At 41.8% G+C, this 144,179-nt stretch overlaps 4 protein-coding genes and 2 long non-coding RNA genes across 7 annotated transcripts in view; 3 read left to right on the top strand and 3 right to left on the bottom strand.

Moving 5' to 3' along the window:
• The window catches only part of mef2d (myocyte enhancer factor 2d), a 61,093-nt gene extending 50,560 nt beyond the window's left edge, over positions 1 to 10,533 (bottom strand). Inside the window, 1 exon segment of the mRNA XM_026372423.1 lies at positions 10,360 to 10,533. The gene's annotated coding sequence lies outside the window, so the exon portion shown is untranslated.
• Positions 10,534 to 55,195: 44,662 nt separating this feature from the next.
• LOC113170325 lies at positions 55,196 to 65,072 on the top strand. The gene is made up of 3 exons (XR_003299630.1): positions 55,196 to 55,332; positions 60,234 to 60,494; positions 63,549 to 65,072. It is a non-coding gene; the product is annotated as an uncharacterized LOC113170325 (long non-coding RNA).
• Positions 65,073 to 98,235: 33,163 nt separating this feature from the next.
• rhbg (Rh family, B glycoprotein) lies at positions 98,236 to 109,034 on the bottom strand. Its single transcript, XM_026370708.1, has 10 exons — positions 108,648 to 109,034; positions 104,230 to 104,416; positions 103,489 to 103,639; positions 103,121 to 103,268; positions 102,611 to 102,777; positions 101,517 to 101,654; positions 101,214 to 101,347; positions 100,531 to 100,652; positions 100,056 to 100,129; positions 98,236 to 99,110 (listed from the first exon to the last, which is right to left on the bottom strand). Exons 1-10 carry the CDS (start codon positions 108,835 to 108,837, stop codon positions 99,033 to 99,035), a joined length of 1,389 nt encoding a protein of 462 aa, XP_026226493.1. The 5' UTR covers positions 108,838 to 109,034; the 3' UTR covers positions 98,236 to 99,032.
• Positions 109,035 to 112,010: 2,976 nt separating this feature from the next.
• Positions 112,011 to 113,984, top strand: LOC113169153. Its single transcript, XR_003299545.1, has 2 exons — positions 112,011 to 112,297; positions 112,602 to 113,984. It is a non-coding gene; the product is annotated as an uncharacterized LOC113169153 (long non-coding RNA).
• Positions 113,985 to 118,440: 4,456 nt separating this feature from the next.
• On the top strand, positions 118,441 to 122,877 carry hapln2 (hyaluronan and proteoglycan link protein 2). Of its 2 annotated transcripts, none has more exons than XM_026370020.1 (6): positions 118,441 to 118,653; positions 118,832 to 118,936; positions 119,703 to 120,059; positions 120,302 to 120,418; positions 120,513 to 120,695; positions 122,054 to 122,877. In XM_026370020.1, exons 1-6 carry the CDS (start codon positions 118,623 to 118,625, stop codon positions 122,329 to 122,331), a joined length of 1,071 nt encoding a protein of 356 aa, XP_026225805.1. In that variant the 5' UTR covers positions 118,441 to 118,622; the 3' UTR covers positions 122,332 to 122,877. The 2 variants fall into 2 exon arrangements, with proteins under 2 accessions (XP_026225805.1, XP_026225803.1); XM_026370018.1 differs by having other exon boundaries at positions 118,829 to 118,936.
• A 554-nt stretch (positions 122,878 to 123,431) lies between these two features.
• bcan (brevican) lies at positions 123,432 to 141,672 on the bottom strand. The gene is made up of 15 exons (XM_026373095.1): positions 141,579 to 141,672; positions 135,330 to 135,418; positions 134,471 to 134,863; positions 133,506 to 133,680; positions 132,944 to 133,071; positions 131,964 to 132,257; positions 130,600 to 131,487; positions 129,370 to 130,131; positions 128,452 to 128,679; positions 127,871 to 127,975; positions 127,626 to 127,784; positions 126,779 to 126,861; positions 126,529 to 126,673; positions 126,248 to 126,430; positions 123,432 to 125,963 (listed from the first exon to the last, which is right to left on the bottom strand). The coding sequence occupies exons 1-15, from the start codon at positions 141,581 to 141,583 to the stop codon at positions 125,842 to 125,844; spliced, it is 3,759 nt and encodes a 1,252-aa protein (XP_026228880.1). The 5' UTR covers positions 141,584 to 141,672; the 3' UTR covers positions 123,432 to 125,841.
• Positions 141,673 to 144,179: the final 2,507 nt, after the last annotated feature.

Here is a 144,179-nt window from a genome sequence, read left to right as displayed (position 1 = left end):
TTCATTAGAGGCATCACCGCCACATCACTGATCTGCTGGTCGCCCGCGGCAACCGGCTGCCCGGCTGGGGCTGCCTGACACTCTGAATGTGATTCCCCAATCGAAGGCAGAGCAGAGAGGATACTCCGTGTTTTCCATTTCCAAACCGCCAAAGTGTTCTGCAGTCATTTCTTGACAAGAAACAGGTTTTAACCTGTGTTTCACATGACGTGCAGTGATAGTGGCAGGACAGTATGACAGCTACGCACTCTCCCATCGCTGGGATTAAACAGCAACTCTCTGTACTTTTCAAATAAAGATTTATAAAATGCCTGCAAAACAGGTGTGAGAGGAGAGATTTCCACCAATAACAGTCACTGAGAGCCAGGGTGGCCGATGTGGTTTTGTCCTCAGTAATACTATTATGCCTTATTACCTAAACTGAACACTGGCCTAATTCCCAGTGACACAGAAAGATGAAGAGTGTAAAAATGTGTGTCTAATTCAACCGTGCCTCTAACTACCCATGAAATAAGGGTGGTCTGCAATATAATACAATACCTAATCAAAAAGAGAAGATGGGTACAATACACACTTCACATTTCAAAAAATTAAAGCTGGAAGAGGAAGTGTTTCTGCAAATTCATGCAAACTCATGAATAAATAAGAAAGCAGTAGCAGCCTAGGAATGGCAACAGAGGAGAGGACTGTTTTAGGCCCTGTTGCTACTATTTGTGGTTCAGCTTTAAAAATAGCACTCTATATATACATACAGACTCTGTGTACACACAGTAGAGCACACACACATACGACAGTCGGAGCCAAGTGGCAGCATTACAGAGCTGAAGCATCTGGAAAGCTGTGAGTAAAGACACCACACCAGCTCTCGAGCATTGTTTGCATTCCCTCTACCTGGGAGAGCTGCAGGCGAAGAACACCCTCTATTTACATCCATTCTTATAAAGACAAAGAATGTGAAATAGTCTGTCATGAGTGACACTCCCTTTGTGCTGCACGCTCATTTAGAGTCGATGCAACCGACTTAGCTTTGGCAATGACTTGCTTATAAATTATGTGCTGCAGAAGAACAGTGGAGGGGGAGTTGAAGAAACTGTGTGTGTGTGTGTGTGTGTGTGTGTGTGTGTGTGTGTGTGTGTAGTTTTTTTTTTTTTTTTTCAAAGGCTTGAAGAACTGCGACTATCCAAGCATCATTCTTAGAAAATCTACAGACAGCTGCAGGAACTTTAACTTTAGCTTTAACTCCTCCGTTTCTCTTCATCTAATCCCTTTTGAATGTCACAGGTTAAATAAAATAAAAGAGATCAGTTATAAATATATTCTACCTGGATCACCTCATTAGTGTACTTCTGGAAAAGAGTAGGCGTTTCTAATGTGCAGTACATTCATCCTTTTTATTTAGCTTCAAATTATACCAAGTAAAGAGGTGTTGGTATCGTATTTTAACTAAATAATAACGAGGCTTGTGTTCGTACTCTCTCACAGCCTTTGTTGGCCGCAGAACGAACCGGGGACTCGCTCCAGTTGCGGTGAAGTTCAAAGGCAGCACACTGAGGGATTTGTCTTTAGGCCGTGGGCTGATCACACATGAAAAGGCTGCTTTATCTGCCCTGGGTGGTCAAGTCTCGACCTTTTACCCTTCATGCTGCCAGAGCTCGCTTCCCATGTCTGATGTCAGGCAGAATCTCTTCTCTCACATGGGAAGAGGAGGGCCTGGAGTGTGTCTGTTGCCTCGCTGAACAGGCAAGAGTGACAGAGAGGGATCTGGACAATGAAAAGATAAACGCTGATAATTACAAATCTACAATGGACCTAGATTAGAACCCTGGGGAATGCCAGAAAGATGGTTTAATTCACAGGGGGGTAACGACAGGCAAGTTTTTTCCCAGTTGGACATAAAGCAATTAAGAGCATTTTGAGCAATTGCACAAAAATGAGAAGTCCAATTGCAACATCCACTGCCTTTCTGCTGATGTAAAATAATAATCCCTGTAGATAAATTAGGAAACGCTATGTTGATAATGATCTGTGATGCCACTTTCCCTTTCAATGTGAGTCGTTAAAATGCACATGCACCCAGGCCTTCAATGTACCAGTTGCACAGTTTCTAAGTGTCTTTATAAATGCATCTTGTGCTTTTATCTTCCTCGGGTTTCCAGGACGCTGCAATGCTGCTTTATGTAAACCAACCAAAAAGATTACCAGCCTCAAAATATCAGACAAACCCAAAGGTCAATCATACACTTTGTTTTGGAAAGATAAAAAGGTGTTAATGGGACACAAGCAGCAAAAACAGAACCTGAGCTCTAAAATAAAGTGTCTTAAAGACTTAAAAAAAAAAAACAAAAACAAAAACAAAAAAAAAACTCACAAACACTATTACTGCACAAATGTGTTCACTAATCTTTACAGAGGGCACATCAGGTCATAGCCTTGGGGCAGGCTGCAACATTAGTCCATAAAAGAACAGTTAGAAAATGTTGCATCGCACCATTATCCCTGACATCTGTTGCTGTGGCTGTTAAGCATTTCAAAGCTTCAATCTTCTATTCCAACGATGTGGGTGGAAAAACCATGAGCTGCAAGGGCAATATTATGATGTTAATTCATGATGAGAAAGTTAACAGGGATGTTCTTTTTCAGCAAAAACATGCTTGTCAGCCATGTGCTGTTGCTGCTGGAATCTTCCCAGTACAACAACAGTCTTCTCACCCAGTGCCCGCTTGCTCAGGGTTTGTTAACTGGTGGCCTTCTTCCTAACAACCTGCCTTGCTGCCCTCTAGGCTACCGCTGCCCTCAATATTACGGATATATCGCCACCAATTTTGCTGCCACAGGCTGAATGTGTCAGGCCCTGCAGGGAAGGAGCGCAGGGCTGTGACGAGTCATGACACACAGACAACAAATCACTTACGTGCCACGAAATGCAGCAGGAGACCGATGTGTTTGGGTTATAAAGAGATTTGTGTCTACACGGCTTTCTTTTGGCTTTTAGAAGCAGAGATGTGATGTAATCACATGATGTGGCTCTGTGTGTGCGCACATTAAGGTCTTGGTGATACAGTACAATATGTGGGTCAGATACAAGCGATAATTAGAGCAGAACAAAATCTGAAATGGACTGCAGCATGTATTTTCAAGGTTTTGATTTATGTGTTATTCTTGTTATAGTTTAGGGTATAAAAGTTCAAATTCTAACACCGTGGGTCCTTTATGTAAAATGAAGGCTACTATGCCCCCTTAATAACCCTATAGTCCACTTTTAGTCTGTTTGGGTTTCAGTAAATTTAGTCAATCCAATCTATGCTATGCTGAGACAGCTGTTACCAGGCCCTGTAATGTATTCATGGATGTAGAGATAACTACTATATCTCTGGATTATTGCATTACTTGGATACCAAATAAAACTTAAAACTGTGCTGTTCATGGTTGTAAGCACTAGATTTTCTTTTTTCTCTTAACATGTATTTGCAATGGGGGAAAAGAAGCATGCCAGTCAAAATGCTGAAACAATTTTCAGTTATTTAAGAGGAGCATTACAAGTATGTCCACACAATAAACCTCTAATACAACACTGAAGAGTGTGAGTTGTTTGTGCGTTTGCACGTGTGTCTTCCTGTCCATCCTTACATGCCACTGTAGTGTGTTAATTGGCAGCAGAGCAGCCTGGAGCACAGAGATAGCAGTCAGTGGTAGGAGGCTGGTAGTTAGAGGGGAGGGAGGGTGGTGCTGAAGGTGGTTCATGGCTGCTGGATCCAAGCCAGAGCACTGCTGAGAAATCCATCACTTCTCCCCACTCAGCACCAACATCTGCCAACCTGACCATGACCAGCTCCACTGCAGACCCCCACTAAGATGCCCATACCAGCCTAAAATGTGATTCCACTAACTTGGACTAACTTTTGGGCTGCATGAGGTGCAAATGCTGCCAATGCAACAAGGAATGTTATAAATTATTAATGTATGTCTGTATGCCAATTGTGATTATTACAAGAGGAATTCAATGCTCAGTAGGTAAGTAACAAAATCTAATCATTAAGCCACAGACACAAACCAAACTGCCAGGTGCCAGATTTAAACAGATGCAGGGCGGCACAGTGGTGTAGTGGTTAGCACTGCTGCCTCAGAGAAGGACCCGGGGTTCAAATCCACAGTCCACAGCTGGTGATTGTTTACTAGTCTTGGTATAGAACATTTGCCTCTTCAGAGAAATCTAAATGATCAAAAAATGGTAGGAATACCGATTTTAGTATGGGGACTACCAATGATAACAAAAGTTCTTATTTTTTTTACAGCCCTTTGGAATGACCTGGTTTTCTGCATGAATAGATCATAAAAAGCAATCTTATCTTCATCTAAGCCACGAGTAGAGAAAACACAATGTGCTTAATCTAATAACACACAGGCAATTATGATCTTTTCTCTTTATCTTTAGTGAACACACCCTTTAAACGTTCATAATGCTGGTGGAAAAAGTTCTTTATTTCTTTGAGTCAAATTTGATTTGTTGAGTTTAATAACAGGTTGAACCTTCTTTGGCAACATTGAGCTCAAACAAACGTTTCCTGTAGCTGCACATTCAGGGGGAACGTTTGGACCATTCTTCACGATTACAAACTGCTTTAGATCAGACATCAGGTCAGAGTCTGGTGTGAAGCTCTCTTGGGGTCATTCCACAGCATTTGTATTGGGTCTTGGTTCTGACTAGACCAGTCCTTTCTTCATTCATTGTCCTGCTGTCATCAACCTCTACTGATCTTCAGCTGGTGGACAGCCCCCCTAACATAACTCCAGATGATATATTGATAAACATGAGGACCCATAGTCTCCTCAATGATGAAGCTGTCCAGACCAGAAGAAGAAAAGCCTCAAATCATGATGTGCTTCACTAATAGGATGATACTGTGTGTTGTTGTTTTCCACAACATTTTTACAGTGGTGCCATCGAGTGTCAAGTGTGCAGCAATGTGCTCTATCCAACCATGAACCACGATTTTCATAAAGTAAACACATGAAAGGTGATGTGACCCCAGCTCCAATTATTCCCTTAGACCAAAATATGTTTATTTTCTGCATTGTGCTTGTGGAGTCAGCAGGGTAGCCACTTGTAGGGAGCAGCCATAGAAATTTAATGCCTCCATTTATAGAATATCTGATTCTAAATACACATAATTCCATTGTGTCCATTTGCCTTTGTGCCATAATATTGATATACAGTTGTAAACTTCAAACTGAATAAAATCTGACTTCACACTCATATAAATCTGAATTGTACAGTGTCATCTTTCATCGTCTCACTTCTGAATGAGTAATAATAATAAACCCATGTATCTAAAAACGGTACTGAATGTTTAAACAACAGCCCCCCAATTAATCCTTATTTACACACTGCTACAATCCACTACGACGACAACAAAATGCACAGAAAATATCGCACATGGCGATGTTTAAAGGGGAGGACTCCAAACTATGTCTTACAGAGAAGACGTTGCAGCCACATCAGTGCTAAAAATATGCATGGTACTAAGGAATGCTGGATAAAAATGTCCAACAAATACCAGCGATTGTATGTCACAATATCTTTACAATCAGTTGAACTGTTGATGAAATGTAGAAAACATGTTTATATCAGTCAACAGGCTTTAGTGCCAAAATATCACAGGCATAACCTTGAGATCTACTGGGCTTTGGGTTTCAAGAAGAGGGCAGCCTGCCTGGCTGTAGCTGCTTGAGCTGTGACCTCTGCAGCAGGCTATCAAAATGACTGATCTGTCCCTGGGTTTGAAGTCTGAGTGGATCAATATTTCACCAATATTCATTCATCACTCTGTACAATCAAACTAGTCTGACGTGATGCACAAAACATGAGACGAATGATTACATCAGATGCTCTGTATAATTGGGAAGCACATCAAAATGAAATCAGTGGGTGTTTGAATCATGACATGCTGAACAGTTGCAAACTGAGATTTCTTCAGCTACATCCAGAAAGATGTCAGCACTTCCTGGCTGAATTATTCTGCCATCCGCAATTCTCCAGCAAGGTATACATCGGTCAATCAAATGCAAGCAGCTGCACGTTACTGATGAATTCCATCAACTCTATTCCTCAGCTTTAACTGATTCTTACAACCAAAGCTAAAATGAACAACTTTCCAGAAATATACAGTTCTAACTTGTAACATTATACATTGTGCAGTGTTTTAATGAGCCTTTACATTCATGGATGTGTAACTAAAACTAGACTGGACTTGACTGTATTTCACTGTCTCAGGTGCAAGGCTGTTTTTGGTGTGAACACCTACTAAAAACCAGGACATCCATTGTTTTGATTTGGATGACACCTTCTGTCTCTTATGATTCTGCCACCTTTAAATAAGTACATTTGTGAAGTGCACCTTTAAGCTGCAAATGTCCTAATGCAGGACTTCTGTCAACATGAAGGCATTAATGCCAAGGTTCATTCGATGTTTGCCAGAATCAAGATACACTGTAATCAGGAATCACGTTTTAGATTGGGGAGGATCTGAAGGGCTTGTTCCATAGTGGAGCATAGACAGAACCACCAATGGGCTCAAGGGGAGTCTGGTGTCTAACTGGGCTGCTGAATTCCCTCATTTGCCCCGGTGAGGCTCGGTTTGTGGCCCAACCTTGAGAACGTTCAGCCAGCACCAGCTGTGTGATATTTACAGCGAGTTGCCTCATCTTCCCAGGCAACAATTGGACATGGCTCCCACCATACTAGGCTTCAGTCACCCAACATGCATCTTTACCCATGACCAACCACAGTGCTTGATTCTGTGGTAGAAGCATCAGCAGGTGGAGTGGGAGCAGAGATTGTGACAAATAGGGCAGGATGCGAAGGAGATGGACGAGGGTGCTGCTGGACTTATATCTGAAGCCTGGCTTGTGATTGTGCCTGTGTGTCTCTGCTGCCAACCCTGGCAGTGGAATATGATCTCCCCTTCCCCCTTCTCCTTTTAACCAATCATGGGTAAGACTTTGGAGAGGTGGGACAGAGAGGGAAGGGCTGATGCAGCACTAGGGCAGCACTTCTGAGGTTGTGATGATAGTCTGGGGGGTGGGATGGGGTGGTCGGTAAAGAGATCTCTCTACTCCCACTCACGCTGCCGGGTCACAGTCAATACAGAATACACATACTCCCAAACACATATATAAAAACAAACAGCCTCAAACACTTGCAATCACACAGAAAGAAAAACACACACCCACATACTTAACTCAGGCGCCCTAACTGTCACTGATCTACTGATTGTTCTCATACCCTCTGGCATGAATACAGCAAAAATACCCTGATAATACCCATAATGCACACACAGCCTCACAAAGATGCCTTTTGTCCAGCAGCTCAGAAAGTATGTGGAGCAGAGAGGATGCATTGGCAAGTCTCACAATACTTTTAGTGCAGTTTGTTGTTGACTCTGGGACTTGCCCCTGTCACTGCATCACCAGCGTGGACAATGCGGTTTGACCTGTCAGGTTACATCACTGCCAAAGGAAAACGCGCTTCTCAGAGGCACACCCATGCCTGAAAAGGTGTAAGATGATTGGAGGAGCCTTATGAACAATACGAGGGAGAGACCTCACCGTTGAGACAGGATTGTTCTGTTTACAAGTTTGTTGGCATCAAAGCAGTTGATCTGACAAAGGTTTAGGGGATGTTTTAACTAGGTTACAATGCTAACAAAGGAACTCTCTGATGATACTGTGAAGAATGAGAATTCATTAGGTGTCTCAATTACTGGTGATTAATTGTATATTAATTATATTTAATACATTTGATTAATCATAGTAGAAGAGTAAAACATGAAGCAGAAATGACCAGAGGTTAAAAAAAAAAAAAAGAAAGCAGAGAGAAATGCTCCTAAAGACCGAGTATCTCCTTTGGATTGCCACTTAATTCCATTCCATTAACCTCCAGCACTTTGCAGAGTTTTTAGAGGAAAAAAAGAACTATCCTGTTGGGTCAGGTTGATTTTTCATTGAACACTGAAGGCTGTTGGTACTTGAAGGTGTCCTTGTGTTTCCATAGACTGTCTCATAAAAATGTCAGAGGTTCAATCCCAACAACAGCAACAGCTGTTTGTCCTTCCTCAGCGTTGAGCTGCAGCTCGTGAGTATCCTTAAGTATTAATCTACCGACTAACAAAGTGAGATTTAGCCAAATCAGTGCTTAAGGTGTCAGGGCTCAAATTGCTATTAATCAAGCCACCTAGTGCTTAAACAATGTTTCAATTAATTGAGAGGAAAGTAGTCTAGTTTCATAGTCATTGACCTTCATTTAAGCCATTTTTAAAGGGGAAAAAAAAGGAAGCATTCACTGGTTGCAAGAATTTCATTACATTTGATTATGTTTCCCCAGGCTCTGGGATCTTGTGATTAGTAATTCCAAATCAAAAAGTCATCAAAACATGACACTATAATGAATTAGATCTTTTATAATCAGTGTGATCTTTTTACACAGCTCAGTGTTTTGGAATGTGCCTCTTGAGATTTCTAGATCTTTCTACTTCACAGCCTTTTCGACCGCCTTAAATCTGCTGCAGCGCAACAACAAAAGGTCGATGACAGAGAAAAATGCCTTCTAGACAATGCACTGATGACATCAATGTGACACTCCAGGACACAGGGCACGCACGCTGGAGTCGGCATGTGTACAAAACTTTGGCATCACCAGTCAAACACGTTCTCATCAATGAGGCCTCACATCGGGGCCAGACAGTCCAGGACCCAACACGCAGATCTTGCCATTTATCAAAGTACCATCAGGTTTATTTCCGTGAATGCAGGTGAGTGGGAGGAGGAATGGTGTCGTTTTTGGCATAATAATACCTGCCTATTTTTAGCAATCACCACAAACTGTTTTGTGAGATTTATCCATCATTAACTATGAAATGTGGGAACTGCAAATAGGCTGACGGCACTCAATAATAATAAACACTCGGTAGAGAGTCTGGCACACATTCTGCTTTGAGAAGGCAATCCTTTCAACAGATTCACCGTCCCTGAAGAAAACAGGTCATTTACAGAGACGTAGAATCAACAGACTCTGTCATGACTGTTTATACGTGTGGTCATTTACAAGCGCGAGCTCCCTCAGCTTAGAGAGGCATCTTTCAATCTGGCCACAGGAGATCGAGCCAGGAAGGCTTTGTTGTCAAGTTACCCTTCAAAACAAGTGTCGAGCAGCTGCTTGGAGACCCAAGAGTCCATCTACTCATCTTGTGAAGATATAAAATGAGGCAGGCAGCAAGACCAGCCAATAAACCTGTAGAAAAAGGCATGTGGAATGGTATATGATCCTGCTGAGTGACCGACTCGCCGATAACTAATTTTCTGTCACTATCTCATAACTAAAAAATATCTTCAACTGAGCAACCAACTGTATTGTGGTGCCTAAAATGTCCATGTAACCACCTCTTGCATATCTGATCCTTTACAGTAGTAAGATTTATAATAGAAGATACAGAAAATTTTAATGTAAGAAAATGAAGATTAGGCTGCTACGTCCTGAGCTCTAGAGAAATTCCTACAGGCTCCTGAGCATGGATAAAGAACTGTCTGTTCTTTAAATTCAGTGTGAGTGACATGACTTTGAAAAAACCAAACATATGAACAGAATAAACATAAAGACCATCAACCATGCATTGTAAAAGCATTATATGTGAATGCGTACTATTGAAGTACACCACAAGGTTTTAACAGATGTCAAGGACAAGAGGATCACGGCAGTCACTCCACACATTAATGACAGTGTAAGCCTTCAGTTCAAGAAAGAAAAAGAACAGGTGTGATGTAATGGGCTACATGACAACACAAGCTATCAACCATAAATCTTCGCAACAGTACCCCTATCCCCCATCCCCTCCGCTTTGAATCCTCTGTAGATTTTGGGGCTGGGGAAGGTGTCAGCTTGGCAGCTGATGATGGAGAACAGGCCACACAGCAAGTCACCTCGCACTCCTTGCTATCTACCTCGTAAAGTCCTCAGAGGCGCCAGCAGTGCACCCCACACCAATGGCTTCCTGGACTGCTTCGAGAGCTCAGAAAGCTGGGAATATTTCTGAAACCGTGTCATCAGCATTCAGCTTAAATTAAGCATGAGAAAGTTGAAAAATGTTAGTTTTAGCCAGAGGAGAAGCAACACGAACACTTAGAAACAGCCATCAAGTATGACATTTTATCTTGAAGTAATTATGGTTTTAAGCGAAGTGATGTGTTTATGTCAATTCAAACCAATTACATCAAGGAAAACACACACACACACACACACACACACACACACACACACACACACACACACACAGGCAGAGCTGCAACATCTCAATTGGTCACTCTTACCGTCAAAGATTAAAACTGCCAAAAGGCAGTAATGAAAGTGCTCTGACACAAACAAGATGAGAAAAACGTCCAGATTGTGATGTGGGGCCGGTTAATTTGTAAAAGAGGTCCAAGTGTGAGATAGTCCAAGTTACAGGGAGATACAGTCCTGAGGAGAAAGAGGCTCCAACAAGGAGCAGCACATGTGCCACTCTGCCGTCAACTGCTGGAGTGACAACTGCTGCTGGAACGCCTACTCTGGACGCCCCAAATTACCCTTCTCACTGGATACCACCATCGCCAGCCCACCTCCCTCTCTGCTTCTTGTCATTCCCCCTCCCCTAACACTCACACAGTACATGCATCTCCCCCACAGCCCACCAGCAAATCCCTCCCAGGTCACCCTTTGCCCTAATATGCCTTCAGCAACTGCCACCAATTCATCAGTGTCTGCGTTGGTTTATTGGCGTCTATTCACTGATGTTTGATGTGGAAATCTATCAGCAGAACCCAGCCTCTCTTCTATAATCCTTAAAAACGGAAATATTTTTGTCAATGTTAACCTGTGCTGAGGAAAAGAAGTGAAGATCTGTCAGAACAATTTGCATTTAGAGATAAATTACAAAACAATAGTGTAAGACTGAGAGAGAGAGAGAGAGAGAGAGAGAGAGAGAGAGAGAGAGAGAGAGAGAGAGCTGATGAATCTGGCAAACAGACCACTGAGCAAGTGCATGTGTGTATGTGTGTGTGTGCGTAAGTGTGGCATGACAGTGAGGGAGTCATAAGCTGCCTAGCTGAGTGTGTCAGATCCTCTCTGCACACCAATCTGTCCCTTGTGCACAGGTGTGTGTACATCCTCCATTTGGATCATGAGCTACAGGCGGGGACAGCAGCTGCGTACATACCTTTTGTTCTAGTGGACCCTTCAAGGCGCCCCCATCCCCCTCCCCCCACAAAATCTATATACACACAAACACACTGGCACACACATATACGCTGGCATGCTCAGCTGTCGGAGAGTTCAACACACCGGTAATGTCTTGTGCCACTCAGCCCAAACTCTCCACACTTGATGTTAAAATGACTCCTCTGCTGTCACGGTTTCGCAGGCTGCACCGCCACGTCTGCCCCCTCCCCGTCGGCTCCAATGATGACCGTAGCTGCTGATCCGATGCTACGTCCAAAGCTGTGGAAATCAAAACCCTTGCAGATCTGATCTTGGTGAGATACAGTTAGACGAGTGCAGAGAGCACTGCAAAAGGAGAGTTTTGCTGTCTGTGACCGTTTGTGACAGTGGCTCTGCTTCCCAAGGAATGGAGCTCAGCCTGTGCCCTTTCCTGACCTTGAAATCTCCGAAGAGGCCCAGGGGGTGTGGGAAATGGGAGGCCAGGAGTCTGCTAAACAGTTGTGTCATTGAGTTTCCACACAACACAGCAAATGTATGCATGGGTGCAGGCACGTCTGTGCCCAGAGCCCTATGGGTTAAACAAGGGGCAAAAATTCCAAGGACCAATTTCATCCTGAAGGAGTAACTTATAAGGATAAATCACTGAGTGGAGGGTGGAAAAATAATAATTCCCTTCCTCTATCAGCAGCAGGAAATCTGACTATGGATGAGAAAAATATACAACACTAAACACAACAATCCTAACGTCAGGGCATTGAGGACAAAATTACTTCCACAACAAACACAAGTGCTCGGTAATGGGCTTATCTTGTTGCCCTTTCTCCAGGTTTTCCCCCTGCTTGCCATCCACATTTGTTGTCCGTGTGCACGGCTGCCTGTGGACCCTCCATGTTGAACACACGGTGTTGGCCCAGATCCTAAAATGGGGATCTATGAGCCTACCTCCGCTCTTCCTGAGACAGGCGCAAGCGTTGGCCAAGACTGTGTGGTGCTGGCTACATGTGGTGGGGATCAGGCACTGAGGAGAGGTGGGGGAGGCACAAACACAGAGAGAAAGGAGATCTATTCTCTCTCTTTAACAGAGAGGTGAGAGGAAGCAGCTACATTGCCCAAAGGCAAATGTATTTATGTTGAAAGGAAACACAGAAGCTTATAAGCTACAGCTCTCACTATGAGAAACATCCCTCCGTGTAGCTGCAAATTCTTGTGAACTGCAAAAACATTTGTTTTTGTGTTTTGTTGTTCTGTGTGAAAGGTGTGCCACTCAAGCGATGTGCCATCACAAAGAAAAACTCAAGAGGTTTTGTTAAAGACAAGCTTATTTGGTGCTTTGTCTTTGCACCTAATGACTAGTAGGTCTGTGATAAATCTTATATGCTTTCAAAGGTTTGACAGTGAATACCCTGATTATGCAAATCTGCCTCCCTCCCGAGGACGGGGCAAATTTAAAAAATATAAAATGACAAAGCTTTTTTCCAGTGTGGCACTAGTGTGAGCTTTTCTCTCTCGTGTGTGACCCACATTAATGAGGAATTCTGCACATTTTGTCACACTCTTGACAAAACTCGCAGAATAATAAAGCTCACATGAACATTTCCAACAGAAAAAAAAAAAACACACACACACAACAAGGCTGTCTTATTACTCCACATTATGTGCCAGCATCCGGAGTAAATCTGAGCCCTGAAACAAGTGTCATTAAACCCTCCCAGGTTTTCAACAGCCTACACGTACATAGCATATTTGTGAGACCACAATGCTGCAACATGATACGGTGCATGTTTCACTCGTACCTCTGGTTAGATGGCTACTGATTTCAAACCGTTCAGCAGGTTTTTAGTCCTCTGTGATAACATTTGTCTCAAAGCACCTTTAGTGGATCAAACCAATTCACAGTCCATTTTCACCCACTGGTTTCCACTTAAGTCTGTACCATCAAAAACAATATGATCCAATATCAACACAGGGTTTCCAGCTGTGTCTTAAAGAGAGTTAGGCCAACCCTCCATGAATAAAAAACACCTACAGATACACTTTTAGGAAATTTACCTTCAAGAAATAGGTGCAGAGGAACTTTACATCCATATATTTAAACTAAACTAGTTGCAGGAATCATGAAGATGATCACATACATATTACAGCATTAAAAATCCAAGTCACCTCAACATACATGCTTAGTGTATTCATGTCATTACTTTGTAATGTGTACAGAAACTGAATGTTTCTTACTTATAAAACCATCATACATGACGTTAGTGTAAAAAAACACTGGAACTATGCTGATTAAATAAGTTTGTACCATTTGTTTACACTAAACATAACTAAAAAACATAACTGCACCAGAACCTCGGGTTTAAACAGCTCTACTATCCAGTAACATGCATCTCTGCATCTCATCTAGCCCAGCCATGCTCTCCCAGTCCGTGGCAATTTGGTATCTCACTGCCTCTGGAGCTGTCACAGCTAAAGGTTAAAGGTCAAGAGCAGCAAGACGAGCCCTAACAGACGCAGCAACCTGTTCCCTTCAACTGTCTGCCTCACTCAGCTGCCAACACAAAGGCTCCAAACACCCAACCCCTGTCTCCTCACACAGCACAGTAACAACAACTTCTATTCAGTGTTACAGCTTTTTGTGGATGAATGTTTCAAAATGTGCACTCAAGCTCTTCTATTATTCCTCTACTGTGTGATTAAACTATGTTTTAATGTGAAATCAACAAACTTTCATTGATTTTTCCATTTTACAATAAGGGAAACAAATCTCTTTAGACTAAATACATGCCTCCCTGTGTAAAGTATTTAAATGTAGTAGTAAGCTTTTTCTGTCTCCCTGACAAGCAATTAATGGAAACAGGACCTCACTGTGTTATCCTAATTAAGGCACTATGCTTGTTGCTATCTTATATTTTAATCTATCAAGTAAATTAAAGCCATAAATCACTCAACACATGTGACTCCCACGCCAGCATGACTGACTGGAGAGTGGAGAGACAGCAGACATTTAGCTTACGCAGAGAAAAATAAGAGCAGACGTCTGGAATCGAGGGTTCACCGATGTTAATTTGTAAGGTTGGTTTTGAGGAAGAAAATGTCTCTTAATTGGTCATTTTACAGTAACAAGACCCGTTTATCGCCTCTGCTCTCAAAGCTTCCCACCTCTGACCTCATCTATTGGCACTCACTGTAAACTGCTGCAGATACGAGCATCAGCTGAATGAACGAGATGGTAAGAGAAGTAGTGAATTTTACTACCTGAGTTTTGACAGTGAACAAGCCCTGCGAGCTTGTTTGAACTGAACTTCATAATACTAGAAAAGTAGTGTGCTGGCTGAACATTAGACTCATTCTAGTTGCCATCATAGCCTTCCAGTGGACTAGTGAAGTGTGGTAAAGGCTCTGAACAGCGCATCACTAATAATAAAAAGGGATAAGAACAAAAAAGAGCATATTTCTGTTGCATGTTCTGTTCATGATCGTCTTATTTTCCTCAGATTGTAGCTGACTTCTATGAAATATGAGATTTTCATAACTTCATCTTTCTAAATCCTCTTCAAATACAACAATCTGAAGAAAACATTTAGTCTGTGGTTGCTCATAACTCATGTTGGGCCATAACCATGAAGGTTCACAAGTAAACATTGCCCCGTCTTAAAGGAGGATTGGGTAAGCTCAAATGTAGGCCTAATAGTAACAGAGAAACGTATATATTTTCATTAAATAGCTAATCAGTGAGTTAGGCGCTGGGCAGTTTTAATGGGCCTCTGTCACATTCACTTGGCAATAAAATCAACACAGAAAATGATCAGCATATGAATTAATAATGAAAATAATGATTAGTTGTAGTTATTGCTTAAGTATAAAATAATGGAAATTAGCTGATACGCAGCAGCCTGGTTCATGACAGAACAAACAGCTGAAAACGCAAAGGCAGCATCAAAGAGTTCACCAAGTCTCCAACATCACTTTACCTGATGACAGGAAAGTGGTGCCGCGAGTCAAATTTCCCCTCATCAGATCAGCTAATGCTGCTGCCAAAAGGTCAAGCTGTTAGTTCTTGTTTACAGAAACGTTCTACAGCACCAAACATTGAATTCTGTCAAGTACAGAAAGCTGATTCTCAGTCTTTCAGTTTGAAACGGACTGCGTGAGCAGGAAAGGAGAAAAGCACGATTGAACTATAATGGCACGTAACGCCGGCATGAGGCGTTATGTTCTGCACCGACAAATCCCCAAAGGCGACGAGGCGTTTGATGTGCAATGGGGCAAAGAGGGCCACACAGAGCCAGCCCTCTCCCCCAACTTCCACAAGCACCCTGACATTGACTAACAGACACCCTCATAACAGACACCCTCATTACACACACACACACACACACACACACACACACACACACACACACACACACACACACACACACTTCTCCTCAGAAACAGCTGACGTTTTAACAGGCTTACAACAGCTGACAGGCTACAGGTGGGGACGAGGGGACCCTTCATAAGCCCTCCAACCCCCGCCTTTCTCCTTTTACTGCCCAGCTCATAATTCCCCTCAGCAATCCACACACACACACACACACACACCTGTTGTGACTCTAGAGGAATTGTCCTCTGCGAGAAGCCTTCCTTCTTACTGTATCACCACACACACACACACTCACACACACACTCTCTCTCTCTCCCTTTCCCCCATCACTGCATTAAAACAGGTTTTATGACCCTCCAACATGTGTTTGAGTGACTCTGGAGTGTGTATGCTGTGTCCCACTGTAACAACAGATGCTCCCATAGACCGGAGCTATGGGCTAAAAGCACTAAGCTCCTTTACTTTGCTTCAGTGGAGCCAGTGCTGGCATTACGGCGAGGAGAAACCACGCTGTCATGTTAATCCAAAATCATTTTAACTCACAAAAGCCAGGTTTTCACTTCAATCACCACTGTGTACAATCATCATGACAGTCTGCCCATACGATAATGAGGATCTTTTAATCCTGAGGTGACGCTTGAGTCAGGAAATAATCGACCTCTAATTCTAATTCATGTTACCATCAAATGGTATTACTGTTTCTATGACTGTCGAGAACTTTTCTGCATTTCTCCATTGATGACGAGTAAAAGGCCCCATCACAGACGTCTTATTCAGGAATTTCTCGTGAACATTCTCCAAAAGCTTTTGTCAGACAAAACTTCCTGCTAAGTGAATTGTGGTGCAGCGCAGGCAGGATATTTAGGACAACGAGTCTCGGTTTGTAAAAAGAAGCAAAGCCGGGAAGAAGAAGAACAGGGGATTTGAAAGTGCAGCACTTCTGTGGATTGGATGAGAAAACCATGGAGGGAAAGAAATAAAAACACATCTTTGGATTATGTATTCTTGCTGGGTGTGCAAAACAGAGCAAAAAAGAAGTTTCCATAACTTCTAGTGCACACTTTTCAACCACCAAATCTGTTTTTGATTCTCTTCCCTCACAGGATACCACTAACCGGCTGCCAAGTGTAACAAAGGAAATGATTTATCAACATTCATTTACATTTGGCAGCATTACTCAATAGACAGAACACGCAGAGCCGGGCTCAACTGTTGTATTCTTGCTTTTTTTAAAGAAATATAGCAAAAAGCATAGAGCTCGGGTAAAAAACTGACAGAGTTAAGAGTTGAACTCCATCTAGAGCAAGGCATTAACAGACTGCTATGGAGCCATTAGAGAAGGTTTCAACTCATTTCTGAAGGACATGTTTGAGGATGTATTGGTACCTTCAAATACAACGTCAATACATGTTGTTACCAACTGTCTTACAGAACAACACAAGACCGCTTTCTGAGGCTCTCATTGGCCTCAGGAAGACATCAACTTTTCTGTGGCTTCCAACACAATTACAAATCACTGTTGTAAATCTTCTGCTCTGACAACTCAGTGGTGAAGCTTTTTCCTTTTTTGTGCAGCAAATTCATAAGTTTAATTTAGAATGTGTTGTTTTGTTTTTAAACTACGGGCCCTTCCCCACCAGATGACCATTACATCTCAAGGTCATTTCTGACATTAATCTCTAACCCAGTGCACAAGCGACAAGCTAGGCAAGTCCGCTACGTTATATGCAAAGATATATTTAAAAGCAAGTATCTCCTGAGCCTTACAGGTAGAAGCTGTGGTGGACGATATATCAAAAAAGATGGAAGCTAGTTTCTTTAAACAAACTACAGTGTGTCCTTAACTTGAACTACATCATCCTTCACTGAGGTGGTGGTGGATCACACCACAATCTGTAAATGTTCATACCAGAAGGTGCCTGATCAGAAAATACTCATGTACTTGGAAAAGCATTAACAAACAACCTATTCTGTTATTTAGTGTGGGGGATGTGTTGTCAAAGCACCAATAAATATGGTTAGAGAAGCCTGATGATGCTGATGAATGCAGTGCAAAAACATCTCAGCATATTCTTATCTCGTCTTCCCTCTGCTCTTGTTTTTCTTTGCACTCCCTTTGCCTTTCTTTCCTTTCTTGAGAAAGCAGGAGGGCTCTTTCTCTCTGAGCCTGGTGCTGTTCCAGCTGTAATGTGATAACCAGTTCAATAACATAAACAACTGTCAGAATCCTCCAGAGGAAGGATGCAGAAAGAGAGAGAGAGCGAGAAAACGAGAGTGTGTGTTTGGGAGTGTGTATGTGTGTGCTCATGAGTCAGTGGGTGGATGTCTGTGTGCGTTTTGGTTTTTACATGGGAGCGCGTGTGGGCTGGAGAGCAGGAGAGGCCTGGGCGAGAGGTGAGGACGAGTCAGCCATTGAACACCATCAAATAAAACGTTATCTAATGCCTGCACTGACACGGCCCGCCAGAAAACAAGTACACTCTCTATCGACTGAAAGCACGGCTGTGCTTTTGCCCGCGAAAACACTCTTCGCTGATGCTGTGAGCTGGGCTTGTACATCAGAACTCAGAAATGGATTTCAGCTGCACTTTAAAGAGCCATCAGGGGTATCTGCACACTTTCTGAGCACAAATTTAATGACTTTAAGACCTTTCTTAATAGCTCCAAAAGAAAGACAAAGTGCTATATGTGTGGCAAAAAGGTTTGAACCAAAGACATGTTAGGCTCAAAAAACAAGTGCAGCAACTCTAGAGAAGAATATAAGCCATTAATACCAAGTCACAACAACATGTGGTATATATATATATATCCACAACAAATATTCCCAGTTACTCAAAACATCCACACATTTTAGACATTTTTTTAAAAAGTTAAGAGACTTTTTTAACAAGCTCTTCTGAGCAGCTTCAGTGGGATTCCGCCTCTACCCAATGATGATCATAAGATACATCAATAAAAGTAGACCTGTCACAATAATTATATTATTACCTTATTGCATGTTACATGGACATGACTTCAGTCATAAATGCCGACCTCAATATTGCTCATTATGTCTACATAAGAATAAAAGTAATCAACATTTTGGCCAGTCGTGCTGCTGTGTCCTCCCATCTCGTCTCTGCCAAAACGCACTCAACAACAAGGCCACAACCATTTGAAATGTGTGCTCGTGAAGTGGGTGGCGGACACCGCATCAGCTGGCCTGTTCTATGACTGGACACAAACGGTCAACAACCACACAATCCAGCGGGTGGAGAAGTTATAGTGTACTGAACACATACAATACAAAGGAGCTGATTTGTGTAACTGTAACTTTAACAGTAAAATCTAAATTGTTCAGAGAGTTTGACATTGACTTTTCATCGACTGCAGTCATTCATGTTTCAAAAGCTTCCCGAACAATGGCATAACCTGGTCTTAAAATCTCTATAATATTGTCAATTTCACTTACTTTGGGGACAACATATCATCCAACAAAAGTAGATATCATGGAGCCCAACTGAAAGTTCCCAAAAAAGCCAGTAAGTGGGTTAGTAGGATTAGATTTTTTGCCATAATATGTTTTCAAGGTCATAAAAAGCACTTAAGCTCAAACGTGAAGATGCTTTAGGACTTTCTAAAGAACCCGGCAACCCATTGCCAAGTTGTATGCATTAGTTACCATTTGATCATCTTGATCATCTGATTTTGGCATTTGCTCAGTAAAACTTAAATTGAAACTTAAATTACCCACCACTTTGTGAAAGGATAAGTGGCGATAACGGATGGAAATCATCCTTACACTGGTAAAACTGCCCAAATCAAGCACAAACATTCTGTATTTCAGTAATACTCGTACAGTTACACACCTGGAGGGACAGCAATATCACACACAAATACAAAAGCATTAAGGAAGGAATATGCTGCCTCCCTCTTTTTTACTCCCTCCATGTTAGCGTATTATTTACCTTAATGGGCCCTGCGCAGATGGTCCCATAACACCACTACAGCTGCGCAACTGTAAAACTACGCCACGCCCCAGCAAGGAGGAGGTTGATCTACATTCAAATATTCAAATGAGGCTGTAACCTTTCCGCTGCGCTCTGCTGGAAGTGGAAAAGAGGTGTGGGAGGAATTCTATGGGATGTTGGACCAGGGGGAGCAGGGAATGGATGGAGGCGAGATGATGATGATGAGGAGCAAGAAAACGCCAGGACCTCAGACCAAAGGCAGGAAGGGTAACGGAGCGAGGTGAGAAGGCAAGAGGAAGGGAGGAAGGGAGAGGTTGGGGGGAGTGAAAAGCCTGGGTGTAGTATTTCAGCTCCTGGCTCTGCTGCTTGCTATTTCAGCTGTGCCGGAGCACTGGCCAGCAGCCCCTGCTCTCACGCCATCGTAACCCCGTCAGTATGGTGGCACGGCACTTGGGCTGCATTCACACTGCAGCTGAGAGTCTTCCAATTCTTCCCACCACATCTCACAAAGATCAGATTTTTCCTATACAGTGTGAATGCTAAAAAAGCAGACAGAAGTCACAGTTTTCTAACGCCAATTCCAATTTGGCCCACCTCAACCTGTGGCACAGACACCGATCCTTTTGCTTTGTAGCCTGGATGACACTTTTTTATGAACGCTCAAAAAGCACTGTGGTGACTACGTTAATCTCACGTCATTCATTTGATGATCGTCACAGGTTTTGGCACCACGGCAGGCCTGGCTGAGTCAATGTCAGCAAATGGGAAACAAGGCAGAAATGAAAGCCAAAAGCGAGTCAGCTGGTATTTAGGGAGGCACCTCTATTCAGACAAAACCTGAAGGAATGTGGTGCAGCTAAGACCAGCAGGCAGAGAAACTCTGTTCAACAAAGCAGAGTGACTTCTTATGTCTTCTTCAGCAGTACTGGCCAAAAGATGGGGATTAAAACCTATATTAAATAAACTGCCATGCAAAAGAAGTTGAAGTAGACTCATTTTGAAAAGACAATGAGCAGTGGGAGCATCCTTCACTTTTTGTTTCTTCCCGTGTGGCAGGTGTTGAGAATTTCTGCACTCATTGTAACAAAACACTATGTGGCAAAAGCAACTTACTATTCAAGTTTTGAGTCAGCAAAATACCTTTGACTATGAAACATTTCTGCTTCTGGAGGCAGAATGATCTGTGTTTTGTGAATACTGAATGATACATCTGTGATAGCAACGCTTTCTAAAACAGATGTATGGTGTTTCAGAGGAAAAAGAACTTCTCTTCTACATCCCTCTTCTCTGGTAGCTTCCTGCGGTGTCGTAGGTGTGCAGCACTCCTTGATCCTCGTTCCAACTTCTTCTTTTCCACTCACTTCTTCCTTTATAATCTTTTGCGAGGCATTGTTCTCAGAGCTCCCTGGCAACAACACGAGATACACCTCCAGTGAACCTTTGGTGAGCACAGTAGAGATTGCAGTTTGAGTCACTGGACAGAGAAACCTTAATCTGAGCCAAATATAATGCTGTCGATTGCTGTTCGTCGTTGATTCTGTTTCTCAATAATCCTTACTGGATCTCTGGCAACATCAGTAACCTTCAATTTCAGCTGTATTATGAAATATTGAGCCCGGAATTATGAAATGTTTCACATACATGTGATGCAGTTGAGCCATTCCTATGATAATAAAATGAAAACTAGGCCAGGTTATGAATTCCCATTAAATGTTAAAAGTGATCTTCACTATAAACTCCTGGGCTCTAGTTCTGCACTGGCAACCATCTGCTCAGCTTCATCTGCCTTGAGCGAGACAAAAAGTCCCTTGGACTTCACAGGATACTGCTCTGCTCTGACCTTAACCTCTGAACATCTCACAGATGAGGGCAAGTAAAGGTTTCCTGAAGCAAATTAATAAAGTCATAAAGTAATTAATGGTCGTTATTTACTTCACATATGAGAAGTAAATGTGAACATTATATGTAGGAACTGTTGAACAGTATAAATGCTGATTTTTGTAATAAATGTTTCCCGTCGCTTTGACTTTCTGCTGTCACTCTCAGTGCTTTTCATTTAGTTTTTCACTTTGCTTCTTTTCTCTTTTAAAAGTGCCAAGACTGCTGAGAACGTAATGGAATTTTAAATAAAAGGCCATATTGATGAAAGTTGCCAGAAGCTGAACTAAATGGATTCAAATTGAACGTAAGTGGATTTTGACACCACAGCCCAGTCAAGGTCAAGCCACGCCTGGGTTTTTGTGCGGCGCTGCAGCCCTCAGTGCTGCGACTCCCCACTCAAGCTTCTGTTATTTAAGGTTAATCCTGCAAATTGTGTTGGGTTTAAGTTGCTTTTCACCTACATAGACGCTGTGGGTTGAGTCTTGATCCAGGACCGCTGGCCTGATCCCACCACACACAAACTACAATGTCCATTTTGCTAGCTTTGCAGCAGATGACCTCTCAGATTGGTAAAGAGTTTATTAAAAGAAGCAGAATACAACTTAATCTGGATAAAGTGCTGAATTGAAGTGGGCCAACTGCAACAGGAAGAAGAGAGAGATCACAAAACAGCACAGACACCCAGAGATGAAAAGTAATGAGAAGGCTAGAATCCTTACAGATTCCTTAATCCTTGATCAAAATAAATGTTACGTGCGCTCAGTGTTTTCATTTGCTCATCTGTTTCTACCTTGTAGCCAAAACGAGGTCAGCACAGATTTCCATTTTGGCTCCAAAGCTGGTTATTTCCAGCAATTTCTTCGGAGGCAGACTGGATAAATTTAGTACCCTAAACTGAGTATTTTTAGCAGAAATGAACAACTGAGCAGGGATTTACCACTTAGGTTTTTTCATTTCCGTTTAACTTTTATGCAACAGATTCTCATAGAATGACTGCAGCGAACCTGTGTGACTAATGTTGCTCAAACAAACAAATGGATATTACTTCATACATAATTACATCATCACTGGAATCAGAGTAGTATATTTTTTAAGTGGGCGTAAGCATGTAAAACATTCACATCTAGCTCAAGGACACTTTGGCAGAACATTCAGATGTGTTCATGTGACCTTTCCGAATGTAAGACATTTGCTTTAAAGTCCAGGACACCCCGCTGTCCTACTTCCCCAGAATCCATCATGTGAGGACAGAGAAGAGAAATTCTCTGCTGCTCTCTGCTGCTGTTTATCTGGGAGATGAATGGAAAGTCTGTGGTAAACCACAGAGGGTTGATTATAATTTAGGCCAGGGTGACAACGGTCAACGGTCAGAGCAAACTTCAGCAAACAGGAACTTGGGACCTAACTTTGCCTTTAAACTTGTGAGTGCCACTCATGCTGAATGCTGAGATCACCCAGAAGACAACATGTCAGGTTGTTTTCCCAGCAACACAACCTCTTTATGTTTCACATTATATTTTAGTCCCTGTTTCTGAGTAGACAATCCACCTGACTCAGAGATTAACCAACATCTCCCTCTAGAAATGAAGAAGAAAGGAGTTTATTTATGACCAAAGACTCTAAATCAGAAACTAAACTGTTTTCCTGTGTTGCCTAACGACTGGTAATGTGTTTAAAAGCTTTAGCTCGGCCTTGTTAGACAAGTGAGGAAGTCAGCTAGAGAAGTTTGCACCAGCCTGGAATCAGGAAGGATATTTATTGCAAAAATCTGCCATGGTATAAAGAACACAGCACCATATGTAGTATGAGTTTCAAACAATCACAATCACCATTTAGTGCAAGCACAACACAAAATGAACCCTGGTCGATCGGTAAGGATATTTTTATACCCCTGGTCTTAACCCAGTCCATGTTCCCTGATAAAGGTTGACAAGTCAGGCCTTGGTCAGACCTTTGTGATGCCTTCTGCTTTTCTTGGAAAACTAAACTCAACCATAAACTGGATATGCTGAGAGTTCTCGTTTTTACAACTCATCCTTCACACTTCCATCTATACCAGAAAGATCTAATTAACATGCAGTTTTGCATCCAGCATGATAAATGGAAGTTAATACAGACGCTGTTTAAGTTGATAAGAAGCAATAAAGAAAATTGATATCATGTGAAAGTGAAACACATTTTGGACATTCTATTAAATCTATGAGTCATTTTAAGAGGCCAGCTTATAAAATAGTTAATAGTTAAAGACTGAATCATCCATGTCTGATAAATATTGAATGATGAATTTGAAAAACTGTTCCAAACTGATTAGTTTGACAATTCATTGACCCATCAGAGCGAGATATAACAGCATCTCTGCAGATTGTTGCAGCCTCAAAACTCAAAGGAGCCTCTCTACTGATCATCTCAAATAATTAAAAAGTGTAATATTAACAAATGGGGGCTTCTGCCATCACAACAAAAACATACCAGAGGCTGTCTGACGATTCCCTTTCCGACAGTCAGTGACTGTTAAATAAACCAACTCAGCAACACTCTCGGGGGACCGATGACACTGTTAAACACATTCTTCTTTACAGACAAATGTGATTTGTTTTTGCACAAAAAGGCTTTTAAAACTCATTATTTTCATAAAAGCTTACACAGAGAGATATGAAGAAAATGTTAAATGTATACGTTAATGTTCACGATTGCTTTTTATTTTCTGTGTCTTTGTTGCTCGGTGCTCACTGCTGCGACTCTGCACTTTCAGAGATCACCTGTCACTCAAACAGTGTGGGTGGGAATGACAGCTTCTTCCTCATCGGATTTTCTTTTCATAAAGTATAGGTTTCATGAAGTTTAGGGTTAATTGGCACTTTTTCCTTTGTCTCTTCTTCAACCTGAGAGAAGATGCTACCCACTATTATTTTTTCTGTTTATTTCAAATCAACCACAAACAAAACACATCATTTTTCATTGCTTTGGTACCAAAAGCAAAATGTTTAAAACAATATATAGAAAGGTTTACTTAAAAAATCCATAACAAATATCCTCAGATTTGCCCATTTTTTATGATTCTCGTGAGTTAGATTTTAATTTGACAGTTCTTTATATCAAGTTAATTTGAAAAGATTATGCCATCAGCATTTGGTTTTTAAAAAACAGAAAAATTCTTGAATCTTAACCAGGTGATTCATGGCTGGTCCTGGCAGACAATTAATCAATGAGTCAAGCAAAAAACGGTTTACTGAAAACAAATTTATTAAAATGCCAACATTTATTACAGTTTTTCTAATCGAAGGATCTGCTGTTTCTTTCTGTTTTAAATCTTTGTCATCTGAATATCTGCAAGTATATGAAGACACTATCTAGTGCTGAATTATGGTTATTATGGGTATGGCATTTTCTATAAGTTTAATGTGCAACATTACAGAGATTAACACTAACAATGTAAAATGACATCTTATTACTTTTTAGGTTCACACCAAACGAACTGAGCTCTGACTGCAGTTCATAAGTTCAACATCAGCTGAAACTTTGATTTGTTAAATCATCAGAAATTGTCCCAGCGGTCCAGAAGCAGCTGAGGAGCTCACCAGACCAGAGCCTGTCCAACACAAACACAGCTACACTAACAGCAAACCACCATCAGGCTGTTTTAAGTATCCTCCATCCTGCACCTACCATAATCAACACTCCACAACTAAAAAAAAAAAAAGAATAAACTAAGCTACCACTACATAAAAAACACGCACCTCAGTTCTCATACCTCTCCTTAGGGTGAACCTGCATCACCTGTATGCCCTCTCACCTGCCCCCTCCTCTTTATCTGCTCATTCCCTTAATTGATATTTAACTCGTAGCTCAGCTGCTGATGGTGGCTCAATTAAGGGCTTGCTGGAGGACGGGGATTAGTCTTGCATAAGTAAAGCAGTTTGTTGAGCACAGCCAGGACTTTGCTGGATCCTAATCCTTCACATTAGATCCAGGGGTCACAGAAGGGAAGCCACAGGACTGGGGATCGAGAATTTTTGACAATTAATCTACAGATCTACTAGTTTTGTCTTTATCACTTCTTCAAATTGTAAAACATGATCTTCCAGAGCCAAGGTCACGTGTTCAGATTCCTTGTTTTAGATCTACTTCCATATGCATTCGAGAAGCTAATTACAGCGGACTAAAGCCTGTATCCCCGGTGTCTTTAAGGCCCCTCTCACCTCTCTGTTCTGATTGGACAGCTGGTGCAAGTCTTCCTGTGCTGTTCCAGCTTTACCCATTGGAACAGCAACTGAGCTCTGAGGAACAACATAGCTGAAAATCCTGCTGCATACTGGGGCAGGCTGCGAAAACAGTCGTCCTGAAGTGTCGTGAACAGATAAATACATGAATAGATAAAAGTCTGTGACCTGTAACTGTATCTGTTGTTGTTTTATGGTTTTATCTTTGAGAAAAGTAAACAGAAGTAATTTTCCTTCACAGTCATACTTTCCTGTTTTTAATGCTTTAAACACTTTAAGATGGTGAGACTGATGGATGGAGTTACTGACCCAAGATGATCTGACTCTCCATCTTCTACCAGTGCGTCTTTACAAGCTACAGGAAATAACTCTCCAGTTTTGGCATTTACTGGTATATTCTACATACGCTGTCATGAACTGATGTCGAGTTTGACATCTAGTAGAGTAGATCCTTATTCTTTGAAAGCCTAGTACAGGAAAATGTACCGAGCACAAACCACAGACTGGACGGATGCTCAGATTCAAGTGTTCCCAGCTGGTGTGAAAATGAAAGCGGGTAAATTATAGCAGTTCATGTTCATGCTCAGCCAAAAATACAGGGATGACAAACGGTTGATTCACCCTGTTTTCTTAAATTGCCAGACTTTATAGCCTGGTGAGATGACACTTTATGAAAAGTTTGCTGAAAACATTTTCTTAATGTTTTTTTTTTCTGGTTGAACACTGAATGTTTTTCCAATAGAGAACTTGCACCTGTTTAGGAAACTAACTATTTTTTATCTGTACTATTTTTTTCATTTATCAATTTTCTCTTCAGTCTCTAAAATATCAGGAAACAAACGCCCTTTGAATCAGAGTTCCCAGAGCTTCTCTTGTCTTCCAATTTTTCATTTAGTTGAAAAAGAAAGTAAAAAAAAAAAAAAAAAGATTTAGTTTGTAAGCATAAAAAAAATATATAAAAAGTGGGAAGCACTTTCCATGTTTTCTAACTTTGCTTGCCAATTTACTTGAACTGAAAAGAACAGTGATTTGCCACTGCAGCAGGTGTTAGCACCAATGCACCTAAATACATCGCTACTACATTTTAACTAAACGTTTGCAGTACCAAATGTCACCAGCAGCTAATACTAAGTCATGTGAATTGTGGGCAAGCCCTGCTTTGCTTTGCATCTAATTTAGGTAGGTGAAACTGGAAATCAATGAAATATAAAACTGTACCACGCTGAACTTTCCACTCTATTTGAAGCCAAAGAAAAAACAAGAAAACAGCAGGTGTCATTAGCGGCGTCAGGACAGCCACATCTCGCCTGGTCTGGTTCCTCCATCCTGGCTGTAAGCACAGAAGGGAGGCCATTTTGAAATCACAGCAGGGGGAAGAGTGGATTGTGAGGTGAAACTTGCTGCTTCTACTTCCCACATTAAGTGGCTGATGGTCTCCTCTTTGTACAAAAACACCTTTGGCTTTAAGTTCCATTAAGAGAGATGGAGTGAGGACATTTCTTTCCCTCATTCAATGTGCCGGGCTAAAGCGCTGCCCTGCGATGATTGAATCATAGCCATAATAGCAGAAGGCAGAGGCCTGCTGCGCGGCTGAGTTCTTCCTGTTCTCTTCGCTCAGCGTGGGAACAGCCATGGACAAAATCTGCCCTGGAATCAGCACACAAAAGAGGCCATGAAAGCAACACGACCAGAGCAGGTAGTAATTGCTCCTTTCTGCTGAAATGCTCCGCCTGTTTGAAAAGGAGCACGGCTTGTGGTGCGAGGCTTTCAGTTTGACAGCAAGCACGGCTTACCAGAGGTCTTTCTGCCATCGTGGACTGAGAGCATGGGTCAGCTGCAGGCGAGCACACGGAAAACACATGTCCAGCACGGACACTGCTCTGCTGCACAAGGCTGAAGTTGAGTTGAAAAGGTAAACAGCCAAATCAATGAAACAGCAGGAGGCGTGCCCTCCACAATATGAAGGCTACAGCAGCACAGCTCGCCTCTATTCAGCACTAAAACTCACCGGCTTTCTTCTTTCCTTTCTGGGGCTGGAAAATGAAACAAACATTTAACTTCTACAACAGGCTGATGTCATTTTCTACTCTTACCAGCTAATGCAGCCTTGGCTTCAGCAGTGATTAAAGCCCATCAATACTCAGCCTGGCCAACAAACTAACTGATTAGTGAAAATTAGACCCCCCTCACCCCACACCCCCAAAATTACAATGCATGCCAAAGATCTGGGATCCTTTGTGAAAGTCCAGAGGGTTTTTGAATAATAGAGGAAACTGTAAAATCAGTCAGGGAGTGAATGTGTAGCCGCTCACTTGCTCTGTAGTTTAATTGAAATGCGTGGTTTGGATCTCATTCTGCTCTCAACAGACCATCTCAGCTTTCATTATACCAACAGCAGAAAGTGGACTTTGGATTTAGTGGTGTTTTATCAAATCTGCCGCTGTTGCCATTATTAATCAAACTGATGCTTCTTGTTTTGGAGATTTAATTTCAAGTGTTTCTCACAAAGCTGACATCTTAAAATTTCAACCAGCCAACGTTTTTTTTTTTTTTTTTGCTTTGATAACTTGATCACTAAACCTATGTAATTCATTTTGTGTGTGATAAGCAAATCTGAAACCACTTTTAATCAAGTATTAATCAAGTGATTGAAAAAGAATTGGCAGCTAATTTGATTTAACTGTTTGACAGCTTGACTTGATAAATAACCCCAACATTTTCTGGTTCCAGCTTCTCCAATCAGAGGATTTTCAGTATTCTATTACATTTCGTGTACACATCAAACACTGGAAGGCACTATGTTGGGACTTAAAGTGCATGTCTAAATCTAATATACTACAGAAAAACAATCAGCAGGTTATTTGCTACTGAAACCAGTTAGTAGCAGCCTGAACACAATGGATTGTATTGCACATGCAAAAAGACCTCCGAATGAACTTGTAAATGCTGTTACACACAAGAAACTACATGTCTGTGCACTTAGGCACACAGTCACTTTGTCATGACTCTGACAGACACCGACGCGCTCTGTAATGTCTGGAGTGCACGACGGCTGACTGGCTGTGTTTGCATTTCAGCAGGAAGCTGCAGCAGGAGAGAATGATTGTACTTCCTCAAATTAGCAGACACAAGGAGGGGGGGGAGGTGGTTTCTTTCCCCTCCAGTGTGTTTTGACTGTAGCCAACAGAGCACACGATGGAGCACATGGCTGAAAAGAACCAGTACTGCTCCTTTATAAACCGCCACTCTGTGGTAAAACCTGACTCTAAGGTCATGTGGATGTTCAGCAGAATTAATTCCAAGATGATTGTCATTATAAAAACTGTCTTTTTAGGATTTGTCCTGGCATGACTGAAAAGGGAGTCCTTCAAAGACTTAGGAGAAGAAGTGTCATATCTCAAACTAATGCCCTTTATCAACAATTCCTCTTCCAGTCAGGTGACAGAGGTGAAGATGATGAGACAGGCCTTTAAAAATGACATTTTATCAACTTGAGACACAACACAGGCTCTGATTTTGTTTGTTAGTCTAAAGCCCTGATCGTTCTCACACCTCATACAAAAACCATCTCAAGTTTTCTGATAGCGATTTTATGATAGTGCCAGTGGAGAGATATGCAGCAAAAGTCTCCATATTTCACAATCACGTGAAACTCATGTTAAGCAGTCACTTGGGACTGCTTGGGACTGAGTGTGATTTGAACTGTACTAAAGAGCTGCACTGAATACTGGCCAGTAGAAATGAAGGCAAACCTGCAAACAAACAGCAGTTTGAGGATTTTGAGCCTAAACAGAAGCAAAGCAGAGGGACGAGAGAAGGAAAACATCTGACGTTGGCAAGTCCGGTTTTCTGGATGAAAGTTCTGACTCTGTTTGGAAGACGGTGCTGTTTTTCCTGTATTGGTAACTCTCTGATGTGAAGCTTCTTGAACTGAGGGATTCAGCTGCAGAACATATTTGAGTGGTAATGTGCATTTTATGGTCACAAATCTGAGCTCTCCATGCAGCAGGCTCACCTGAGACTCTCAGGATTACTGTTCATCTCATCAGCCACTTCTCCCCTGCATCTCTTTATGTCCTTTCCTATCTGGTCAAACTCACCTTAGGTTACCCGGAACTTGCCAAATACTCACGAGGAAGCAGTAATCCGCTCCTCTCTCGCTGCTGGGATGCTTACCAGCATCGCTCAGCACCCTTATCTGGACTGTCTCTCTTGGGATTCCGTGACACCTTTTAGACAACTTGGACTTTACCTGCAGGCGTAGCTGAAACACTAGTGTGCTGCAGCTCATCCCTCTGCTGCACTGGATAATGATGTAATAGATAACAGGTCCTCCTCACTTCTCTCCAGAGAACATCTCTCATTGTCTTGCTGACCTCTAATCCCAGTCACCTGTCTCTCTGAGATGCTGCCAAAACCAATGCTGGATGTGGAAAAACTGACAGAAGGGCATTTCTCATTCCAAAGAAAACCCTGACAGGGGCTTTATTCCCGTTTATTGATGCCATCATTACAGGGCTGCTTCCACGAGCAAAATGGTTTCCGGGTTTGCAGAGGAAATTAGAAGTTTGATGGCACTCTCTCCCGGGAGAAAAGCAATTACGCACAGCAATGAGAGCACAATTGTCGGAAATGGGCTCATGAAAGAGACATAAAATTATTCGACAGACACAATAGCTTAAAGGATATGAGGAAAATCATCCAACGTGTTTTTTTAATAAAGACACATAATTTCTCCAATCAGTCCACTTTTCCTGAGGAAGAAACGAACACGGCCCCCCCTCTCTGCAGTGTAAACCTGTCATTTAACGCGTAAATGAAATTGATGGCGCGATAGAAGTTGCCAATAAACAAAACGTGCTTTTCTCTCAGATGAAATCCATTTGCACAAATGAAGAGAAATCGCGTCAAAAGCCGCCTGACACTTGTCGTAAATCGTTTGTGACAGCTCCTAATGGAGTCTTATTACGCGCAACACTCAAAACCCACCGGCTGCGAGATGTTTTCTACAGAACATCTGCGGACAGTGAAGAACGATTCGACTGAGACTCTGATGTGAACTTAGCAAAGTAGGAGAAGAACCAGAGAACACGGGGAGACGGCGAGCACGGTGCACAGCTTCCTCAGAGTTACCACAACCACAGCGCGGAGCCACTTATCAACTCCGACAGCAACATGCAAATATCCGAACAACAGCAGCAGCAGGAGGAGGAGGAGGAGGTGGAGGAGGTGGAGGATCAGCTCCTGCTCCTGCTGTGGACACACAGCTGTCAGAACTGACCGAACACACACTCACACTAATATGCGGACACGAGCTGGTGAAGAGTGACTTACCGAGCAGCCAGTCCACATCTGTCTGTCGAGACGGGGCCGTCAAACGTGACACTTAGTAGCGTTCAGGGCGCAGAAGCTGCTCAGAGACGAGCTGAAGTGTCCACCGAGCTCCGAGGCCCAGTTCAAACAGCTCCGACTTGATGTACAGTGTAACTACTGAGCTGAGGCAAATGGAGCCTCATCCATCCTGAGCGGCACCGCGGGAGGACTGACAGGACGCACGGCCAATGACGGCGAGGTGTGCGCGCTCCGCCGTCCAATCAAATGATTCCCGCGGAGTTGGTGGAAGGTGAGCGGTGAGGTGGGAGGGGCTGATGGCGACATCATGTGTTAACACTTCGTATCCCTCCGCTCGTCATGCTTCGGCTCCACTTTCACCGCTTTTTTAATTCAACTGTAAATCAGAGCTGTTTTCTTTTATTTATCTTCTCCAAACAATTAAATCAACCTGGGAGTCATTAGTTGGGAACGTTAGTGTAATTCATAATCTAGACTAAGTATAAATGCATGAATTTCATCATGTATTTAAGTTCCACATTTAAGCATCAGATGAGAAACAGCAGCAGTGTTATTACAACTTTAATAAGCATTAAATTCTTCTTCGTGCCGTTCACAGCTGCTACATGTATGAAAGTACTAATAACTATGATTTGAACACTTGATTGTCAGAGTACTTATAGTTTTACCTTCACTTTATATCAATGAAGCGATTATGTGCGAGAGCGCGCCGCCCTACTTTCTCTACCCTCGGCGGAGGAACACCATGTTTACACTGTGGGAGACGGTGTCGCTGCGGTCAGTGAGGTGTGCTGCGGCGCAACACGTGAACAGAAACGTACTTTGACAGATCCTGAGTCGGAGCCGCACGGAGCTCTGCAGCCTGCACAGTCTGATGGACCTAATGAACCTGGCTCTAGTCTGTGGTCTGCCTGGAAGATTTAAAGAAATAATGCTCATGTAAAATAACAAAATCACTGAAATGCAGACTCAAGTAAAGGTTTTAGATTCAAAGTGCATCAACATTATCAGAAAAATAACTAAACAGTACAACTTTCAACATCAACAGCTGGATCCATCAGCTCCAGAGAAGAAGGGCGATTTTTTTTTACTCCACTGGTATTACTGATATAGTACTTTGTTTGTAAAATTATTAAAATGAAAAAAATAGTTTTTGCTTTTTCTTCTACCCTATTTTTCTCCATACAAATACATGTATCTTTGGTGCGTGTTTTAAGTACATTTTTGCTGTCTTACTTAATCATAATTTAAATTAAAGGACCTATCACATTACTTGTAGGGGTATTTTTATATTATGAAACTTTCACCACTATACAAATATTCTTAAACCTTCAAAATTAGAAGTATCCATTATGCTGAAACACTGCTATTATTATTATTGTTGGTATATATTATTGGATGTTAATGTGCAGGCATACACGCACATTATATGGGCCGAGCATAAAGCCCCGTGGACCCTTATTGGTAGAACCAGTGAATGTCTGTGGATTAGAAGAAAGGTGTTGAGTGAACTTAAGAAGCTGTGCTGGCTCATTATGTCTGCTAAGATGAGGATTAACTTGTTAAAAGATGGAAAATGGTGGCTCATGTAGCATGTTGGCCAGTACAGTGTTGGTTGGCTTGATGCTTGGCCTGGTTGGTTTGGTGGATTATCAACTTGTAAACCTGCCTTCACTCTCATACACAAGTTATTTTACTGCCTTTTGTTGTTGGTAAGACAAGTATTTGATTCAGATATGACGTAGTGTCTATGAAAACATTCGTTTAACTTAATTACCGAGTTTCCCTAAGAATACCCATTCTGCCACATTTGAAGGAGGAGTACAAAGCAGAAGACGGCACTCACATCACATCATATGTAAGTGTCAGCTAAGGATGAATAGAGTTTTTATGAAGAGTATAGGAAGGTGCAAGATGCATTACATTAAAGTAGTCTAAAATGAAATCACTCAAGTAGAGTGTATGTACAGATATCTAAACTGTACTTAAATGTACCTACTGGAGTTACTCTCTAACTCTGGAGCATGAGATGATGTTATAGGTCAGATCTGAGCATACACACACACACAGTTGATTCACTGTCAGATTAAGTGGAGACGATATCCATCACCCACTCAGATATTCTTTTTGAAATTAACACCAGCCTTGGAAATGCAACCACCTTTTACGCACCAGCGTACTGCTTATCTCCTTACTTTCTGTGTGCAGCCCAGTTTGTGTAAGCATAGACTGAGCTGCACACATTTGCAGTGCAGGATTTATCACTGTACTCCTGTCTAACAGATTCATTATGTGCAGGCCCAACCTCAGCTGTTTGAGGTCTTGTACAGAATTTGACCTGAGCTCAACCTGAGAGGGAACTGAAAGATGACTCTGGTGGCATCAGGGACAGGGATGTGGTGTATGTTCTAAAATGTAATACAGCAAACTAGAGCACATGGCATTTGAGAGATAAAGTACAAGCACCGCAGCCTCCAAAGCAGTCAATTAACAGTTGAACCTAATGAAGGAGTTTAAAGTTGGGTCACAAATGCCTGTTGGTAAAATAACATATGAAGACTAAACCTATTTGCCTGTTTCTTGGTGATGTAGAGTGGAAAATTAGCTTTACCAGCTGCAGCTTTAAAATGATCCATCAATACTTTAACTTGTAACCACTTTTTTTTACATGGTGCGGATTTTGCTATAGCAGTAAGGATCTAAGTACTTCTTCGCCTTCTTTTTTTAACAGTGTCATATCTGCACACTCCACTCCACCATTTGTGAGCACACTCACACACTCATGTAGTCATCACACAGAGGAAACGTGCCACACAGTCTGGGCTGGCCTGTCACCTTCTGAAGCATTGCACCACATGGAAACAGCAGCACACTGTGGGGAACAGACAGCTGACTCCACTCAGATTTTACAGCTGCAACTTCTCTGCCTTCAGAATGAGAAGAAAGGACTCACTCTGTCAAACTCTGGATTCAGACATGAATCGCCTCGTTTGACTGAAAATAAGAGACTTGACCTCTGATTCACAATAGAGGTAACACTTAATGAGGCTGAGTGATAATATTTGATGTGACCCTGACCTGCACAGAGCAGCACAGGGAACACTTTACAGTGTGTTTCCTGCAGTAAGGTGGGAACAGCTCAATATTGTGTCACCTAATATATCACTGGAGACTCAAGTGATTTGTTAATGAAGTAAAGAAAGAACGAGGGAAAACTACGAGTAATAAAGTAACTAGTATTATAGTAGTAGTGGTGACAACGGCTTAGACATAGAAACTGAGAGAGGGAGCAGCACAGAGAGAGATTACACAGTGTTTTCTGCTTTACATAAGAAGCTTATGTGATGGGGGTTTTCAGAGGAGAATTGCAGCAGTCAGATGGACGTCCCGCTGTCTTCCTCTCATGCCGTCCTGCTCGTACAGCTGGGTAGTCCAGCGGTCAGCCACTTGGCCCTGAGGTCAGGGAAATGTCACAGGAAAAATGACAACAAACAAACACAGCCAGGTCACAGTTAAGAGTAAAAAACAGAAGCACAGCAAGTTAGTGATGCCACTGAGTGGTATCATAGTAGTATAACGTTCCTTGAAACACACGTCCCACTGCAATGACTTCAATACATTGCTCAAACAACATCAGTCATTTGGACCTTTCATTCAGCCCAATTAATAACTACTGTCTGGTGCCCCCTGTTGAGGTAATATTGAATAATTTGGCTGGATGCTGTTTGAATATTTATGGTCTGGTTGTCTGGTGTTATTTCACTGTACTGGCTAACGCGTTCACAATACAGTGGTAAATAGAGGACAAATGACAATTTTGTGGGGGACAACCAGCTGGGACAGGGTATTAAACATGATTTAATATAAATACACTAAAAGCTAGAGTACGATTACTGGAGGAAAATCTTACAGCAGTGTACAGTATTTAGATAGAAGAGAAGAGTCTTCAGCAGGTTTTTAATTATTGGGGGTGAGACTGCTGAGTATGCAGTTTGTTCCATCATAGTGGGACCACTGAGCTGGTCTTTTGCTGGGCAGTGTAGGGGGCCACCAATCATCACTTGCTGGCAGAGTGCAGTGGGCAGAAGGTGTTGTGGTCCTGGATTAAGGTGCTCATGTAGGGACGTGATGTTGAGTTGACTCCATGCAGAGATTTGAACAGTGGTGTGAAGTGCTGCTGCAGTTTGTTTGTACCGGCTGATAGTCGTGTTAGTGAAGCGTTTCAGTAGTCTTTAGGTAGGTTTAACCAGTGAGCAGAGGGTCAATCAACAAGCCTGAGAGATGGAAAAGATGTGGTCAGCAAAGCCTGAACCTTTCTGCCACAAAACAAAAACACAGTACTGCATGCCTATGTCTCCAAAATACATTTCCAACAATATCTATAGCATTAATATTGCTTGAGCTGATGTTTGTGCAAACTGCAGCTCTGGGATGAACAAGAGGCTCAGCTGTTCATGTTTAGCAGAGCATTCAGAGACACAAACAGGAACTCGATAACCTCTCTACTGTCCTTCAGCTTGAATATTCAGCTCACAATGCTCTGGAAGATTGCTAATGTGTTCAGGAGGGCATGAGGTCACAATGGCTGCAAAAATTACCACTTGTTACACAATCGAGTGGAGCTGCATTTTGAATAACTGCTGATGGAAAGATACTGAAGGCTACTCCGTGTTTGAGCGATAGCTTCAAATGCTCAAGTTCATCGAGTTTACAGGCTGTGTAGCAAAAGACAGAATTACAAATCTGCAAAATCTGTTGAATGGTTGTTGTGAGCTTTAAAAGCATGTACTGTAGGAAGAAGGAGTAAAATATGCAGAAAAGAGGCATATTATAATAAAGTATATTCATGGTAATAAAGGAACATCTTGATTTTAGTAGCATCTGTACATCTGTGGAACTCAGGCACAGTTTATGGAGTGAATGTGAGCAGCTGTGTGGTTTGCAAACTGTTCTTCTTGTCTATATGTCAACTGTCTTTAACATATGCATGTCCAAATTCCATAAGATGAAATCCTTGAGCACTTTGCAAAGCGTGCAATATTGCATCCTAAATGGTCTAAATCACCACCACAGCACATCTGCCTCTGGCTCCATGGACCTTTAAGTACATTTATTTACCCAAATCTGAGACTTAAGCTGTGACCCAGGAATCCGTGTTGGTGGTTCACAAGAGGGCAGTGACCTCGCCATTTGGGACCAGCTCTGTGAGTGTCCAGCTGCTAGATTAGTGTTTTCATCTGGATGCTGTGAAGACTTCCTGACCATAACATTACACTTTAAATCTTTGTATTAGACTGACCTTTTAATGGAGGGACTGCAGCACGCAATGAGTTTATCCAGTGGGTAAATGTTTTTCAAATTAGGGCTTAAGTTTCATAGCATTTTATTAAACTTTGCGACTGCATCATTAGGTCAATGTTTTCCTCATATTCCTGATCTTATTTTTGTCATTTTGCTAACACTGTCTCATCCAGAGAATTTCACACTGTGTGCAGTAGGATGAGCTTACACAGAAGAAGTCAGAGCATTCTGTGATGCTGGTTTCACACCAGTCATGCTGACATTCACGGGGCTGAAATTCAAATATGTACAAGCAGCTCAAAAGGATCTGAAGTAAACTGTGTTTTCGACGGTGATGAAGAGAGAAATAGGAAGAGAAGTTGGAAGAGAGTTCAGGAGACACTCACCTCTCACCCCAACCGGCCGAGGCAGATGGCTGCCCACCCTGAGCCTGGTTCTGCTGGAGGTTTCTTCCTCTCCACTGTCTCCTGGTGCTGCTCAGTGGGGTTGTTTGGTTTGCTATACAATTCTGTATACAGTTATATTTTGTAAGGTCTTAAATCTTAAACACTGTAAAATGTCTTGAGATGACTTCTGTTGGGATTTGGTGCTATACAAATAAAACTGAATTGAATTGAATTGAATTGAATTGAATTGAATTGAATTGAATTGAATTGAATTGAATTGAATTGAATTGAATTGAATTGAATTGAATTGAATTAAACCCAAGTGACATTAAAACAACATTTTCATGAAACAGAACGAGACTTTTCTTGTTCCTGTAACTCTCACTCTCCACAATCACTTCTCTCTACAAGCTCTTATCATCTCTCCCCTCTCTCTCTCTCGTTCCTTATCTGTCGCCTGTTTCACTTCTCACTTCTCCCTTTGCTCTCCTTATCTCTGTGTTATCTTTTTGGTCTAATCTTCTCCCCTCCCTGCTTTTTTTCCCCTCTTTTCTTATTGCTTGCCCTGCTATGATTTTCTAAGCTCTCCTGTTTTCATTAGATTATTTTTGGATCACAGAGACGAGAGAAAAGCCTGAGAACTCCTCAGCTGTTTCTTTTCCATTTCCATTTCTAAAAACTAAATATCACATCCACGTTTGTTGCTGAAGTTTATCTCGTGATCAGGTGGTGGGTTGGTTGGTAAGCAGTGTGCTAGTTCTGCTAAGTGAAAAGTTCTGACTAAGCAAACACAACAAGGAGGTAATCATTAAAAGACAGGTTTACATGTCTATGAGTGTGAATACGTTTACATGTATGTTTCTCAGTTATCATATTTCCTCCTTAACTAGTCTGCAGACAATCAATACTATTATCTTCTATCTTCTTAAACTTGAACCTGAACATGATCAAACTGCAGAAAAAATGATTTTAGGTGCAAATAACAAACAAGACGATGATGTGTAACTTTTAGCCTGAGGTTGACTTCATTTAAACAAAACATTTATTTCTCTCCTGAGGTTTAAAATCTCTGGTAGAATTTCTCACAGATGGATTAGTCTGGCACATATCCGTCAACTTTAACTCTCTTTGGATGTTTTCCAGACTTTTGTAACAACAACTAGTTCATCTGTTGATTTTTTCCAGCACATTTCTCGTCTGGGTCGATCTCAGCATTTCCAGGAGCAGCAGGCAGCTGTTTGCAGCAAACACGCTCTGATGAACCCACTGTACACTGCATGCCCGGCACCAAACAGCAGATGGACACTGTTAGTGAGCAAGAAAGTGGACAAAAACATCACTCTAATGGGAAGATAATGTCCCACTGTGTCTGCTGGAAGTGGAAGAAGCAAGGCAAGTTTTTGGTAACACCTTAGCTGCAGCAACTGGAAAAGTTCTGCTACACAAAAAATGTTTTCTTAGCAACTTTCCTTGTTACTTGTAGAAGAACTGGACGATGGATATCACATTACGCCTCAGTAAACCAATCACATATAGCACCACATAGGGAAAAAGCAAGCAGTATTAGTTTTATGAGGGTAAATGCTCAGTTTCAGCTCTGTTCTCTGATTCAAAGCTGATTTTTACCTGAAAAAGTTTTTCTAGTGCAGCTTTAAGTTCTAATATTAAATAATTATTGGTGGTTCGATTCCATTACTTTATATGTCAAGATGCTCGCAGCAGGAGAGCAATCAGTACTGAGGCAGTTTTCATTTCATGTCTTGACCCATCCCTCTGTCGTTTCTCCGTGTGCCCCCCCTCCACATATCCCCCTCTGCTGTGCCCTGTATTGGTCGGTGTGCAATGTGTGTGGGTGCACATCCCTCTCTTCACAGTGACCCGCTGCTCCGCTCCGCTCTGCTTCCACAGCATCCTGCCGGCTGCCTAGCAACGCTCAGTGTCCATGGCAACAGAGCCAACAAACACCCCCACGCCTCTTCAGCCCGTACCCCCCAATTAGAGGCTAAAGTGAGGCAATCAGGAGAACAGTCGCAGAGCGGACTTGCGAAAAACGTTAGGAGGAACCTGCGCAGGTTGGAGCTGAAAGATTTTCAGCCTCAGTTATTGTTCTCAGCAAAGATCCTCTAATTTCCAGAGATTAAGAACGGGTCAGACAGAAATCACGTGGAATAACGTACAGCTGTGAATTATATTTTCTGAAACTGTCAAAATCAGAAATAAATTACTCAACTGAGAGACACAGAAGAGCAGCTGAAGCACTTCACTCTTATTAAAAGGTAAAACAGATAATAGTCAGTAAGATGAAGTGTAGTCAGCAGACTGGCAGTGGTTTATAAGAAGCAGACAGAGCAAACTCCAAACACAAGCAGGAAAACTACAGCTGGTACTAAAGACAATCTGGAAAAGTTGAAGTGGAAAGAAAAGTGTGAGTGAGCAGGGCTGAGAGTCGGTGAAAGGTGATCTGGCACTAAAACTTTTCACATTCACCATTTTTGAACTCATCAAATCAGGATTGTAATTCTTTAAACAAATGGAAGAAGCCTGAGGAAGAGCGACAGAGTCAAATGTGAACGTTAGAACTGATGATGTTGTCTTGACAGACAGAATTAAAATGAACAAACAGTACGATGCCAAGCAACAGGAAGCACACCTGGGCAGCAGGACCTCCTCTTTATCACAAAGGTAGCTCATTGTCTAATTTAGTGTTTTTAATATTTTCAATGTCAAGTGAATACTGCAAAACAAATCAGTCAGTGACACTGGACAGCGGCTCGCTGCTTCTAAATCTGAATCACAGCTGTTATTCAGCTGATGGCCTCGCTGTTATAGTTCAATCAGGGTGGTTAAAAAGTAGTGTAGTAGGATAGAGCTGATGCTAACAGCTCTGATGATAGTACTATACTTGGTACTATACTAAGTTTTAATGAAAGCACAGTAGTTGTGTTGCTGTAATTGGTTGAATTAATTAAAACTACATTCATGTAAGCAGTATGTATTTAAATTACGTTTTTTTTTATTTAATGTGTAGTCAACTACTAAATAAGTAAAGATTAAAGTTTATTAGAAAATTCTAAATGAAATTTGTTGAAACATTAAGTTTCTAATATTATCAGTGATGACACCTGTTGTAGTAACAGCACACAGCCACATGAGGGAGACGTAGATCTGCAGATGGGCTCAAGTGTGACACACCGTCTGTCCAGTAGGGGGCGGTGTCTCTCCACTGCTGACTGCAGGACCAGCTCAGTGAAGCATCACATCATGATGTTTGTTCATGAATAATTACGTTTCAGTTCAGAATCGAATTCATTCCTGTTTATTACACTGTTCATTTGATCTAATTGCAGACAGGACGTATGAGTGCTGCCACCTTCCACCTGCTCCTTTCTGCTTCCATTATTCTTTATTTATAGTTGGTGCCGACTAACTTGTTGGGTTTAACCATTAAAGATACTCATTAAAGAATATCTTTAAGATTTTTAACCTCCTTCTTTAGTTTAGATCCCTCATGTAACTGCTGAGTGTGTGGACGGACGCCTCCAGCAGCTTTATCCCTGCACAAACTCTTTTTATGTGAGTTTGAGGGCTTGTTAAGTTACTTAAAGTATCTTTAAGGGCTTACCTAAGACATGCTTAATCCAAAGAAGTCCCTAAACTGCTCTCTTTACATGCAGCAGGTCTTAAATAAACTGAAGAGGATCAAGAAGCTCCTCCAAACAGTAAACAGTTAATGAGATCCTTCAGAGGACCTCGGCCACTGGAGCAGCCCCGTGTGGAACATGTGAAGTTATAAACCCAAGGACAGTTTGCCCTTAAACATATTTTCAGTTGCATTTTAGATGATGTATTAAATTTAGTTGGGTGAGAATTTGAAAAAAGGAGAAAGATCACACCAGAGAAAGAGGAGCAGCTGCACACATAGAGTTTAGATCCCATGTTATTCAGGTAAGTTGTAATCATCAGTGACCGGGAATGATACAGTGTACTGTGGCAAGAAAAAAGTATGTGAACCCTTTTGGAATTACAATTATAATGTGCCTAAAAGATTGATACAAAGAAATTCTGATCATTCATGTTTTTATTGAGAACAAGATAAGATAAAGAGATAAAGATAAACTTTATTGTCATTGCAACATCGTACAACGAGATCAAGGTGCCAACCAGTCTGTGCCATATATGGAGCTAGAGCTACTTCAACAAAAAACACCCTAACGTTTTGAGTTTACTCTGCACAATAATAATGTGCTAATGTGATCCATACTACGCTAAAAAGAGCTTTCAGAGGAACTACGATCAAGAACTGTTGATTTACATAAATCTGGAAAGGGGTACAAAGTGATGTCAAGGCCATTAGAAAATCTACAGTTAAACAATCTACAAAAGGAGACACTTTGGGACTGAGACTACTCCACCAAGAAGTAGGCAACCAGTCAAAATGATCCCAAGAGCACAACAAACACTCAATAATGAGATAAATCAAAAACCACGAGTGACAGCCAAAGATTTCAAGGCATCATTGGAACTGGCTAACATCTGTGTTCATGAGTCTACAATAGGGAAAACATTGAACAAGCAGGGTGTCTATGGCAGGACACCACGAAGGAAGCTGCTGCTTACTAAAAAGAACACTGCTGAATGCCTGAAGTTTGCCAAAGGGCACATTGACACTGCACAGCAGTATTGGAAAAATGTTCTGTAGACTGATGAAACTATATTGAACTATTTGGAAAGAACACACTAGTACTACATCTGGTGTAAAAAGGGCACTGCATATCATGAAAACATGATCCCAACTGTAAAGTATGGTGGAGGAAACATCATGATTTGGGCCTGCTTTGCTGCATCAGGGCCTGGCCAGCTTGCAGTGACTGGGGGGAAGATGAATTCCCCAGTGTATTAAAACATTCTTCAGCATAATGTGAGAATGTCTGTACTTCAGCTGAAACTCTGTAGAAGTTGGGTGATGGAACAGGACAATGACCCCAAACACACAATAGAATGGATTGAATGGAAGAAAAGTCAGAGCCCAGACCTCAACCCAACAGAGATGCTACGGAACGACTTGAAGAGCCACACATGAGACGTCTAAAGAATATGACAGAGTTCAGGAAGAAGGGAGCAGGTATTAATTTGAGGGGTTCACATACTTTTTCCACCAGCACTGTATATAGATGTAATAAAGATGAAAGATCAGGATTTTTGTGTTATTATTTTAGGCACATCATATTTGTTATGATGTGGATAATTACTGGTCTTCACACTGAAAGTTAACGGCTCAGATCCCTCCGTGACAGAATCGCTCCTCTAGCACCAAAACACACACACTCTTCTATTAATGATGCTAAAACCCACTTTAAAGAATGATATATTATCATCATCTCCTCCTCTTCCTGCTCCTTCCTTCCATTGTTTCTTCTTTCTCCCCTGATCATCCGTCTCCTGCTTCTTTCTTTTCTATTTTATAATATTCTTCCTGTCATGTATCCTGTTTCCCACCTCCTTTCCTTTCCTTTCCTCCTCCTCTCCTTGCTCCCTCCCCTCCTCTCCCTCTGCAGCTCTCTCATGCCTCCTCTTCTTCTCCTCCTTCCTCTCCACCTCTGTCTCTTCATCGTCCTCCTCCTCCTCCTCCTGCTGCTGCTGCAGTCCCGTGTGAACAGAGCCTCTTTTCTCTCCTCTCTCTCTCCTTTTTGGATGACCGCCCGTTCCTGGAATTCACAAACCCCTCTCACTTTTAATTTATGCGCATATTAATTGCCCTCCATTGTAATTTCCACCGTGGGATACAACATGCAAATGCATCATGCATTAGTGTGTGTGTGTGTGTGTGTGTGTGTGTACACTTGTGTGTGTAACCCCCCCCTCCACCCCCCAGCCGGTAATCCGCCTCAGACATCTCTGGTTGTTAACGTCCATATACTTTTAACAGTTCATTCAAATTAAAGCTGATTTTATCTGGAGGAACTGTGGAAATTTGAAACGCGCATGTGCAGGCATGCTTCGATATCTTGTGTGATTTTAATTGACATCATTAATTTTACATAATTTTTTGGCCAAATGAACAAAAACGTAAAATGAAATTAAATGAATTTTACTGATTATGTGATGTGAATCTGAATTTAGTTGAATATTTCGTTTTTAATTCAAACTTAAATACAGAAAAACATCAACTCCCTGAGCGTTTATTAATTAAACCTTCAATAAACTAATAATTATTAAACCATGTTCGTTTTCAACATGAAAACTCTTCATACCTCCCTCTTCTCTTCACCTTTAATATGGATTTATGACAAGGAATTCTACAATATAGAATGAAGTCTATAAAATATTTATTACAACACTAAACTGGATGGTTTTCATTTTATTTTGGATGTAGCTGCAAAACATCCTTTTTTAAGCTGCTGTTAAATTCAGTGTGTTTCAGCTCTGAAACTTTGTTCTACACAAGAAACGACATTTAAAATCATCGTTTTATCAAATAAAATGTTTTTTCAATTTCAGGTTGAATTTTGATTCAATCTCCTTTAAAAGAAAAAAAAAGCAGGTTTCACGTTATTATTATGTTTATAATTTTAAATACAAGATAAAGAATTGATGTTGCTCAGCTTTAAATTCAGGAAACTGATTTACTGATTTCCAGTAACCTGTCAGCCAATCACAGCAGCTCAGGTAAGACTTGACTTCAGAAATCTGGCGCAGAGCTGAAATAATAACTTAATAAACAGCAGGTTTACAAACTCTTTGTCAAACTCTGAACATGTGAGCAGGTCCTTTAATCATGGAACAAACTGTCGTTAATGACTTTAAACAACAATCTATTGATCTTTATGCTCAAATATTAATAGAATTAATATTTAAGCTCCAGACTTTTCCCACCTCTCAAATAAAGAAGCTGCAACTTAAATACGAGGCTGAATGAAGATACTGGTGCTTTTTAAATCTTTTTATTACTGGTGCAGCAACACAAAAGCTGAATAAGTAAATACGTTTATTTTTAAATGAAGTCTGGTGCATTTATTTCTTTTTTAAAAGGAGTTTTAATTTCTACACTTTGAAATAATAATAAAGTAAAAAATGACATGAGATAGATTCGATTTTTTTTTCATGTGACATGAAGCTGTCCTCTTTATCTTCCTCCTCTTCCTCTTCCTCCTCTTCCTCCTCCTGCCTTCAGACCCTCCGATGATGATTAATAACACCTTCGTTAATTGATCGTTATTACGGACAGAGGACGTCGTGTCTGTGTTAAACTGGTCTCCAGTCAGGGACCGAGTTGGGATTTTTTTCAAATTCCATATTTATTAATTTTACGTTTGTTTAGTGAAAATATTCACGTGGAGAAAAATTCGATTAGATCATTGACTCAGTCTGCAGGTCACAAAATAACGTACTGTCCGTGAACGAACCACCAACAGCAGCGTTTATACATAAGACAACGTATTGAAATATGTCCAAACACACACACACACACACACACACACACACACACACACACACACACACACACACACACACACACACAGCAGTCATTCCTCCACCCCCCCCCCCCCCCCCACACCATCTACTGTATGTGGATCCACTCCTCCGCGGTCCTAAAGCTTTAACTTCTTCATTTTACATTAAGCTTCTCTGCGTCACCAGCGGGAGAAGCAGAGGAAGAGAAACCTGCACAGGTTGAGGGGACATCATCACCATCACCATCATCATCATCATCATCATCAGCAGCAGCAGCAGCAGCAGCAGCAGCAGCAGGACCAGGTGGAAACACCCAGTGGATCACTGCTCTATGAAACCAACTGCTGGACTCAGATCACATCTAACATGAAACATCTGGAGTGAGGAAACCTGCAGCTGCTCAGTGTGAAGGTTAGAAAGTGGACAGACACAGAGTGAGAGCGGTTCATCCAGCTTCACAGGTCACAGGGAGGCTGCTTTACATTGGACTGTAGCAGAAATAATGAAATGAAACACTGTGGTTCAAACCCACAGCAAAGAAAGAGGTTCATGTTAAACTGAACCATGTGTAGAAAACTGTGTCTAAGAAATCACCATTCACAGTGTTTGTGTGTCTTCTATAATAATGTTAATAAATTATTCATTACCGTTTTTAGCTGGGCTATAAGCCATTATTAAGAGCAACGTTTGGGTTGCCAGATCGTGAATAATTAGCAGCTTTTCATCCTCCCACAAGACACTTGTTCTTGACCCTTTCAGCTTTTTAATCCGCAATTTAAAAATAAAACACATCTTGAGAATCATGACTAAAAAACAATTTATTAATAACATATCTTCATGTATTGTCTTCAAACTTGTAGCTTTATGATTTAAATATTTATTAACAGATTAAAAACATTTCTTAACATTAAGATCAACCCAAAAACGCCACTTGATGATAATCTACAGCATAAATAAAAATATTCCCAGTGTTTAAATAAGCATTAAACCATTTTACACAGGGTCCAATATATATATATATATATATATATATATATATATATATATATATATATATATATATATATATATATATATATATATATATATATATATATATATATATATTAAATGGACAAAAACACAAACGCAGTTCTGAACAGAACCCTCTGATCTGTGCTGATGGAAACGCGCTAATTTCATACGTGCACATATTTATCACAGCTGTATGTGCAAATTAAAATGATGCCTGGATATGTGGATATTCAGAGCTGCTGTGTGTGTGTGTGTGTGTGTGTGTTTTACTGTTCTATTTCTATAAACACACAGCTACTGCTCCTCTTTCTGTTGTGTGACCAACAGGATCCGTGATTTGCTGCTGTGACAGTGAAAACACGGAGGACGTGAAGTGTCCTGAACATCAGCAGGTTTCCACCTGGACAAACTTCCACATGTAGGAGAATAAAAGCTCCTCAGGCCTCGAACAGCAGCCTGAAACCTGCACATGTGATAAAAAGAGGAAGACATGCCCTCGTTTCCCTCCAGCGCCAACATGAATTTCTGACTCATTAGCATTTATGCAAATGAGTTTCTAATTGCAGGCGTAATGACTCTGGCGTGGGAGATTTTCCACTCCGCCATGTTTTTTGTTACTGCAGGCTTTACAGCAGGCTTTCCCTTCATTTTTGAAAACTAAAGCGGATCTTTCTCTTGTTTCCGACAGGACTCCTGCTGCAGCTTCATGTCTCCTTCAGACGCACTTTGATTTTTGGTTTTCTCAACAGGCCGCGTTCATCTGTGGCAGCGACAAAAGCTCCTTTATGAAGCTGCTCAGCGCCGCAGTGAAGCGCTGCTGCCCGGACTGAAAAGCTGCAGACGATGCTGGTGGAGGATCCAAGTTCGAGGTGAGTCTGCAGAAGTGCAGCTGGAGCCTGGTGAAGCCTGGAGCTGCTCTGGTGCAGCGTGTGCATGTAACGTGGAGCTGCAAAATGGCAGCACGCAGCTCGGAGACTGTAGGTGTGATCAGGCTGGGATCTAAAGAAGACCAGAGACCAACATTTACTCTGCACACACCAGGTCCGACCTGGATCCTCCAGTGAGAAGAGAAACAGAGTCTTTATATTAAAGACAGAAAGGAAAAATCCGTGTTTTGTGTGATTTTTAATTGTTTGTATTTTTCACCACATCACTGCTCCCTGCTTAATGAACTCTTTAGGAGGGCAGTGGTGTGTGTGTGTGTGTGTGTGTGTGTGTGTGTGAGCGGGTATTTAGGGGGGTAGTCTGTCTGGTTTTGGCACAAGGAAGCTGTTTGGCCCCCACGGAGCTGCAACAATATGGGCAGATTTTGAGGGACAAAAGAGCTGGAGCTTTGAGTTGCAGAGCACGTCTCTGACACTGAGACACCACTGGTGTACTGGGGACGCTGGGATGTTGTACTGGGAGACAGTGGAGCAGAGGAGTGGTGTGGCAACAGGAGCTGTAGCAGGGTACCTGCACAACAGGTAGCATGATTTAAAAATGACAAGTCCTGTTAAGACGGATTCCTGCTGATGTGGAAGTCAAATGATAGAAATGCACTTTTAGGCCACCACATTTCAAAATAAAGGTGCAAAAAGAACCAGTTTAAAAATAAGAGTCTGCACAGTGTTGCAGGGTGTAGTGCTCCTTTGTTTGGAGGATGATGAACGAAGATTCTTCGTCCATCCACCTGTCGTGTGTCTTCTTCACGTCTCCTTTGTTCTACGGAGCCGTCGGTTTGACCTAGAACTCATCACAGCAAAATAAAAAATCAAATAAATGAGTTACATTTTAAAAATCTTCATATTTAATAGCAGAGGTTTGGTGAGGTGGGACTGTGTGAGGTGCATTTCACGTCTGCTCACCTGGTTTTATACGAGCTGATCAAAGCTTGTTCATGATGCATAACATCGATGATATTTGACACAAAACATTTTTATTATTTTATTTAAAAAATATATCAATAAATAAAATTCTAGAAATGTGCAGCTGAAGTATTCACACAGTTAAATAAGGTGGAGCACTGTGTCTTCATCTTATAGAAAGATGATGGAGCGCGAACAGTGTGATGTTCGAACCTCAGTGTAGAGTCACCCATCATATGGGGTGTGTGTGTGTGTGTGTGTGTGTGTGTGTGTGTGTGTGTGTGAGTGTGTGTGAGTGTGTGTGTGTGTGTGTGTGTGTGTGAGAGTGTGTTTGAGTGTGTGAGAGTGTGTGTGTGTGTGTGTGTGTGTGTGTGTGAGTGTGTGTGTGTGTGATTTGGGGTGTTGGGACACAGTGTTTAAAAACCAGACCTCATTGGAAAACCGCTGCATTCTGCTTTAATTGCACTGTTAAATGTTGTTTCTCATTAGCTTTGTGATAAATTCTGAGTCTGACTGTTTTACTTAGTGAAACCCAGAATAAAACCTGTTCCTGTCATTTACCAAAACAAAGAGCAACACATAAACCTCACATGACAGACTCTGCTAAGGATAAAAGTTTTACATGTTGGCATTTGGGTGTAAGTAGAGCTGTTCCTTCTCATATGGTTTATTTATGAACCACAGTTAATCGTCTCAGGAATTTTCTCCCCGTCAGGAAAAAACAGCAACTTCTCAGAAAAACTCTGTTTTTATTCAAACATCTGAAACATTTGCTGCTTTCTGCTCTTTTATTTATTTTTTCTTATTCATGGAGGTGTTTTACATGCTGGTCAGCAGCTGAACTGGTTCACTGAGGTTCACTCTTCTGCTCGGTGTAGTCACTGTGTGGGCTGTAAACACATCCTGCCGCTGGTTTAAAGACACAATCAGCAATTTAAAATGTAGAGAGGAACTCTTTTAATTCATGATATTGTAGCTTCTAACACACGATGGTTACACGTTTTTGAAGTCGTTTGTTCATATGAGGGATGAAAATCCACAGATTTCAATCTAACTCCTCCATCAGATGAGTGTGAACACACGTGTTACGTGGTCAAATAGAGCAGGAACCTTAAAGAGATCCAAGATGGACGCTGGACAAAAAGACAAGAACACCTGCAAACTGAATGTGACTCAGCACAGCAGCTCTGCAGTGAATCCCATCATGAGGCTCGTGGTGTTCAGACCGTGTCTTTGTATATTTGTCTGTCATTTAGCTTTTTACCTTAATAAAACTTAATGACTTCAAAATAAGAGTCAGTGACTCTCGTGAAAAAAACGACAGTAGAATCTGTTGATGTGTCTCTGCAGCCTCAACAGATGACGGAGAACAGAATGAGGACATGTCCCACTGTCCCAGAACAGATTTAAACCTGTTGAATGACATTCAGACATGGCCCCTCAATTCATATCATAGCAACAGATATTTACACTGAATCACTGATTATTAATTTTGTCCTTAAATGACAGAATAAAATTCTCCAGATTTGTTGAAGTATTTAAAACAATCAGTGTCCAAAGAGTTGGTATCATTTAAAGAAAAGCAGCATTACTGAGGGGACATTTCACACTGGTATTTCTAATTTCATTTTAAATAAAGGGAGTGAAAACGTTTCTTCTTCTGGTTTAAATCATATAATAATTATAGTTTTAATTAGAAAATGATTCTAATTGAGGTTTCACTCATGTTGCAGCTCCAGTCATTCTGTTTTCAACTGCAGATGCTGTTTGGTGCTAACATTATTTTTCAGTTGCCTGTTTTCTCCAACGTGTAAATCCTGCTCACTAATCCAGCTGCACTCACCCAGAAGCGCCTAAAGTCGAACCACGAGTAGGCAAAGTGGTGCATGGGGGAGGAGGGGGTGTGGGGTGGGGGTGTTTAACCGCCAAGCCCTGAAGAAATGGCCTGATGGGTGCTAATGAACTTGGGATGTGCCTCCACAATGCGGAGCGGCCCGTGGTCCACCTCGGTGTCCGGGTTCCCATGCAGCCGACGGGATAAGAGAGAGGGGAGGATGGGGGGGGGGAGGAGGAGGAGAAGTGATGGGGTTGAGGAGGGGAGGGGGTGGCTGGATGGTGAACTCAGCCTATTGTGCCCGGTTCTTAGCCCATTAGCCACCACCAACCACTCCGCTTTCCCAAGCAGAGCTCGAGGCCTGCCTGCCCGCCCGGACTCGGTAACCAGGCATCGGAGGGAGGAGAAACAGTAGCTGTATTTAGAGCCTGATCTGCAGGAAGGCGTCCAAAATCTGGAGAGAAAGAAAAGGGGAGCCCGGGACATTGGTAGTCACAGAGAACCCCCGACAACAAACCGGGGGCTGACAAAGTTGTCTCTTTGGCAGCCGCGCCTCCTATTGAAGCAGTAATTTATTCAAAGGAGATTTTTATCCCCGCGATCTGATTATTATGATAATCAAGTGACCCAGACCCCCTTTCTTGGCTCTTGTCTGCGGGCTCTGGGCTCGACGGTGACAGTAAAAGCTGATTTGCACGGTCTTCACCCCCTGGTCACATTCCTGGACTCCTCTGTATCAAAGATGCGGACAATGAGAAGAGTGGATGTGCGCACTTGATCGAGGAGCAGGAGCGGAGGCCGCAGTCTCCACCGGGGGCTTTGTGTCAAATGAATACTAGTAACCAGACAAGATTACACGAAACTTTTTATAATCCCACATGGGCTCAAACGGGGCTCAAAACGACACACTTGATATGTGAAACTCCCGAATAGACCCACAACAGAAGCCGCACAGAGGATGCTCCGAGTGTGGAGGCGCTTCTGATTCCTATTAATGCGCAATTAGAGAATTAATTAGCAACCTAACCACCAGACTCCACCCTATTCAAGGACTGATAATAATATTTCTGAAAATTCGAGTTGTTTATTTGTGTTAAATATGAAATGAAGTCAAGAAATTCAACCTCCCCACACAGATTATTAGTTTCCAGGGTCTGATTCATGAGACCTTGAGCATCCATGCTTATTCACGACCACGTCTGCTTTCATTTTTTAGAGGGTGGAGACAAAAACAGACCTGCATCGTGTCATAAAGGGGAGGGCCTTGGTGGTGCTATATGTTTTTAGAGCAGGCATGTTTTAAGTTCATATTGCATCTGACGCGAGGAATGGCGAGTGCCAGAGTCGGCGCGGGCAGGAGGAGGGGTGGCAAGATCCACCTCCGCGGGAAATAATGGGGATGATAATAAAAAGGGGGAAAACCCGTCCGAGGAAACCTGAATGGACGGAGCCAGAGAGACGTCACGGCCATCCGCAGCCATGAAGACCGTGCGGTCCAGCCTCCGGCAGCTCACTTGGTCTCCATCTCCCGAGCCGCTCGCTTCTCGGTTTTGAAGAGCGGACATCGCAGCAGCGACTCACAGGCGGCGGCGTGAGTATGAATGATAATCTATGTTTTCTCCAAAAAGGGGGGAAAGAAGGCAGGTGCACAAAATGAGCTAAAGTAACGGAGGGAACGCATTTGCATCCGCGCCGTGCACGTCGCCAACCTGCACACAGAACGGAGCAGGATGCGTCTGTGGTCTGGATGTGGCAGCAGCAGCAGGCGATGGGTGTTTGTGCAGCAGGTCTTCAGCTCCAAATGTAATAGATATCATATTCCTGTCTGTTGTCCAGTGCTGATGCACTGAGGAGCGTAAAGTAGGAGGGATATTTCATTCAGTGGAAACTGTGGGGATCGAGTAGAGGATGGAAAGTGCTGAGCTCAAAATGTGAACGTTTGCTTTTTTATTGCTAACATTAGAGGATCGAGAGGTTCATGAATCCAAATCATCCAGCTCTCATATGAAATAGCGGCCTGGTCCAGTGAAAGGTCAAAGATGAACATAGAGTAACGAGCCTGCTCTGAGGCTAAATGATGAAGTCTATCAGTGAAAGACCAACTTGTAGTTAGACGTGCTTTGGTTCTTCTTTGAAGCAGAACTCTTTTTCTCAGCCTCTATGACGCATTGTGCACAGGCTTCACATGCGCCATTCACAGGATGCCACAAAGGCCAGAAGGCTTTCAGCCCCGATTTTAGTTCCCCTACACACCTCCAGGCACTTTGCAGGGTCACTTCTCCAGCTCTGCTCACTGTGGCACTACAGGAGCGGGAGAGGCAGGAGACATATGGCACCAGAACATCCAGTCTGGCACGACCAGGGTCTGGAGACAGAAAGAGAACCCTCTATTTCAGTCTTTGATTTTTTATTCAAAATTAAGCCCGTGTAGGAGAGTGCGCGGCCATGTGGTTCAGAAATGAGGATTATCAGCACACGGGCCTGCGATGCATGTGTAATAAAGCAAAGTGGTGGCGTTCACACTCGTAGTTGGTGGATAAAGGGATCACGGTGCCGAATATCCCGTCCACACGTGTGCGCCGAGTACGAGGCCTGTGCCGAGAACACGTGTGCGCCCCCCGGACACACCGAGGGACAAAACTGAGGCTGTGGAGCTTTGAGGGGTGGGATGGTGGGATGGTGAGGGCTGAAGGCAAAAAGAAATCTGCGATTATGCAATGTTTCACATGATGAACATGAGAGTATTACTGTGAATGCACGGGGGGGTCAGTGCACGAGAAGCAGAGAGTGAATGTGGAAAAGAAATGATGGGATCATCAGACACCGGGATTTAAAATGTGAACTGTATGAATAAGTTAGATAATTAAGATTTTATTTAATTTAAACCTAACACGAGTGGAACAGTTTACTGATGTAGCACCCACTGACAGGCTGTGACCCCCCCGAGTTCAGGACGTGCTGGGTGGACGCACCACACCTGCACCGTCCCTCGTTTTAATAGACGTGGAGATAAACGCAGTTTGCAGTTGTCTTCACTGTTTGAACAAAGGCTGCAGGATGTGAAATGGGGCTCTGTGGCCCCTCCGTGCTCGTAGCGTGTGGAAGAATAAACCTGTCTCCTTTTTTTCAGGGATCCCTGGAGAGACATTCAGCGGCCTCACAACACGTGGCTCACTCCAGGTAATCTGAGTTACCAGCTCCCACTGTCGCCCACACTGCTCAGCCAGGCTATTTTAGGAGGTTTGAAGTATTCATAGAATCTATTTTATACTAGTTTAGTATATTTTATATTACGACACGATGGTTCACAGTCAGGTGTAGTAAAGTAAAGAGAAATTCTAATTTATACTTAGGGTAAAATAATAATCACCGTGTATTTAACTGTCACAGCTCAGCATCATGTGCCAAACACATTCTTCTTATTAATTTATTTATTTATATATTTTATTCGTGCAACATCAGGAACAGTTTTATTACGTGTGGAAAATTAATCTAACAGCTCCGGACTCACACACACACACACACACACACCGGCACAGAACAGTGTGTGTGTGTGTGTGTGTGTGCGTGCCGACAGGCCTGCACACACACACACACACACACACACACCGGCACAGAACAGTGTGTGTGTGTGTGTGTGTGTGTGTGTGTGTGCGTGCCGACAGGCCTGCACCGTCACCTCACTGAGCCACTTCCCTCCTGGTAATTTCGGAATAATTACCTTTGTTGCCTCAAAATACAGAATTCAATCTGAGAAACGGACCTGTGTCATAAAATGGCGTAAAATGAAATGTTCTGCCTGCGTTTTTCCCACGTGCTGTTAATCGGATGATAACCAATGAGACTTCATAATAGGAATCAATTTCTTGCTAATCATCTCTGCACTTTGGCAGAAATTATTTCCAATTACAAGCGCCGGGTTTGTTGACGTCATGCACGTGTTGTGCCAATGGCGCAGCGTGAGGAGGTTGGTGCGCAGAGACTGAAGGAGTAAAGGAGTTTCTGGATGTGATGTGAGCTCAGGTGAGAAAGAAGAACAAGAAATAAAACACTGCCAGTGCTTTATGTGGAAAACTTGGGCAGAATTTCGACACTTTAAAATCTCCATTTGGAAACTCGGTGATAATTCTCGTCGTCAAACGGAAATAAAAAAAACATTAGACAAATGAAATCAATTGATTCGAATTATATAACAACAGCACGGTCACGAATAACCCACTGTTAATGAAGGGACTATTCCTGATAATGGGGAAATAAGTGCAGTGTGCATATAATTATGTTTCTATCGATGCAGCCTGGAAATCGTGAAAATGAATCTGATCTAAAAACGAGTAATAAAACTCAGAGCACAGGGTGCAGCGATTAAAAACGGAATATTAATATGGCATCATTCTCATACAAAACAATACTGTGATGAAGCACTCGTGCGTTTAAACCCCCCAATTAATCCTTCAATCGAGATAGTTAATGTAGTTGAACTCAGGAAATAAGATATTTAAAAAATGAATTTGATAAATGCTGCAGACTGAACCTGGAAATACTGTGAAATATGATCATTACTAATATTTGATTTTATCTACAATTACACACCAGTAATATTTAGCAAAAATATGAATTGTCAAAAATATTATTTGATCTGAATGAGGTGTTAGTGAAGTAAACAATAATATTTTTGTGTGTATGTGAGTGATTAGATGTCTGTGTGCTTGTTTGTGTCATTGTACCTCAGCCTGGGTCAATGTGTGTAGTCTAATATTGTCTGTAATTATGCATCTGTGTGTGTGTGTGTGTGTGTGTGTGTGTGTGTGTGTGTGACTCAGTGCAGCAGCATTCTGGGAGCTGAGGCATATTTCTGCTCTTTAAGGGCCTCGCTTTGTCCTTGTGGATTGAAACAAAGCACTTCGACAAAGATCTGTGTGGTGACGACGACCTGCTCAGCAGCAACCAAACACATTTTTAAAACATCTACATGTATTCAGACAGTAGAAGGAGAAGACCAGATGTGTTCTCTAATCTGGATGGAGAACAATGCCAGGGGGGATTTGTTGTTTGCTAACAGGGTGTAGCCATCTCTGCTAACGCCTGCATGTTGCCAGCCAAGTCGTGTGTTCAGGTTTGGGTGGAGGGACGAGAATGTTCTACCCTCTTGTGGGGCTCTCATTCTCTCTCAGTATCTCTCCATCTCCCTCTCTGTGCTTCCAGTCAGTCAGAGATGGACTTGGTGGTGGCGTAGGTGGGGGAGGAGCCTGCCACAACAGGGATCTGGGCACACAGAGCAGCTTTAATTAGATGGGGCCTCTTGCCATGTGCCACGACAGAGTGTGTAATTGCGTGTATTTGTGCTGCACCATTGTCTATACTTGCACACATGACAATGTAATTCATGTTTGTTTAGCTCTATTTTTGTGGACTTATTTAGATGTGAAGGACACTGTGAGGCCTACTAAATAGGTTTTACCCTTGAATAAGTTCGTATTTGTATTATTGGTAGTGTATATGTGAGGACATTTTTTCTTTACATGTGTATGTACATCTTAAATGCCTCTATCTTCACTTTGATGCCAACCTTAAGCGTTAGCCGACTGCTTTGGCATCAGATAATGTAAATGAAGACAAACCAGTTTCTTCTGTAGTCAAACAGTTGGGATCTTCTTTTAATTTAAAAATGCATTTGGACCGTGGCGGGGGGCGGCGTTTGAAGCCATCACCCTCCTATGGAGCCAGTCAGCGGGCGAGGCGAGTGCGCCATAGGGATGGGCGCCAGGCCGAAGAAGGGAAGGTTGGCATAGCCGGTTTGGACTGGTTGGACAATTTGTGTACATTGTTTTTACAGATTTGTTTGAGGGAGTGTTTTTGATATAGAGGTATTACTTGCAGGCCAGTCAAAGCTTTCTTTGCACAAAAGGGAAATTTCTATTGGATAAGGTGGTTTGAGGCGGGGCAAGGCCCATTTTGTGACATCACACAACGAAGGGTCAAGACATTTATAAGAGCTGCTTTTATTATTTATACGTTGGGTGAGGGAAGGAAAGGCCATTTCAGAAGAACAAGATTTTTCATGAACTGCATTTAGCTTTTTCCCCTAAATTAAACATTTGCATTGATTTTAACTCAATCTAAAATTAGTCTGCAATTTTTTAAATATTTCAAAATTAAAGAAATGGACACACATGATCATGTTTTTATTAACAACGTTCTCCCCTGCTGATAGGTCTGGACTTGGCCCATGTTACTTCACTTATGGCTGGAGAGGATGGGTGGCCTTAGGGGTTGGTTGTTATCTTTGGTTATCTAGCTGTATGAGTGATGTACATTCTTCATAAAGCTAGATAACCGAAAGTAACAAGAATCCCATTACACTCCTGAAAAGGCATCAAGAACCCTAAAAAATTGCCTCCCTTCAAAACAACATAAACTCTGCTACAAGAACCCAAGAGAAGAAAATGGATGGCAGTGGAAAAGATGTGGGAGCAGAATAAAGCAGAAGGTAGGAGACACGATTATAGTCTTTGGCACTCTTTAATAGGTTTGTTGATTATATATGTATGAGTGCATGTGTGTGAGCAATTTCCTGACCACAGGCCTTTAGGTAAACTTTACGGTAAAGTTTATACTTGTGGTTTTGACCTTTCAGTATTTGGAAATACAGAATAGCGTTGGCAAGCTTGCGAAAATAAATGTCACATTGCTGTACATATTTCCTACAGCTCCCTGTAGCCAGATGAAATGATCCATACCAGTACGGTTGGTGCAACAGGATCACTTTTAATCTAATAAGCCTCATGATCCTGTGTGGAGCTGCATGCAAGGGCTTAGTCTTAGAATCACATGGCCAGGAGCAACAGGCTTGCTTAAAAGACTCTGATTCACCAAAGCCAGTGGACTTTGACAAGTCTTTGAACAAGTAGTTGGTGTTAGCTAATCAGTTTGCTAGTCAGTTTGATCAATGCTCCGTTCACTTAGTTCCGCATATTTCAGCATTGCTGCTTGCATCTTTAGCATCAAGAGGACATGCAATATCAAAAGAATGTGGGCCTTTTATATTATAGGAGCTGCATACGGTGCTATGAATTATACATATGTTCTGACTTGGATGGGATTGTGTGAGTTAAGAATGATCCCTCCAAGTTAATCCGGGCTCCCAGTACCCCGCCGGCACCTAAGCGAACAGACAAGAATTAGTTTGAGGCCAGTTTTGTTAAGTTAGCCGTTGTTTATTTTTTTTTCTCCTTCCCACCTACTCCTTTTTCCCTTTTGCACGAAAAGATGTTTGATTTGGGGTCCTGGCCGTTGTTTGATTTGGCGTGACAGTTGGCTTGGTTGTGAATAGGCCGTGGCAAAGCCTCCATTGCATGAGGTGCTACCATGTGAAAAGGCCTGATGGGATCTTGCTGAACGGTGCTGTGTGTGCTTGCAAGGCTCCAAAGAGGGAGTGGTCCAGGGGCAATCAAGCAGAAAGTACCCCCAGTGACGAGATCCATGAGTGAGAGAAGGAGAACAATCTGAGCCTTTAGGTTCTTTGCCCGGGCTCATAGTGAGGAGTAATTGGTCAATCAGATCTTCAACCTCAAGTCCTCTGATGGCTGATTGAAGGTGTGATTTCTTTTCTACCCATCAAAGCTAGAGGGTTACTCCTGCTGAGTGAGGCCACTAAGGACTGTTCCCTAGGTCTAAAGGCTTTGGAGCTACAAGGCTAGCATTGAACTCCAATTCTAATACCTATTCCACATGGTGGTTTGCTGTCTCAACATGGCTCAGCTGAAACGTCACCCTGAAGTTTGGATATATTGAGCTTGGCATAGTACAAATTCTAAGCAGTTGTTCAGGGCTAAAGTGAAATTCTGAAAAGATTTTGTGGCAGGATCACCTCACAATGTCAATCTCTTCAAGCCCTGCATTCGTTCCTGCCCGCCTGCTGCATTGCAGGTGCTGAGTGTGACATTTGAGCTCAGGGCTCAGCTAGTAAACGAGAGGAACGAGGGCCTTGACAGGAAGTGACAGCTGGAGATGTCACCTTCTTGGATGGCAAATAGTACCTGGTTCCATCTCTGTTGTGCTGCTGTGTTTTTATTGCAGTGAGGACTTATGAGCACAGCATGTCTATCATTTCTTATTGTACTTTACAGATTAATGATCGTGCCTGAATACTACCAAGCACTTGTATATGTGCAGGTAGATTCTGCATTTACAAGGTCACATTTACACATTTAACTGATACAAATTGGGCAGATTTTGCACAATCTGAAACTAAGTTGACTCCTCTTGCTCCATTTCTTGTGTCATTTACAGTGTTAGAGGTAAATGGGAACTGAAGCATTGGACAGATTGTGTTTATACCCTAAGCAGTGCCCTGGGAGATGCATGTCATGGTGCAAATGCTTTGTGCTGGCTCTGTGTGTGGCACAGTTATATCACTAACACTTCACACTGAGGACCCCAGAGTATAGATCGTCTTAGCTTCTGCCTGCCTAAGAGTGGAACAGAGATGGTTCCTAAAAACCACCTCAGGGCCTTTGCTCTCTCTCTTTCTCTGTGTCCCATGGCAGTATCTGAAATAGAAAGAGAGCGTGAAGAGAAAGGGTGGAGAAGGAAAGAGAAGGAGGAGGAGGAGGGTGGTGGGTTTGTCTTAGCTTTCATGCACTAGGCAAGCAGATTTAGACTCCAAGTGTCAAATAGAAAAACAGCCATTGTGGCCGGGTCCTACTTGCCCCCCCACCAGTAGACTTTACAGTCAATAGAGCTAGTCCACTTGTCACTGAGGGACAATGCATCCCTTTGCCTCTCTTTCAGCCTTGCCGGGTCCAAGCAGCCAGACAGTTTTTTGAATAAGACCCAGTGATTCTTGCCCCCTTTTCTCTGCCTCTCTTTCTCCTGATGGAACACACCAACAGGGTTTGGAAAATGGCTTCGCTGTTGGGCCGGAGCAGAAGGCCAGACCCTGTTATTTTCTACAACATTGGCATTCCTTCCACCCCTATACACTGACAGAGAAATGAATGTATCTAAGGCAGTTGAAAAAGTCAATGGGCCTCCCTAGACAAAGAAGATTAAGTTTGGCAACTTAGCAGTAACAGGTGTACTTTGACTGTGTTCGGACCACACGAGGGGTGACTGCTGTTGTCTGACCAATTGTTCTGCTTGCCTCCCTGTTGGTTTTGAGTGGTGTGGAGATAAAGATGAAATTTGCTTTGTGGTCTCACACAACAAGAATAATTTAGGCCTTTTTGACTTTTAGTCACTTGTGTGTTTTTGCTGTCCAGCACTGTCCTCTTATCATCTTTACTGCTTTTGAAAATGTGGATCAGTTTTGCCACATTTCTCCAGTGATTTGCCAAAATTTTCTCCAGAGGGATTCTGCAGATATCTTTAGATCTCGAGCTGTGCTCACCCAAGGGAGTGAGTAAGGGTAAACAATGCCGGCACACAGAGAAAGAAAGAAATATCAGAGGGAGTGCGGCACAGCACAAAAGTATGAATACATTTTCACACTTAGAACTGAGACAGTGATGTTTTAAGAGGGGAAATATCTTTCGAAGAGAATGAAGAGCCTTTCTATCTATACCTTCCGTATTTTCAACCACAATAAATCAAGCCATTCAGCGGCAGTACAAACAGAGACACTCTCACAGCCAGGGCAAAACAGTGCATGCATTTGTTTGTTTCAGTCGTTAATAAAGCTTTTACTGAGAGCCTCTGTCCTCAAAAAAGCCTATTCTGGTGAAATGACTTGGCAAAGCATCGGATGGAGGGTCTGTTCAGACTGAAGCTGCTCCCGTTGCCATTGTCTAGCTCTCTCTCACACACCTACCAGTCCAGAGTAAGCACACAATTTCATTGTTGTGTGAGCTGTTAATATCAGAGGCTTCACAATAGAGCCCATTCGCCATATTTGCATAAGGCACTTTTCCAACAAGGACCCAGAGAGGGCTTGAAAGCTGGCCCACTCCAGTGCCAATGGCAAAAAAATGTCAAGTGCCAATTAGGAGGTTTGCCACCATTCAGCAGTACCCCACCCCTGTAGTCCTTCCCCTCCCTGCTTACCCACCCCAGATCTCTCACACTCCAAGTCACCCCTGTTTTTACCACCTTATTCCAATTTCAGACGTACCCTTCCCCTACTGATACCCAGAGACAAAAGCTGGCTCCCTCCTTTGCTTGCTAATGGAGGATCCTTTCTGCTGGCTGCAGAGCATTAGCACAATCAGATGTGTGCTCCCTTTACCAATTAGTCAGCTTTCTTTGTTGATTTCTTTAAATGGAAGAGTTCAGAAACTATCAGGCTAAACCTGTAAGGTACAGACGCCACCTGTTGTAGTGAATATTGCATTTAGCAAGCTTGTTACAGAGTGCTACCTTGGTGTTAGACTCAAAAGATTGCATGGGCAGGTATGGTCAACTGAGGGTAAGATTTGATTTCGGGCAATTAAATATGACCCATTTCATCGGATAATCCACTGTGGCGTTTCTGTGTTGATGGTAATAGCATTTAGCCACCTACTGACCTGCCTTAAGCTAGTCCTGCTTACTGTTTTGCAATGATCCACATGCAAATGCATAGATCCATCCTATTATGAGAATGGCTGCAGTGGGAACACAGGCTTTTTGAGTCAGCTGATACGGCTAAAGTACAATAACACTACAGTCATATTTACAAAACTGTATCAAATTCAAGTTGGCTTAACTAGTGACGGCAGTACTGAACAGCTGTTTTCAATTTTACCTATGCTGATAATGCAGCATTATTTCCAGTAACGCTTAACTGCAGCTGTCAGGTGCATGGTGACAGGAATGCATGCTTGCATCATCAGTGTCCTTGAATTTAGGTAACAGAGTGTTTACATTAAGAAAGCCTTTGTTACAAAAGGCAGTGACATCAAATAGATAAAAACCTTGCATCCTGTAAAATGACGAGGATTCAGCAAATTAAATAAAAAAAATTAAGTCCCAGACACAATAAAAGAAGGTAATCGTGTTTGCCCAATTGGGCTACTGTTGTTTTCCACAGAGCATTTACCTAACTTACCGCCTCCTGCCACTCAAAAGGATTTTCTCTTGTTCCCTTTTTCTCTTTCATTCTTTCATTCAATCTCTGTGTCTAGTTTTTTTTTTCTTTCCCACCCTTGATTCTCAGATGGTTGGATCTGATTTGCATGCATTTGCATAATGAAAGTCATTTGCATGCTCAGGGGCAGACTGTACCATGAGAACAGACATGAAAAGGTGTGTGTGTGTTTGTGTGTGCATGTGTGCATGTATACATGCATTCGTGTGGGTCCATGGCTTGCATTTTTATGCTTCCGTGAACTACACGTGTGTTTTGATGGCTAAACCACGCTCTTAAAAATTTTCCCTTGCCCTCTGATTTTCTCTTCCCCATTTTCTGTGCAGGCTATCACCACGACACCACTGAAGGAAAGCTGGCAAAAGGAGACTGAAAAACAGAGAAGAAGGAGAAGGAGGGGTTGCTGTTGATTCTGCCCTCCCTCTCTCCTCGCCCTCCTCTGCATCGCCTCTTCCCACCTCCTCCCTTCCTCCTCTGCTCCATCCTCAGCAGACTGCCCCTTTTTCCCGTACAGCGAGACGCAGCCCGCGCCACCATCTTAGAGCTACGCTGGCATGAAATGGAAGTGGGAAGACCAGTCAGTGCAGGTAACACACCAAACCCACTGCGCCCGCCATGCTGCATCTTCCCACTGGCGCCACCCCTACCCTCCATCCTCTCCTTTTCCACCTTCCTGTACCCTCACTCCTCTTCTCCAGTGGGGTACAGCCTTCGTTTTAATCACCTCATATATTTGTTAATTGCACGATTCATGAGATGCGCTGCTGGGTAGAGGGGGGGTGAGTTGATGTGGGTGGAGCGTGTTTTGTATGTGTGTTCACATTAAATCACTCTGCTCTCAATGCCTCTCAGGAGGCTTTCAGTGGGCATCTGTCCTTCGAAGCTCCATGTTTTCTTTCCCGTTGGGGAATTCTCATGCCATCCTCACATGCGTGCCCTGACATGGCGGCGGCTGCCATTTTGGAGATACGCTGAAAGTCGTGCCTTCTGGACAGTACAGAGGCTCATTTCATAATGCCATATAGTTAAAACCCTGTAGAATCTGCACATTGTAATTAGTTGTAGACATAAAACAATGTGATGGAGTCTTTTAAATGATTTTTACTACATGCTATAACAGAAACAGACTTTTAGATTAATTTTTTCTTCACCTCCTTAAATAAATTCTGAAGGAATGTCAATGTGGGCACATCTGTTGGGTAGAACATGACGATATCCACAAACAAATATTCACATTCTCGTCACAGTAAGGAACACTGCAGTATAAAACAAAGCAGCAGAGATAGAGAGAACAAAATAATGGTGAAGAAGTGAAAAAGTGGGACCTCGATAGTCTCACTACTGGAAAGCCTCTCTTTGTGCGAGTGTCGAGTGTTGGAGGCCAGTCGGTGCTCAGACAAGTTGAGTATTGTTCTCCCTGAGCGAGCTTGTTGTAGTGCAGCACTACTCCAACCAGGGAGCTCCCAACTTTGAAAACCGCTTAAACCAAAACACCAATTAGCGTCGGCTGGGCTTGATTAAGTAAGGCAGCCAGTAAACAATGCTCGCCATTGTCCTCACAACAGATAGACCTCCCTTTGTTTGTGTCTGTGCTGTGTAGGTCAGAGAGACAATGTTAATGCTAACTTATAGTATTGTTTCAATCCATAGTGCTCACAAAGAGACTGCTGATATCACCCACGGGGTGAACCTGAAGGAACAAACTTCATCAGTTTATAAGATAAAATCTGAATTGAATGCCAAACTTTTTTTTTATTTCAATATCGATTTCCAACATTTGCACAGACTCAACCTTAAGTGATACCAGATGTCACACGGGGTCAGTAGTAAGGTTTCTACATTGTAGTTTTTGACAGTGTGGATGTGTTGCTTGGCTTTTCTAAGAAGTGCTGTGGTAATTGTGTCAAACCCAGAGTGCACTAATCACGGTCAGGCCTCCATAAACAGGTGGTAGATTGAGCAAAGGGGGCCGAGGACGTTCTCAATTTACTGTGTAAATTATGCAGAGCCCAAAACAATACAAACAGTAGACAGTAGAGTGGCTGGCATTGGCTAATGAGATGATGAGAAGCCTGAGAGGGCTGCGAGCTAGCTGTGGTGAGGGGGTGGGCACAACAAGCAGCTTGTGTCTGGTTCTGTGTGTGTGTGTGTGTGTGTGTGTGTGTGTGTGTGTGTGTGTGACAGGGTCTAGAAGAGCTTTGGCAGAGAAGCAGACACTGTCCCGTCTGCACAAGCCCCACTATCAGCACCCCTCCTGCCCAGACTGTGCTTCAGAGGGAGGGGAGGGTTAGCAGGCAGCTGGGGCACCCTGCCCCCATTGCTCCAGCAAGAACACCAGCCTTGGGAACCTCTGTGGCAGGGGTCCCCCAGCACTGGCACATAGGGGCCCCCCGAAAGTCTGGCTGCAACCCCCTATCACCAACATCCCCTCATCCCTCTTGTCTCCCCAACCACCACCACCCCTCCCACCCTAATGTGAGGCTGGGGGCCTGGGAAGGACTTCAAGTTCATGGCCAGACCTCCTATTGAGCTGACAGTCTGACTGTTTGCTCAATTCGGCTCCCTATTCAGAGCCGTGCTGGAGGGGGGAGTGCTGAGAACGGGTTGGAAGACAGTGGGGGTGTTGCTAGCTGGGACACCAAAGCACTGTGATAGCTATTCATTCAGCAGAGTGAGGGAGAGAGTGAAGAGGAATGGGGGGGGGGGGGGGCACAAATAAAAAGTGAGGAATCCAGGCTCAAAGTTTGCTTTGAGCAGTGTGCGCCTCTCTCACACCCTTTTAGACTCTTAATTACCGGCGCCTTCCACTTTTCTCTCTCCCTTTCTCTAACTGTACCCCCCTCCTCATCCCCTTCACACACACACACACACACACACACACACAAAATCACAATCATTCCCATCATCCTCTCTATCCCCTGGTTTTATTAGGCCACATGCTGGGGCTGTAAATTTACCATTAACAAGCTTATTCACTGTAGTCCTCTCAACAAAACAAGACCACGATGCCAATAACTCAAAGCGACACCAATACCCGAGACTGACTTCTATGCCACCAACCTCTGCAGCCACTCCCTCCCCCACTTCCTCCCTGGCTGAGTGCACCCACTTTGAACAACGGCGTAATGCTAAATACCAAGGCTAACTTTTGCTCGCTAATATCTCGGACGATCTTAATAAGCTTGATTGTTGTTGATTTCTGCAGCTAAGCTGGACGTGCATTATTGGTTCGGTCTGCACTCTGTGACCTGCTGTAAGATTTTAAGTTCCTTGTCTGAGCTGCTTGAAAATGTAGCAAAAAAGGGGGTTTGATGGCCTTCAGAAGTCCAACTCAGCCTAGCTTAGGGTGTGTCACATGCTTCCTCTTTGTATTAGCAGCTCCTACCGTACCAGGCTCCCGTTAAGGCCTTTCAATTTAGCCTCAATCTCTTCAGCTGGTACATGCAGCTGTGCTGCTGCCTCAGCCAGATTTAGGACACATGAAATTTTGAGGAGACCCCTTCTTTCTGACACCTGAATTGACATTCACAGTCCACTGTGTCAAGTAACTGTTATGACATTCACATGATTTCCCCCACTGTGTATTTTACCTGTCTCTAAGGAATCCAAGCTGTATCTTAAAGTTACCTTTCTGTTTTCAGGTGATTGGTGTCAGTGCAGCGGGATGTGAAACTGACAGAGCACACAGCGGAGGGACAGCAGGACGCTTGCTTCAGTGGCCCTTCAGTGCGGAGTAAACAGAGGTGACGGCTTCGCTGTCTGAACACGACTCAGTAGCGATTCCTGTCATGACGTTGGAACACTGAGGCGCTGTTTCCACCTCTTCGATGCTGCTGTGTGACGCATTACTTGACCCCAAAGTCAAGCTGGACTAGTTGTGAACACTGAGCAAACCTCATGCTGGACTGTGACTGTGGGAAACAAGGTCCGGACTGAAGATCAGCGGACTAAATGGTCCATAATGTGACTTTGTATAAGGGAAAGTGTGAATTTTGTAATCATAATTTCATTTATTTGCCTATAAACAACATTAATTAGATATGAAGCAGTATAATATGTCTTTGATTTGATGTGTGATTAGTTGAGCTGTAGCCCTCGTTGTGTTCAGTTTCTCTTTTGTTGTAGTTGCTAGGACTCAAAGACACGTGAATGTGAGACCCACGGCAGCAGTGAATAATACTGCACTGCGATTGGGCAGCTCCATGTGTCGGCTGACACAGTGGCGAAGGAGTGAGCTGTCGTCTTTATACTCTATGCAACTGTTTAATCTTTTTTTTTTTTTTTTTGGTCTTTTTTTTTTTCATCTTCAATCCCAGATGGGTGGAGACACTTTTATCACTACTCTGGATTTTTTAGGGCTACCAGTTTAAAGACATTCTTCTTTCAGACATCATCAAGAGAAATGGTTTTTGAGAAGCCTGCATTCCTGTTGTTATTATACTGATACAGAACTATGAGTGTGTGTGTGTGTGTGTGTGTGTGTGTGTGTGTGTGTGACAGATGACAGAATAGCTCTGTTTCATCAGTGGATGTATTGAATCTCATATTTGCAGCCTTAACAGACTTTGATTTAAGTGTGGAGCCATGAGCTACAGTGTGAGTAAATGTGGATTCACACATTTAATATTCCTGATGGCAGAAGTGTGTTTGATCAGCAGGAAGTAGCTTCTGGCTGCGTGTATACAGAACACACCACACTATTAAAACCTTCCCAGCAGACTCTGAAACGCAGCAGTTTGGCTCATAGCCGTTACCTGCTTTGCTGTAATGATACATCGTTGGGTGAGACATGACAAATACATTGGTTTCAAACACTGCCTTAATTTCCTGTCCTTGACATTAACACACACACACACACACACACACACACACACACACACACACACACACACACACTCAGATGCAATAAAGCAAGTACTATCGCAGCCTAATTCATTCTATATTAATTTTCGGGAAGTGGCAAATTTTTTATTACGATTGATAATCTATGCAAATCTTTTAAATATTACTTTAAACAATCTATGTCTATGCAGCGCTTTTGCAATTGATTCAAGAGAGACTATCTTGGCCTAATTTAGAAAATGTATTCTTTTGATAATCATGCACATCCCAGTGCTCAAGACAATTACTTATCTGCCTGGATAAGCTTGAAATTATGTTTTTAATCTCTAGCAAAAAAAGTCACTCTTCTGATATCAGTCCAGAGGCATAAAAACCACGAATTGTGGTCTAAAATAATTAAATGGGTCGCACTAAATCTCCTTTTTTCCTTAAATGCAGATCAAACATATCTATTCAGCTTTGCTCTAAATGCCATAGCATATTGTTTTTTATATATAAGCAGCAGTGTTTGTGTTATGCAATCTAATCACTGTGAATGAATGTTCACCACATGTGCCTTTCTATGGAAAACTGTTGGGATAATAATAAAGGTTTACATTGAAAACAATGGAAAACTGACTGCTGTGTGTGTTTGTGAATTTGATCTGCATGTCATTAAGTAACAGGGTCATCTACTGATTAGTTGTAAATTCAGTGGTCACGTGCTGCTGGAGTGTCCTGGAGCAAATCACTGAGCTTGGTTGCTGTTCAGTAAATCAATAGTGATGTAACTCATGTGAAATACAGAAATTTAAATAAATGTTTATCTAAGAGACAGGAGGTAGATTAACAAAATCTAAATTTACCCAATGGCTTGCAGCTTCCCTTAAATATTTAGCTTTTTTCATGCCAGTCAAGTCTACAGAGAAATCAACTGCATTTCAGTTCCAACGTAATGTTACAGCCAAATGAAAAGATTATCACAATTCCCCTGAGATCAAACAATTTTCAAAACACCATCAGGGACGTGGGTTTATTTTCTGTAGTGTTTGGCATGGGAAAAAGACAGTGGAGCTCTGTTGTGTTTTAATGCAAAACGAATCGGTGCAAAGGTGCACACTGTAGGAAGCAGTAAAAATCCTGAACTCACTGATGTTGGATGGATGGGGTAAGTATTAGCTAATATGCATCTACACATGTTCCATTAGATGACTGTTATTCCAGATCTGGGGAAAACAAAGAGCTCAGTAGCACTTTGCTTCTGGATTGTGATGATTGCCGTGCAGGCCACCTTGTGCCGTGTTGAACACTTCCCCTGTGTGATTTGCTGTCTGACACCACATATGGCAAACGCGCCAAAACACAGACATATGGGCCCCTCACAATTCATTAGCATTGTCATGTAAAAGAGAGTAATCCCACTGTAAAACAAATGAAATGTAACCCTTTATAGTACAGGTTGATCACACAGCTCTTTTCATTCATTCTGCCTCTTTTATGAAGTCTCGTGTAATTCAGTGAAAGAGGTTTTAAACGCAGCCCCAACGCAGCCCCTTGGGTGTCTGCATCCTCAATGCGTAGCAGCAGAGGCTTTACAAGCCACTCTTCTCTTGTTTACAGCTGTGCTGTGCGTTGAAATGAGCTGTAGTACACATAAACAGCATCTCCATGCAAATATTACAGTGCCCTTATTAACCAGGGCAGGCTGCAATTACATTATGTCCCAGGCGTTAACATCCAGCGAGCGAGCGCCGGTCCTCTGTGACAACTCCCCTCGCCCTCAGTGTTTCTTGGCAGCGTTATGGCCCTCATAATCTGATTCACAGTTTTTGTCATGCTGCCAAGAGGCAAGTTGCATTAGCCAAGCACTATAGGCCTTAATGAACTGAGTGTCAATGTTAAGCACACTAGAGCAAGCTGGAGTGACGGCGTACAACCAGGCTGTCATTTGCAGCCATGTTGGATCACGGTCTAAGTTATAACAGCTCGCGCTCAAATGTTTGTCAGGTCTCTGAGACAAAACAAAACCCTCCACCCTGCATTAATCTTGATGTGTTTACCATCCTAAATGGCAAAGTCTTGTGTGGAAGGCGCTGCTTTGTGGAGTTATGGCGCGGCTTCTTTTTGACATAAAGCACAAAATGGCTGCTCGCTATATGAGATCATGCTGCTGAATGAATCAGATTCCAAGATGGCGCCACAGTGACATTAATGCTGCTTGTATCAGATTGGATCATTAAACATTGGAAAGGCCACACTTCCAGCCACAACAATTTGATGGACAAGTACAAAGGGGCTAGTGGCAGGGGGGCCTAAAGTGGGAAATGGCGGGTTTTGGTGCACGTCCAAAGTCTAGGATCTCGGGTGCTGCTCCTTTCACAAGTTCCTCAGAACCGTCATTGGTATTCAGGAATGCGCCCCTCGGAGGCCATTCTGTGTGATTTTGGAGGGAAACGTGATTGCAACCGGTCGCTAGGGTAGAGGATGTGTGTTTTTTGATCTGAAGGTAGTTGGTGCCAAGAAAAAGTGGCGTCTGTCCAGATCTGTCCACCTTTGTGAGCTGCCTCTCAGAGTTGCAGCCTGGCAAACGTCCAATAAGCAAAGACAAAATGGCTTCAGATACTTTGAAGGGTACGTTTTCCTGTGAAACGTTCCAATTATGATGACTGTAGACGATGAATAAAGGAGGGTGTGTGTGTGTGTGTGTGTGTGTGTGTGTGTGTTGAGCTGGATTGTCTTGGGTATATTGGGTGGAGATTATCAAGGCTTTCTAGATCCATTGATGGCATTGATGGAGTGATGCATTTTAGCCCCTTATACATGACTGGTCCACTTAGATCAGACACTACTCGCAGGAGACTTTTATTGTTGCTAAAATTATGTTGTCATTAGACGGTAATGAAGCTGAAAGATTGGACCGAAATGAAAAGCCTGTCAGTGTGGTGCATTCAGGTGTTACACTAGAGTTTAGGAAACAAATAATTGAACTATTTGAAAAATAGCTAGAATAAATGTCATAACCTTTCAAAATGCACCATGGAGCACAGATGATATCTGGAGCTGGTAAAGCAGAATGGTAAATTTTGATTTGGGCATTTGCAAATCAAATGACATTTGGGTTAAAACTAGTTTTAATTTAAATGAAAAGTAAAAATCTTGTGGCTCTGGTTTCAACAACAGTGTATGTGTGTCTTCACTTTCTGCAGGGACAAATCTCACCCTATTACTACCTTATTTTACTGATGGTCATTTTATAAAATATGATTTATTGCATACTGAATTTTACACCAATTGTAAAAGAATGTCATAAAGGCTCTACTGCTACCGGCCTGTCTAACACTCTAAAATACCACATCACTAAATTGTGGTCATGTTTTAAAATCACATGACATTGACTGAAAACAGCTCAAATATCTGATGTAACATTGTGAAGCTGCACATGAAGCTACAGATCTAAAACCACACTATAAAAGACTGAAGTGTTTCCTCACTGGATATTTTTGAGTCTCTGTTTTACAAAAATACATTTTAAACTTGCCTTTCTTATTCTGACAACCGTGCAGTTTTCAGTTTATCTAATGAATTTGGGAAAGAAACAGAACTGTCTTCATGTCACCGTGTGACAGGGTTTTCACCAGTGACAATGTTCTAATTTCAAGTTTTGTCACTTGTACAGGTAGAGCGTAGCTTCGATTATATCACTAAGCTTAAAATCCACTCACACCCTGAAGCAATTTCTTGGAGCTTATGTGTTTATATAATGAAGGAGGAATACTTCAGCAGGAGAGGTTAGCAAAACTTGCAGCTTTGGCCTGACGAGTTCCACGTCCGGATCACTGAGGATGCTTTTCTTGAAGGCGAGAGAGCCCTGTTGTGGAATGTCAAGTAGTTTGGCCGGGGCGAGTGACTGAAGCGGGAAGTGATTTGACTAATGTTTTCCCTTTCATAGCGCTCCTCTCCACCACGTCCCACTCCGTCCTCCCCAACCGCCAAAAACCTCCCCAGAAAACTTTACGGTGATGTCATTCATATGCAAAACAGGCGTGCTTTCAGCGTATGAATGTGTATGTGCAATGTGTTTGTGAGCAAGTGTGTGTGTGTGTGTGTGCATGTGTTGCTTGAGTGGCTGATTCCATTACTTGAAGGACCATTACACTTGCCTGTCAACAGCCAAAAGACCTGAGAAAAATTAGCAGATTAAATCACTCGGCTCCTCTCCTCCTCCTCTTCTTCCTCCTCTCGCCAGCAAACATCCAGGCTGTTGTTGGCACCATGGAGGTGTTTTGACAAAATCAAAAATGTAATGTATCTCCTCTCCTCACATCATTATTTGATCAGTGACAGGTCCTAATTTTGGCGACAAATCTTTCAGAAACGACAAAAAAATAAAAACAATGATAATGGTGCGAGACACAATCAGGGCAAAGCTCCTGGGAAAGCGAGTATTTAGGAGGCGAAATCCCATAAACAGGGGCGACCAGAGCGGCTGAATCTAAATGTGGTTTTACAGTGTAGTAAAATCAAGTTACACCGAGACATTAGGGTTACAGCACACGTTTATTGATGCTGTCGGGTGAAAGTTCAAATGCTGGAGAGGGTTCAACAGATTTAAGATTGGTTTGTGTTTCTCAGTTTATTACCTCAAAATATCAACTCTGTTACTGATTTTAATAGCAAAGTCACACCTCAAACCAAAATCCAAATCATTACCCTTCGGTGGACGCCTGACTTTGCACCCACTTACTTACGATGGGACGACAGGAATGCAGAACAGCCTCTCCCCTCAAAAACAAAAGAATAAATCCCACGTCCCAGAATGTGGGAATGAAACCCCCTTGGGTCAGATTAGCATTCTGAGAAAACAAAATTCCCCACTGGGGCGTTTGCCACAGACCAGATGGGTGTACCCCAAAAATCAGCCACACAGGGGGAAGTGACTGAAGAAGAAGAAGAGGCTTGGCCCCTGGGGGAAGATGGAGAAGAGAGTGTTGGAAGAGGAGGAGGAGGTTGTGAGAGAGGGGCTGCGAAGAGTTAATGCCGACAGCTCAACAAAGGCCGCCACCGCCGCTGAGGGCAGAGAGGAGCACGGGAAAAGAGCTAAGGTCAAGGGGACCTCAGGGGGGTTCAAGTTCAAGGCGACTGTCAGTGTCTGCATTTTAACAACCGCACCACACCCTCGGAGTACTTATACTTCCATTTGCAGCAACAACAACCGCACCCCCCCACATCACTATTAACACCCCAACATTAAATCTAAAGCTACACACAAACTGACCATTGTCTCACTGTTGCCATAGCAGGATGAGAGCGGTAAAAGGTAAAAGTAATGAGGATGGTGGAGGTTTGTCTGGGCTGCGTAAGTGTCCCCGCTGCCAGGGTGTTCTGGGTGTTCAGTGGTGGTGGGTGGAGTTTTTGGTGTAGGAGAGGAAATGTTCAGTTATTTGCATGACGTTAGTTTTATTCTGTCAGCTTAGTCTCTTCAGAGATGATGCATCCTGGTTACTAACCTATCAAGAACTTCACTGGATTGATTGGACGTAGTTTAGAAAGGCACCCACCTGTATATGTACGATCCAAACACTCACACTGCATGTCAGGGAGACTCTCTGTTGACCTCCACTGTTTGGGGTGAGGACTAGATCAGACAAGGGTTTGAAACCATTTGTAAAGCTCTGAATGTTCTACCTGGTGTGGTTGAGTGTTGATTCAGCATTATAGTTACAGTTTATCTACTGCAGCCATCTCGATCATGTATCCTGTCAGAATGTGTGAACACTGAGAAGATTTTGCAGAACAATAGTCTAATGAGATTTTTAAAGTCATTTACATCAATTATTTCTGCCTCTCTATCATGTCAAAGGCTACATTAAGACGCCAAAACAATTCTGCATGGAAAGAGGAGATATAATCTGCTACAACCTTGAAATATGTTGTGTGTGTTATCACATAGACTACTGTACGAGTTATGGCAGTTAGGTAGTGGTCAGCCTCATCTGGCTCAAACTGTTCCATAGAGTCTTGAGGAGAGAAAGGACAGAGGAAGCTTAAGTTTAAGATTCAATAACACACATAGGTTAAATCGACCTTTCCCTGGTAACGTGAGGTGCAAGTCTGCAGTAGTAGCTGCAGTCGATGGGACCATAGGAGGTAATTTGGTGATTTGCAGGTCAGAGGACGACTAAACTTTTCCACCTAGACACATTCAGGGAGGAGTCATGCATTTCTATATGCCACACGTAACAGTTTCAGGCATTTGCTGTTATTAGTGTCATAATAAAAAATACTACAACTTTAGAAGCAAACATCTGGCAGTGTTGGTGAACGAGTCTGAGACTGCACCTCTCGACGTTAAAATACTATGCTTATTAAGAATCATATTTTAAATAAAATAAATGTTACATACTGTAGTGGACGTTTCACGAAAGAGCAAATAGGTAGATTTTTATTAAATGGTCACTTCGCTAATTTGTGGTTGAGAAAAGTGGGACAGGAGATTCCTATCAATACATCCTGACTTAATGCAGCCACAGGTTTCCTATTTTAAACTACACAGTTTAACTTGTTAACCTAGGTCAAATTAACCATTGTTGAAGGTGATTAAAGACCAGATCAGACTGTGACATATCATCATCGCTGACTAATCTTGACCACAGAGCAAAAGCTTAATTCCATTTAATGAAGTGGAACACCACAAGTTTTCAATGGACTCTAAATCAAAAGGGACAAAGAGCATATGTTTGTTTTCTTTTCTGTGACCTGGCAGGAGTCAGAGGTTGTTCAGACCACCACCACCACCACCACCCCATAAAACACATCAACACTGACCCCCTCATCACCTCTCCAACCTCTGCACAATAGAAGGTCAGTGGGGTGGAAATCAGTGTCCCTGCATCTTTTTGTTGTCCTAGACAAACCACAACATGTCCACAGGCCGACCTCTGACCCATCAGCCTGCTGGACACACGCTCTGAGACCTGCTGCTTGTCTCAGTGAAGAGATTAATATCTGAACAGAAGCCTGGCAGACCACGGAGAGGTGGCAGAGGAAATGTTTTTTAGTAATTAATTTTCAGGTTCAAAAACATGACATTTGTGCTGCCAAATATTCTGCAAATCAGTGATTTTAAGCATCCTGCTGGTGGTTGTTAAAAATCTTTGTATTCACAAAATGTCAAATACAAAATGTCATTTTAGCCTGACGAGCCTTTGTTATTTGAAGAACTTCTGTTAATGTTCTATTTTTTTTGTCAACCAATCCCATAAAAAGATGCACAACAACAATACATTGATTCTTCTAACTAGCTAAGTATTGCATATGTATCCAAAGCCTGATATCTGGTCCCTTTGTGCCACAGAGCTCCATTATCGTCCAACAACTATTAAAAACACATCAGTGACCCACATGGCTGCACTGGGCGACACTACCATGAACACACACCGTTTAGCTTGTCTCATTTGTTTGATACATCAAATTCAGCATCAGAATTACTTTTCATGTGATTTATAATTGAGCTGCAATCACACAGCACTTTTATAACCAAGTACTTTACATTGTGTCTCTCATTCACCCACTCACACTTATGGAGGCAACTATTGGAACCAATTTGAGGTTCAGTCTTTCGCTCAAGGATGCTTTCATCAGTGGAGAGAAGGAAATGGGCATTGACTTTCAACCCTGCACGGAATGACAGTATCACCTGTGCCGTCAGCAGTCACAAGAGCAACAAGAGTCCAAAAGTATCAGAGAGAATGATCTGCAACATCCATCTAGCTCAGTACCCTGAGTTAACTCAGAACAAACCAGGCATTTAGATTTGAAATTAAAGACGACTAGCTGATATCTTCTAGCATCTAATGTTACTAAACAGCTGTCAGGTACAACATGAGGTCCATTCCCGTCTAACCCTTTACCCTCTTGGTAAAGTCTTCATAGGTCCATTCTTTGTGAAATCTGAAAGCTGTGCTTGGACCCACAGAAAGTGTGAGCCATGCCTCACCAAAAGTACTTTTTCCACCATGATTATGAGGTTTTTATGGTTGTTCTCAATAAAGACATTAAAATAAGAATTTCTCTGTGTAATTATTTTAGGCATCATATTTATTGATACTCTTGACTTAGATGAAGATCAGATCACATTTTATGACAAATTAATACAGAAAACCATGAAATTCCCAAAGGTTCACATACTTTTTCTCGTCACTGTATATGGCTGATAAAACTGTTGATTATGAAGAACCTGATGTTAACTGTTTTTTGACATGAATTCCTGTCGAGGTTGGATTGCTGTTCTTCTTGAACGCGCTTTCTTTCTTTTCCTGCCTCCATGAGTCAAACACCCTTTGGCCTTTGAGTGAACTGCTGTCAAAACTAATTCTCAGTGAAACCTCTACTGTTTCACATGATAACAAAATGAAATATCTTTGAATATCTACTAATGGGCTGAGTGATGCAGGGTCTTCAAATCTGCATCATTAAACTGTCATATGTGGACTTGAATGCAACATCCCAACAATAATAATAACACATTAGTCACATTCAGTTCTGACATGAACACACTATAGGACATACGTTCTCTCGTGAGAGGGTGAAAATGTTTTTCCAGACATCAAGTGACGTGTAATCATTCAATTTAAACAGCACAGCGTAACCAGGAAGCAAACAACATTTAATGGACACAGCATCTTTTGTTGTTTACTCTTTCTGGCTTTTAATGTCGCCGTCCCCCGCCTCCCCTGTCTCATTATGGGTCAACACAGGAATATGCACAAACACACACATTACTGCATCACCTTCACACACACACACACACACAAATGGTGGCAGTTGCTTGTCAGACTGGTGCCATGCTCCACCTCTTCTCACAGCTTTCATGCTAGCTCCTGGTTGTCTTGGCAACTGGCTGTGTGTGTGTGTGTGTGTGTGTTTGTGTGTGTGAGTGTGTGTGTGTGTGTATGTGTGTATGTGTGTGTGTTGGCACCGTGTCGACTACAACGTGACGAGAGAGGGAGAGCATGGAGAGCAGCAAAATGTACGTACACACACACACGAAAGCGGGTGTAGGAAATACACACAACATACACAAATTAATTTATGGAGATGTGAGAAGTGCAGGATTAACATTACCCCCAGTGTTACTACACATCCACTTTAGCGGCGTGATGGCGAAAGAGACCACAAAAAAACCACACTGCCACCATAAGACATGCTAAGACATGTAGGAGCCCTCACAAAACAACGAAATACAAAATAAACAGTAAAGATTTGCTGAAGGACAGAAGACGCACAGACGTAAATTAAAAGGCAGTAATAGAGCGTGACTGACTCCTGCACTTTATGGAAACGGATTCTGTCGTAATATGTGCATATTATTATATAAAATCATTAGCATGGAATGCACATGATGAATTAAATGAAATATATTTACTGTACATTTTGGGAAGGGACAGTTTAAATGTTAAATGTTCTATTGATGTGTAGATATTGAGTTTTTATATTTAGGTTGGTTTGGATCTTTCCTTCTGTCTGAATTGAGATCAACTGTAACAAGGAGAAAACTATTTCCCTCTGGGATTAATAAAATGTTTTGAATCTTGAATCTTTATGTACTTTCATTAGCTTTGTTAATTTAATACCAGGAAATAAGGAAATATAAACACTGTACACTCCTTCTTTTTGGCTTCTAACAGAACCTGCTACAGGAATTAGCTGCCATCCATTCATGCACAAGAGCATTAGTGAAGTCCATCTCTGTTGGGTGATAAGGCCTCATAGATGGTTCCTAGATCTGTCTGGACTCTGTACAAGCTAATCCAGTTCTGTCCCGCCAAGCTATAAAAAATAATTTTATTTACTGTATTGATGTTGATTTGTGCTAACGAACACACACAAAAGGGTCGACACAAAATTCAAGACATGTCTAAAACATCATTGTAAGCTGCAGCATTATGATTTCCTATGGTGACAATAAGAAAAAAAAGAAAAAAGACAGGAGTTTGTAGCTAAAGTGGAGTAAAAATCAAAGCATTTAGATGTGTGACAGGCTACTTAGGTAATTTTAGAAACCTAGAGAATGGATTCCCAAACGGTGGGTTAACAACCCTGAATCAGATACAAAGATAAAAGTGAAAATAAATAGTTAAGAAAACAGAATAATATATAATATGCCTTTATATTACACAAAATCATGTTTATTTCACACTAAATATTAGACATTCAATTTACCAAGCATCTAAATATCATTTAGTCTCAGTCTGAGAAAAACTAAATTCTCGAAGCTCCACAGTGTGACTGTAACACGTGACACGAGGTCTCATATTAAACTCTGCATCAGATGTTTTAACTACAACACCTTCAGAAAACTTAACCAGTGTGATTCAGACCATGAGCTCATATCTACACAGGATTACCTGCTGTATTCATCCTGCCTTTTGATAGCAGATATTAAAATATGGAATCTGGGAATCTGCATTGAGCCACTTCTGCTTCCTGTAAATGAAGTTGTGCACTGTTAAACAGGCTGGATTGTTCTGTTGTTGACACCATGAACAAAATGTAAATGTTGAGTTGTGCCATCGCTCCCTGTCCGAATCAGAGCTGCCATTTTCTACCAATATTCACACAAGAAGAAATACGTTGCAGTGTCTTCTGAAACGTAACAGCTGTGTCATAAGTACTGGCTGCAGTCGACTTTCTTTTATTTGCTTTGTACGATAACTGATCTGTCTCTCCATTAAAATAAGCAAACTATCACTATCACTGTTCCCGTTCCTCTGTCCACAGACGCCAGCAGCGGTGCAGCCACAGTGCCTCTGTTTTTCTGTCTCATCAGCTAATTGCAGTTAATTGCATGCACCTGCTGGCCCTGGTGTAAATCAGTTTCTAATTAGAGAGTTAGAATGAGGACCAGCAGGGCTCTGCAGGCTTACGACCAGGACGGAGAAGCACTGACCTACACATTTAGAGCTTTTTACACACATGGTCTTGGAGAATTTAATCTAAACATGGGCTTTGTTGCAGGTTGAATCTAAGCTTTGTCTCGAAAAACAAACTCAGGCTGATGTGAAACAGGTTCATTAAAAACTGAAAACAGGGGCATTGTTGCATTTGTGGTAATGTTAGGAGTCAAATAGTGAGTAAAGAACTATGTCCATTATATAAGTACATCAAGGAACATTTGTATGATAAAGCTCAGAGTGAGATTTATTAGAGGTTTCAGAGCAATCCAAGTTTCCAAGTTATAATTATGACTGTTGATGTAGACACCATTTACAGGCCAGAAGCAGGTAATTATGGTAATTCCCATATGACATAAGTACAGAATAACAGTACTTAAGGTGAACTGTGGTGAATTCTTGAGGCAACCACACTGAATGGGAAAGCCATCTGCTGCTCACGCACAGGAAGTTGGATAATGTGATAGTTTGATCATGTTGCACACATGCTACATGTGTTATTATGTCGGACACAGTAGGAATCCTGGTATGGTAATCCAGGAACAACACGAGCAATCATATGGAAAACAGAGCAACAAGGAAATCACACAAACCCAAAGACACAAAGACAACTTAGATCATTTGAATAAACTAGACGGCGAGGATGTGGAGGTTGAGGAGGCGGGCGTACGAAGTGCAAGTCGACACGTGTAAGATCCCAATATCACTATTCTTGAATGTGATAATCCACATCTAATTCTGTTTGCTAGATAATCTGATCATACAGTACGTAGTGCCACAGATTGTAATATTTTTTAAATCAACACACGGTAATGAGAAAACAATTAGTGTGTCTGGCAGGTCACAACATGTTGAAAGTATCTCTATCAGTGCTCCCTGACAGGTGTGAACTAAACATTATTACATTTTGCTTTAGGTAACTTACTTCACTTGGTTACTGAAGTCGTGGTTTTAGAAAAATAATTGACTGGAAACATGGGACACATGTTTTTAATAATAATAATGATCTTTCCATGACCTTAAATCTTAAATCCTGCACCAGGTACTAAGCTTTATTCAATTTGTTTCCATAAAAACAAACACTAAACGTGATAATTGCTGCAATAAATTCTCACATTTTAAAACCAAATACTGAAAGTAGTCAGTGCAGCGTCTCAGTCTTTAAACAGTAGCTGATATGTGGAGCATCTTCATTGTAACCAATGTGGCCAATGTGGGGCGGTGTGGGCCTGCAGGGCCTTCGGAGTGAGAGTGAGACCCTCTTCCTGGGAGCCAGGATGTCAGTGTATTTGATCTCATAAGGTTAGTCGTTCTACACCTTAATCCACGTACACGCCTCCTCCCTCTTTCATTCAGAAGCTCTGATTGGATTAATCCACAGTGTGTGTGTGTGTGTGTGTGTGTGTGTGAGGGAGCGAGATTGTAAAGAAGAGCATATGGGAGGAAGAAGGGGGGGTGTACACAGAATGATATGTGTGTGTGAGCCGCATTCAGCTGCTTTCACACACATTTCCACTGCCACTTGCTCTCCAGCTGTACTGTTTAACAGCTTCATCTTTAGCAGGTGACACGACTTCATCTGAGTAAAATAACGTTAAAAGTCAATATGTTTAAATCATTAAGACAATATACGTGTTTTATTAGCAGTGATTGGTTAAAAAACTCTACAGCAGCAGCTGATGAGTGATGAATTTCACCGACATACGAAACCTTTGCTGCATTAATAATGCTAATAAACCTGCTTTTGTGTTTTCATGACTTGCTTCCTTTCTTTCTTTTTTTTTTTATTTGTTTGTTCGGGGTTAATTAACCCCCTGCTGACGTCCAGCTGGAGCGCAAAATAAATCTAGAACAAAAGAAGCTCGACACAATAAAACCACATAATGTCGCAGTGTCCTTAAATATAAAGAAATCATTTCCTTATTTATTAGTTACAACAATTTAGCAGTGTATAAAAAAATCTGTATTTGTGTGTCCACAGCTGTACTTCTGTGGGTGTGTCCCGTCATATTTTGTTCCCACAGAAATCTGGATTCTAATTAAGATTCCTTTCAGCTCAGACAGACGGCAGCTGCCCCAATTCTGTACATACTTACTCTGAGCAGCTTTTAAGCGTGTTCTGTGAGTGGAGTGAAAGTTGAAAAAGTTCATATCTGGAGACTAAAAATCTTTCAGTTCGGAGAGCGCTGTTGATGGACACATGGTAAGCTGCACTTACTGTATCACCCTCAGTGTAAAAGGGTTAAAGGCATTAATTTCTGAAACGCTACGAGGACACTATGAAAATCACTACGTGTTGGACTGTGTATGATTATGTAGAACAAACTCCAAACCCACTATAAACTGGAACCCAGCTATAGAACCACTCTCTGTGTTAGCTTGTCGTTGGTTAGGGGTTATGTGGGGTAAAGTATTATTGTTATAGCTGAACCAAACACCTCCTCTCAGCTGTGTGCAGACTCTCCATAAATCCACTCAGAAGCAGTTTAAAGCGCATTTTGAAGATGGCTGCACAACCGTTTTGGTTTTTTAAATATACTGCACTAAACACTTTCTCTCAGATCTAATTGAAAGTTAGCGTGAAGCAGAAAACTTGCAAACTGAGACTAAGAAGGTCGAAGGTCAGGAACTTGAAATATTCTGCAAGTTAAACTCATCTAAATCTATAAATAGGGCTCACTGCAGACTGTTGTGTTCTCACTTTTGCTGTTTATCCACCAAGTGTGTTTGCAATAGAAAGCTCTCACATGGCTTCTACGGCTCAACGGTTGCATGTGGTTGCCTAGTGATAAGATAAAACTGAAGAAAAAGAATGGCTGTGAGGCCCATAGTGCAGCTTTCCCCTATGAAAACATAAGTGAATGGGTTGTCAAATGCATTGTTCTTTACAAAGCATTAAAGTACAAAGTGCTCTACAGTCTGTGATTTCATTTGAATCATGTTCGAAATGTTGACTGTTTATTAAAAACCCACATGATGCTGAGAGACAGCATGTACCGAGTGTTTCTCTCTCACGGTCACAGCGCTGTGGCTCTGACCGGTGCGCCCCGGAAGGTCCTCGTGAAATGAGCCATGACAACAGTTCTCTGTCATTATATGCAAATGTTTAAAAGCACAACAGCACAGGGATCTTACTTTTTAATGTTTAATCATTTCCCTAAAGGAAGAATTTACTTCATGTTCTCACACGAATATCTGCGTTTCAGCAAAGGAGCCGAAGAACTTTGTTACTGTCAGTGCTGGTTCCTTGTAACTATGGGAGCTCAATAGTTCACTAACTTTTATCAAGTGGTTATTTGAGAAGGTATGATAGTGTGCCCCCCCCCCCACGAATGTTACAACCGTCTTTCTATAACCTAAGCCGAGTTTGACCAGAGTATCATGGATGGATCCCAGAGGAGAGTCATCCCTGTATTTAAATAACATCTCCTCCGTCCTTTGTCTTCAGAAAATGTGTCAGGTCAACAAGGTTTTGAGATATTTTCACCACAGTTTTATTATTTTTTCTTTTTCAGTAGTAAATCTAACAGTTTTGTAAAGATTCAGACAAATGTTGTCCATGTGATGAAGTATAAGAACTTGACTCCACTATATTGAATTTGACAGTGCTGAAATCAGAAATGTGCAGGTCCAGAAGGATTTGACAAAGAAATAAATGATAAAAGCCGGTGAAGATGGAGCAGAGTTTGACTTTATTACACATGGTTAATCCATATTAATCCATTATTATTTAGCTATTAGTTGCAAAAATCTACTTATAACTAAAGATATAAAATAAATGTAATGTATTAAAATATTCAAAATTTAAAAAAGCAAAAAGTAAAGGTTGTAAATCCACGTGTCAGAAGCTGCATGACTGAGGTTGGGAGTCAGGTGAAATGAAAATCCGTCATGTTGCATCCATCGCCCGCTCCACGTTCCTGGCTGCAGCACACCGGGCTGCTGACACCTGCTGCTGCTCTCCAGCAGAAGAAAGTGAAAGTGAAGCTATTATCATCACCCTCCACCCCCCGCTGTGCTGAGTTCTGGTGTTTCCTTGAGTGACAAGGTCAATAACAGTCTTATAGATGCTGCAGATTCACACGTTAATGCAGGTACTGCACGAGTAGCCGGGAATCAATTCATCTTTAAAATGCTAAATGTTAAGAAGAAAAAACAACAACAGACTAATCAGAATGAAAATAACATTAATACATTTAAACCGAATGTGAAATATCTGTGTTCAGAATCTCGTTCTCAATATAGAATCACAGTATTTAGATTTGATGACAGCTTATTTACAGGTGACAGGTGAACAGTAATTCCTGCACTGCTGCTCTAATTTAAAACTCTTCCTTCAACACTAAAATACAAACCTGGCATTTTGTTTCTGTGTGTGCAAATGTGGATAAAAGAAACAACACAAAACAAAGAGAACATATGATTTCAGGTTAACTTGGACATGGTCTGAGAAGGCAGCTGGAGGCTGATGTTGTTGTGGAGGTTCAGTAGGTTCATTGGAGTCCAGTTCTGCCCTGAGTGTCTCCCTAATCACCAACACTTACTCCTGATTGCTCATTGTCCAGGACAAGTCCGGAGCCGTCTGTAGGAGGCCATCAAGATGCTCCGTCTCCAGCCTTCCTCTTTTCCCAGGGGGACAGTGAGTCACACATGCAGAGGTCAAGTGGCGAGCTGTCTTTTCCTCTTCCTGCCCCCACAGGTCTAATGTGTAGGGTTTGATTCACAGCAGCCAGCTCCCTCCTTCACACATTAGCTCTTGGAGGTCAGGGAGTATTTGTGCCAGCCTTGACCTGTCCTGGTGTTTGCGAGTGAGGTTTCTAGGAGGAACAATGCACACAGCACACACTTGGAGGTCCTCTTTGCTTTGTGCGTCTCAGCCCTGATATGTTCAGGTGTTAATGGTGGGGTCGGTTAAATGGTTGCTATGACTCCCAGAGTGGAACGTCACCTTCCTGTATGCGTCTGCTGAATTGAAGGGAAAGAGCAGAATAAAGGCGCCGACCTTGTGGGATTGATCTGAGGTTCTGGTTATGTTCTTGTATTCTGGGCATCTCGTGCACGCTTTTATGGAGAGCACTCACTGCCTGCAGCAGCAGAACAGGCCTCACAGTTTAAACATAATGGATATGCAGGAAAGAACAACAGACTGTGTCAGTGGCTTTGCTTTCAAATGATGGTTCTAGCACATGAACGGGAGGAGATGTTCTCAATTCAAGTTTAACTAGTTTTACTATGTTGAATTCTGTAAGTCAACAGTTATGACCTGTCTTTAATCTAGAGACATGAAACTGTCCAAATTTTAAAATACCATATCTGAAATTTGTGGCTCTTTCGGAACCATGACCACAACATTTCCCTAATGCATCATTTTATTTTCCTAACTCAAGCAGCAGCCTTATTATAGTTTATTTGCTATGATCACCATCCCTTCCTCATTTTAGTTAATTTATTGGCTCCAGTCACTCAAACGTGACTTGACTGGTTGTTGCTGCTGTAAATGAGGACCCTCGAAGGGCAGTGCTGATACTTTCAGGCCTAAACTGAATCATGTCAGACGTCTTTTTACTCTGACCAGCGTGGGAATGATTGTGAAACATCATTTAGACCATCATGGGATGATAAAACTTTTCATTGAAATCCCGACTAATGAAATTCTTTCAGGGTTAGCAGCTCTTTACGGCTGTGTGACCTGCTGACACACACCTACTGAATAGCTGGGAGCTGCAGCATCCATTCAAATGAAGAAATCATTTCCAAAACAATTAGAACTGGACCACTGCAACACAGAGCAGAAGCTGAAAAGACTCGTCGGCCTCAACATCCATTCTGGCTGATATTTGCCAACATTCAGCGTAAGTTATTTGAGTAATATAGAAGATTGTTAGTACAGAATCTCAGCAACATCAAAATCGGCTTTAGTGTTGAAAGCTACATGTTGATTACCATATTGCTAGCAGCACAAACATGCACAAAGATGTCCCCAGGCTTTGATGGGGAAACAGAGGACACCATTGATGCAGCAATGAATGCAACGCAACCGTAATATGCTGCATATGTTTCTCATCCCATTGCAACTCTATGGGATTAAGCCTCCAAAGCCAGACACACGCACAGATATACAAGCATGCAAAGCCCTCGGTCTCGCAATCTCAGGGTCCCCCCTAATCATGTTCCTGCCATGGGTGCCCCTCTCTTCATTAAAACACAGACAAGAAAAGGGGGTGCAGACAGGAGCAGGGTGGCAAAGAAAGGCTGCTGAGACACAGTCCTCCAGCCTGTCTGGTTAAGAGTGTGGGAGCGTGTGTGTGACGACGTGTGTTTTTTTGAAGCAAGAGGGGGGTGTATGAGAATTGACTTTGGCATTAAATGACTTGATTGAGAGACACCCACCGACCCTGTCCCCTCCACTCCCTTCTTCCTTAGTGAGAGAACAGAGGTGGCAGTCGAGCAGCGAGAGACCGCCGCTACCACTGCAGCAATTTGCTGTCTGGGAGGCATAAAGGGGAGGTCAGAGGTCAAATAAGTGCAGTGAGATGGAGGTGCTTTGTCATGTTAATTCCAGCACAAACAACTCTGCATCATTCTGGTGCTGGAAGAGAAAAACGCTGTTGGTGGTGATGGAGGCATTCATGAATATGATGCCAGATATGATGAATGACACCTAATTAATGAAAAGTGTGGCAAAGATTTTAAAGTGTATCACTCTGAAAACGACGAGCAGCTTGATCCAACCCCCCAAAAAGTGCAAACTAAACAAATCAACAGCAGCTGAACAGTTGTCAAAGAAGTTTAATAAAAACACAACAATGAAAAGGTTCATACACAAATCTACAGATTTAACAAGTGTGACAGACTGTGTGCAATAAGAAGAGGATGTGTGTGGGGGGGGGGGGGGGGGGGGGGTCATAGGATGCTTTAGATTACAGGTCACCTCTTGGTGCAACGACTGGTAAATACATAAAGACAATGTTACTTGTTTGAGGTGTAAGTAATGTGTCACACTAAGGTAATGAGTCGAGTTGCTGGAACCAGAGGCGTCTACATGCAAACCTAAAATGAACCAATCACAGCGATGCAACTGAGTCAGCTTTTCAAGAACAGTTGCAACCGTGCAGCTCCGACACACACACACACACACACACACACACACACACACACACACACACACACACACACATACATTGTTTTGGATCCTCTGTGGGATCAGGCCTGACTGAGAGGCAACGTGCCTGCTGCAGGGACCAGAGGGAGAGGGAGAGGCCCCTCCACATGAAGCATTATGAAGCATCTGGGTGGAGAGGCTTTTCAGATGCAGGGAGGGGTCAGCTCCGGCCTCATGCTGGAATGTTCATTAGGGAAGTCTGAGATGCCGACTGAGGCTGGAATTAAATACTCCTAACACCTAAACTCTCACTGTGCGTTCAGTTTATGTGTCTCCACCGGGGTGATTTAAATTTGACCTGCAGCAGTCTTGCAGCCCACACTGTTCCTTTGTCTTTGACTTAGTATGAGCTGTTATTTTCTCTGCTACCTAAACATGCAAACAACCAGTTGTGCAGATGAATGTGTAATAGTGAAGGCCTCAACCTTAACTGTGCTGTCGCCCCCAACTGGTCTGGAGAGCAAATACACAAAAACACAACTGCTTGAAATTGATTTTGCAGAACTGGAGCTGCAGACTGGAGAGGAGCCTCCTTTTCCTTCATCTCAGTCTTCAGTTAGTTTCTGTGTATTTTAACTGATGTGGATAAAAGGGTAATAACTTGTCTTCATGTTCCTACCTCCAACTAATACCCTGTGACATTTCCGTTCATTTCCTCCTCTCTGTCAGGATGATAAATCACATTAGAGCTAAAGATGTGTTCTTTTAAACAATCAGTACAATAAAAATCTCTCAGACAAATCACTTTGCTTAACATATAAAGATATTTTTGCAGTTTTCTGTTGGCATGTTTGATTTATCATCAGTTATCAGTTTATCATTCACAGCACACTGAGTGTGAGAAGAGTTTCCGATAGGATTGATGCTTCACTACGAGTTTTTCCACTAGTGGTCATTAGTTGAACTTCACGATTAAGAAATCCTGCAGGACTTTGTCTCTGAGACATGATGGTGTCTGTTCACGAGGAATTAATTCATTCTCGAGTCATTTTAATACAACAGTACATTTAAATTTTATGCAAATAGGGTCAATTAAAACAGTACATAGTGTGGTTAATTATTTAGTGCTTATAAAGTTATGTGTATAAGAGTTTACAGAATATTCCTTTAATATTAATAGTAGTGCAGGCCTAAAGGTCGTTTATGTATTATTATTATTATCATTTTTATTATTATTATTATTATTATTATTATTATTATTATTATTATTATTTTGTACAGCTAAACGTGTCCAGGTCTAAATTCCTCTTGGATTAAAATTCATATTATTCATATGTGATGAGTCATTTGACCCTAATTGCAAATCAAACCGTGAACTAATCCAATAATAACCAGACACACATCCGTTGTGCTTAGAGGCTGCTGCTGCAGTCAGACCTGCAGCTCTGTGGCCACAGGAACAACCAGACAAACAGAACCAGACTAAAAAGAATAATGATAGAAATAAAAAGCAACATTTCGTTAACTTCATTATTTCAGGAAGTGAAGTTCTTTTCAGTTTTTCTGAAAGTTCATCAGAATCAGATCCAACGACCACAAATCATGTAAAAATAATTAAAATAAGTTCAATACTTGAATTATTTCGACGTCACTGATTCTGTCTGGTTTTTAATTTTTCATTTAATTTCAGTCAAACTACAGATTATTTCTGAAAGTTTATCATAAAGCAATAACTTCAATTCTCTTCTTTTATGTCGTCGTTTACAGAGATTTTCTTGTTTGTAAGCAGATTTATAACGAACCAACTAATAATCAGTATTTTAGAGCCAGATAATAAAAGAACTAAATCTTTCATCTTTAAATTAGAATAGAAACGCTCCATTTTTTTTTTCTTGTGGTTATGACAGAGAAACATTTATACTTTGGACCTAATTCACCTTCAGAAGCGGATTCTTAATGTTTCTTAATGTTTCTGTGGTCGAAACAATCTGAGCAGAAGAGAAACGTTTGAAAATCTCCATCATCACAGCAGCGGCCTCCAGTCGAGGCGCTGCCCGCGCAGGAGCTCTGCTCTGCGGGCCTTTCCTTTCTCCACGCGGCCCCCCACCCCCCCTCATCTCGTCTGTTCAGGGGTGTCTAATCAGGGAAGACAAGCGGCTGACGGAATGACGATGTTTAATTGGCATGGAGTCGTGGGAACGCGTAAACAAACAGCTGCCATTTTCATTTTGCTTGTTTCCCCCTCGTCCTCATGAATAAAGCCGCCGCGGAGAAGAGGAGCAGCAGCTGCAGGAGGAAGGAGCGGACTGGAGGACGGAGCTGGAGCAAGATTAGACTGACTTTAATCCTCCTCCACCTCCTCCAGTGATGAAGAGGAGGCAGATACACCTTCTGATGAGCACGTTTCCAAGATAAGCTGTGCATGTGATTATCCCTCTCTTACACCATGGATCTGCCCTGTGGGGGGGCGGGGGGGCTGCACGATGACACCGTTTGTTGTGTTCTATCATTCTTCTTTTCCCATTCCTCTAATGTTCTGACACTTTTATATTCTCTGGGAGAAGACACGAGATGTGAGATGAAACTTTCTTCGTCCTGCTCCAATAAAATATCAAATATTGTTAAACATCTGTAATAAATGGCAAAGATTTCAAATGTCTGAGTGAATATGACCCAAATAAAAACTAACAATGAATCAAGTGGACAAAAAACAAATTAGACATGATGAACAAACCAATAAAAGACACGTGGTTTACTGTATCATGCTTTTTATATATAAATATAGAAATAAGTAAACTAAATAATGTATTTATACAGGACTCTTCAAAATAAAAGTTACATTGTGCATCACAATAAAAGCACAAAAATATCAAATAAAAACAGGAAAGAGACAAAAAAAATAAAATGTAAAGAAATTATGAACAAAAAAAAAAAAAAGAGATTACTGAAGAGTAAAATATCTACAATTCTGGAACAATCTCTACTTTATTTAGTAAAAACAAAACTGACATTTAATTGAGCAGAGACACAGTTTAGTCACTTTGAAATTCAAATTAAAGCCCAGTCAACGTGCACCACTTCCTTCAAGGATCCCAAAATAACCAGGACTCTCTAACACAGTTTTGTCAAAAACCTCCTCAGTCCAGAATAATAATAATCCATCAAGTTTTTATAATATTAATAATAATACTAATATTATAAAAACACACCTTCACACCACTTTAAGACAGCCAGTGCACATTTTCTCACATCCTTTCTTTTTGGACTTTCTGGAAATATTTCTTGGAACAGTCATTATGTTCAATACAGTGAGTTTCTGATGGCATTAATAGAATATCTGCTATTTTTTAGAGTAACAGTTTTACTCACTAATATAAAAAAACAACTATTTAAATGTTGAATTTCTGTCTTTCTTCTTTGGTCAACAGTGGAAGAACTGGATCCACTCAGTACTCATGGAAGGACACGTTCCCTCAGTCTTTTTATGATGGAAAATAAACAATATCACTGGATTTATCCTGGAACCTTCTTTTACATTGCTCCCCGTCTCTGATGTGGACTTATAGTAAGAGAATGAACAAGTGGACATTGCACTGGTGCTTTTTAGCATCACGATGAATACAGAGCATCTATAAAAGAGCCTGATCTTCTCTTCTTGTCTCTGTTGTACTGTTCGAGGCTGAAGCCACTCCTGTCAATCAACGTAGAAACATACATTATTCATCTGAGCTACACATGTGTTTCTTTTTGGTGGGAATATCCTGTAATTTAAAGACTAATGAATCTAAAAGTATCTAAAGTTAAAGTATAGTGAGAATGTTTCAGGCGTCAATGCTGCAGTTTTAAGGCTCCAGTTGAAACATGGGATTCAACAGTTAGTTTCAATCTCCATATTAGCTCTTCTCCTTCTTCATTACATTATTATTAGCATTTCATTTGCAGCATTTTAATCCCCGCATATGTCCTATCAGACGTCCATACAGTGCAGAGCAGACATTAAGATTAAGCCCTGATTAAAAATGAAAATTAATTAATTCTTTTGAAGTCACGTGAATCCTGATTGGCTCTCGTGTCAAAGCAAAACACAATTGTTGAAGCAGTCGATCGTATCCGTCATGTGAGATCTGCTCTGTTCATATAGGAGCCTCCAAAGAAGGAAACAGAGCAGAAACCATAAACTGTATTTACACAGCAAATCAACAGGGGAGAGGAACACTCAGAGGGAGCTTTTAGTTGGCAGCTGTGTTTTTCTATATGATGCAGTAAATAAATCACCTTCCTGAGAACAGCCACAAAGAAAGATGTTCAGTTCAAACATGTTCAAACAAATCCAAATTTCCCTTGGCTTCTGAGTGGCAACACGTACAGTCAGACTGTTGTTCAACGCTTAATCCAGGCATTTCCTCAAACTCATATTGTGTTGTACAGTATGTGTGTGGCTGTGTGGATGATGGCTCCTTCTGTGTCAACAAATGAGCAGAAATTATATTTTAAATAAATAAATTCTGTGTTAAGAATCACTGTATGAAGTAGTGATGTACTAAACACTAAATGTATTGAAACCAGAAAAGTAGAAGTTACAAGGATCAGTTATTAAATAAAAGCAGCAAAAAAACACGTACAACATGTACAGAAAGAGAAAGTATACTTTCATATTCCTTTGAGGGAACACATCCAGACTGCAGTGTTTTATTGTTGGAAGATTTCCTGCATCCTAAAAATTTTACCTCAACGTCCACAAACGGTGACAAATTCTGCAACTTATGATTTTACTTGAATTTCTCCAGAACGTGGTGAAAGGAGGGAAGATGCTTAAACTACTATTTGTAGGGGCACTTTAAGAATGTTTCTCCACATTATGAAATACTTTCTCAACAAATGTGGAGCTTGAACTGTGACATTTGTTGTCTTTAAGCCTCAGAATGAAATGCTTGGTGCTTGAAATAGTGACAAGTGGTTATTTAAAAGGATCTCAGTTTGGTAGTCACTACACGTTCTGGACACAGCACTAGTTCCAGAAACGCTGGAGAACATTGTAATCAAAGCAAAATTAGAACAGTGGATCCAGCAACAGTGTGATTGGACGTCAGGTCAAAATGCTCGGCAGTGTGTGTTTTGCATTTCAGTGATTGATTAGAAGAAGTTCATTGGTGAATATGAGAGATGTGTTTGAAATGGAGCCCAATCAACAAGCAACCCCCTCCCGCTTGAGGACAATGATAGGTGGGATGAACCTGGAGGGGCGGCGAGCAGCGCTCTGCTCAGCTGGAAGAATTTAAGGATTGGAGGAACCTTTGATATTTTTCTTTGAATGGAGGGGAGCTTTCTCCGCTTCTTGTTTCCCAGAGTGGTGTAATTAAGTGCAGCAGAGAGGGGGCATCTCTGCAGAGCTACAAATTACATCATCGACAGAGTTGTGTTGTATTTGCAGCTCATAAGAAGATGAGGTGGAGGTGGTGTTGTGGACGGGAGTGCGAGAAGAAAGCAATATGGCCACAATTGGGCAAATGAAGCATATCAACCGCATTCACTTCGCATTTGCCACTTCCTTCAGGACTTTTCTTTCTTTGATTTCTTTGAGGCACTGCGGCACTCCTCACATGCTAATAATAGACTTGTCCATCAACTGTCCCCACCCTTGGAGTTAATTGGCGCTGTGCAAAGGGAGCCAGTGTTGCTCTGAAGTCGGGCCGTCATTAGATCAGTGGATGCTGACCGTCCCCGGCTCGCACACACCCCTCTGATCTGCACACACTCCCCATCTCTTTTTCAGCGCCCCACCTGCTCTCACAGCACGCCGCCCCCCTACTGAGCTGACCCTCCCTTTCACCATCTTGTGGCGTCTTCTCAGAAGGTCTTGAGAAGGCTGACCTGCCTCCTTTCACATCTTTGCTCCTGATGCCGCTGTGATCTCACTCTGACTAGATAGTTCTTTGCCCCGCCCACAGGAAGAGAACGGGGACGGTCCTCGTGCTGCATGTATTGTCTGCCTGTATCTTTCAGGCTTGTGTTAGAGTTCTCTGTTTGTAAAGGTCTCTGTCTTTTTAAAAAATCAATCTTATTGTGTTAGATTTTCTTAAAATAAGAAAAAACTTGTGCAAGTGCACAAAATGACTCATTTCAATTTCCTCAGAGAAGCTGTGAGAACAAAGCTTAACAAGAATAAAAACCACGTTTAACAGGAGGATGATGGTCTCACCAACAATAAAAATACTCACTGATGATACATAATAATAAAAATTACTACATAAGATAAAGGTGTTTTATTGATGATCCTCTATTTGAGTAAAGCTCAGAACATTTAGCTCATCAAGTCTCAACACTCTCAAAAATAAAAACGTGTTCTCATTTCTGTGTATGTGTACATCTTCACAGAAGTCTGACTGTACCCTTTCAAATCTGGTAGTGTTGTCTCATTATTTGTCCAGAGAGCATGTAATAAGGAATTTTGGCATCACATGTGGGATTGAATTATTTTCAGATTACAGATTATGAAAAAATCACACTGTGATTTTATTGTTGTGTATCTCATCAGTATCTCAGCAAACCAACCAAACTCATAATGCATGTGTGTGTTTTGTGTGTATCCAAAGTGTGTCGTAGAGCACTGTTGTCCATAAATTATTACAAACACGTCATTGAGTTCAACATGTTCTTGAGATGGACAAACAACGTAGTTTATTTTGACTCAGTCCTGAACAAACCATCGTCCTCCTAAAGATAAAATAACACATGTGGATTAATCTACATATACACCGCACGTAGTGTATAGAATATAGATGAAAATGTGTGTGTGTGTTGTTTAACTGAAGCACATGTATTATCACAATATTTATCTCTATGATATTTTCAAAAATTAAACTCTTAAGATATTTACTGTGTATTTTCACAGCAAGTGATGTCAGTCATCACTTCCTGACTGAGACTCTTTATTAAAGACAAGAATAAATCCTCAATCCTGAAATCTGTGCTGCATAGACCGACAGCACAGTCAGCGGCTGAAACAAAGTGTCTACACACACACACACACGTGCATGCATGTGTCAGATTGAGAATAAATGTGTCCTTTTGGGGGTTTATGTCTGTATGCACAGGGCTAAGTTCAGAACACAAAACGCCGTCTCATGCCCTCGTTGCACCCCCCTTCTCTGGCCTGGCAGCTCTCCCATGATGCCCCTGCCCACGGCTTCCTGCCTCTAATGGCCGTCTCTGTGTGCCATCTCTGGAAGCCTGACATCCCCTCCAGAAGCAGAGGGCCCGGCGTTAATGGAAGCCATTGATGGGTGAAGAAAGGCTCCTTTGTGATGCCGGGGGCAGGCGTGGGCACCCGTTTGCTCACACACAGCTTCTCCTCCGCACACACTGAGACGGTCGCTCAGAACTGAGTGCCAACAGCGGAGATCGAAAGACAGGAGCAGCAAAGTGCCCCCTTACTGGGGAAATGGCAGAGAGCGATGGGTACGGCTGAGGGAGAGAGGGGGAAGTTGGTGAGAACGAGAAAGGGAGGGTGAAAACGACAGAGGGTGAGCTGGCAATGAGGGGGAAAGCAAAGAGGAAAGGATAGGTGGGGATAGGCCACAGGAGAAAGGAAGGCCGAGAAAGAGCAGGAGAGATTAACCGAAAAAGACAAATTCAATTGGCACATAGGAAGAATGAATAAAAAAAAGGGATGTGAAGGAAATGGGGTACAAACCTCGCAACCAAACACAGAGCGCCAGAGAAAAGAAACCCCAGAGAAAAGGGAAATTGAGCAGCAAAAACAAAGAAGCGGAGGTTGGGATTGCCCACGTCAATGAAGCTGGGTGGCCCTGGAGAAAGAAAAAAAAACAGAGGCAGGGTGCTGAAGGTCTCCCTCTGCCACTGTACAGCCTGTCAGCCTTTCGCTGGCTCGCTCCCCTTTCTGTGATTTATAACACCTGAATTGTTCTCCTTTAACAGAGTTGTGAATGGGAGAAAAAGAGGGAAGCTGCCCGCATGCCAAACAGTGGCGTCGTTATTGATAACCAAACAGATGTGTCCAGTTTGGAATGAACATCTGACGCTAAATCTGGGCTAACGGTTTTTGTTGTCAGGGAAATACTGTACGCTGGCAGCCGGGCGCTCAATAGAGATGTGGGGTTATTGTGTGCCATGTTGTTTTCATTCAGTCTAAATAAAAAGCCTGCTTCCTGGTGCCATGCTTTCCAGGTGACGTCTCTTCTTCTCTTCATTGTTGGCTGTGAAAAGGCTTCATCAGAAATCCAAAACATACTTTTCTGATTACACTCATTTGATTCCACCTCAGGTTTCAATTCATATTCTGAGGTTTATGTGAAGAAAAAACAAAAGAAGCTTTAGTGCAGGTCTGAGCTTGTTTGACTCAACGTCGCCACCTACTGGTGCCACCTCTTGTCTCCCTGCTGTGTAGCACACAGCCTCCTGCATTGTTCAGGGCGCTAATTCATCCCAACAGCCCCTGCTGCTAATTTCCAACCACTGGCAGCATGCCATGGCCGGAAGTTGCAGAGTGCAACGCCTGTATCCATGCGCCACCGTGGGAGAGCAGCTAGAAAATAGTGCCATATTTGTCCCAGTATATCATCTGTTTAACACGCCTGATTGGCTTTCACACCACAGCCTCCTAATTAATATGCAGCGGCCCCTCGCCCCTCCTGTCCTCGCCGTGCCCTAAGACAAAAGCGTATTGTGTGAGCACCTCCTGTTTTAATTACGCTCAAAAGAGAGCCGTGTGAGGGTTCCTCTGTGTGCGTGTGTGTCTGTGTGTGAGTCTGTTGGTGCTGCATTGATGAATGCATGACCAATGGAAATGTGTGCGTTTGTGTGTGTATGCGGCATATGTGTGTGAGAGCACTGAACACAAATAAATAGCATGTGCACAGAGGGAATCATAAAACAAGCACATTCATCGTCATGTCACCCTGCACGTATGCTCCAGCACGTGTGTGTGTGTGTGTGTGTGTGCGTCCTAAAACAAGAAGAATTGCGATGCCATTGCTAGGGGAGGAGCTGCTGCTGTCCTATCCCACAGGAGAGGAAAAAAAGTGTTGTTGCTTGTTGCTTTTATGCAAATTGGCATCCGACAAAGGTTTTTTGGGAGAACCACAAAGAGGGTTTGTGATCGGAGCGCTGAGGAGAATGGGAGAGGTTAGGAGGGGTTATGGGGAAAAGACAGGGACTAAATTCCCATCAGCTTACCCAGAGCCATCATGTTACTTTCCTCTTTTCTCCTTTTTCCTCTCCCCCCTTTTCATCCCTCTCTTCCTCACATCCACTACCCGGTTATTAATTTGGTTGAGATTAGGCGCTTGTTAATTAACGCATGCCCCTCATCTCTTCCTCTCGCCCTCTCTCTCTCTCTCTCTCTCTTCTGATTGTATCAGATTCTATGTCTTTTCTTCTTCTGTCTTTTATCAGTAACTTTCTTTTCTGTCTTCTTTACTGATGAGAATGAGGTAATGGGCAGTGAAGGGAGTAAGAGAGGAGGATTGGGTGGGTGCCCCCTCGATTCCCTCAGAGATTAACGGCTGAATGCGATGGTCTGAACAGTTGAATGAATTAATAATTTTATACCATATGTGCAGCTGAGGTGTGGATTAAGCACGTGCTCTTTAGATCTCCCCCAAACAACCTTAGACTGATGCACAGCCAGTTCAGATTTCATAGATTCAGGCAGATTTTAGTCCCATTCATTCTTTTTTGCAGGACTGAAAACGATTTCCTCCTCTACACAAGTCTTATCTGTCTTTGTTAGTTTGCAGCTTTATTGTTTAGTGAAATGGAGCCGAGGGAGGATTAATCTAATATGAAGACATATGATTCAGTGAGGTTCAATAACTCCAGTCTCAGCACTGCTGAGTGAACTCAAGCTGCAGTGTGATCTGTTGGAAGTGGATTCGACTGCAAGTTTGATATTAAAGCTGAGTGAGAGAGAGAGGAGGGTAATACTGTGTCAGGAAGAGTCGTGCAGGGTGCTGAGTGTTTGAGCAATTATTTCTGACATGAAACAGGCTCTTCGCTGTGTGCTTTTCTGCAACGCTGCAGTCTTGTTTAAGTGCTCCCTTTAAAATTGTGCATGAAATATGGCTCCAGCCTCTGTGCTGACATGATTGTGTGAAGATTACCTGAGTCTGTTTGTGGATGGATGGCTAATGCTTGGATTTATGCTAATAAAGCAGCTTTGGGTAAAGGTTGGGATTACCTTTTGAAACCAGTCTCTCAAGTTGGAATGCAAACAGGTCACAGTAGAAGAAGGTGCATGTCTCACCCAAACTTCTATTATTGCACAAAGTGTGATCTTTGCAATTTGCACAGCCTATTACTTGGATGCCATAATTACTCATAAAAAACTCACATTAAAAATCCATTATAAAGAAATCTAGCGTACAGGCAGGTGACCCACAACATCAGCTGATGGAGAAACTCGCAGACTGTCACAGATAAATGAAAAGATAAAACACACAAAGAGCTGGTAGTTGTGTAACGTTCCCTGCAGATGCTTAAGTCGTCAAATATAATAAATAATATCTACTTGGTTGTTTTTTGTTGCTGCCGTGGACGATAAAAGACCATTAGAGATGAGTGAAAACCAGCGCAGGGACCCGAGAACTGGACTCAGTTCATCTCTGTCAGCTCTCTCTGGGATCTCCCTGCATCCTCCCAGCTTTCCTAGCGTGACTTTCTAGCTGCTCCCTTCCTTTCACAGCACTGACTTGGCCCCCGGTGAGGCCCTGCTGAGCCACATGCTCCCTCAATGGACTCACTCAATTAAGAGGCCGTGTTGCCCCCGACCTCTGCTGACCCCCTCGAGTCACGCACCTCCACAATGCTTGCAGCCCAGAGGTATGCGTGAAGTGGAAGTGGCTGATTTGGAGGAGGAGGCGGGTGGACGGGTTATTGGGGTGGAGGTGAGGGCGTCTGGGGACGGGTGGTGGAGAAAGGGGTGGGGGTTCTTTTGTTCCAGTGGTGTCCAGCTTGCCCCCCTTCACCCCTGGTGTCTTTCATAAGGAGTGTGTAATAACTGCCTTTGTTGGTTTTTCCTCTTGTAATGGGTCCAGTGGGAGGCCTTGTTAGTGAGCGGGGTGCTAAGCCAGGGGACCTCGCAGGAACACTGAGATTAGAGGCTGCCCCATTCTGCCCTAAATGTGATCCTTCCGTGTCACAATGGTCATTCAGCCGGTCGATGAATATGATTTCTTTAGATCTTTCCAATTGCGAATCCTTTTTTGTTCTATCTAAGGGTCTTAAATTTTAGGTTTACTTAGTCATCTAAGACATAATTAAAGACCCTGTATGCAGTTTGAGGAAGGATAAAGAGAAGTTTGAATTACAGAGTGGCACATCAATGATATAATGACCTCGAGGAATTAAAGAGACCCTCAGAATGTGGTCTGAGGAAAGCTGCTTATTAAATAAGAAAGTATCTGAACTTTACTCAGTGTTTCTCTGGATTTGATAAAACATTGGACGTGTCTTCATCTTAACGCCTTTAGTGCATTGTGGTGTGAAAGATGCACCAAGACACATATTTGATGTATTTTTCCCCTTTTAATGGTAACAAATTAATTTTCCCACATCTAAGGGACTGTATGACAATATCTGGGTATGTAAGCGGACCTGGATTTTGATAACAGCATTTAAAAGCTACTACATGAAGCATTAAAAATCTAATTTAACCAATGAGGTGATCGTGTTTTCACCAAGTCAGAGCTTGTACCTATTATGCTTTTTATTCGTTGATGTCGGACTTCGGGGGAGGCTGGAGGTTTCATTCTGCTTTCACACACAGGATTTGTCAACCGCATAGCGAGTTATGAAAGAGACGACCGTTGGCAGACCCGAAATGAACACTGCCACTACTTTTGTTGATTTGGCATTCACACAGCTTGCCATTTTTCAGGGAGGAAATTCAAGTGAAGCACTCCCAAATACTTGTGGAGCACTGCAAGGCAATTTCCCCTCAGTCAAGTGGCTGAAACCCTCTCCAGCTGAACAACTTCCTGCATTTAGTCAGCACCCCCCACCGACACCCCTGCTCCATCATCACCCTGCTTAGTTGGCATCAGTCACAACCTCTCAGCAGGTCGCCGATCCTACCAGAATGGTGACGAGGGGGCTACGATCACAGCTTTGTTCCTGGATATAATCTGAATCTAAACGAAAAACACAGCACTAAAAATCACAGCCGGGGCCCCAAACTGTGCCTTTAAGTTTTGCTTTTCTCCATGTGACATCACACAGTCTGTACTGTGCATAGCTGCTACCTGTGTCACCTCCAACACGCTGGCAGCATTTACAGATTTCTGTCTTTTCACTGATAATGATTCTGAATTGATGAGTGTTGATTGGAGCGCTGATAGAGACTTTTTTGGGATGACTGTTGAAACTAAAGTTAAATTAACTCTGATGGGAGTGCACTCGCAGATGTACCACGGAAGTGTTGATATTTATACTCTGATTGCAATTTACACTGAGAAGTTTGCTGTGAAGCATCTTAACAAATACATAAGCACATGGAATAATTATGCAAGCAAATATTATCACTGTGTCTTATGTAAAAGGGAAACAGAGATGTGAAGTTACAACGTTCTGATTTAGTTTGACTTTTTACTTTTATTCCACTTCCCTCCTACAGACTATTTACTGCTAGAAACCAACAGTTTCACCTTTAACTGCTGATGGCTCCAGTTTTTACAACAAATACTATAAAAGAATTAAATATCAGGACCTTCCCCGCTCTGTGACATGTTTAATTCTGGCAGATTTTGGTACAATCCAATGTTGAGAGCAATAAAACAGCCCAGCTGATGATTTAGTTATTTGCATATATACTGTAGTGATGAAAATATGCATTTCTGTACAAATTAAATTTATCTTCTCAGGCTCTGACGTTCTGTCAGTGTGGAAGGTCCCCACGGTGGTTTTAGACTTGGCCCATCATGGACTCCATAGGGCTATGAGCAGGCTAAGGGCTCCCACAGGGGACCAGGAGATCCTGAGGGAGCCTATTAACCCATTATGTTCACCTCCAGAACAGTGTTAAGGACAACAATCACATATGAGCTCGAGGCTGAGCCACAGGAGGCTACAGCTGCTTAGAACAGCCCCGTGTAGCCCGAGGCACTGATCTGCACCATTCAGCCATGCTTTGCTCACAGGGCACATGTAGAGAAGTAAGTTAGTAAGGTCAAGAGTTTAATATGGTCTCTAGGATCTAGGTGTGATGTTCCATTGAGTGTAAAAGGTAAACTGTGTAAAAATGTAGTATAATCAGAGATGTCAGTATAAGATATAGTACAAATACTGAGGTCATATTTAACAAGTGCTTCTCTGCCTGGTGTGAAAACTGCTGCTATCACCTTCAGACACACGTCTTAGAACATGACTATCACAAATGTAAATATGTGCAAACACAAAAAAAAAAATAATAAATAAGTTAAATACTGAACGCTTTTACTCAGAGTACGTCTCATTTCATCAGTCACTTCAGGCATTATCTTAATTTTCTATCAGTAAATCCCCCAAATAGCCAAAACGTGTATCGTGGTTGACCAGACGATATGACACACTGGAGCTAAACCTGAATTGCAAAATTAAAGTCGATGCGGTCGCTGATCCTGGCCGACTATCCATAAAAATGAAGGCTACACATCGTGACAGAGGGCAAAAATGTTCATATCCTCCAAAGTACAGAGGATGTGACCTCTGTCCTCATTGTGAGATCCTGTAATAAGCTGCGATAATTTTTCATCACACTGTTGAGATTGTGTTTAAAAGTTGTGTGAATAATAGAAATAAAGCTACAACTTATACAAATGATCATTTCGGTCACTCATAAAGACAATTTGTTCTGCAGCAACATAATTACATGTTATTATGCAATTATTATACCAACTTACATGATGATATAACCTAAGGTAACAGTGGCTACCATTAAAACCACAAAGAAACTTAAATAAAATAAATAATATTGCAGGTATGATGCCAAACAAGCACATCTCCAGAAGACATATTAGACAATAGAATAATTACCATAATCATGATTATTTTTCTCTGCATTTTAATTAGCCCTATGAAGCTCAATTAAGCTCTTCAGTGCGAGCGCCTATTCAGTAAACAGCTGTCCACCTGTCTTCTCGTTCCTGGGAAAAAGCTGCGGCGCCTGTTCACGCTGAGGTACCATCACCAAATCGGGTTGGGGGAAGATGTCAGACGAGGCTCTCACATCCTGCAAGGGGCCCTCCATATGAGGGGTGATTAATGCCACAGAGGGGCTGCTTACAGAAAGGACATTATTTAGCTATGCTAATGACTGGTTTGTATTAATATCTTAGTATACTTTCACATGTTAGAATCCAAAGTGAAATATACAGTGGGTGACGACAAGTTTCAGAGAAAATAAGTGTAAAGTTATTTGTTTAAACTCACTCAATAGTTGATGTTTTTCCGTTGGCATCTACTAAATACAGTTTAAATTATCATGAAACAATTCAGATTTTATTTAAAATGGAGTTTACAAAAACAAGGAGGGATATAGTGTTATTTTCAGGATAATAAATGAACTGTACATGAACATATTTTTACATCCTTTGATGAGGTCTTTTACCTGTGGGACTGAAGGGTGTCGTCATTAGACAAATGTGCCAGTGTAAAGAAATAATTTTAAAGGGACATAAACATCTGAAATTTAGTACTTTTATAATAATATTTTAATGAGTCACTGAAGAAGGTTTTTTCCCCTATTTCTGCTAAATGTGCTTTAGTTTTTGGCGTTACAGTTCCCATCATGCTCTGGGTAAACCGCAACACGAGGCATCAAGTCGTCAACAAGTTCAGTTTATTTGTTTTGAAAATATGTTTCTGCACATTGACTTCTAGTGAACTGGTTTCATTTTTCCCACGTTGTCCTTTTTCTAATGCAAAAAGGAAACAGTCTACAGTTCTGCAAATGCTTGTTTATCCTCAATGGACATAATGAATCCTATGAAATTGTACCATCTGGCAACATAAAACAAAGTGAGTCCTTGGAAGTTGATCCATTGATTTGTTGATGATGCTGCCTCTTCCTCCTCTTCCTCCTCCTCCTCCTCAGTGGTATTAATCAAACCTCGTACTCAGGCCCCGAGGAGACCGTATCTAACAAGGACACCCGTTTTCTTCGGCTGTTTGATCCCTGAAAGTGAAACTGTGTTAATTATGTGGTGAGAGACAAACCCCATTTGGACTGGATGCATTAACCCCTTCCACCATGATTGCGACACAGTCATTAAGTCTTCAAGAAAAAAGGGGACTAATGATGACTGGCCTTCATCATAACAAGCAGGGACTTGATTGCACTGCTGTTTACCTCTTTCCTACATTTTATTAGAATATCCTGAACAGAAAAACACTCCTGAGCAAGACGAGCATAAATTAATCATTTCTATTTTGAAAATATAATTTCCATGTTTACGTTGATGGTGATTTGAGATTCATGATCACATTTTATTTAGATTCATTATAATACATCTGTACAGTGCAGTGTAATATTGAATGAGTCACAACACATGAACAATTTATTATTGTCAAATTTTATCCAATATTCTGCTTCAGAAATTTCCAGTTCACATAAAATTTTTCCAAAAACCTAATGCACTTATTACCAATTAAACTAAATCCAAACTAAGATCTACTGCATAAAGAAAATGTAAAGAAACTGAACTGAACAGTAACATTTCAATTTGAACTAATCACAGTTTGATATGAAAAATAAAATGACAATAAATCCTAAACAGAAACTAATCAGGTTTAATACATACTGTACCGTACAAAAAAGTCTTGAATGAATTAATTGATTTGCATAAAAATCCTTTATGTCAAAGAAAGAAAATCGTAAAAAACAAAACTGATTTAGTAAGAAAACGTGAGCCCTTTTTAGATTCTCGGTTTCACTGGAGGCCTCTCGAGTCTTTGGTTTGAATCTGGCTTGTAAAGGTTAATTCTGTAACAGTGTCTTGGTTTAGGCTACGATTAGACAGCACCATCCTTTCCCCAGTGCACTGTGTCACTGATTGTCATTGTTCTACACAGACCTCTAGCGGCTGAACAGAACAGAACATTTGACTATTTACACATGCAGACATTTGGCAGTCAACATGATGTGAGAGGACTTTTCTATTTTACAACCTGCAGGTCTTAATACTCAGGTCGTGGGCTGTTAAAACCTCAAGGTGTGTGTGTGTGTGTGTGTGTGTGTGTGTTCTGTCTCCGTCTGTCTAACTGTTGAGCTTCTCGGACTCCTCTGTCCTCACACTAGCCAGCTGGTCCCCGTGACTCGGGCTGTCTTCAGGCACCTGAGACAGAAAACAGAGGATGAGATAATTGAGTTTCTGGACTTTGTGACCTCGTCCGCTCCTAAACCTCCTTTTCTTTTTCTCATCTAAATATGTTCTAACTGTGGCTCTGAACCAGGTCCTCCAGGTCTCTTGGAAGCACTGCATCATCTTTGGATATTTATTAAGAAGACAGTGACAGATGAATCCCTTACTATTTGATTTAATAAGTTCAAACAACAGAATAAAACAGCACAACAAAACAGACTAATAGTGAAAAGTTATCAAAAAGAAAATAACTTTCAAAAGGTTATGGAAATATTTCCTTAAACTGAATAGTCTATATATCCAAATCATACATTGGGTATGAAATCTAAATGATGTGAATCCAAAGTAAGAACCCCTGACATCATCCTGGGGTGCTGTGATCCACCTGGTTGATCATACAGTCACCTCCTGGTGACTCTGCTCCACCTGCTGGTTGAGCAGCGATGCTGTGTCAGCATTAGCACGGTCATGAATGATCTGACCGTTGGTGCGATGTCACCACCTTGTGGCTGAAAGACTAGATGCTAAACCCCCTTCAGGAAATCGGTGTCGCTTCACTTTACACCTTTCACTTTTAATCTGTGTTTAATTTGTCCTACTTTCAGTGACACTCTGCTCTCTTTTACTTTAAAGCAGAGTCACTGTTCCATAATATCCTGTTGTTTTCTTAATGATAAATACTTCTTATAAATAATCATTTCCATTTAACACCTGACATAGTTAATATCGGTTGCTTTTATTTTTCCTCTATTTACAATGAATCATTCAATTTCAATGTTTAATTAACCTGCTGCCCACTCTCCTGCATTTATTTCCTTCATTAAGCTTTGCCTTTATGTTTCTGTAACTGGCTGCTTTCCAAACAAACCCTTTCAATGTCAGAATGAAGCTTCACTGTCTCTTTTGCATCAAACTCACCTCCCAGTAGATGTTGTCCTCAAAGCAGATGGCGTCAGAAGGAGCCCCGCAGACTGGCAGCTTCAAAATAAAACCTACGCAGACAGAGACACCTTGTGATCTGATCATGTGATTATCAAGATCATGAAGAATATTACAGCTGTTAGCTGTTGTTTACAGAATTTATCTAATGAGATCATACTGAACGACAAAAATCTCAACAGCTGAGAAAGTTAATTGTTCCTCATTAACCCAGCCAGCACTTGTGGTCATTACATAATAGAGTGCAAAGGAAATCTTACTTGTTCCCCTTTGATGAGTTTTTCCACTGATTCGTCTAAACTTCAGTTCAACTAAGTTTGTTTTAAAGTTTTTCAGAGTTTCTGGGTTGTTTCAGGCTGTTATGAGCAGATTCACATTGAAATACAGGCATTGAAATGCTGCTGAGATCATGTCCTGTTCCTGTTGGAGTGATGGGATTTATCTGAAGACTTACCGACAACAATCCCTCCCAGCAGGGCTATACCCAGAGTGACACCAAGGGAGATGGCCTGACGAAATCCCTGGGTCGACGCACTTAAATGTCCCTTTGCTATTTCGGGGAAGACGTCTTCCAAACTGAGACACAAACGACAAGTCATGATTACAGGTTAGCTGAGATTTAAAACTGCTTTATTATCACTTTATTACCTATAACCTGAATCTTTGAGCTACAAAGGTTTTCACTAACTTAACAAGTGCAGCACCATAGTCTCAACACTAAAGGCGCAGTGTGTGAGGACACTGGAGAAAGCTGAGATCTGTATCTGACTACATACAGTCCTGCTGTCTCACTCTCAGTGATTAACTAACTAACAAACTGCTTCCATCAGCAGAATGTGGAAAGTTTTTGGTCTCCTCACTGAAAAAGGTTAGACCTTGTAACATCACTCATAATCCATTTTTACTTATTGATTTTAAACACTTTTTACTCATTTGAAAGATTAAAGTGACTTCTGATAGGATCGTGTTGCTGGTCATGTGTTTGTGTTGACAGATTAAGAATGAACGTCAATGTAAATCTTAAATAATATATATTATTTATAATAATAATAAAGTGTCCTGCACAACCGTCAATGCGCTCTTGTGTCTTTGCAGGATCTTCTCTTGCCTGTTTTTCAGAACTAATTAAGAATTTACCCATCTCCATAAACTTCTCTGGATGCCAGAGAAGCTGTCACCGCTCCCACAATAGCACCCAGGACGCCGGGCATGCCGTGCAGGTTGTGAACCCCGCAGGTATCTTGGATCTTCAGTTTCTCCTCCAGGATGGGCTGTGAGCAAAAAAGAAGATGATTAAATTCAAATTAAATGTCCCAGAAAAGGTCTGTTTGACCACTGCTGTTTAACTCTGATTAGTTTCAACCAGCTCACAGCTATCACTCATGTGAACAGCAACTTCACAGATGTACCCAGAAAACATAAGAGGGGAATGATCCTTACTGTGAGATACTTGAAGCCCAGCACAGAGATGATGCCGGCCAAGAAACCAACGATCATAGAGCCAACAGGTGTCAGCATCATTTCACCAGCCGTTCCCGCTGCGACTCCACCTGCCAGAGCTGCATTTTGAATGTGGACCTAAAGAAAAAGAAAAACCTTTAAAGGATTTAATTTACCACTTTCTTTACTATGTGGTAGAAGCTTTTTGCTGATGCTGCAACATCAGTAATTCTGTACTCGCTGTGCACTGCAACGTTTGCTCCAACACTTCTTGTCTTACTCAGCGACTTGGACTCATGCTAATATTTCTTAAATCCTGGCAATGACCCTGTCTAATGTCTGAATCAACCAGCTGCTTTATGTTACCAGTCAAGAAACCACACTGACAATTAGAGACAAATCACTGGTAGCTTAAATAAACTAAAGCGATTCACCAACTTTAACTTTGGAAGTTAAAAATCAGCATTTCAACCAGCAGTAGCCTGCACCAGTGATGTGTGAGTGTGTCCTGAGGAGATGTGACTTTAGCAGAAATATTCAAACAAATTAAGGTGTAGAAGGACACGTTGAAAAGAAGAGTGTTTGTGTCAGACAGATCAGACTTTCAGATTCAAGAAGCAGGAACTTTCAGACAGTGTAACATGTTTGAGCCTTTTTCACACCACACGGTGACAAGGCTTCAAACAGGTGGAGCACATTAGACACAAGCTGATCCCATCAACTGATTGCTTGTCTTTGCTATCAGCAGGTTATATGGTATGCCCACTCCCTTTGTCAACTGAAACATATTTTAAGTTTGATTAATATCACTGCAGGAATGTGTCAACTTGAGTTCAGCTTGATTTACTGATGACAGCAAAGATGCAGCGACTGTGAGACTCACTGTGACTCAGCCAGAACACATTTTTGGGGAGGGTCGTGTACCTTGAGGTGACACACTCATCAACTTCTGAATAACTGTCATGAATTCTAAACACTGTGAAGCTGCTTTTAACCAAAGTGAGATCCAACGTACAGTAAACAGAACGACCCCTACTGGAGGAGGGGTTTGATTTTGTAAACCACGATTCGATCCAGTAACCATGTGTCCTCACCATGTCCAGCTTGCCGTCATGTGCCGTGAGTGAGGACATAGCGAAGGTGGACAGAGTGCAGGCAGCCAGGGAGTAGTAGGTGTTCATGGCTGTGCGGTGCTGATCGTCTCCATGAGCAGTGATGGCCGAGTTGAAGCTGGGCCAGAACATCCACAGGTAGAGGGTGCCTAAACGGAGGTGGAGTGAGGACAGTTGTTTTTGATTCATCCAAATTCATAACATTTTAATATTTAATATTGTGTATAATGTGCAAAGAATCTCAGGTGATGTATTACTCTTACTAGTACTACTACTAGTACTATTATTATTATTCATCATAATAATAAATCTTTCTCTATATAGGTTACAGATACAAGATACTGCTAGACTGCAACGACCAGCTGATGTTGACAGATCATTCAACAACCACTAGGTGGCAGGAGAAGCAAGGCTTTACCCTGTGCATGTTACCCTATTAAGTAAAAAAAATCTCATTAAAGTATTTTTGTTTGTAAATTTGCAGGCGTTTACCAATCATAGCAAACATGTCTGAATGGTAGACTGAGCAGTTCCGCTGTTTGCTCTTGTCCAGGTTGGGCCGGTATAGAACTCGGGCCACCATCAGCCCAAAGTAGGCTCCAAATGTGTGGATGGTCATGGAGCCCCCAGCGTCCTTGGCCTGAAACGTTAGTTCCCAGTTAAGATACAGTATTAATTACACAGGAAGATGATGAATACAAACATAAATATAGTTAAAAATGAACAACTCGTCGCTACAATAAGCGACGAGTATGAAGAGATAGAACCCACTAGATTAACCTTCATCTAATCCAGTACACCAGATATTCTGTGCTGTTCTGCTTTACGCTGCATTTCTCTGATGTGTTTTTTCAACTCACATCTAGAACGGACAGTAAGATGAACTCGTTGACAGCAAACAGTGTGACCTCAAACAGTGCCATGAACAGCAGCTGGACCGGGCTGGTTTTACCCAGAACAGCTCCAAATGAGATGAGCACAGAACCGGTGCAGAAATCAGCATTGATCATACTGAAAGACACAGATTAATGAGAACATTAATGCAGTGCTGCATTTAGTAAAAAATATCAGTCTGGGTAAATATACGGTTCGTGTGTGTAAGAATTAATAAGGTTCTGAAACTTTAACACTTTGCTTGCATTGCCAATGAATCAATCTTTGAATTTGCCAAGTGTCTCTTGTTTTAATATGATTGTTTGGCTTTTTAACCTCCGTTTGTTAACATGCTTTCCATATTTAGAGCTTAATCACTACATTATGTCTTTACAGCTCATCCTGCATCATTCAAGTGGCCAAAATAACTATTAATGCTTGTTTTATTTAAGGCAAGGCATTCATCTATAATATGTGACACAATGTGACGAAGTCCTCTTTGTCTTTGTAAAACTGTGGTGGGACACTTTACATAAGCTCTGCTTTGAACTGCAAGACTTCGCATGCAACCCACTTCGCATGTTCAATATACTGTTGTTGTGTGTGTGTGAGTGCACGTGTGTGCGTGTGTGTGTGTGTGTGTGTGTGTGTGTGTGTGTGTGTGTGTGTGTGTGTGTGTGTGTGCGGGCGCACGTGTGTCCCTTTAAACATGCAGGTTTATCACAAACCTCTCCACTCCAATGTCAATCTTTCCGTCATGCAAACCATGGAGGAAACCCTGCATCAGCGTGGCCCACTGCAGGGCGAAGGCTGAGATCAGGAAGTTGAACGCCACGCTACCGAAGCCATATCTCTGCAGGAAGGTCATGAGGAATCCAAAACCAATGAAGATCATCACGTGCACATCCTGGAAACCTGCAGAATATAGAAGACACAAGCCGAGATGATGAGCTTATTGGTCGGGAGGATCAATGCTCAGCTTAGTTGGTCTTCTCTGTTTTAGAAGGTTTACGTATTTCAACATACTAGTGAAGCTTCCAGTTGACTCTGTGTGTTATAATTGACTCCAATGCTGCTTTATTGGTTTCATTATGATTTAGTCACACAGTTACTTTTTTGATAAACTAGTAAATTGTTAATTTGACCAAACAAATGTAAAATATAGTGAATGTGCTCAGTAGAAATAGGCCGAGCCCAATGAAGCATCTTCATTGTTTCTTTTTGTGACCAACACTACAAAAACAAATAATTAGTTTACAATATAGGTTATATTGAATTTCAATCAAATCCTGTTTACAGTTGTACCATGTGTACTTCCTTTTTTCTCCATTTTGTTTAAAATGAAACAGAAACAATAAAAAACTAAATAATCACCAACATGTACAATAAGATTTATTCTAAGTCTTTTACAGTGTAAAGCCTTACAGCAGCCAAACACACTTCAGTGAGGATGCCAGTCATTTAGGTCAGCCTCATATCTGCCCCTCAATAGCCCCAATCAGGAGAAAACAGACGATCTCTGCCAACAACTGTCCCACTTTAGGCCTTTGTCATTGAAAACAGCCATTTGCTGTGAATGAGCACAGTTACATAAGCCTTTGTTCAGAGGTTCTTTCCTTTCAGCAGTGACTCAGGTCTCTTCCTTAGTGGTGTTCATGTTTAGAAACTCATTAAAAGTTCTCATATAGCTCATCCACTGTGTGAAAGACTAACTCTGAACTTCACCGTCTTGGTTCACACTGTATCTGAGCACTGCTTTCTAGCTCTCGTTATTCACACCAGGCTGCCACATACAGTTTTGCACTATGCTGTGGCTGCTGTCGCCATGGCGACCACTAATTGGCATGGCCAGGCCGGATGTGCTGCCAGCGTCCCCGTTGGCATTTTGGCCCAAATACACGAGGTGACATCCAGGAGGAAGCCACATAATCAAGGCGACGACAGACTGCTGAGCAGAATTACTGTCTTACTGTCACTGGAATCTGTCGAAGCTACAATAATATAGATGTTTTAAATTTGACCATTTTCAAGCTCAAAAATGTGATAAAATAGCAAAGACTGACATGTCCCTCAATTGTTGAATGAATTGTTTTGTAAAAAAGGTGTCTGAGTTAACAGATTCAGGCTGAGATCAACTAAAATAACCTTGAGACCTTCAAACAGCTTTAACCTCGTGGTTCGATGCCTCCACCAACTCTCCTCCTCTGTCCAGAAGAAATTTCATCAAGGTGCTCCTGAGATATCCTAGATGAATGTGAGGTTACAGTGACTTTGACCTTGAATATCCAACGTATTCATTTCATCCATCTAAGAGGTTGTTTGTGCCAATTTTGGAGAAATTGATTATTAGAAATTATATTTTCAAATTTTTTTTAAATCATCATTTTATTTGAACTAAATCAAATGTGAAATAAATTAGAAAACAGTCAAATTGCACTTTACTATGAATGATTTTCTGTTGTCCTAATAAAACGGACCTTTCACACAGCCTATAGAAACATACTAGATTTACTATACTGCCACTGATATGGTGGATTTACAAGCTGGACACATGTGATCCTGCATTTTCATATACTCATACAGGTTCTTTCCAGGTGTGTGTACACACTACTGAGACATGAGGGTGATCTCCTGATTCTGCTTACGTGACAGTGAGCATGATAAATTAGAGACCTTTTCCTCTTTCCTCTTATTTGTCTAACGTGTTACAGCCTCTTGCTCAGACTGAGGTTAGAAATAACGCTCAAAGAGAATCCACAGTACGATTTCATGTAGCTAAGAATATAACAATAAACCAAATAATGACTCAGGTGTATCGGAAGTAAGGATGAACGTTGTTGGGTGAATAGCAGGTCACACGCTCCGTTTCCTGTGTGTGACACGTGAGAATGTGACTTCAACAAAGGAGTGATGAGTGTTTTCAGATGTGTCACATCGAGTATAATTAAAGGCAACACTGAGAAAGTCAGTGAGGTGGTAGTTTAACAGTCTTTTCATCAACTGGAAATCAATATTTAACATGCTTTAATAAAATCAATTTAATAAAATCAATATTCAACATGCTTTAATAAAATCAATTTAATTAAATCAATATTCAACATGCTTTCCTACATGGTTGTGACTACGGTCGCGATCAGTCACAGGTTACACACGTGTTCAGAGCAGCATTTCCAGGAGCAGGTAGATATTTGCTCAAGGGCACTTCAGGACTATACTGAATATAGCATAGAAATATTTTCTGTTGTGCTTGTTAACTCTCACTATTAAGCAGCTCATGCAAATATTAAATTTACTTTTGAAAGTTTAAAGCCTTGGAATGACTGAATCATCTGATGAATGAGGGAATGTTTGAAGTTTGGATGTGAACTTGAATTTCATGCTTCAGGGTTCCTCTTTTTTTTTTGTTTACACACACAAATAAACCAGTTTACATCTTGAAGTCATGCATGTCAGTGCATATTATGAAAATAAATATTAACTCTATTTGTCCCTGTATGAAATGTATACATTTCGGATTAGGATAATTTCATTTCTCCTTTTTTGGCCTTTTATTTGATTTTTATGTAAATGCTACATATTCAATTGATGTAGATATATTTCACCTAAAATACTACATTAGTCTGTTTTTGATTAAACTGTTTTGACACAGAAATTTCCAAACTCAGTAGAGAACTTGCTCCAAGGGGGCGTTAGCTATTAGCAGCTTCATTATAAGTGCTGCTGCTGGTTGAGCCTCAGGCTAGATGTTACTTTAAGGTGAACAGTTCAGGGGAATAACAGCCTGCAGGTGGATGGTTTCATCTTGGGGATTCAAACATAGTTACATAAGAAGAGCATGCATTTGTTAGGAAAACATTTGCATCTCTATATTTCCTTCCCTCCTGCCTGAGGGATAACAGCCCTTTAACCAAGACAGGGTCTCACGTGTTGATACATGTCCACGAGCCCTCAGTCTTATTCCTTTAAGCTGATTTATTAAAGCTGAACTTAAAAGTGAATTATAGAATTTAAACTTAAGCTGCAGTTCTACCTGTTATGAGAACTGTACATATACAACCCTTTAGAAATAATGTTTATACACACTAATAAACGGTTTAGCTAAATGTGGTTTGGTTAAATATTGACTTTTTAAAACATTAACCACGATGACTTTCCCGCTTCTTGACTAAATTTTCTCACTGTGAAAACATGAAACATCTTATGGTGAATGAACAAATATGGTCAGTATGACCCTTTTACTGCTTTGGAGATACATTTATTCATTGTTTAAAATGATGATCAGGAGCATTTTTTTAATTACTGCTGCAAAACACATTTAGGTTTTGTGTTCAGTAATTATCTAATGGACAGAAAATGTGTGTATTTACGGAAACACTTGGTTAGTGGCCTGTGTTCACTTGCAACCTATGAAGAAAAAATGCTTTTGTCTGCACCATCAGAACAAACAAAACAGGAAATTAACCATCAATGGGTCTGAATCTATGGGACAGCAGTGGACTGGAAGACACAGTTATGAAATGTTCACTCCAAAAAGAACAGAACCATCCAATTAGCAGCTCAGCAACTTTTCATCCCTTTGAAGGAACATTTTCCAGTTGAAGTGTGAACCGTGTTAATACTGTGACAAAACTCAGGTTTTAAATATGTAAATGAACTGGGACAACATGCAAACTGAGCATACTTACAGAACTGTGAAAATCACAGAGGGAGCATGTAAAAGATGACAAGATTTAGATTTAGAGTTAGTGAGTTAAGCATCATTAAAAAGACACAAGTACAGTGAAACGAGTCTCATAAAGACCAGATTATTTTTGGAGTACGAGATAAAAGTACGAGTGATCAACTGTGAAAATGTTGCCTTGATTTAACACTAAAGCCATACATGATGGTATTAGATAGCATTCATTTTGAGATAATACCTTAAATCTTCCTGCTCTACGAGTATTTTCTGTTTTACCACGGACTCTGAGACTTACTGTCTGTGAAAAACACTCAGAGGAGAACATTAGTTATAGAGCAGGTCTTCAGAACTTGCTGCAGTACAGCATGCACAGATAAGGCACAGATTACTAATTGGGTGTTCTTGACCCCTGACCCTTACTGTAACCTCTGACCCTGAACCTCAAGACATCAACAGGTCACTCACTTGGGTAGCGGTAGTAGAAGTCATTTTCATAGTCAGATTTGTTCTCACTCTTCTTCTCTAAATGCCATTTCTTTGCATCCGTCTCCTTGTCATACTGCACCAGCACTCCGAAAAGGATGATGATGATGATCTCCAGGATGAAGCAGGTGAGCGGCAGCTTCAGTCGCATGTTGGTTGCCGTGTCTGTCATGTTTTCTTCCCAGCGAGACGAGGAGGAGAAGGTCAATGTGGTTCGTACTTGAAGGGACAACAGGGATTAAAACATCCAACACACCGTCTCTCTCACATTCACGCAGGGAGTGTCCTCAGTGCTGAGACGAGAGGCTGATGTGTTTGAGAGGGTGGAGAAAAAGAAGCTCACGGACAGACACCACAACTCGTCTTGCATGTGTGCTTTTGTCCTGCTGGGTCACACCTACCAGACCTGCCTCCTCCACAAATAAGGCAAAGTCTGTGTTGGCCCTGCCCACCTGCTGCTGAAACTTAAAAACGGTTTGAAGTGCTTGAATATTTTTAAATAGAAGCTGCTGTGGGGACACTTCACACTACAGTACAGTAAAGATGTGAGAAAGGAACCAGGAATGATCTGATGGTTAAATTAACAAGTTGTTCCTGAAAACACTAGAAACAGCTCTTTAATTACTCATTTCTTAGTCTATTTTGTCCATAATTAACAGAAACATCAGAATGAGTAGGTCCTTGTTACTTCATGATTGATAAGTAGCAGAACAGTGGAGTTCAGGGCTCATTGCTCCTTTCCATGTTCCATGTTCCACTGGAACCCACACACTGACCTCCACATCTTCACAGAAGAGTGTCGAAGCAGCAGCAGCCTCCATGACAAATGTTTGTGGTCTCTGAATTATTAGCACTCTAGTCCATCTGGAGAATCCATCTCTAAGGATTTTAACAGTGATGTGTCCATGTTGCAGAGTTCGACTAATTTTAGCTGCTGCACAGCAAATTGGGAAAAGCCCCATCCTGCCATAAGTGTTGTTTTAGAGCCACTGATGCTTCCACTGTAAGTTAACACTGATCAGTTTGACTCTTTCCCATGACAGCTACAGCACACGTCTAATGTTGGTTACCTGACATCATGATTGGCTTCAAAGTTCACAAAAAAATGTTGAACTTTGAACTATTTGTTGACTGTGTAGCCAAGAACCAAAAAGTTCAAACAGCCTCACTGGTTGTTGACTTTTCCAGGTTCAGGACGACAACTTATTTCAACACACTGACACTTTGAAGTCCCTATTGTCACTATTTTACATCCCAGGAGTGACACGGTTTGACACGGTCCAACATCAAACCTCTGACTCATTCTGTCTTGACCCATTTACTGACTTTTAGAGTGATATTACAAATTCAGGCATCAGATATTGATGCATATTGTTGTAGCTGATTGACAGTTGAAGTCTTAAAGATGCACAACTGTGTTAATTTTGACAGGGATTTTATTTCATTTCCTGAAAAGTGTTCAGTCATATTTTAGAAATATATTCTCTCAGTTTTAGTCCAGATTTAATTAGTGGAGCTCAGTTTGAAATTTTGTCATGTTTTAGTCACAGGTCAACTTTCATGACGCAGTTATGAACTTTGTGAGCTTTAATAATTTGTAATGGGTAATAATAATAATAAATAATAATTTGAGGATGCAAATGACACATAGACACAGAGTATTTGCAAGTTTAAATGTATTCAGACAAAATATTGTTTAAAAAATGTCCGTTAGAGCTTTCAGATGAGAACTGATCGAGATCGACTGCTGTAAAGGAGAGTTTGAGTTCAGAACAAAGATTTCAGAATATCATCAAAACACTGGATTATAAATGGGCACTGTTATGATTATGACCCGCCAAAGGATTGGGAATAAGAATGGACCAGTCATCAATAAACTTTTCACGACTAGCTAAAGTGAAATGTGCTCTGCTCTGATCTATGGGGATTCAGCTTCTCACCAAATCAAAACAGCACCTTTTACTGCTCCGGAAAAGAAGCTGCTCTGATGCACAGGAGTGACTTTATGTTCCTGACATCATTCATAACAGTTTGCTTGCTTATTAGCTGTTAAGGATAAACAGACAAAGGGAAGGTCACAAAAAAAAATCCACAGTCAAGTTCATTCCTAAGAATAAATGTGAAACCAGGTGCCACAGGATGATTCTTTGATTGTCCAGATTCTTTGGACAGCTGAGTTTAAATCTGTCAGTCAGATAAATTCAGTGTTCAGTTGATCATGTCAAAAAGATAAAATAACGGCAATGGTCTCCTTTACGCATTATTTGCTGAAAGGATACCAACCACAACAACACAGATCATTAACTCTACCGTTCACAGTCACAACAGAAGAAGGATGAGGGCACGGCCGTGACTTTGAGGGGAGAACACACGTGATTAAGGGAAAGGCTGTGATTAGACCTTGTAGACTCACTGATTACAGAACAGCTTGGGGTGGCCTTAGACATCCTGCTCATACTTCAGCTGATGAGAGATATCACACCTGTATCTATTCTTCATCAACAGACACCGCCTTTTCTTCAGAAAGGTGTATGAACTACAGGAATGCTGTTATGATTTGTGGGAATTTGAACTATTACCACTCGAGACCACACATAACTGTCTGCTCGGCATCTTATCTGTCCAGCCTCGTGTCACTAAGTCAGTCTGACTTCAATTTGTGTCTCACTCACTGATTAGCACCTGATCCTGCCTACAATTTTTATTCCAGGATAAAGTTATAATTTCTTTGTTTTTTCATAATCAACACATGAAAAGATCAAAACATTAAAGTACGGTGTGTGCCTGAAGGCAACGTGGTTGATCCTGCCAGTAGCATATGCTTGTCTCAAAGATTAAGCCATGCAAGTCTAAGTACACACGGCCGGTACAGTGAAACTGCGAATGGCTCATTAAATCAGTTGTGTATCAAACCCTGATAAGAGTCTGTTTTACTCTGTGGTGCAAAGCTTGACTGTCTAAAAACCATTAAAACCTCACGACCTGTACTCGGGAACATGTTGTTTAATCACCACTGACTCATACTCAGTCATTTAATCCACTGCAGTAAATAGTCTCTAACAAATGTCCCATTTTATCCTGTCTGAGAAATGCTTGATAAACATGATGTTGTTGTGATGTTTTAGAAATTAACTTGAAAAAATGAGGCTACATCTAAAAATACTTAGTAAGAACCAAAAGGCTTTTAAGGTTTTAAGATGGCATTGGTTATGTTGATAGGAACAACCTTAGAGAGATTATTCATATTTACTTTTCCTGTAAATTAAGATTTTCGGGAATTGCGTCAGTACTGAAATCTCTAAAATGGTCCATTTCTCTCTCTATGTATTTTAAAATAATCCTGTTTGCATGTGTCTTTCTGTATTTTACTTTTAAGAGGGTGTAAGGTTGCTGTGTGTCCTGGAAACAGAGACTTGACTGGTGCGTGACACAGGTAGAGACCACTGTACAGTCTGTTCTCTGTTAATGAACCATTTGTCTTCTTGTGGGTGTGTTTTTCTCATGGTAGATCCCAGAAAAAAAATCAGCTGTGATGCAATCCTGTGTATAAATGTCAGTGTGCTTCTCTGTGGTCAAGTCAGATCATGTACCGACTGATTGTATTTTCTTTATGGATCAATGTGTCAACCAAGGTAACACGTTAACGTTACGACCAGTACTTACTGGTTACGTACTGACCTATTTAAATTAATGTTTGTAATAAAATGTGATGGTGATTTTTCTATTTCATACCCAAGTGAAGACTGATCGATGCATCCCGACTTTAGAGCAGCTGATTCATGAGTCGTGTGTTTGTCTAACTGTTTTTTGGTGATGTTTTAAAGTAACGTAAACCTTCAACACCTGAGGCCATCAGGAGCCTCAGGACATCCAGGCAAGTCTCGTCTCGTCCCTTCTCCTCAAATGCTCTCATTCCTCATCACTTCATCTATGCAGGTAGTTACAGGTTTCACTTCAATCAACAAACCGGGAGCTTCACACACTGAGACACCTACCGAGGGGTGAGTCCACAGGTGTAGGATCACCTAACTACTGCTGCTGCTGGAGAACAGGATAGGACGGTGACCCCTGGACCTGCAGGTTTTCAGCGCACCGGTGATGTGACTGACGTGTCCTCTGAACAAAGTGAAGAAAGTAAACATGCTGTATTACACAACACACGGCTTGCAATCACGGTAGACATCAAACACGGATGGCGCCATCCTGGTGATGGTTAAATGGAAAAGTGGCAGAAACCTGAACCAAACAGACACTGAACTGTTTATATTACACACAATGCAGGCTGTGCTGGTGTCCGTGTTTGCTTTGCTACAAGAACACACGAGGATTGATGACTGATTTCATGTTCATGTTCAATGATTTCCATGTTTGTCTACTGCCTGAAATTCCACTGGTCTGTCGGTCGTCCAGTGTTAATTCAGTTTTTGGGGGCGTTCTCCTTCCAAACTGCCAAAAAACAAGTACAAGTGACTTGAGTATTATAGGATTCATCTTATTATATGTATCCCCACCTAAAGAGAATCAAGTACTTCAGTGAATTACTGCTGATACTGAAACTAACGTGTACATTGTGTCCTTGTGAAGTCAGAGCTGAGCTCAAGTCTTGTTATATTTACATTCTCATGTGACTGGATGTTTTAATGGACATCGTGATACTGCGCTTCACCTGAAAGAGATTCCAGGAGTGTTACTATGATCTAAATCTACAATTAAACACTGCTGCACCAAACTTGACGTGCTGCCACCAACACATTTACTCATCTGATTTCTCCCGTTTGTCTTTCACAGCTTGAGCTGATGATCCTGCATCTCTGAGTTAAATGTTCAGATCCTCTTCCAGAGCAGTTGTTACCGTCTATTACAGTCATGGTTTTTGTTGCAGGAAAGAGGCCGACAGTCGCTGTCATTTCAGACTTTACTCAGCTGACAGACTCGTGGCAGACAGGAAGTCTTGTGCATATCTCGTGCTAGAAGTGTCCAGGTCACCATGACATTGCATCAGATTGTTGATAATACTTGTTGTACGTTACAGTGTGTTGGTTTTTAGATCTATGAAGCTAAAGTGTTGTTGCTCAGTCTTCAGGTATACAGTACATATGAGATCATTTAAATAATTGTTTGAGATACAGGTTCTAATCAATGCTAATAAAAATCTGGATGTTGAGTCATGGCAACTGGACTGAAGAAGCTACTTGATGACTACTGAAATGTTTCGACCTAACAAGAAGGAAGTCCAGTTGTCATGACTCAACTTCCAGATACCTTCACCTGGACCACTGCGAATCTTTACTGACAATAAAAATGTTGTTGTGACTTTGACTCATTTCCTGTTTGTTCTTCTAGCCGCTCCATCTTCCCCTTCATCTCTTCACGTATCCCTTGTTTCAATCCTGCCTCCTGCCAACTTTATGATGTTAACATCAGCTCACATGATGCATTGTTGAGGTTTAGGGGGTGTGCACGTCAGCTCTACGAACCTCTGTGACCTAAGGTTACCTATAACCCCCGTCTATGCAGAGGTCTGCATGGACATTTACATGAACACTCTGGACTTCTTTCCTTTATGAGCCACTGCTCAAATGAAGCCTCAAACTTTGCAGATTTTCCTTTGCGGTGTTCCACAGTAAGTAGATGCTTCTTGTCAGTACATCAGTGCAGTAGGCTGGCTCCTGGGGGCCCACTGATAACACAATCTCCCAGTCAGAGGCGGGAAAGCATCAGTAGTAACACCATGGAGGCTACAAGAAAATCTTGCACCAGATGAAACCAGATAAGTACAGGACCAAACCTGCCCGTTATGTAACACAAAGAACCTGCAATAAGAAGCTGTGCGGGTACTTGACACTATTGTACACTGAGCCAAGAGAACACAGACTGACTGGTTGAATAAAGAAAACACGTTTATTAACTAAACAGTTAAGCAAAGTTAAGCAACAGGAGGAAATAATGATGCAGATCCAACTCCTACTGATCACCCCGTCCCATCCAAGTGGTGTCATTAATCAATTCCCTCGAAGATATTCCAGCATAAGCCAGTGATTATGTTGCAGCCTCATTATTGTAGAAATAACTTGGAAGTCAAAGAACACAAATTTAAACCAGAGCTGCTTTTTGTAACAACAAACCAGCATATTTCACCGAAACAAGAAACATTTGTCATTATGACAAGAAACTGAAGTTTTGTTTTTTTTTTCCATGGTGGCAGCAAAACAGAATCAGAATCCAAATCAGCACGAGGAACTTGACTTCAGTTTCTCAACGTACGTACACATGGTGACAAGGACAAGGAAAATAGACAGTAACATGACAACAAGCAAACGGCCGATGTTAGTCAAAGGAACTTAACCCAGCAGTATATAGCTTCACATTGGTTCATGGAACATACATGTTAGTGCATGATGATCACAGTTCTTGTGCGTTAGTGTCACAGAGGTTGTTTGGATCAACCGTAAATGATGAAGCTGTTCTCGGAGCAGATTCTGTGGCACTGACCACAGGGAAGGAGTTGGAACAGGATGTCCAGGGTGTGAGGACACATCAGCTGATTTTCTCTTGCACATGTCCCGACTCTGGAGTTGTACACGTCCAGAATAGTGGGTGGGTCCGTTCGTATCTGTCAAAGAATCATTGCATTTATCACATTCATCATCTTGAAATCCTGTGGCCATTTCAGATCTGAATATCTACCAAAGGCTGCATGTACAGTAGTCATCACGTGTTTTCCTCAGAGGGACACACACACACACACACACACACACACACACACACACACACACACACACGAGGTTTGTGTTTTGGCATTTGGTGGAGACGTCAGGTATGGGAATGTTAGCTTATCTCTCTCCCTTCTCTAGCCAAAGATCTATATCTACCTGTGACTATCACACTGTTTCCACGTGTTTCAAAACTAACTTAACTGGTAAGTGACTGGATGAAGAGCCTCGGGCTCCTCAGTGAATCACTCACTGTTAAGGACAACGGGTCGAATGTGCGCTCTCCTTTTTTTGCCTCGACTTTGTTTGTGACCGGCCGTTTGCACTAATATACAGCATTTCCTGTTTTCATCAACACCTCACGCCCTCTGGACTAAAAGTTAAACAACGCTAAAGTGCTGCAGGCAGAAGGTTGAAAGGTTTCTAACCTTCTTGGATCAAATATTTCGTAACACTTGGCACAGTAGAGTTTTCAACAGTCAGTTCACCACAGAAATACAATCAATCACACTGATCTCTTGATAACCATCAGCACAGCATGCAAATCAAACCTGATCAATGTCAGATAATTTTAGCATAACTTCTGAATGAAGAAACGTAATACTCGTTTAATTGTTGAGTGTTTTTCCCGTTAGTGAAATGCTGCATGCTTAGAGCCTAAAATGTTGAGGTCGCTGTGGTGGATGCTTCTAGTGGCTGATGTGTTCACCTGCACTGCTTCCATTTACAAATGTATATTTGCTGGGATTCCAAACCCAGCACCCCACTGGCCCACACACCATATAGTCCTAAACATTAATGACACGTCAGTATTGTTTTTTTTCTCCTGCCTGTCTGTGTTCCATTTAGACTCCATGACATGCCTGATGTATGCAAAGTCATCACACATACCTGCATTTTTGTGCATGACATGAATAGTGGGGGGTACAGGTAACCTGGGTCAGCATGGAGGGCCTCTCAGCTGTCATTAACATTTCACTCAAATCTGTCACTGTGCTCAAAAACTGTCACTCTCAGTGGAGAGAAGAAGCAAAGAGGAATCTGTAAGAATGTTAAGCACGTCTCGAGTTAGTGAGTCGTACAGGGGGGAGTCGTCCTGAGTGGTAGAAATATTGCACAATTTTTGCACCAAGCTGCCCTTGTGACCCCGCCACTTGTGACGCCTTTCATCAACAGAGTCATGCACTAGTGCAACTGGCAAACTGATACTGCATCAGGGCTGCAGGCAGGCCAGACCTGCTCTAATATCAGCCTTGTTTATCTGTTATACGTGGACAAAAGGGACATTCAGTGCCACAAGTTATGACAAGGTGCTGATGATGGAGGCAGAAACTATTTAAAGGAGGTTTTCTGTTCAACACACAGTACTTGCAGATTTAATCACATTAAAAAGTGGCTTTTGGGCACAGACAGGTAAAGAAGTCCCCCACTCGTCACTATCACGCCCGTCAGTGTGGTTGATGTGCCTGTATCGGACGTGATGTTTTTCCTTGTGCACCAAAGAACTAAAGGTGTCTGTAAGGTCACTCAGCTTCACTCAGCTTTAACCACCTTGAGTTTGACCTATGACATGTGTAATGTGTAAAACACTGTGTGCGTCACAATAGTCTATTAATGAGTCTGTTTAAAAGGATTCAGTCTGCTGTTCATTGGTTTCTGGCGTCTGGTATTTATACACACTTCATACAGCAGAGGGCAATGTTTGTGCTGCTCGTTCCTCCAACCTGGTTTTTCTGATGAAAAGTGAAGAGAAAGACACAAAAGGGGAAGAAATTAAAAGGTAGACGTGTTGACAAGTGGCTGGGTTAAAAAGTAAGCGTGAAAGTTGAAGTGTGAAAAGAACTGGGTGACACTGAAGACAGTCCATGTAAATGTCTAACAGAGCCAGAACTGTAGGAAGTCACATAACACGTGTGTTATAGGATTTTTATTTTCATTCATTTATTTCTTTTAAATGGGTTTTAAATGAGTGTCAAAACTAAAAAGGTCCCAAATATGGAAGATGGACAGAGTGCTGCTGAGACTGCTGGCTGTTGTCACCTAGAGGTGTTTGAGCGAATACTAATTGGAGACTGAGAAAGAGTCCCATTGACGACGGAGCACAATGGAGAAGCAACACAAGCAAAAACAGAAGAATCCCATTATTTCATCTTTTTTCCACATTGGGCCGTGTTTGTGTGACCGCCGCCTGCTGTCACTGAGTGGAGGACTGTGACTCTCACAATGTGGCCCTTGTGCCCAGGGGCCACGGTGGCAGAGGAAACTTGAGCCAACACAGCTTCCTCTGCCGCTGCCCCCAGAGCCATGTGGGCAATAACAAAGATGGCTGAATGCACACTACAGTCCTCTTTGGCAACAGCCTTCTGGGAAAGGTTAGAATACAGAGACAGGCTTGTTGTCCACAGCAGTGGCTCATCACTGATGCACTGTATGCTATATTATACTGTTTGACAGCAGGAGCCAATATTGTACACTGCAAATCTACTGAATCTGAATCGTTTTTATTGGTCAAATGATAAAAATACACCTGCACTAGAATAAATTAGCACCTTCTCTTCTTATGGGAATTTTAAAATAGCTGAAGCAGAAGAAAACAAACTGCCTTTGCTGATTTGTATTATACGGAGCAAAGTACAAGGTTTTAGAGAAAGATTTTCTGAACATGTCTTCATGGGTTAAAAATTACAAATGAGTAAAATGCTGGACCTTTAACTGGGTTCGTGTTGTTAGTGTATAGTTTGGGTCTCAAATGTAAATAGACTTGTCGTTCCACACAGTCCATTAAACCTTAAACCTCATCTACTTCAATGCTCACTTTATTTTCGTATGTACATCTTTTAAATTACTTATGGTGAATTTCCTTTTCATTTTCTGTCGTATTATTCATTGAATTAATATTTGAAGTGTACAAAACATTTATTTTGTTACAGGTTTTTCTGATACACTTATTTTGTTCCACTGACTGAACCGGAGGAAAAACAAACACCACGAGCGAGTCCGACCGTCATTAACATCTGGAGCAGAGAGGACAACAATCCTGTTTACACACTGTGGATATGAGCAGAGTGAGGAGAGAGAGGGGGTGAGAGGGAGAGAGATGAACTGAGTGACAGCTGTTCATTCAGGTCTTGGACAGAGGGACAAACAGGTATCAACAAAAGCTGGTTCTCATCCCAGTCAGGAATTATTTGGGAATTTTCTAAACCATCAAAACCTTCGTCATGTGGGACAAAGCAGGAGGTTGATGAGAGAGCTGCACCTTCTCAACTTTAAAGGTTTGCATGGTTCTCTTTATTTTATTAATTCAGATTAAGAGTTGTAATAGATGACGGACCTGTTGTTGGGATTTGTGTTGCTGTAAAATACTGAATACTGCTGTAAAATACACCTGCTTACTCTCTGGTGCGTCTGTATGTGCAGAGGTAAACTCTGTTCTTTTCTTGTGAACAGCAGGAGCTGGACGAGTGACTCGCTCCACAATGAAGTCTGCTCTGATTCTTCTTTTAACATCAAGTTGCTTCACCTGCTCTTCAGCTATGTACACCCCCAGCAGAGCAGGTAGAGTCGTGGACAGGGCAGAGTCATGTGTTGTATGATTAGTCACGTCTGGATAAATGAATGATGGCTGATTAGCGTCTAAATTAAAATGTATTAAATGAAAGTGAGTAATGTGGAGGTGGTCAGGACACCACAGATGAGGCCTAAATAAAACCACAAAAAGGTTTACATACACTGAAAAGCTGGATGCTGTACTGGAAGATTGGATATTTGGAGAAAAATTGTTCTCTGCCGTATTTGTGATTTGCCGTTTATTGTTAATTGTTAATAAAAAAAACGAGTTGCCATTACTCTTAATGTCCAACACATTCAAATTTGATCTATATTCAGTGGTGGTGACTGTTAGTGGAGTCAATAAACTAAATGATTTAACTTTTCAGTATTTTTATTAGAGATTTGCTCCATATCTCATTGTGTGGTGAGGTGCTGTCAAAGCCTCTTGTGACACAGACTAAACAACAGCAGTAGTGCAGAGATATTCCTCTCTAAAAGGTTTATGAGAGAGGCGCCTCCTAACCACTCAGAAGATCAAACCCCCCTGTGCGTCACATACTGAAGGGTACCATTTAGATTTCTATGAGACACCACAGACCGGGGGTTTTGACACAGCATCAGTTCTGTATCCTGACTGGACAGACCTGAGTGTCATGCTGCAGGTTGTAGTTTGAGACTAATAGACATGCTGCTACTCTGCAACATGTTTGATATTTTCATATATATCAGATTTGAATATTTGATGGCTTTAAAACTTTCAATTTTTCTGCAGCGTCTAAACAGCTGAAGTATCTCCTTGACCCACCTGTGTACGCCGAGGTTGTTGGCCGAAGGGGAGATAACGTCACCTTACCGTGTATCCTCAGAGAAAAACCCAGTCATTACAAAGTGAAATGGACAAAGCTAGAGCCAGAACGGGTGGGGTCTGAGAACATCATCATGATATCAAATGCACATGCCTTCAAGCCATACGGCCATCTTGGACCGAGGGCATCTCTCCGAAATGCCCACGCCATGGACGCCTCACTGCAGCTCGGTCATCTTGAGCTGGAAGATGATGGCATGTATCGCTGTGAGCTTGTCAACGGCATTGAGGATGAGAACGTTGTCATTACTTTGAGGATCGAAGGTAATTGACAATTGGTTCAGTGTCCATGAGCTGTTTCCTGATACAGCAACTAAAGCACATGCCTGAAATCTGCCCACTGTCACTGGTGTTATTGAAAATTCTCCTCATATGTAATAAATAGAGGTGTGAGTTTTATCAGGGCTGACGGTTTGTAGTTGGGAATCATGTATTTGATTAAACACAGGAAGTACAGGAAACACTAACTGAATTATAAACACTGACAGGATGGCTTCCATTTCTAGGTGTTGTGTTTCCATATCAGAGTAAACACGGACGCTACAAATTCACTTTCCATGAAGCCAAGGAGGCTTGTGCTGAGCAAGATGGCACATTAGCTACATACAACCAGCTCTATCGAGGTGCCACACACTGCACAAAGAGTTAATCATCAAATAATACTAGTAGTCTGCTGCTCGAGCAGCTCTCTTAAAGGAGCTTTGTTTCTCCCTGCAGCCTGGACAGAAGGTCTGGACTGGTGCAATGCTGGTTGGCTCCGTGATGGAACAGTTCATTATCCCATTATTCGTCCTCGACCCGTCTGTGGAGGAGAGCTGCTTCCTGGCATCCGCAGCTATGGACCAAAGAATAAAGATGTGGATCGGTTTGACACTTTCTGCTTCACCTCTCAGACATCTGGTAAGCTTTGAATTGCTTGGCTCGGATCCTGTGAGATCCGATTCTTATCAGACTCTTTGGGACTTGTTTACTGACAAAACTGAAAGCAGCACAACCCACACACCTTGATATTTCCCAACAAAGGCATCATTTCTTCCTGTTTGTTCAAATTTCACTAGCTGCTTTAGGGAATGACAGAGCCTCGTCTCCCTGAACTGGTCCCGCCTGCTTCCTGGTAGAGGTGTGAGTGTGGTGTTCCAGGATCAGCTTTTGGCGAAATAGCTTTACAACTTCCATCTAAAATCACGTGACCCAAACTGGTCCTTTTATTTTTTTACAGATACTGCACTACTGAGCAACTATCATAGGGTTGAATAGGTGGCATGTTTTGATCTCCTGTCCAGTTATAATACAACCATGGTGCCACCACTTTGGTCAGAGCAGCCAGCAGGAAGTTAGCACTGGCTGAAAATAAACTCTGACTCAGCTTTTTCCTCATCAGGCTGAGACTTGAATATATCATCTCATTTGAGCTGTAAGGGTTAAATTAATTTAGCTGCTATTGGTACTATTAACATCTAACAGTAAAATGATGCCTCTGCAAACATTGTTCGATACTTGAAGTGTTAAGAACAGCTAAAGTGAAAACCCTGTTGTGGAGGAGGCTGCACATTAGCTGCAGTGTGATGTGTTCTGGAAACCAAACATTCATTCATGATGTAATTTCAGAAGAAATGAAACAAAAGCCAGCGAGAGGGTTAATTTGTTTATTAGTGTAGAGGCTGAAATTCAACAAACTAACGCAGATTTAAAGATTCATCAAAGATTTATTAAACCAACACCAGAATCCTCTCCATAAAGTATGTCCAATAATTTAACATTTGATTCTGGAAGTCATAAGAGTTTCATCTGTAAGAATAGCTGACAGTGTAGGTGGTGTTTGTTTAACCATTTCAAAGATGTTTCATCCTCAGTGTCCAAATCAAACGTCCCAGCAGAGAAACCGTTCCAGGAAGTCTACAGTTAATTCCAATGGAGCATCTGTGTTTAGACAAGGATGTTGTTACTTTAGTTCATAACCAGTGTGCAGTGTATTACAGTTCTGGGTCTAAATGTCAGGTTTGTGTACTGTAGCAACAAGTTGACCTTCAGGAGCTACAGTGGAACAGTGGGGCTGAAGGTAGGTTGACAGAACAACAAAGTCTGTCAGTGAAACATGATCAAGTTCATTCTTTGGAAAATACTTGGCCGTCTGTCCCTGGAAACTTCCACTGCAATCATAATGAGATGGAAACTTGGGAAACAAAGGACTCATGTATAGTGGTTTTACCAAAATGATACTGTCTGGATACGTTTCAGTGAATCTTCTCCTCCCACAGGTTCTGTCTTCTACAAATCGGGCTCTTTCTCCTTCGAGCAGGCAGAACACACATGTAAACATCAGGGAGCTGAGTTGGCGTTGGTCGGCCAGCTTTACGCCGCCTGGCGTTTCCAAAACTTCGACCAGTGTGATGGTGGATGGCTGAAAGACGGCAGCGTACGGTTTCCCATCATCAACCCCAGGAAGCACTGTGGGGGTGTCCCTGATGCAGGGGTGCACTCATTTGGATTCCCCAACAAGATGATGCATCTTTATGGAGCCTACTGCTACAGGTAGCCTCGAATGAATCCCAAAGGGTTCGTTGAGCATTTCAGAGCAGCAAGAAAAAACTAAAACAACAAATGAAGTATATTTACTGCACGGTAGTATTTACAGGAATCCTCTGATGGGACAAATCGGTTCCCTGCAAGAAACCTCACATGTGAAGCATCAGACAATTACTCACCAGAGAATCATATAGTTATATTACATCTGTTTTACACACATACAGTCGCCCTAAACACTAAGAAATGAGACCATATGTTTGGACTTTTCACATATTTAAGTGTTTTTGTTGGCCTTATTTCTTCCTATTGACAGAAACTGACCAGAAATTTCAGTTTAGATAACATCAGCGTCTGTCAATAATTTAATTACTAGTGGCACTAAACGTAAATGGTAAAGGAAATGACATACATGCAAAGTTGTCTTCCACTAGAGCTGTAATGTCTTGTTGAGAGTTCCGCTTCCTGTGAGTTCATTTAAAGCAGCTCAAACTTTATCTGTAAATTAATTGCAGATAAAGTAATTGCATGTAATTTAATAAAAATGTGTGTGCACAGAGTTCACTTGCTCCATCATTCATTTTTTACCTCTAATTTATACATATACTCAGGTACATTCAGAGGTAACAATGAGATTCTCTAAAGGATAATTAAAGGTTAGTTTACCTCAGTATTGCAGTACTTTTCCTTCCAAACCAACAGAGAGTGCAACAAAAAGCAGCTTCACGTCACATTTGAAACTTTATTACTTTGGCAGCTCCTTGTGGTAGCATCGGAAACAACAGCGTGATACAGTGAGGGCTGTATCAGTGGAGCGTTTCTTTCCTTCTCAAATAACTTGCAAATATTTTGACTCCGACTACTTCATGCAGAGGCCATAAAAAAAAAAAATCAAAACCCAGTCTTATCTGAACACACACACACACACACACACACACACACACACAGTAACCAATGCAAACTGATGTGAAGGCTGCAGCTCTGCATTTAGAGGTTTTACTATGAGTCACATATAAGTAATATTCCATAAAAATAACTTAAATATGTCCTAAAATAATTAAAGATATGTGGTGATTAAGAGTCACGATACATATTACAAATAGATTCTTACAAACATTTTAATGTTAATGTTTAGTTTAATCAATGAGTGACAGTAAAAACGCCGACTACATTAAAACAACTTTTTTCATTGGATCCATATTTACTAGATCATTTCTACTTGTACATATATATAGTATGTGCCCATTGGATACAGCTAACAGGACTTCTTCACTCACAGTCTATCACAGTAATTTAAAAACTAAAACACTACAGTAGATGAACTTGTTGCATTAGTTGTATCATCAACATTTTGATGTGAACAAATGTTTGTTTTCTTGAATGATTCCAGAAGAGCAGATTTCACTTTTGAGCCAGAGTTAAATTACACATTTAAAATTAAAACTCAAACACAAGCTAGTGCAGATACAGTACAGCTCATATGGACAAATCATAGCAAAAAGTCTGATTCACATGGAAATAAAAAGCACCAGAGATCAAGCAGAGTCAGTGATGTGCACGCTTTAAACAAGTGATGTGTGCACATGGAAAGTCAGGTCTCTCAGCTCTGGCTAAAAAGCTCATTTATTTTCCTGTGAGTATTTTAACATGCTTTAAATAAAATAATAAAAGCAGAGCAGGTGAAGTAGGAACATTTCCTTCAAGATGGCACAATAGTGCAGAAGCACAGTGAGACTCCAAGACAAAAGGATCCCCAGACACTTCCCCAGCTGACAGCAAGCATGAGGAATGAGAGAAACTTATTTTCAGTGGTGCTGCAGCAGAGTTTTTTCCTTATCATATTTAAACCCATGTGGTTTTATTGGTCCTGTGAGTTCCTGAATTAATTTGCAGCTAATTTAAGTACCATCTCAACCACAACTGATCTTTCTCAAGGCAAACCAGACATTAGTGTCAGACAGTCTTATATGCACTCACATCACACACCTGCCCTCAATACACAATCAGTGACATCATCCGTCATCTACGGAAGCATGTGGCAACTCATACGAACCATTCAGGGACACAAGATATAAACCTTAAACTGAATAATGAGCAGCTGGAAACACAAAACCAGTAAGAGAGATAACAAACAAGCACAAAATGACCACAAAACATGCAGGTCAAAGTCATAAAGGGGAAAAAAGAGGCACAAATGCACCTGTGTGGATGGTTGATGATCACTGATCATGGATTAACAACAGGTGTGACATGGGAGTGCACGTAAGGCTTCCTGACACTAGTTTGGTTTGAGAAAAGTCTTCAGTTGTGGTTAAAAAGCTGCTTGTACAGAGATGTTATGAACACTTGATATGTGGGGTTGTTGTTGTTGTTGTTGTTGTTGTTGTTGTTGTTGTTGTTGTTGTCTTCTTCTTATTGTTGTCTTCTTATTATGTTTTATTCAGAAATGAGTTGCCACAGTATTCTACAAAAACCCACGTAGTCCTGACATGTTGTCGCCCACTTAATTAAACTTAACCACATTTCCCATAACTAGAAACCTATAAACAGCTTTCTTTGTGGTGAAAAAGTAAAAATGTTTATCTGGAGCTCGATGCACATTGAAGGAGTATATCTGTTTCAGGAATGCAGGCTGTGGTAAATGAAGATGAAGATGAAGGACAACAAACCAGTAATCTTCCAGATCTGAAGTGCAGCAGGTTTTAGTGAAGTCAGACCAGCTGATGCTGAGAATCACGTCATCACATCACAAACTATCACACACAGATGTCTGTTACAAAAAAGTTAAAGTCCAGCACTCACGACAATTTAATGTTATGTTCAGGTATAAAATTATGAAAATAAAGACACTAAGTTATTTTTTTATTTACCTTTGAAATATTTCTAGAATCTTTAAACCCTCACATGTCATTCGGGATAAAATCCTTCCTATCACCTACCTGGTTTAGATGGTATCCTACATTTCATTTGGTTTATTTATGTTAACACAGATGGAAAAAAGTTACATTTACAAGATTAACACTTGTTTTCAGAATGGTTTCTAAGATGTTTGTATGTTTCTGTTGATAACTGGGTCTAAAGAACTGGATGATTTATGTATTTAGGTGTTTTGTTCTATACATATATCAAAGTGGAAAAATGAAGAAGGCTAAAACTACACTGTCGGTTTAATTTACAAACTTGGTTGTACAATCAGTGTTAATTAATTAGTTAAAAAACAGTTTAGTGAGAAGGATCCTCAGGTACCTTCCAAGTTATTTTATGTCATTCTTTGCAGGGACAACAACCCAGTGAACAAATCCAAGTCTTGCAGATCTCTTTAGACATTCTTCACTTTCTCCTCTGATGGAAAAACACATCTGGACTACAGCACTGTTCCAGTTGTTTGATGGCTGTAAGAAGTGCGGCATTGAGATTTATTTAATATTAATCATTAGTTCTACAGAGTTTTTCTTCCTGCAGAAACTAGGCTGCAGCAAAGACCTAAGAAAAGTAGAAAAAGACAAACTAAAGCAGGATGGCTTCATACGTTCCACTTAATGTCCCAGAACTCTGGAGCTGTTTTCTCTGTGGCAGAGAAAGAGACCTCGGCGGCATCTTCCTGCTTGTGAAGAACAAGAACAACGTCCTCTTCCAATGAATGGGCTGGAAGTGAGAGGAAAACAGAAAAGTAACAGCAACCTGTGTCTAAGCTCTGTTTATTTTCCTGTCAGAGGAAATCCTGATGAGCAGGGGACCATGTTTTTAGGAGAAGATTTTGTTATTTGTTGTTTTCTCACCTGAACGTAGTTTAATGTTAAATTTACAGAACATGGAGGTCAAAGTCACAAAGGGAAAAAAATAGGAAAGTTTAAACAGGTCAAATTTACCATAACGAGACAAAATCAATACAAATAGATGCAAAGACGTCAGCTAATTAAAGCCCTTACCTGGCACACAGGTAATTTGAGGTTCCTCCCATTGGCCACTGAGCAGGCACTTGATTACAGGATTCAGTTTCTGTACAAAACCCTGTTCACAGTAGTACCGGACCTTGGTGTTTGTCTCATAACGCAACCGCTTCTTCCCGAACACCTTAGCGTGTGGAACGACGGGAGGCTCAGCACAGGAAGCTGCAGCATAAAAGAAAATCAAAAGGACAACTTCACCGTTAGCGATAGTACAAAAGGAGACAGTAGAGATTAGAAAATGACCAAGTGAAAGAACTTACAGATGCCTTTCTTGCAGGTGTAGGACAGATGGTAGTTGCACGGCACATCGCTCCAGCGGCCGCCATCGTGCCACACCATCACAGCACAGTCCTCACCAGACAGGAAGTAGCTGTCCGGCTGCCCTTTATACCAGTTCTCATAGAGCTGAGATTAAAACAGAAGAAATAAATTAAAAAAGCATTTGACAGCTCAGATCAGAGATGGCAAAACTGTTTTAAGTTTGATCCAACCAGCAGGTACCAAACTCACCAGAGGGTTCCCATCCGACCAGCGGAAATCTCCCTCGATGGTTTTGTCATTTAACCCAATCCACTGATATTCTCTGTATTTGTCTAAAATGAAAAGGTGAGAAGGTTTGCTGTAAACCGGAGTGACATTTAATATGACCTCTTCCATGTCAAAACTCAAAATATACTTATTAAGTCCTGTTACACAACCCTACTTCAAATTTCTAACAAAGGATTCATTTTACAAAAACTCTGTTTACATTTATTTCTTTACAGCGAGCTTCGGCCTATACAACCTGCAGCTGCCCGCACAGTTAAAACACAACTACCAGAGGAATGTCAGATAATCATCTCCTCGTCTTGTTACCAGACAAAATACCAAAACCAAATCCAAACCCATGACAGCCTGTAGGACAAACAATGGACTCAATAAAACGGAAGACATGAACGATCATTGTTGTGTCCTGTCTGGACAAAGGTTTTTTTTTTTTTTTTAAACAAGCCTGAAATAGGAGGAATGTTAAGATCCCTGTTCTGATAGTGTCATTTAGGAAAACTCTAAACTGAAATACTCCAGTGTTCAAGGGAGAAATGAGACCAACATGGGGGATTTACCACATGCCGGAGGAACAGCAGCCTGTGAACTGGAGAAGTTCACCATGTGTAATCACATCTTGTGTTTTTCAGAAGTCACAATGTTTCACATATATTTGATATTTCACTGTGAAAAACAGTTAACATGGTTTAGACGACATCGAGAGATGGCTTTATAACGTCCTCACATCTAAAGTGCATCAGTGTCAAATGAATTGTGAGTAATCAGTTAAGGCAACCGACTTAAGCACCGGTCTCAGTGAATTCAGTTTTACCATTGATGTAATCTTGTTCTTCAGGGGTCATGACAGAAATCAGATGCCCGCCACACATCCGACAGTGCTGCTCAGCCGCCTCCCAACTCAGCCGCTTACTGAAGTGATGATAACAGAATCCCTGAAACTTGTCCCATCCCGGCTCACACTCGTCCAGGTCTGAGACAGAAAAGGAACATTAAGAAATGACTGAAGTATCATTAGTGTGAAGGTCTTAAGTGTTTATCAGATCGTTGACACTGAACCTGTCTGACACATGTCTCCTTCATAACCCGGCAGGCAAAGGCAGCTTGTAGTTTCACCGTCGACACAAGTGCCTCCGTTCAAACAAGGGTTCTCCAGACAGGCGTCTGCAGACGTGTAAAGACAGTCGTTAACAAAGAAATCCAGTCTCTTACAACGGTCTGCAGAATGGATTGTAACCTACAATTAACAAACTAAAGACACCAGCAGAGGGAGCTGTTCCACCAGGAATGATATCAACAAGTTACTTTAGTACAAATAATTAACTTCAAATGGTTTTAACTCCAACAAATAGGTGCAATTTTCAAATAGGTTTCCACACATTGAGTTCATTCTAAAGAGTTCTTTGCTTTATGATGAGAAAACTGTGACAGAAAAACAAACATTTTAGTTGCTCCTGTTGTGAGCCTGCTGTGTTATTCTCCAGTAATTCATTCAAAATGAGAAGCTAATCCGTCTGTTGTGCTGAGTCAGCTTGAGCTGCAGCATGCAGTAAATCTCTGCCCTGAGACAGACTCGGACCATGCCAACACCAGCTGCTGTTTCTGTCCTTCCCAAACACGCAGCACTTCTGATGGCGTACCTGAAAGGCCTTCTTGTCTCGCAGCAGAAACTTCAGCAGCCGGCAGCGAGGCAGCCATGGCGGTCTCTTCCTCCTGTGCTTCTTTGAAATCGCCTGGGAACAAGGTGGGAGCAGCGATGGTCATGTCCTGAACGGTGTCCTCCTCCTTGTTTGGATGCCACGTGCATATTTCAGTTAAGGGATCATCTGTGCCGGGTTCCCCCCCCCCTCCTTCTGATCCAGGTTCTGCTGTTAAATGTAAAACCATAAACACTTCAGGGATGTTAATTCATAAAATGACTCAAAATCATTCACATCTGACTTCATATAAACAGTCGGAGGACTCCCACTGTGAGGAGTGGACTCCACCTGATGAGCTGTTTCTGTTGTCACATTTACAGGTCAGCTGTACGGAGGTGGGTTTACAATTTAAAGAGAAAATATTTAAGGCCATTTGGAATGAACGCAGCTATAATGACTGTATGTATTTAATAGACGTACCAGCAAAATGAGAGCAGAGACTTATAAATGATATTAAACAGTGAAAATACTCCTAACAAGCCACATTTTGAATTTATGAGACTGAAACGTCTAAATTATAAAGTCAATTTATATCTGTAATAAATGAGATCCCCCTGGTCTGTCATTGTCAAATAGTTTATTTATAAAAAAAGATCTGTGCAGCTCTATTAGAAGTCTCTGGTATAAATAAGAGATGAAATGAGACCAAAAAAAATAAAGGAAAACGTTTTTTTTTACCTTTTTGTTTTATGAGAAACAAACTGACAGTTCTCTTGACATACTTTTATTTTGAAAGTGGCTGATTAAGACTCATTTCTGCACAAAGGAACCAGCCACTAATTGTTCAGAGTCAACTTTAAAGACTGCAAGTGTGTGTTTAAGCCTACGTATGGTTTTGAAATATGCCTTTAAACTCACCATTAATGCTGCTGGTGGTGATCTCCACCGTAGTTTCTTGCTGCTTCGAGACATCGCCAGATTCCTCAGTGACAGGAGGCTCTGCACTGGAAGAAGGCTCCGGGTCCCAGCCAGGAGTGGGAGTTTGATGGGGGATCAGTGTGACTTTTACCTCTGAAGGTGGTGCACTAGTGCCAGTGTCTCCATCAACTCCCTCAGATGTGTGGTCCGTTGTCAGAGTTGGATTTGTCGACAGAAGTTCTGGTTTTATTTCGGCTTTTTCTCCTGATGATTCACCCGATCCCTCGTCTGATTCCTGCGTTTGATTACTGCCTTTTCTGTTCACTTCCAAATCACTGTCTGTGTTATTTGGGGTTTTACTGAGAAATATTTCTGGGTTTTCTCCTATTCCTTCTTGCTCAAGTTTGCCCTGGATGTCCTCCAGAGGTCCAGTCCCAGATGAAGCATTGCTCTCAGGCATGAAGGTGATAATCTCTGGAGAGCTGGCTTCAATCTCCACAGAAGGAGACAAGGTTCCAGAGAGTGAGGATGTCAGAAAAGTGACGAGATGATTGTTTAGAACAGGAGAATCTACACTGGTGTCAGAGTCATCAGCGACTGTGACGACCTCTGCTGTTGGTATCTCAGCGGGTTGGATGTGACCACTGTGGTCGGTCGTATCATCTGGTGCTGTCTCCCCTGACGTGCTATTTGAATCCTCGTCACCACGGTCGGCTGGGGGGGAGTCTACTGCACCTGGGGGGTCTTGAGCAGGATCATAACCTGAAAGGAAAAGACAAACTTTTAAAGACCTGTATATTTTTTATTATGTAGGCTTGTGGTTTTTGACTTTGCTAGCATGTCACTGTCAGTCATTCAGTATCGTTCCAACATTTAAATAAAATGGAAAATATCATGAATGGATTGTAATGAAATTTGGGACGTTGACTATCCTTTAGGATTTTTCTTATGCAGGACAAACTCAAAAAGTTAAGGTGATTTTTGTCAGTCGACGTAGCTCTAGTCCACACATGCAAACAAATTATCTTAACTTGTGCTAACACCTGACTGTAATTAGCTTTTTGGAGGTCATTGATCAAAGGGTTCACATACTTTTTCTTGATTGTGTATCCTGATAATTTGAGTCTTCCCCAGTGTTTTCAATGGCACCATCAACTGGCCAGATATTTCACGTGCTATACTCAAAACCAATGCACAGGACAATGCTAACATGTTGAAAGAACACTTTACCTGAACCATTCGAAGAGACGAGTTCAGAAGTGGGAAAGGTGTCCACACTAACCGAACTCTGAGTCGTTAGGTTTTGTGGATCCTCATCTCCAGACCCCTCTTCTGTTGGATGGTTCTCAGCTTCCCCGGAGTTAACATCTGCTTCCTCAACATGGGGTGAAGTAGTCACTGCTAAATTAACCTCAACAGTACCGGCAGTGGCCTCTTCGGGCTCTCGTGAGACATCAGACGTGCTGGAGTATATCGGCTCAGTTTCAGAGACATATTGCAAGTGGTCGCTTGGAGTGTGGTCCTCTTGCAAAACAGGGAGATTACCTTCCTGATACACATCTAAAGAACTGTTGAACAGTTCATTTGCATCAGTTAAAGATGTTACATTAATCACTATCATCTCCAATGTGTCATTCTCAGAAACGTGATGCTCTGGAGTCCAGTTAGTTGTAGGTGCAGTGAATGCATCACCAACAGTTACTACACCATGTGTCTTTGGAGAAGATGTTGTAAGAGACTCTTCATGATCGGTGTCTGGGGTTTCTTCAGGTGCTGGTAGATGAGACTCTGGGTAGCTGGCCTTCTCCATTTGCTCCCAGGTATCTTTGGTGGGAAACTGTTCTTGATGGTCAGATGGAGGAGTAACGGACTGAAGGTCTACTGTGAGAAGTGGGTCCTTGTCATAACACAGTGTTGGGGACTGAACTTGCATGGGGCCCTGCTTTACAGGATTGGCAGTCTGGGCATGCTGCTGTTCTTCGCCCCCCTTTGCTGTTGCCTCGCTAATGCTCACCTCCTCCTGAGCTGGATTAGTTAAGAAAACAATGTCCTGGCCAATGTCCTCTGGCTCAGTGGCAAGAAAATCCTGAGGAGATTCTGTGTAAGGGCCGTTATCGCCTGCACCAAAGAGCAGAACCGGAAAAAGGAATTATAACGCTGCAGAGACTTTATGAGAGCTGTTTCTAAAAACTCAGGAAGGAAACGTATTTACAATTTAACTAGTATAGTAATTGTGTAGTGTGGTACAAATTGTTCATTAAAAACTTATTCTATGAATTTTTAATTAAATTTAATAGAAATTTGACCTTTAACCAAACCAATTTGAACTGACAGCAACATTTCCATTGTTTACAGTAGTAGAGTGAGATCATCACCTCTCATTATGTGGAATGAAAGCTTGTCCATATACCACATGTTCACACCAGTCTGCTCTAGAAGCTTTCTTTGATAAACTGCATCTGTAGGTCTGAACCGTTCTTGGTTAAATGAGCTCTTTCAGTTGGAGAAGTGCAGTTTAATATTTTTCGAATTTCAGGACAATGGCTCAACTTTTAAAGCCAGTAAACACAACACCTACCAGATATAGAACTTACTTCTGAAGCAGTAGACGTCATGCCGAGTGTACGCCTCGGGGAAGCCCGTCTGGTTGGTGTAGCGATAGACCGTTCTGACCCCAGGCTCGCCCCCTCCACAGCGCTCTCTAGGGGTGACAATGGGGTACCGCACACTCCCATCTGCCAGCCATCCTGGACTGCAATGATTCAGTCCATCATTCCAGGCTGCGTATAGCTGAGCTGTGGTGGCCAGCTCTGCCCCGTGACTCAGACAGTAGGCCTTGGCCTCCCAGAAGGTCAAACGCTGGTGAGTGGAGCCATGGAACACCTCACCTTTACAGAGGGAGACAGGTTTCAGGTTATTATTTTGCAGGGAGTTATTAGCACAGCAGCATGATTAGTAAGATGATCAGACAGGTGGTAAACAAATGTTCACTTCAGGCAAATGCACTAAATAATAAAATTTCAATCAGATTTTTTTGAAGAACTACTTCCCTCCTATCATTTAGGAAAAAGTAAATGCAGAGTTTTCAATGATAATGATTATGTTATCACAGGTACTGTTTATCCTGGTCTTCATTTTTAAATAATGGGTCACATACAAAACGTGTGCTGTGGGTGTTACAGTGCTGTTTTAACAGCTACCAGATTCTGGTTTCAGTCTTTCCACCAGATGTTGAACATTTCTGTAGAGATTTACTTTACATCATTATGGTGATACAGGTCATATCTGGTTCACAGTCGGCACCAGTTCAAGTTCTGGTCTCTCGATGAAGCCTGTAAGGCTCGTCATGCTGAACTGGTCAGTTTCATGAGCTGGTGTGTACGTACATGGGGAGATTATGTTGAAACAGGAAAGATTTTCACCAAACTGCTGCCAAAGTGTTGGAAGAACACTAGTGCCACAAATATCTAATCCTACTATTAAGAATTTTCTTGATTGGAATTAAGTCTCTAGACCAAACCATCCAATAAACAGCAGACACAGATAAAATCAAAAGTCCTTTTTAATGTCTTACCCTCAATATTCTCCACATAGCAGTAGACGTCATAAAGCTCATCAGGCTCTACCAGCCCATAGTTCCTCACTCCTGGCAGTCCATCCATGTCTCCAAAACAGCCCTCTCGTGGCATCTGAATGGGATATCTGTAGGATGACACGACACACAGCACTGAAACACCAAGTACCTCTTCCTCTGTAATGGCACCTCTCCAAACATCACACTCATCTGAGCTCTTCTGTGTGTGAGTGTTAAAATGGGGAGAAATGTTTGGTTTGAGATCATACGAGTGCCTCTCAGCCACTTGACGATCTGTGCGTCCTGATGTGCAGCTGTAGAGAGTATATCAAACGTTAGCTGGCTGACTACTCTGCTACCAGCTCCAAACAGCTCCATCAACCACATGGACATCAATGTGCCAGCGAAGTAATTTAGTGTTTTTGTTTGTCTAGAGCTGCAGTGACAGCAGCCAGATGTAAACTGAGCTCTTGTGAGAGAATGTTCTAGTTAAGAGGCCACTTGATCAAGTGCAGAATAATGTGTCCGGTTTGACACTGAACACTTTCTCTCAGGTTCTCACCTCACTGAGCCGTCAGACAGCCAACCTGCATCACACTGCTCGTATCCGCTGTGGTATGCAGCCAGGAGCTGCTCTGGAGAGGCAATTCGAGCCCCGATCTCCTCGCAGGCCTCGATGGACTGTGAAAAGGTGAAAGCATACCGGCTGAATGCGTCGCGATAATGAAACACCACCCCTGTAAAACACAGAAATATAATAAGTCACACCGTTCTCATTCTATTATTATTCTGCTAAAACATCTGAAGTGTGGAGGCGTCTCTGTAAAAATCCTCATTCCATTGTTTTAATTCCAATATTGGACTTAATGACATCAGGGTTTATGTCAGCATTGTTGCTGGTGTGTGGCAGAGATATGATGAGCATCCAAGAACCAGTATCATCTCTACAGGTGCAGATACACCTGTTGTTCACGTTTTGGTTAGAGTGGCTGATTTCTTTCCCTCGACTGTCCCAAAAAAGCTCTCAAAGAAGACTATCATTGATCGAGATGGCTTGAGAACTATTCTCTTTGGTAATGTTTAATAAATGGAGCATTATATACTGTTAAACATGGTAAATATAATACGTCAGTCGGTTCTTCTTCATTTGGTCTTCATCCTTTGAACCACTGAATGACTTTCTTTGCCTCAGACACATGTTTTAAATCACCCGTTTAGTCAGTGCTGAATTATTCTGACGTCATTCTTTGCAGAGAATAGATTAGATAACCCTGGTGAAGCTGCTGCACACTAAGTGTCGTTTATAACTGTGTGCATGGCTCAGATCCAGATCCAGATGTGTGTGGCAGCACACACATCTGACATCAAATCTCAACACGTTTGATAAGTGTACATATTCTGTTTTAGTTGAGAGCTGTGTGTGTGTGTGTGTGTGTGTGTGTGTGTGTGTGTGTGTGTGTGTGTGTTATATTATTTAATTGGGCTGATGTTTCGATCTGATCTGAGCCATTTTTGTCTGTTTCTCACCTTTGACCTTCACCTGAGCCACATCGTCTGCATCCTCCAGACCCTGCTGCACCTCGCAGCGGTAGAAGCCGGTGTCGTTCTGCCTCAGGTTCTCCAGCCGCAGAGTGAGGTCGGCAGGGGAGTAGGCGTAATTGAGCAGTGAGGCTCTGTCTTTGTAGGCCTCACTGACTCTCACCCTGTCGCCGCGGGCCACCAGAATCTCCGCCTCTCGACCGTGAGTCAGTATACTCCATTTGACCCGGGGGAGAGACAGCACAGCATGGCGGCCGTTGGTGGAGGGGGAGGGCGGCGGCAGAGCCAGAGACACCAGGCAGGGTAACGTCAGAGAGCCCCCCAGTACAGCAAACACAGGTGTGGTGACGGGAATGGTGACGTGGACAAGCTTTGAATCATCTGAGGAGAGAAACAGTTTTAATGTGACAATTCAAGAAGTAGAAGCATCTGAAAGTGGAGTTAAATGAGAAGACGGATAGATTCTCAACTAACCACTGTCCTTACACTATGCTGTCTGAGTGTTTCAGTCGTCTTTACCCTTCTTTCCCTTCAGTAGGAGTTGATTTGATTCACTGCTTCCTGCAGAGGGACATACATCTCTGTGCTGCGTCTGCCATAATGTCTCAATATTGTGCAACACGAAGGATGAGACATTCATCTGTATAAGTAACCTTGACTTTCAGCTGGACACGCAGATACCCTTGAGCGTAGCTTCCAGAGTGCATGTCAGCAAAAACAATGAATGGGAATGATTAAAGAGCACCCTGCTGCTCTTAAATGTCAGAGGTCACGTATGCTTTAATAGAGTTGTGGGTGTCAGTGGTGGAAGGCAGCAGTGAACGTGACAGGGACGGAGAGTGCGTACCTGACTCGTGGTCGGGGGTAGAGGACGACGGCAGGACGAGGAGACAGATGGCACACAGCAGTGCAGGTAGAAGCACACCCAGTCTGTGGCTAAAAGACAAGAAAAGGAGGGCGGGGGGGACACGGAGTTTGAAATTGAACATGACAAATAACTCGTAGGTTAAAATTATAAAGTTAAAATCAAACACATCTACTCCCTATTGGTGAACCAGCACTAAAACCACCAAATCTCCAAATACGACTCCATCACTCTCCTCAAATGAGCAAATTAAAACGAAACCACACGCTCACTTAATTCTCTGGGCCATTGATCCAACTCGAAGCAGAAAGCAGACAAGCGGCCAAATTTCTGTATCTCTGCTGGAAAACAGACGTCGTTCATCACAGGTATTAAAACACAAAACAAAATGCAGGAAGAATATTGTTCATGGAATTTGTTTTAACAAACGTTTTTTTAAGTTTGTTCCTACAGCTGATCATTTTTGTGGCTGTAAAAGAATTGTATAATTACATTTTATCAGTTACTGTCTTATTTTTGTGTAACTCTGTTTTCGGACTGGCTGATATCTTGTGGCTGAAAATGATCAATAATCAGCTCCACTTCAGACGCAGGTGTGAAAAACTAACGCACTAAATACAAAGACGAGGTTTTAAAAAAGTGATCCAATGATAGAGTTTATTTAGTTAGAGTAAAATGTTCAGTGTGTGTGTGTGTGTGTGTGTGTGTGTGTGTGTGTCCTTGGAGCTTTCTTGCTGCTGTGAGTCAGACTTGAGGAGCTGCAGAGTGTGAGCTGAATTCTGATTCCCAAATAACTCCCTGAACGGTCGGACTGAGGCCCAACCTCCAATCTAACTAGATTTACCACTACTACTGCTCCTTTCATCCTCCAGTATCTTCCCTTTTCCTTTTGTTATCCTGTTTTTCTTAAACCTATTTCCCTGCGATCCTATGTTCCAAACTGGGTTTGTTGTGCTCCAGGATAAATTTTTCTTTCTTACTAATAAACTGCACTGAAAACGACTGAAGTGTCTGTAAACTGACGGCTGCTGTCACTGAGAAGTCTAAAGTACAAACAAACAAACTTCGAGTTTAAACCTGTTTCTATTTTAATACACAGCCCTACATTTCACTGCCTGACCCCTAAAAAGTTTTCTGTTTATTTTAAGTTTGCACGTCCCACTGTCACTTAGTAAATCTGCATTTCTGTGGAGGAAGTGAATAAATGATCAGAGGCTCCAGCTGGAGGCATAAAAATAAATAACAGAAAAGCTGCATCCTGCATGAAAAGCAGATTCCTGTTCGTGGGTCATTCAGGGACAAACAAACAAACAGAAGAGGAGACTGACCTGTAACCGTAAGGTCAGGACCTGTCGGCGCTTAAGGTGTGAGTCTGAATTAACAAGCAGGTCACCTGGACGAAGTCAGTGAGACTAAATGGTCGATCCACACTCTTTAATATTTTACAAGAGCTCTTTTATAGGCAGCAAGAAGAGAGAGAGAGACCGACTGTCTCAGCTCAGAAGGAGAATGGGAATCAGCTGAAAGGAGCATTAAACCTGCAGTGACGATGGAGATTTGTTGTTTGGCTGAGCAGAGACACATTTCTAATCAAAGCAGAATTATTAAATAATCACTCAAAGGTTCTTTTAAGGCCTAAATTTGGTTCTGTCATTTAAAAATGAAAGCTTTGAAGACAGAAATGCCACATGGGATAAAGCTGGCCATTGAAATCATTTCACTGAAAGGAGCTGCAGACTGGTAAACACCATTATCCCTGAGATTTGAATGGAGGGAAAGAGATGAAAATAAAAAAAAAAACGTAATAACTTATAACTACAACACAACTAATAAAGTATTCAGTTAAAAACAAACTGACAAAAGTTTGTTTTCAAAGGCAAATGGGTTCAGTGAACTTTTCATCCAGGCCACTGGTGTGTGTGAAACACACTCATCCACGCTGATGACATGGGAGCAGCTCGACTGACCAACCGGGAGCAACCTGGAGTTCAGGGTCTTGTCCAAGAAAACCTGGTCATATGGACATTAGGAGCTGGAGCCCAGTGATAGTTGGACATCTTCAAACTCTGGACATGAAACTCTCCTGGATGAACCATCAGTACAAACGAAGGTCAAACATCAAACTATTGTTTTATAGTCATCCATCATCTAACCAAACCTCATAGAAAAAAAAGAATATTTTTTCAACTTTAAATTGTAAAGTTGAGTTTACACAGTTTTAGTCACAGCACAGTACAGTATGTCTGTAAGATGAACATGCCATTGATTATTTTACCTACAAAGTTCTGATTGATGCCGGGATTTAGACACTGACTGTGAACTGCAACAACCTTCATAGCATCTGCAGCCTGAATAAAAGCTGACTGTTTATCCAACCAGCTGAAATCATATTCAACAAGCACAAACACACATCTATTTGAACTCCTGAATAAAGTGAAGATGTAGACTGAAAATAATTTAATGTCTGGAATCAAGTGCTAGAGAATAAGAAGCAGCACGTTTAAAGTTTACTCTGAAACGTTAGAATAAATTAGAAGGTAAATCCATAAATGAGCAAAGTCAGCTGTCAACCTGTCAGCTTCCTGTCATTCTGATGACATTTAATCTTTAAATCTAGAAAACAAATGAGCTATAAATCCTCCTGGCACTCTTCCTCCAATGTCTGACTCAATGCTGAGCTGGGTTTAAGGCCTGTTTATACACCATGGAGGGTAGAGATCAGACGTGAGGAAGAGAGGTGCTTTCCTCTGAGGAGGCAGAGCAGGCACAGGACGCATCCCAGGCAACATCACAAGAGCCTGAATAGTCAAAGATGAAGAGAGAATGTTTGACCGCTCAGCTGCCAGGAAAGGTCGGAAGTGAGGGATAGGATAGGAGCGTGAACTAGATTCTTAAAGGACTCCACCAGCTGTGTGAGAGTTTGGCCCATTTGTCACTTTGTCCACAGAGGACCGGTGCTCTGGAGGACAGCTTGGTGCATTGCAGCATGGTTGGGTTTTTGGTTGGGTTCAGGCACTCGCAGCATTGGGTTAAGGTCGGGGATCGATTGTGACCTGGTTAAATAGAGAAAAGTCCAAAAGTTGCCAAACACACAGGGTCGATCAGTGTTTATCCACACGCCAACCAAAGTGCTCTTCTTGCCTAAACCCAGCATCAGGCCTCTGGAATTAAACCTGGATCAGCCCAGAACATCAGACCTTCATCCACCCTAAACACCTCTGTCATTCATCAAAACAATAAACTGCATCACAACATAAGTCAGATATTATTACGTGGATGCAAAATGTAGTGGCACAAATATTTAACTGGAGTTTCACTTTAGTGCACAGAGATGTAATTTATAGAAGACAGTTGTTTCAACCATCTCTTCTTTACACCCCCACCACTGGTGTCTAGACTCTATCGCAGAGCATCTCATACATGATATGAAGTCTCGGAGGGGTCTGATCACCAAAGACTCCTGAACTTGTCCTTCTGATTAAAGTGCAAGCTGTTGATCAGCCTGAGTAGAGAGCTGCAGTGACGACAGCTGAGGAGCATCTAGTTCTTTAAACAGGCACGAGATAGATGGTTGGAAAACGCTGTTGAACGCTATTTAAAAACACTCAGCGCTAACCCTAACCCTGTGAAGGATTTGATCTAATTCACGTTTGGTGAAAACATGAATTGATTCAAAGGCAACAAGTCCATCAGCAAAAGTAAAAGGCTTCAGACTTTAACCTGGAATTAAACACTTACAGCTGCAGCTACAGTAACTAACAACCGTATCAGTAACTATCAGTGATCAGTAACTTGAACATGCTCAAGGCCACTGATCAACCTACAACTCAACTACAGTGTTTTATTACTTCAGAAATACATCATACTTACATGTTGAAAGTAAAAACTGTTTTTTATAACTTTATACAAATATCAACATAAAATTCAACAGACTTGAGATTTGTATGATATAATATAGAAATTTGACCTTAGACCCTCAAATCAGGATGACAAAGTGTGGAGCTAGAGCTGTTTAATCGTGTAGTGGATCTGCAGATCTACCCCCTCAGATTTATCCTTCCTTATCTCACTTGTAAGTCGCCTTGAATAAAAGCTAAATGACTGAATGTAAATAAAAGTGGATAAAACTGCTTTAACAGGGGACTGAACATGGTTTCAGCTCAATAAGTGAATTAAAACCTGGATTTAAAAATCAATTAATGTAAAGGAACCTCGAGTTCTCTGCTACCGAGACTTCCACACATTACACGACCCAACCAGCACACACAGCCTCTCATTACCTCTGCTATTCAGATCTCAGGATAGGGTGCAAAACCTCTTGCTGAGCCATCGTTGGATCAAGCTGACACCACCACCCCCCCTTTTGCACTGTACTCCCTGCTTTCTCATGGCAAGGAGCACCACCGTTACCCTGCTGTTGCCCCTCGTCAGCTCCTCCATCACTCCGGCCCACCAGTCTTACATCGCGCCACCTCCAGTGACTCCCTCTGCCAATCTCCAGGGGCAACCCAAACCCCCCTGACAGACACAATCTGACAGGAAGCAGGGAGCAGCCGGGGAGGGCTCGAAGCCACAGAGACCTCTGAGAGAATGGGGTGGCAGAAAGGAAAGAAAGAGACTCGGTCCAGCATGACTGAGTGCCGAGAGAGACGTTAAGTTCACAGGAGTGATTTGGAACGATTCAGTGGTCAGCCTCGAGCAGCAGCAGCCTCCTCCTATGAGCTGGTAGCTGCTGACGCTGTGTGCCGGAGGCAAAACTTTAGAGACGTGACAAAAACCATAAGTTAAAGACTACAGCATGTTTAGTGTGTGTGTGTGTGTGTGTGTGTGTGTGTGTGTGTGTGTGTGTGTGTACTAGAAGCTGATTAGGTAGAACTGCTGAATTTTAAGGGCTTATACTTCAGGCTGGTGACAAAAAACAATGAAGATACTACAAAGACGTTATAAAGTGTCCATCATCCAGTAACTCGCACTGAAAACCCACAGCACCATCAACAAAGATGGTGGTGAGCTTCAAACTAAAGCTCTACAAACTACAAACTGCAGGTGTCTGGTAAATCGGAAATGAATCCCTGTATTATTTAAACATGAAAGCTTAAAATGTGCATTTTAAAAAGAACAAGAGGTCCAAGAATTCCATTAATGACAAAATAATAAAAGATAGATAAAAATCCTCCCTGTAACACAGTTTGTTAGAGGTCAGTAAAAAAGGACTTGTTAATGTTTTGTTATCTTGGGTGAACATCTGATAGTTTTAATATTCTAATGAACTCTATGAAAAACTACAGGCTGCTGCAGACTAACACCTTTTACCAGGACCTGACAGTACATTTAACCAAGTAACTCTACTTTATCTTTACCATTTAAAGTTGTTTAGTAGTGACATTGGACTTTTTAACTGACTTTTAATTAAATCACCTGCCTCCTGATTTATTTCTACAATACATGCCACTCACACGTTTTTATATGACAACAGAATCAACCTGACAGGATTCACTCTTCAAACCCAGCAGCTCATTTCTCTGCTCTCTTCATCTCCTGCAGACACAGATGATCTCTGCAGACACAGATGATCTCTGCAGACACAGACGATCTCTGCAGACACAGACGATCTCTGCAGACACAGATGATCTCTGCAGACACAGACGATCTCTGCAGACACAGACGATCTCTGCAGACACAGACGATCTCTGCAGACACAGATGATCTCCTGCAGACACAGATGATCTCTGCAGACACAGACGATCTCTGCAGACACAGACGATCTCTGCAGACACAGATGATCTCCTGCAGACACAGATGATCTCTGCAGACACAGATGATCTCTGCAGACACAGATGATCTCCTGCAGACACAGATGATCTCTGCAGACACAGATGATCTCCTGCAGACACAGATGATCTCTGCAGACACAGACGATCTCTGCAGACACAGATGATCTCCTGCAGACACAGATGATCTCCTGCAGACACAGATGATCTCTGCAGACACAGATGATCTCTGCAGACACAGTGATGCTGCAGCAGGTTCAAACGATGCTGTCCGCGTTACTTAGTAACTTAATTATTACTTTAATCTGGATTCACCGGTTCGTCGTGTTTCGGTTCATTAACGCGTTGTTGTTGATTTTTTCCCAAAACCACAAAACACAAGTGGAACAAGAAATCAGAGAAATTAAAGACCTGCAAAGTGTTAGTAACACCGGAGTTTTCCCTGATTAAAGACACTTACTTCATTTTCCTCAATCAGCACCGTGTCTCCGTGTCTGTGTCTCCGTGTCTCCGTGTCTCCGTGTCTGTGTCTCAGTGTCTCCGTGTCTGTGTCTCAGTGTCTCCGTGTCTCCGTGTCTCAGTGTCTGTGTCTCCGTGTCTGTGTCTCCGTGTCTGTGTCTCCGTGTCTGTGTCTCCGTGTCTGTGTCTCCGTGTCTCAGTGTCTGTGTCTCTGTGTCTCCGTGTCTGTGTCTCCGTGTCTCAGTGTCTGTGTCTCAGTGTCTCCGTGTCTGTGTCTCCGTGTCTCAGTGTCTGTGTCTCAGTGTCTCCGTGTCTGTGTCTCCGTGTCTCCGTGTCTGTGTCTCCGTGTCCCACTGGTTCCCTCGGTTCGTCTCTGCGCTCCGGACAGATGCTGCTGCACGTTTTCCTCCAGCAGCCTCTCTCTCTCTTTCTCTCTGTGAAAAAAGACACGGAGGAAGAGGAGGAGAAAGAGGGATGAAGGCAGTGGTGTTAACCCCCCCCCCCCCCCCCCTTTATAATCTGTCGATGTAGAAAAACGAGAGAGAGAGAGGTGAAAACAAATGAGGAGAAGGAAAAGTTCCTGTCAGTAAATGATACAAACTACTGTAGTTCATGTACTATAATGTACAGTTTACTACTATTATTATTATTATTATTATTATTATTATTATTATTATTATTATTATTATTATTATTATTATTATTATTATTATTATTATTATTATTATTATTATTATTATTATTATTATTATTATTATTATTATTATTATTATTATTATTATTATTATTATTATTACTACCAGAACTATTTTCATCCCACATTTGCTCATCTGACAGTTTATAGCTGCTTCTAAACAACCCACGACTTCCTACCTACACTGATCAGATACTACAGATCTTGGAGCTAGAAGATGTTTTTTCTTTTAATTCTGAAATAATCAAATATTAATAATGGTGTGATAAAGTTTCCAGTTCTCTAGCTTCACTGTGTCGAGCTGCTTTTGATGCTGAGCCGCTGAAAACAGGAGGTTTACCATATTATAATGTGCTGGATTGGTCAGTACGCTGTTCTCTGCTTTTCATAAGACATTGTCTAATGTTTTAGTCAAACTAGTTGGAAAATTCTGCAAACTAGCATCTGAAAATGAACATTTTATTCTATGCTGATCCTGTGACCAACCTACACTGTGATCAGTGTGAGGTCAACCGGCAATCTGCAAGATGGACAAATTCCTGATGGCTTAGCAGTGGCTAATAAAAAGTGAATTATGGCCGTGCAGCTGATGCTGACATGTGTGTGATGTGTGTAGGAAAAGAGCCTAGTTCACAATAACTTGACCCAGGTGGTAACAAATCCATAAAATCCATATTGTGTTGCCTAATGAGATCAACTATTCCAAGGCTTATTAATACAGCAGGTGAACAGCTAATTTCCTTTCATCTGAAATACTGACTATGGGATTGAAATAATGTGGGAGAACGCCTGATAATGTTCTACGGGACTAAAAGGATCAACTACAAATATGTCTTATCTTTATTTCATACGCAGTCTCAAACAAGTATGTGCTTATTAAACTGAACAGTCACGTATGGAGCTTTTAACAGGGGATAAAATCGAACTATTCACTTTACTGCCCAAACACAAGGAGATTAAGTAGGATCATCAGCAGGCTGCGGGATAATCTAGACTACAGAACAGATTAAATCACATGTTGCTGTAACTCAAAGGCTGAATGAGTTCAGAGTTACTATTAAAGAGACTTCAGTGTGCTTTAAATGAAGAGCTTGTCAGTCACTAACAGTGTTTAGCAGCTTAGTGAACAGGTGTATAAGGAGACAGAGTCTGAACTTACTCAAGCTTTGTTTCCACTCTTCAAACTGTGCAACACCATTAATGACAGAGAACTGCCTCAGTTCTCATTCACAAACCAAGTGTTGGTTTGGAGCCTAGGATTCCTGTTTCTGATATTATCCGATATTTATAGTTCAAACATTAGTTAGAACTTGAAGTCACATTATTTAGTGAAGTGATGATGAATGTGTTGGTGTCTGCAGACTTGCATGAACACGATCTTGGGCTGTTCAAACACCAGCCGCGCTCGTCACCTGCTGGATTCGGACTTTGTATGTTACCATCTGCTGCCGTTGGAAAACTAAGACGATGACATGAAAGATGCTAGAGTGCTCCACAGAGCTAAGGGGAAACAGATTGGATGAAAATTCTCATAGCGGTTTGGTGCAGTGTTGATTAAAAGGAAAACATGGTTAACAGAGAGAAGTGACTAATAATAATATAAAAGCTAATGAGAAAACTAAGATCTTGACAATCTGACAAGTTGTACAAGAGAAAAATCGTCTAAATCACTTCATTTTGGAGGAAAAGCCAAAATGAATTCAACCATGTCAATAACGACAGTAAAGTACATGTCGTAATGGATGATTACAGGGGTCAGCGTGTCGTTAATTGTAGTTTGCTCTAGTCATGTTTACTTAAACTGTCTGGTCCTCTGCTCTAATTACTTATGGTGAGTATAAGCTGTGGACGACTGCAGCAGACAGAATAAATTACTTCTCCTTTTAATGGGCTCAAACCACAGGTGAT

The sequence above is a fragment of the Anabas testudineus genome, chromosome 16, assembly GCF_900324465.2.
Source record: "Anabas testudineus chromosome 16, fAnaTes1.2, whole genome shotgun sequence".
Taxonomy (NCBI): domain Eukaryota; kingdom Metazoa; phylum Chordata; class Actinopteri; order Anabantiformes; family Anabantidae; genus Anabas; species Anabas testudineus.
Note: the sequence above shows the minus strand (reverse complement) of the source record. Positions and strands in the feature narration are given on the sequence as shown.

Bases quoted from the DNA above. Each gene is read 5' to 3' on its own strand.
- rhbg (XM_026370708.1), bottom strand. From the start codon at position 108,837: ATGACAGACACGGCAACCAACATGCGACTGAAGCTGCCGCTCACCTGC. The intron at 104,417-108,647 runs GTGAGTGACCTG...TATATTCTGCAG, and splicing joins CTTCTACTACCGCTACCCAA to GTTTCCAGGATGTGCACGTG. The intron at 102,778-103,120 runs GTAAACGCCTGC...ACCTCCGTTTAG, and splicing joins AGACATGTTTGCTATGATTG to GCACCCTCTACCTGTGGATG.
- hapln2 (XM_026370018.1), top strand. From the start codon at position 118,623: ATGAGAGAGCTGCACCTTCTCAACTTTAAAG. The intron at 118,654-118,828 runs GTTTGCATGGTT...TCTTGTGAACAG, and splicing joins GCACCTTCTCAACTTTAAAG to CAGGAGCTGGACGAGTGACT. The intron at 118,937-119,702 runs GTAGAGTCGTGG...ATTTTTCTGCAG, and splicing joins GTACACCCCCAGCAGAGCAG to CGTCTAAACAGCTGAAGTAT.
- bcan (XM_026373095.1), bottom strand. The intron at 132,258-132,943 runs GTAAGACATTAA...CCCTCTGTAAAG, and splicing joins CTATGTGGAGAATATTGAGG to GTGAGGTGTTCCATGGCTCC. The intron at 127,785-127,870 runs GTTCAGTGTCAA...TTTCTGTCTCAG, and splicing joins AGGAGACATGTGTCAGACAG to ACCTGGACGAGTGTGAGCCG.